General features: G+C 44.8%; 1 protein-coding gene across 1 annotated transcript; it reads left to right on the forward strand.

Annotated features, from left to right (window-relative positions):
* The first annotated feature begins 37,281 nt into the window (after positions 1-37,281).
* Positions 37,282-107,607, forward strand: LOC146805528 (lysozyme g-like). Its single transcript, XM_085622790.1, has 6 exons — positions 37,282-37,389; positions 42,736-42,809; positions 52,914-53,012; positions 74,530-74,726; positions 80,437-80,575; positions 106,668-107,607. Exons 2-6 carry the CDS (start codon positions 42,767-42,769, stop codon positions 106,805-106,807), a joined length of 618 nt encoding a protein of 205 aa, XP_085478916.1. The 5' UTR covers positions 37,282-37,389; positions 42,736-42,766; the 3' UTR covers positions 106,808-107,607.
* The last annotated feature ends 36,572 nt before the right edge of the window (positions 107,608-144,179 follow it).

A 144,179-nucleotide genomic window follows, 5' to 3' on the forward strand; every position in this document is an offset into this window, starting at 1 on the left:
TGTCGATTCTGGGTGCCCTAGATGATGTATTACATTCCCTTCCCCCTGCGTGTCATAAACTAATAGGTGCGGATTTTAACTGTCACTTTGAACCCCTCCTTGGGATCCCCTCTCCTACTTGTGATGAGGACGAAAACTATAAAATTCCAGATCCCACTATCTATCCTGCCAAACGTCTTATCCCACTAGCCCTTGAGATCAACAAGCTTGCCATTGCGCATTCCTTGAGGGCATGCAATGGTAGACTCTGTCCTGATGTACCGGGTTCCTTCACCTTTAATAGACCTGGGAGTTGTTCGACTATCGACTACATTCTGGTGAACGTGGAATTTTGGGGCTATTTAGCAGCCTTTTTTGTTACTCCGCGGGTCGATAGTGATCATAACCTATTGTCATTGGAACTGGTAAATAATATTGGTGGCAGTGGATTCCCACGGGACCTAACACCATCAAATAGTGAGAACTTGGTGCTAGTTGCAGGAGGTAGACGGATTAGGTGGGCAAGGGTTGCGACTGACGAGTTAAAGCTTGCAGCATTATATAGTAGTGTCACTCGTTCCCTGGAGGCGGTTTCCCACCTTTTGAGCCCCAATGGGGATATTCGGCAGAACCATTTCCCAGATTTTCAGAACATTCACAAGGAACTCCTCGGCGGCCTGGTTGGCTTTTTTTACAGCTCTACTGTCCCAAGGCCAAGGGCTTTAAGGCCTGAGCATTGGTTTAATGGTGCTTGTAGGCTGGCCAAGGCTGCCCTGATTAAAGAGGTAAAAATGGGCACACAGTCTAGTATCCAGGCTGCGAGGGCCTCCTACAAAAATCTGATTAAGGAGGCAAAATCTGAGTGGGAGGACCTAAGGTGGCAAAATATGAAGCAAGCATTAGCAGATCGTGATTCGAGGGCTTTTTGGAACCTCGTTCGAACTGGTACGGCAGCATGCAGCCCCGCTATTATCCCCAATCTCAGCGAGGAGGTTTGGCTTGCCCATTTGAAACCCCTTTACTCCTCTAGTAATCCCAGGGGAGGTGTTGACCTGGTAACCCCGCCTAATGATACTGTAATGAATCAAATGTACCAGGAAGATTCAGTGAGTCGATCCTTCTCCCTTCCAGAAATAGAGTTGGCCCTTAGTACCCTATCAGTAGGGAAAGCTCCGGGGCTCGATAGGATCCCTGGTGACCTCTATAGAAGTGAATTAAAAATCTGGGCCCCTTACATTCGGGTATACTTTAATGCCATTCTGCAGGGCCTTGAGATCCCGGTTACCTGGTTGGGAGCAGAAATTATACCCATTCATAAAAAATCTTCCCCTTTGGATCCAGCCAACTATCGCCCTATAAGTTTGATTGATGTCTTACAGAAGCTGTTTGCCCGAGTCCTTCTAACAAGACTGCAGACCTGGATGGAGGACCATCAAATTCTAACCTCCCTCCAGGCGGGGTTTCGTGCAAAGGTCTCTACTATTGACCAATTGTTTAGGCTACAGTTGATTTATTGGAAGACAGTCAGTATGGGTGCTGGCAATCTTTATTTGATTTTTGTGGACCTTCGGTCCGCATTTGATATGGTCCAAAGGGAAAAACTATGGGTCTTATTACTAGAGATGGGCGCTCCCCCTACCTTTGTCATTTATTCAAACGTCTGCACGAAGGCACATATGCAAGGGTGAGATTCGGGAGATGCGGGGAAATTTCAGGGCCATTTCCGGTTGAAAAGGGTGTGAGGCAGGGCTGTGTTCGGGCCCCCACTCTCTTCTCCCTCTTTATTAATGGGTTGATTGAGCATCTCTTGTGCGCCGCCAATCTGGATTCCCCTATCCTAGCGGATACCGGCCCTAATGTTCGCGGATGACACGCTCCTGTTGTCTAAATCTTACATGGGCATCCAGCGCACATTAGAGGCCTTTTGCTCTTTCTGTAAAATAAGGGATCTGGAACTGAACCTATCTAAAACAAAATTCATGGTTTTCAGTTCTAATTCAACCAACTGTCCCCACCCTAAGATGGGAGATGTTGTGCTGGATAGGGTCTCTACTTTCGATTATTTGGGGGTGACCCTCAATGACAAAATGAAATGGGGGTCTCACTTGGCGAAGGCAAATTTGAAGCTAGCACAATTAGCGGGGGGTATCCTGAAGGTTTTTAATAACACCTCTTCTAAACCTCTGGGCCCCCCTATGGAAATTTACAAATCTCAAGCAAGAGGGGGTGCGCTATACGGCGCTGAACTCTGGGGACATTGTACCTGTGCTACCTTATCGTCAATTGAGAATTCCTTTATTAGGCGATTGCTAAAACTACCTGCAAGTACCCCTTTAATTCCCTTGAGATGGGATCTAGGTCTAGTTCCTATAGAAGAGATCATCCTGAATCGCCCTCTCATGTTCTGGAGACATCTCTGGTCAACACCCGAGCTTGCAAGCTATAGGGTTGATCTTGGTGATTTACTGTCAAGGGGAAAACTGGAAAAAATCCCTTGGTTAACATATGTAAAGAACCTCTGCTACTCCATAGGGATGGGGGACCTATGGTCCGCACCGGAAGCGACTAGTCGCTCACTATCTAAGAAATCACTGCGGGAGGCTTTACAATTGTATCGGAGGGAAATTTTACTGCATTCCTCTCTGGGTAGGCTTACCGACACCTTTCTGGACATTAAGATTAGTCCCCAGTTTGAAGTCTTCTTGGATGTCATCCAACCCCCTTTGGCAAAGAAACTTTACATTCAGTTTAGACACGGTTCGTTACCATTGAGGGCTTTTACCCACAGATGGTCTAATGCATCTGATCCCTTAAACACGTGTCCTGTATGCATTGATACTTGTGAAACAGAGCTCCATGCTGTTCTTTTCTGCCCCCTATATAACAAGGCAAGGAAGAAGTGGATTATCCAGCTCTGCAAGTCTAAGGGTCTTAGGGACTATCAGGAGGTGTTTAGAATTCTGAAGTATGACACTACCCCATTGATAGTGTTTGCGATGGCCAAATATCTTCTTTCTATGTGGTTCACCCGGTCCAAAAAACTGCAATCTGCCACATAACCCTCACGATCCTAGTATTGCTACTACCTTAGAAGCTGTGGTGTAGCGAGAACACCTTGGCCCTTGGATTTAGTTTTAACAATTTGTTTTTATGTTGAAAAACTTTCTTCTCATTTGTCCGTGTAATCTTTTTTATTACAATTTTTTTTTAAATGTTTTGAAGGATTATACTCTATGCAATGTCTATTTAATCATGTTTTATTGTATATAACTATTTATGTCTTTTTATGGTATTTTACCGAAATAAAAGCTTGACTGACTGACTGACAAAAGTGGGTGATGTGTGTCTAGAATGGTCAACAAATATAATTTACCATGCGCCATCTATTTATGTACACACACACATGCACGGACGCACGCACACACATACACATATATGTATGCATAGTTTCTTTTGTGCCTACCGGTTTCCTTTAAATCTTTGCATCTTCATTTTGATGAAACCCCGTTTGTTAAAACACGTTCACATGAAAAAAAATCCATGGCATGAATCATATATGCAAATGCAGCAGAGACATCAGGATTCACTTGAGGTTTTCCTTCTCGTAAATCATGCATGGCCTCTCCCCAATCTCAACAATGGTAATTAATAGCAGGTTATGCTCTCCACATAAATTATATGCTCATATTCCTGTTCCTTCTTATTCTTCCCCTCCCTGCCTTTATGTGTCTCGTAAGACCAAACAAAGGGGTTGGGCTCATTAGAGTCAGTTAGGCTGAGCCACCAGAAAAGTAACCAACACCAACAATGCCAAAACGGACTACTCCTTTAAAGTTAGCGTCATTCATGACCTCTTTAACCAAAACAGCCGGTCACCATTTATTTTCAAGTTTTTGGTATCAAACAGTCATCATTCAAAATGCTATTCTTGAATGTTGAACACAGAGAAACAAATACAAAATTGAAAAACACACCAACGAAACAATCACAGCACAACAGTGGACACAGAAAGAAATTCACAACCGAAGTTAAACAATCATACAAAACAGAAATAGTAATACAAAAAATACAAGGAAAAATTGCCACTTCTTTTTTTTCAGAAGTCCGGACCAGGAGCATGGAATGATTGACAAATAACATCATAAACACAAAACTTTAAATGAATACTTGTTGCTCCATTATCAATGGGCAATGCACCTCTAGAAAAACGTAACTACTGAAACCAGGTTACAGAATTTATATAAAAGTCAATAACTCTCGATAGTTTCCCTGGTAGACAGTGCTACTCCTTTATGTGTCTCGTAGGCAGCTTCGTAGTATGTGCTGTACAGAATGTTGGTGCTAGGGACTAGAATATGGCAGGCATTACAAATGTTCTCATACTGGTTCTCATGAGGAAGGAGCAAATGTTTCACTGCTGTATTCTTGCCCGACTCCAGTACTTGAGAAATATCCGCTTCATGATTAGGGAACGTGCTAGGAATATTGAAAAAAATCTGGGAAATTGGCAGATGCTAAACAGAGTGCTAATGCGAATACACAAACTATCCATAGGTGAATCATCATGCAAAAATGTGGACAAGGTATGGCTGCAGGCCTGCAGTAGAGGATGTTTTGGAGTAAGTTCTTACTAACCTATGCTGCTTGTTGAGATCTATGGGGCATATTTATAAGGGCTTTAACCCCTGCACTTTTGGCTTACAAAGCCAAAAAAGCGGAGATAAAATCAGCGCCCTATTTACAAGAGGGTGCTAACATGCATAATTCCCAACGCCTCCCTTCTCCAATGAGATGCAAAGTGGGTTGTACCCCGGATGGACTACCTCGCTGATGTTTACATTGCGATATTTACAAGGCAGCTCACATGATTTTAGCAGACGTTAGATTTTGGCGAAAATGTAAGTTTTCGCCAAAATCTAACATATGCTAAAATCCTGATTTAGCCATCCGTAACATAGGGGGTGGATTATGCTTATACGACCCTGCCGGTCGTATCAGCAAGGTTATCGCCGTTTTGCAGGGAACATTGCTGGAAAACCAGCGATGTTCCCTGCAAAAGGGGGATAACCTCGCTATCTCTGGAATTTTTATCGCCCTGGAGAAACGCATTGCTAATAACGCGCTACCAGGGCGATAAATGCCAGAGATAGCCTGCGATAATATTATTATCGCTAAGCACGGCCAGTGAAAATTATCGCTGGCCGTTGATAATATGCCCCTAAGTATTTTCAGATGCACCGAACTCATGACTGAAATCACAAGGGCATCTTCTTAAAATATCCAACCAAAACCCTCTTTCCTGAAACTAAAAAATTCTGTTGAACTATTGCTTATGACGTCTTGGATCAAAGTTTTCCCGTGAATCCCAGGATGCTTTTTAGAATCACCAGAGTTTAATCCAGAAGGTTTCTTGTGGGAAATTTTTATCTTAAATAGTTGAACGAGAGACAAGTATTATACATGTCCTGAGGAAGGTGGTACTTCAATAATCTTTTACCACAGAAACGCGGCGACGCCTGTACTTTTGCATTGGGTTATATCCAGGAACAGCCTCACGTCTAATATAACCAATGAGTGAATAGACTGATGGTATTCATACACTCGATTCCTGTTGGGAGTAACTTTTGTTTGATGAATTTAAACATTTCACATATTTTTCTTTGTCTCTCATGATGTTTTTAATGCGTTTTAATGTGTAAACTTATGCAAAGATTTAATTTGTTATTATCTTAAATTGTTTTTAATAAACGCTTACTGTATTATATTTTTGAGCTCTCTATCTTTGTGTAATATATAGTTGCTTTTCGGGTCCAGAGGTGTGGCTCTATTTATTCAGATGCACCTATATGTGTGAGATAATAGTGTATATTGGGTGATGAGTGTGGTTGATATACTTGGTTATACGTTCTTTCTGGTGTACATCCAAGAGAACCCTTTCTTTATACTTACTAGTGGTACCCTGTCTCTTGGCCAGTGGGGTCGCTTCCTGTTTTTTGCTCACATTCTTGTGGGATAGTACAGAATATAGAACAGGGCATCTAAATTGTCTCACCCCATGGAAATAGCTGCATAGATTGTCGTGGAGGGAGTAGAGTGTCATAGAGTGGAAAGGTGTAGAGTGGAGTAGAATTTCGTAGAGTTGAGTGACATGAAGTGGAATGGAGTGTCAGAGTGGAGCAAAGTGTCTTAGAGTGGAGTGGCATACAGTGCCGTGGAGTGGAGAACAGCAGAGTGGAGCGGCATGGTGTGGAGGGTGTTGAGTAGAGTGTTGTAGAGAAGAATGGTGTAGAGTGGAGTAGGTGGTCGGAGAGTGGAGTAGTGTAGTAGAGAGGAATGGCATTGATTTGAGTGGAGTGTTGTAGATTGTAGAGGTGTTGAGAGGTTTAGAGTGCCATAGAGTGGATAGGCATAGAGTGTCAGAGTGCAGTTGTATAGAGTAGTATGGAGTGGCGTAGAGTGGAGTAGTGGAGTAATGGGAACGAGTATCTCAAAGAATAGAGTTGAGTAAAGTGGCATGGAGTGGCATAGAGGGAGTTGCTTAGACTTTTGTAGAGCAGGGTAGTGTCATAGAGTTTCATAGGGGCTGATTCACAGAACTAACTTAAGACAAAATCCTAAACTTACTACTTTTGGTATTTACAGAATGCACTTCCTACTATTGGTATTCACAGAATGGATTTACGACTACTAACTCTATGTCCGCACTCGGGCCGGAGATTCCGGCCCGGAGGTGGAGATTCCGGCCCGGAGGTGGGACTTCCGGCCCAGAGGTGGGGATTCTGGATCAGAGGTGGAGATTTCGGCCATGGCTAAATCTCCGCCAACGGCCGGAATCCCCACTTCCGGGCCGGAATCCCCACCTACAGGCCGAAATACCTACCTCCGGGCCGGAATACCCACCTCCAGGCCAGAAGTCTCACCTCTGGGACGGAATCTCCGACTTCGGGCCGGCCTCTCCGTCCCAAGTGCGGACATAAAGTTAGTAGTCGTAAATCCATTCTGTGAATACCAAAAGTAGTAAGTGCATTCTGTGAATACTAAAAGTAGTAAGTTTAGGATTTTGTCTTAAGTTAATTCTGTGCATTGGGCCCATAGAGTGGAGTAGAGTGTCACAGAGTGGAGTAGAGTTTAATGAAGTAGAGTGTCATAAAGTGGTGTATCTTAGAGTGTAGTGTTGTGGAGTGGAGTACAGTGGCATAGAGTGCAGTGGCATAGAGTAGATTGTTTCGGAGTAGAATGAATTGGCGCAAGGTGGATTGGTATAGCATAGAGAGCAAAAGTCAGGAGTAGAGTGGCCTAGAGTAAAGTGGCATAAAGTATAGTAGTACAGAGTCGATTGGTGTAGAGTGCAGCAGCATAGAGAGCATTGTTTTTAGTGAAATGGTGTAGAGTCCTTGGTGTGCAGTGCAGTGATTTAGAGTGGCATAGAGTGCGGCTGTGTAGAGTGGAGTGGTGCAAAGTAAAGTGGAGTGATGCAGTGTAGGTTGCAGTGGTGTACAGAGTGGTGTGGTACTAGGTGGATTGATGCAGAGGGAAGCAGAGTGGGGTAAAATGCAGTAGTGTAGAGTAGATTACATCAGAGTAGAGCGAAATGGCAGAGAGTGGTGTGGTGCAGTGTAGAGTGCAGTGGTGCAGCATAGAGGGCAGAGGTATAGAGTAGAGTAGCAAAGAGTGCAGTGGTGTAGATTAGTGCATCATAGATTGCAGTGATGTAGGGTGCGGGGCAGAGTAGATTAGAGTGGTGTAAAGTGCAGTGATTTCGAGGGAAGTAATTCAGAGTAGAGTGACGAAGAGTTTAGTGACATTGAGTGCACTGCCGTAGGGTGCAGTAGAGTGGCGTATAGTTGAGTAGTGCAGAGTAGAGTGCAGTGGTATAGAATGCAGTGGCATAGAGTGCAGTCTTGCAGGGTAGAGTGGCGTATAGAGTACAGTGGTGTATCATGCATTGGTGTAGAGCGCATTGACATAAAGTGCAGTGGTGTTGAGTAGGGTGGTGCAGAGTAGAATAGAGTGGCAAAGAGTGCGGTAATGTAGATTGCAATGGGGAAGAGTGGCTTAAATGCAGTAGCTTGAGTGCAGTGGCTTGAGTGCAGTGGCATAAAGTAGAGCATACAGATTATAGTGGCATAGAGCACATTGGTGCGGAGTAGTTGGCATAGAGTTCAGAGGCATCAATTGGATTGGGTTTGAGTAAAGTGGTGTAGACTGCATTTGCGTAGAGTGTAGCGGTTTAGAGTAGGGTGACTTAGAGTGCAGTGACATAGAGTAGAGTGGTGTAGAGTAGAGTAAAGTGGTGTAGAAAGACGCAGCATAGATTGACGTGGCATAGAGTGCAGTAGTACAGAGTGAAGTGGTGCGGAGTCGAGTAGTGTAGAGTGCAGTGGCATAGAGTGAAGTGGCATAGAGTGCAGTGACGTAGAGTATATTGTTTCAGAGTAGAGTAAAGTGGGGTAGAGTGGAGTGGTGCAGGGTGGAGTCGAGTGAGATATGGTAGAAGATTGCACTGGCATAGACTGGAGTAGAGTGGCATAGAGTGCAGTGGCACAGAGTGCAGTAGTGTAGAGTAGAGTGAAGTGGCGTGGAGTGGTGCAGGGTGGAGTGCATTGGCATAGAGTGGAGGGGTAAAAGTAGAGTGCATTGGCCTATAGTGCAGTGGCATAGCGTGGAGTTTTGCAGAGTAGACTTGAGTGGCCTAGGTGGCAGTGGTATATATTTCTGTGGTGAAGAGTGCAGTAGTGCATAGCAGAGTAAAGTAGAAGGCATTGCATACAGTAGAGCAGTGCAGAATACAGTAATGATGCATAGAGTGATTTGGCGTAGAGTACAGTATCATAGAGTGAAGTGACCTGAGTATATTTTAATGGTGAAGAGTTGATTGGTGTAGAATGCAGTGGCATAGAGTGCAGTGGCATAGAATGTAGTGGCACAGAATGTAGTGGGGTAGTGTGATGGCATAGAGTGCATTGGCATGGAGTGCATTAGAGTGGTGCAGAGTAGAGTGCAATGGCGTAGAGTGGAGTGGTGCAGAGTGGAGTAGAATGGTTTAGAAAAATGGTGTGGAGTAGATTGTTTCAGAGTAGAGTGAAGTGGTGCAGAGTGGAGTGGTGGAGAGTACAGTAGAGTTGTATAGAGTAGTGGTGCAGAGTGCACTGGCATAGAGTGGAGTAGAGTTGTGTAATCTGCAGTGGAATACATTTCTGTGTTACAGAGGAGATTGTTTCAGAGTTGAGTGAAGTGGTGTGGAGTGTTGCAGACTGGAGTGAAGTGGTGTAGAGTGGAGTGATGCAGAGTAGACTGGTGCAGAGTGGAGTAGAGCAGAGTAGAGTGGCACAGAGTGTAGTGGTGTAGAGTGCATTGACATAGAGTGACATATAGTAGATTGGTGGAGAATAGAGTATGTACCATAGAGTAGAGTGGCATGGAGTTCACTGGCAGAGAGTGCAGTGCTGCAGAATAGACCGTTGTAGAGTGCAGTGGTGCAGAGTGCTTTGGCATAGAGTCAAGTGACGTAGAATACAGTGGTAAAGAACAGTGGCATAGAGTACAGTGGTGTAGAGTAGAGTGCAGTGACCTAGAGGGCAGTGGCATGGAGTATTGCAGAGTATAGTGGTGTAGAGTGCAGTGGAGCAGAGTAGGTTGGCGTTGAGTGCAGTGGCATAGAGTGCAGTGGTTCGAATAGTGTGCAGTGGCATTGAGTAGAGTGATGCAGAGTAGAGTAGAGTAGTGCTGAGTGGAGTGGTGTAGCATAGATTGCAGTGGCATAGAATGGAGTGACATAGAGTATAGTGGAGTGGTCAGATTGCAGTGGCTTAGAGTAGAGTGCAGTGGTGCTGAGTGGAGTGGTGCACGGTAGAGTGGAGTCGTGCAGGGTAGAGTGAAGAAGTGTGGAGTGCGGTCGTGTAGAATGTAGTTGTGTAGAGTACAGTGGTGTACAGTGCACTGGTGTGGAGGGCAGTGGTGCAAAATAGATTAGAGTGGCGTGGAGTGATGCAGAGGGTAGTTGCGTAGAGTGTATTGGCGTAGAGTGCAGTAAAGTGGCTTAGAGTTGAGTGGTGCAGAGAGAAGTACAGTGGCAGAGAGTGCATTGGTATAGAGTAGAATGGTGCAAAGTAAAGTGTTGTAGAGAGCAATGGCATAGAGCACAGTAGTGCAGAGTAGGTTAGAGTGGCTTAGTGGATTGCCATAGAGTGCACTGGCGTAGAGTGAAGTGGTACAGAGTAGAGTATATTACCGTAGAGTGCAGTGTTGCAGCATAGAGTGGCATAGAGTGCAGTGGCATAGAGTGGAGTGGTGCAGAGTAGAGTGGAGTGGGGTAGAGTGCATTGGCATAGAGTAGAGTGGTGCATAGTGGAGTAGAGAGGCAACGAGTGAAGTGGTGTAGAGTGGAGTGGTGCAAAATAGAGTTCAGTGACGCAGTGTGGAGCGGCATAGAGTGGAGTGATGTAATGTGAAGTGGTACAGAGTTCAGTGCAGTGGAGTGATGTAAGTAGAGTGTAGTGTGGTAAAGTGGAGTGTGCAAAATTGTGGTAGCGAATTTCCTCTACAGAGAACACATTTCCAGTTGAAATGACCATTACATTTGCACAGACATACAGTTATACTGATAAACTTTACAGCGCACAAACGATAATGTGTTGAAATGGCATCACCTAGTATATCGCTTTGTTTTTATCATATTAAAATATTTGCTTCCACCACGCATCATAAATGCCAAAAAATGTGCTTCATTTGTGCTAATTCTGAATATCTGCACAATTAATTTACATACATTTTTTGTGTGCTAGAAAGAAAATACATTGTACAGCCTTATGCAGCACACCCCCAGTAGCCAACATGATTGTCACATAAATTCTCTGACTTTTTGAAGTCAGATAATTAAAAGTAAACTCCAAGCTGCCTCTGAAGTCAGAGCCTGACATTTGTCCTATGTATTTGAATGCACAGCAAATATGACAAGAACAAGATTTAAACGCCTGTTTACGTAAACAAGTACTCAGAAGACACACTAAATAAGGTATGGGCCACAGAAGGGACAAACTCAAACTGAATAACCTAACACAAATAAAGCCAGCAAATAGAAATCATCAAATGGGAGTTACAAACCACACAGCCAATGGTCAGCAATGGGGAGAATGGATTCCTAGGGAAGCTTTCTGATTGTCCCTAAGACGTCATTAGCAAACCAGACAGCCCTGTTGTCTGGTAGGCTTCAACATAATGATAACGTATTAATCCTACCCCTCTTAGATTACAATACCACATCATATATTTAGGAGAAATAAACAATGAACTTCAGAAACTCTAGAAGATCCAGAACCAAGCAGCGCCATTGTTCTTGAACCTAAAAGCAGATGGCTGCTGCATTAAGAAAAGTATTCTGGCTGCCTGTACAACAAAGAATCAACGCCACACTGCGTTGTACTATATGAAAACTTATTTAGCAGAGCCAGGCAAATCTGCCTTCAGAAATAAACCCAAAGCTTTGTTCCTGGCCACCTGCTGAGATGAAACAAAACTAATTGGATTGTCACAATGAACTTCAAAAACAAGACATATGAAATACAAGCTGTAAAAGGCCAGGATATCTCTCTTTGGAACGCCCTTGCATTCAAACTCTGCCATAGCTTCCAGACTTCAAAGGAGTGCTGATATAAAAAATCTTCAAGGAGCTCTTTGACCCTTAAAATCATGCCCAGAGAATCCCTGAAAAAATAAACTCTTCAATGAAGAATTGGACCCCTTTGCACCTCCCCTGGGCTCCCTCATACTTTGGGAATGGGCCTTTTCCTCCCCACTACTCACAAAGGCATATCCCGTCTTACAAATCCCTTTTTGATGTGCTGTGAAGTGGTGACATGTTGATACATTATAAATTATACAAATAATTACATTAAAGTGTTTTGGGACATATCAATGACATTATTCGCTTGGCTCGCCCACAAATAAAGACAGTATATGTGTTGAGTGGAAAGGTGCATGGGGCACGGTGTAGGAAGCTGGCTCTCTACATAGTAAACTGTGTAGCCAGTCCAGGAAGTCCCCAATTGGTTTACAAGGAAAAAAGTTGATAATACTAATGCTCTTTATGTGGGAGCGTGGGCGAGCAATTAGGCTTATCAGAAGGTAGTGCTAAGTATTTGTTGTACTCAATAAATCTTGTAGGCAATAAATGAGACAGGCTCAAAAAATAAATCAAGACCAATTTGCAAAAATAGCATGTATTTTTACATATATTTTCAGAGAAAGAGCTTTATTCAAAGATAAGTACTTAATTTCTTATAAACTATTCAAGTTCAGAAAATAGTTCACAGTTATGCGCAAATACACACAGTGGATTCCTATGGAAGGACAAAGCAGAAATGCCTAGAAAATAGCGCAGGCGGTTCTTGATGTTCACTTTCTGGATAAGGAGTGGTAACCCACCAAAGTTCAAGAGACCACCAGCAGTTCATAATGAGAGTCCTGGCTTCAACCCGCAGCAGTGTGCTACAGGGATTGGTAGCTGGTTTGCTACGAAGAAGGGGGGACACGTAGAAACAGGCTGCAAAGAGAGGCTTGTAGGCAAGTCTGAGGGCTCCCAAACGGGGCCCTAGTCACAAGGGGGAAACATCATTACAAACGCAGTTATTACAATGACCTACCTTTACAACGCAACTGTTACAATGCAACTGCCTTTACATTGCATGCTATTACAATGCATACCATTACAATGCATGTCACTACAAAGCATGCCATTGCAACGCATACCATTACAACGCATGCCATTACAACGCATTATAAGGTAAGTAATGGAGATTTATTTTGTATTAGGGTGGGTCTGGGTTTTGGGATACATGGGAATAATAATTTTTACCCCTACACTAACCAACACTTTCCCTACTATTGCAGTTAATGGCGTAGGAATAATACTTTTTTACCTCTACACTATCCAACAGTTAGTAATTGTTATCCCTCCACTATCCAACACTTACACTACTGTTGCACACACTGAAGTGAGAATAGTAATTGGTACCCCTACACTATCCAACACTTACCCTACTATTTGCGCTAAAAGTATTATGCGTTGTGATGGTATGCGTTGTAATGGTATGTGTTGTAATGTTAGTTTTAAAAAATGCGTTTCAATGGCATGCGTTGTAAAATCATGCAATGTAATGGTTGTTGTGATGTAAAGACTGCGTTGTAATTGCATGTGTTGTAACGTCATATATTCATCACAAGGACCTCTGGAGCATGGGAGCACACCCAGTTCGTCGGTACCCAAGCTAGGCGGGCTGAGTGGAGAGCAGGTTCGTCAGCCGGACTCTGTGCGCAAAGGTGGTCTTCGTGGTCAGGGAAAAGCTGTTTGCAGGGATGATTTCAGGGCTGCTAGGCCACTCACAGAATAGGCCTCAGGGGTCTTGACATCCCTCGATGGGTGATTGCTTCCTGGGCAGTAGGAGTCAGGATTGGACTCTGTCAGTCGGTGTTGGTTGCAGGGTGTCTGGTACCCCGGGTATTTGTATGTCACAGCTCCAGTCGGTCCTGGTGTATTCACACTCAGTGGACAGAGAGAGTACCCTTCCAGAGAACATGTACCTCTTCCTGGGTGGTTGCGGCATTGGTCCGGCAAGGGAGCTGCAAGTTGGTAAACTGGACTCAGCACTTTTGGTGCCTGCAGTCTACAAAGGAGTAGCTCCTCTCCTCCAAGGGAGTCCTTGGGTGATTAGAGATGGTCTGGAGGTCCTCTGGGGTTTTTAGAGGGCTCAAAGTGGCAGGACAAGACAGTTCACTACAATAGTTGTATTAGAGCGGCAGGCAGGGTTTGTGCCACAAATCCACAGCAGGCATTTTGTTCTCGGGTTCAGCAGCTTTTCTTTGACAGTTTTTTCTTTCGGTCTGTTCAATCTGAAGTTCAGGGTTAAGGACTGCCACTTAAATGCTCAATTTAGGGGCATTAAGGGGAGTACCAGATAGTAGCCAAAGAGCTATTTTCCTTGGCGTCACTACACCCTCTATATGACCATTTTCTGTAGGAAGTGGGCATAACTCTGACCCTAATAGGCGAAGTCTCTCTTACACAAGATGGAGGATTTGGAAAAGTGGGGTCCACATCAACCGCCCCACCTTAAGGGTTGTGCTGGCTGGGTGTGGTATCACCTCCTAATCTAACTAAGTTTTCCAGCTGTCCTCCCTGCGAAAAATTGGGTCAGGACAGGAGAATGGCATCTTCCACTATCTGAGAGGCCTGGGTCGCATTTCAAAGGCAGCATGGCCTTTGAACATTCCCACCAGGGAAGGCAGTTACTGCTTGGATGCCGGGCAGCGGAGGACCTAGGAGTAGTGACCTTCGGGTTCGGGGTGCACCAAGAATCCATGCACCACATCCTGGAAGAGTTTGAAGAGGTGTTCCAAGGGATAGGCAAGTTTTGCTGAAAGGAGATCCACCTCCACATAGACCCCCACGGTCCAGCCGGTAGCCTTCCGACACCGGCGGATAGCGTTCCACCTCAGGCCGGTGGTCGAGGAAGAGCTGAAGAAGCTTGAAGCGGCCGGAATAATCAAGAAAGTGTCAGGACCCACCCCGTGGGTGTCTCCCATAGTGGTGGCGAGAAAGCCTAAACAACCAGGCGCCGTCAGGATATGTGTTGATATGCGACTCCCCAACGTCGCAATTAAGAGGGAGCGCCACATCACTCCCACCATCGACGATCTCATTGGGGAGATGGCGGGCGCCAGATGGTTCTCTAAACTGGATCTTCGATCGGGGTACCACCAGCTGGTACTAGACGAAGCCTCCCGAAATATTACAACCTTTTCGACACATGTAGGACTCTGGCAATACACACGATTAGCTTCGGAGTGTCGAGTGCCGCCGAGGTATTTCAAAACGTAATACAGGAACTCATCGCTGGAATCCCGGGGGCAATCAATGTCAGTGATGACATTATGGTCCATGCAAAGACAGTCCAAGAACACAATGAGCGGCTACTTCAAGTACTGCGACGGGTTCGAGAGGCCGGCCTCACGTTGCATCGAGAAAAATGTGAGTTCCTGTGTAACAAGCTACAATTCTTTGAGTACACTTTCTCTGCGGAGGGAGCAAACCCCGATCCCGAGAAAGTGAAGGACATCAAAGAAGCGACCGATCCCATGAACATTACCGAGGTTCGAAGCTTCCTAGGAATGGTCAATTACTGTGGAAGATTCATCCAGGACTTGGCCAATCTGACAGCCCCCCTGAGAGAACTGACAAGCCCGGGCCTTCGAAAAGATCAAGGAAGCGCTCACAGAAGCGACGACACTCGCGTTCTGTGACCCTGCCAAGCTCGCCTTGATCGCTGTGGATGCTGGTCCGGTAGGACGAGGTGCTGTTCTCCTACAACGGAAGATGCCTCAAGATGAATGGGCTCCGGTGGCATTCGCAAGCCGGTCGCTCACAGAGACGGAGCAAAGGTACTCCCAGATAGAGAAAGAGGCCATTGCAATTCACTGGGGCTGTCACCATTTTCATCTATACATATATGGAAAACCGTTCGTGGTAGCAACCGACCACAAGCCCTTGGTCTCACTGTTCTCGGGTACCTCTACAAAACCACCACCAAGAATTGAGAAGTGGATGCTTCAATTACAAAACTACAATTGCAAGATTGAATACCAACCTGGGGCACGGAACCCGGCGGATTACCTCTCCCGCCATCCTCGGAAGGCCACTCCCCAAGAGATGGAAGAAGCCGCTGACACCGAGGAGTACGTGAGATGCGTCACTACTCGGTCTTGTCCCATACCTGTTTCCATGGCCAGCCTCCAACAAGCCACCAGCCTGGACGAGTGTCTGCAGAGGGCCAAGCAAGCCGTCCAGAACAACAACTGGAACCGAGCAAAGGAAGAGTGGAGAAGCCTGACACCCCTGGCGCAACGGATAATGGACAGCTTATACCATGTAAGGGACGAGCTGACGGAGGATAACACTGGGTGCCTGCTGAGGGGGCCTAGGCATGTAATTCCGACATCGCTGACTCAGAGGCATGGTAAAGATCAAGTCGAGACTGCGCACTAAAGTCTGGTTCCCACTTATGGATGACCTTGTAGAAGCTACTGTTCGTGCCTGCCACCCATGTCAAGTTACTGGGGATGCACCCAGGCCAGCTCCCATCATCATGGAGACTCGGCCGCGAAGTCCGTGGTCCCAAATAAGTATTGATTTTGGCAGCCTGCCGGATGGGCGCCACACCCTAGTGGCAATTGACGATCACTCGAAATATCCGGAGGTGGAGATACTGTCGGCACTCAGCGCCAGTGAAGTGATTCCCAAGCTAGAAAAAATCATGGCCACCCATGGACTAGTGCGGGAGGTCAGGACGGACAATGGGTCCCCTTTCCAAAGCCAGGAGTTCGCCACGTACCTGTAAACTTTGGGCATCCGTCATCGGCGAATCACGCCCCGCTGGCCTCAAGCGAACGGGGAAGTGGAACGGTTCATGAGGACCCTCAATAAGGTAATCCGCATAGCTCACGACAAGAGTCAGTCAGTGGAGCTGGCCATCTTCACCTTCCTTCGAAGCTATTGCCAGACGCCTCACTCCACCACGGGAGCTGCTCCGGCACACCTGCTAATGGGAAGAGTGGTCATGGACACAATTCTGCACCACCCGGAGTGGTGACCTGAAGCCCCGGATGACAGTGCCATTGATACCCGACGCCGGAGAGCACATGCCCATGCCGATGCCCGACAGAGAGCGGCAGTACCAGACATTGTCACTGGTGACGTTGTGCTCATCAAGAGCAGAACGCTCGGAAGCAAGTTCCGATTACGGTTTGAAAAAGAACCCTGGACAGTGGAAGCCGTCAAAGGTACCTGCATCACTGCCACTCGGAGGGGGGAGAGAATCACCCAGAACGTGTCATATTTCAAAAAGATCAAGCCGTTCTACGGAACTGGGAGCACGAGTCAGGGGGCTCCCTGCGACAGCCCCGGGGATGCGGAGAACTCACTGGAGCCTGATGGGGCCAATGACAATGCGATGGGTTGGGCCACCCCACGGTCCAGTGAGACGGATGTTCCGAGGTCAATCCCACTACCAGAGGCGCCAATGCCGGGCGGAAGCAATGACTCCCCGGATCGTGAAAGCAGTGCTACCAGCGAACGAGTGGGTGGCAGCCCAGGTGACTCACCGACCCGGGGAGTGTCAAGGTACAACCTCCAGAGTAATCCAGAGCCCTCCTGTCGCCTTAAGGACTACCTCACGTAAGACTGTTTTGATTTAATTGCACCACAATTATGTGAGCACAAAAAAGAGTAGTCATAGTTGTGAGGACCACCTCTAGACCAGGAATGTGTTGGAAAGTTTTGTTTTGCTTTTGTGTGTTGGGGAGGAATGTGATGTCGGGACACTGACGCGATACGCTGGGGCGTACGCGTCAGGTCACGTGTGCATGTACAATAAAAGTCAGGCACGCACGCACGTGCGCCAGAGCGGCTGCGGCGGCGGACCAAGAAACACACACCATTGTCCCCGTATCTCATTGTCAGGGGAGGCCTTGAGCCCGAGTTGCATAGCGCCCAGCGCTCACGGTCTGATACACCCCCAACGACACAACAGATGCCTGGCAGGTTACTCACTGTGTCCTAACTCTGCCGTACTTCCACCGGTGGCACAGACTGTCTCCAATATCTCACCATTTCCCAAAAGGCCAGCCCACCCCTGCTTTGTTTTTTCATCTTCGTTCATCCAGAAACATCCACGGGAAAACAAAAGTGGGTGATGTGTGTCTAGAATGGTCAACAAATATAATTTACCATGCGCCATCTATTTATGTACACACACACATGCACGGACGCACGCACACACATACACATATATGTATGCATAGTTTCTTTTGTGCCTACCGGTTTCCTTTAAATCTTTGCATCTTCGTTTTGATGAAACCCCGTTTGTTAAAACACGTTCACATGAAAAAAAATCCATGGCATGAATCATATATGCAAATGCAGCAGAGACATCGGGATTCACTTGAGGTTTTCCTTCTCGTAAATCATGCATGGCCTCTCCCCAATCTCAACAATGGTAATTAATAGCAGGTTATGCTCTCCACATAAATTATATGCTCATATTCCTGTTCCTTCTTATTCTTCCCCTCCCTGCCTTTATGTGTCTCGTAAGACCAAACAAAGGGGTTGGGCTCATTAGAGTCAGTTAGGCTGAGCCACCAGAAAAGTAACCAACAATGCCAAAACGGACTACTCCTTTAAAGTTAGCGTCATTCATGACCTCTTTAACCAAAACAGACGGTCACCATTTATTTTCAAGTTTTTGGTATAAAACAGTCATCATTCAAAATGCTATTCTCGAATGTTGAACACAGAGAAACAAATACAAAATTGAAAAACACACCAACGAAACAATCACAGCACAACAGTGGACACAGAAAGAAATTCACAACCGAAGTTAAACAATCATACAAAACAGAAATAGTAATACAAAAAATACAAGGAAAAATTGCCACTTCTTATTTTTCAGAAGTCCGGACCAGGAGCATGGAATGATTGACAAATAACATCATAAACACAAAAGTTTAAATGAATACTTGTTGCTCCATTATCAATGGGCAATGCACTGCTAGAAAAACGTAACTACTGAAACCAGGTTACAGAATTTATATAAAAGTCAATAACTCTTGATAGTTTCCCTGGTACACAGTGCTACTCCTTTATGTGTCTCGTAGGCAGCTTCGTAGTATGTGCTGTACAGAATGTTGGTGCTAGGGACTAGAATATGGCAGGCATTACAGATGTTCTCATACTGGTTCTCATGAGGAAGGAGCAAATGTTTCACTGCTGTATTCTTGCCCGACTCCAGTACTTGAGAAATATCCGCTTCATGATTAGGGATCGTGCTAGGAATATTGAAAAAAATCTGGAAAATTGGCAGATGCTAAACAGAGTGCTAATGCGAATACACAAACTATCCATAGGTGAATCATCATGCCAAAATGTGGGCATGGTATGGCTGCAGGCCTGCAGTAGAGGATGTTTTGGAGTAAGTATTCACTAACCTATACTGCTTGTTGAGATCTATGGGGCATATTTATAAGGGCTTTATTCCCGCATTTTTGGCTTACAAAGCCAAAAAAGCGGAGATAAAATCAGCGCCCTATTTACAAGAGGGTGCTAACATGCATAATTCCCAACGCCTCCCTTATCCAATGAGATGCAAAGTGGGCGTTACTGGGCATACCCCGGATGGACTACCTTGCAAATATCACTGATGTTTACATTGCGATATTTACAAGGCAGCTCACATGATTTTAGCAGACGTTAGATTTTGGCGAAAACGTCAGTTTTCGCCAAAATCTAACATCTGCTAAAATCCTGATTTAGCCATCCCTAACATAGGGGGTGGATTATGCTGATACGACCCTGCCGGTCGTATCAGCAAGGTTATCGCCGTTTTGCAGGGAACATTGCTGGAAAACCAGCGATGTTCCCTGCAAAAGGGCGATAACCTCGCTATCTCTGGAATTGTTATCGCCCTGGAGAAACGCGTTGCTAATAACGCACTACCAGGGCGATAAATGCCAGAGATAGCCTGCGATAATATTATTAGGCACGGCCAGCGATAATTATCGCTGGCCGTTGATAATAAGCCCCTAAGTATTTTCAGATGCACCGAACTCACAAGGGCATCTTCTTAAAATATCCAACCAAAACCCTCTTTCCTGAAACTAAAATATTCTGTTGAACTATTGATTATGACGTCTTGGATCAAACTTTTCCCGTGAATCACAGGATGCTTTTTAGAATCACCAGAGTTTAATCCAGAAGGGTTCTTGTGGGATATTTTTATCTTAAATAGTTGAACGAGAGACAAGTATTATACATGTCCTGAGGAAGGTGGTTTTTCAATAATCCTTCATCACCGAAACGCGGCGACACCTGTACTTTTGCATTGGGTTATATCCAGGAACAGCCTCACGTCTAATATAACCAATGAGTGAATAGACTGATGGTATTCATACACTCGATTCCTGTTGGGAGTAACGTTTGTTTGATGAATTTAAACATTTCACATATTTTTCTTTGTCTCTCATGATGTTTTTAATGCTTTTTAATGTGTAAACGTATGCAAAGAATTACTTTGTTATTATCTTAAATTGTTTTTAATAAAAGCTTACTGTATTATATTTTTGAGCTCTCTATCTTTGTGTAATATATAGTTGCTTTTTGGGTCCAGAGCTGTGGCTCTATTTATTCAGATGCACCTATATGTGTGAGACAATAGTGTATATTGGGTGACGAGTGTGGTTGATTATATACTTGGTTATACGTTCTTTCTGGTGTACGTCCAAGAGAACCCTTTCTTTATACTTACCAGTGGTACCCTGTCTCTTGGCCAGTGGGGTCGCTTCCTGTTTTTTGCTCACATTCTTGTGGGATAGTACAGAACACAGAACAGGGCATCTAAATTGTCTCACCCCATGGAAATAGCTGCATAGATTGTCGTGGAGGGAGTAGAGTGTCATAGAGTGGAAAGGCGTAGAGTGGAGTAAAATTGAAGTGGAATAGAGTGTCAGAGTGGAGCAAAGTGTCTTAGAGTGGAGTGGCATACAGTGCCATGGAGTGGAGAACAGCCGAGTGGAGCGGCATGGTGTAGAGGGTGTTGAGTAGAGTGTTGTAGAGTAGAATGGTGTAGAGTGGAGTAGGTGGTCGGAGAGTGGAGTAGTGTAGTAGAGAGGAATGGCATTGATTTGAGTGGAGTGTTGTAGATTGTAGAGGTGTTGAGAGGTTTAGAGTGCCATAGAGTGGAAATGCATAGAGTGTCAGAGTGGAGTTGTATAGAGTAATATGGAGTGGCTTAGAGTGGAGTAGTGGAGTAATGGGAAAGAGTATCTCAAAGAATAGAGTTGAGTAAAGTGGCATGGAGTGGCATAGAGGGAGTTGCTTAGACTGTTGTAGAGCAGGGTAGTGTCATAGAGTTTCATAGGGCCCGATTCACAGAACTAACTTAAGACAAAATCCTAAACTTACTACTTTTGGTATTCACAGAATGCACTTACTACTTTTGGTATTCACTGAATGGATTTACGACTACTAACTTTACATCCGCACTCGGGCCGGAGATTCCGGCCCGGAGGCGGAGATTCCGGCCTGGAGGTGGGACTTCCGTCCCGGAGGTGGGGATTCTGGACCAGAGGTGGAGATTTCGGCCATGGCTAAATCTCCGCCACCGGCCGGAATCCCCACTTCCGGGCCGGAATCCCCACCTCCAGGCCAGAATCCCTACCTCCGGGCCGGAATCCCCACCTCCGGGTCGGAAGTCCCACCTCTGGGACGGAATCTCCGACTCCGGGCCGGCATATCCGGCCCAAGTGCCGACATAAAGTTAGTAGTCGTAAATCCATTCTGTGAATACCAAAAGTAGTAAGTGCATTCTGTGAATACTAAAAGTAGTAAGTTTAGGATTTTGTCTTAAGTTAATTCTGTGAATTGGGCCCAGAGAATGGAGTAGAGTGTCACAGAGTGGAGTAGAGTTTAATGAAGTAGACTGTCATAAAGTGGTGTATCTTGGAGTGTAGTGTTGTGGAGTGGAGTACAGTGGCATAGAGTGCAGTGGCATAGAGTAGATTGTTTCGGAGTAGAGTGAAGTGGCGCAAGGTGGATTGGTATAGCATAGAGTGCAAAAGTCAGGAGTAGAGTGGCCTAGAGTAAAGCGGCATAAAGTACAGTGGTACAGAGTCGATTGGTGTAGAGTGCAGCAGCATAGAGAGCATTGTTTTTAGTGAAATGGTGCAGAGTCTTTGGTGTGGAGTGCAGTGATTTAGAGTGGCATAGAGTGCGGCTGTGTAGAGTGGAGTGGTGCAAAGTAAAGTGGAGTGATGCAGTGTAGGTTGCAGTGGTGTACAGAGTGGTGTGATACTAGGTGGATTGATGCAGAGGTAAGCAGAGTGGGGTAAAATGCAGTAGTGTAGAGTAGATTACATCAGAGTAGAGCGAAATGGCATAGAGTGGTGTGGTGCAGCGTAGAGTGCAGTGGTGCAGCATAGAGGGCAGAGGTATAGAGTAGAGTAGCAAAGAGTGCAGTGGTGTAGATTAGGGCATCATAGATTGCAGTGATGTAGGGTGCGGGGCAGAGTAGATTAGAGTGGTGTATAGTGCAGTGACTTAGAGGGAAGTAATTCAGAGTAGAGTGACAAAGAGTTTAGTCACATTGAGTGCACTGGCGTAGGGTGCAGTAGAGTGGCGTATAGTTGAGTAGTGCAGAGTAGAGTGCAGTGGTATAGAATGCAGTGGCATAGAGTGCAGTCTTGCAGGGTAGAGTGACGTATAGAGTACAGTGGTGTATCATGCATTGGTGTAGAGCGCATTGACATAAAGTGCAGTGGTGTTGAGTAGGGTGGTGCAGAGTAGAATAGAGTGGCAAAGAGTGCAGTAATGTAGATTGCAATGGGGAAGAGTGGCTTGAATGCAGTAGCTTGAGTGCAGTGGCTTGAGTGCAGTGGCATAAAGTAGAGCATACAGATTATAGTGGCATAGAGCACATTGGTGCGGAGTAGTTGGCATAGAGTTCAGAGGCATGAATTGGATTGTGTTTGAGTTAAGTGGTGTAGACGCATTTGCGTAGACTGTAGCGGTTTAGAGTAGAGTGACTTAGAGTGCAGTGACATAGAGTAGAGTGGTGTAGAGTAGAGTAGAGTGGTGTAGAATGACGCAGCATAGATTGACGTGGCATAGAGTGCAGTAGTACAGAGTGAAGTGGCGCGGAGTCGAGTAGTGTAGAGTGCAGTGGCATAGAGTGAAGTGGCATAGAGTGCAGTGACGTAGAGTATATTGTTTCAGAGTAGAGTAAAGTGGGGTAGAGTGGAGTGGTGCAGGGTGGAGTCGAGTGAGATATAGTAGTGTCGAAGACTGCAGTGGCATAGACTGGAGTAGAATGGCATAGAGTGCAGTGGCACAGAGTGCAATAGTGTAGAGTAGAGTGAAGTGGCGTGGAGTGGTGCATGGTGGAGTGCATTGGTATAGGGTGGAGTGCATTGGCATAGAGTGGAGGGGTAAAAGTAGAGTGTATTGGCCTATAGTGCAGTGGCATAGCGTGGAGTTTTGCAGAGTAGACTTGAGTGGCCTAGGCGGCAGTGGTATATATTTCTGTGGTGAAGAGTGCAGTAGTGCATAGCAGAGTAAAGTAGAAGGCATTGCATACAGTAGAGCAGTGCAGAATACAGTAATGATGCATAGAGTGATTTGGCGTAGAGTACAGTATCATAGAGTGAAGTGACCTGAGTATATTTTAGTGGTGAAGAGTTGATTGGTGTAGAATGCAGTGGCATAGAGTGCAGTGGCATAGAATGTAGTGGCACAGAATGTAGTGGGGTAGTGTGATGGCATAGAGTGCATTGGCATGGAGTGCATTAAAGTGGTGCAGAGTAGAGTGCAATGGCGTAGAGTGGAGTGGTGCAGAGTGGAGTAGAATGGTTTAGAAAAATGGTGTGGAGTAGATTGTTTCAGAGTAGAGTGAAGTGGTGCAGAGTGGAGTGGTGGAGAGTACAGTAGAGTTGTATAGAGTAGTGGTGCAGAGTGCACTGGCATAGAGTGGAGTAGAGTTGTGTAATCTGCAGTGGAATACATTTCTGTGTTATAGAGGAGATTGTTTCAGAGTTTAGTGAAGTGGTGTGGAGTGTTGCAGACTGGAGTGAAGTGGTGTAGAGTGGAGTGATGCAGAGTAGACTGGCGCAGAGTGGAGTAGAGCAGAGTAGAGTGGCACAGAGTGTAGTGGTGTAGAGTGCATTGACATAGAGTGACATACAGTAGATTGGTGGAGAATAGAGTATGTACCATAGAGTAGAGTGGCATGGAGTTCACTGGCAGAGAGTGCAGTGCTGCAGAATAGACCGTTGTAGAGTGCAGTGGTGCAGAGTGCTTTGGCATAGAGTCAAGTGATGTAAAATACAGTGGTAAAGAACAGTGGCATAGAGTACAGTGGTGTAGAGTAGAGTGCAGTGATCTAGAGGGCAGTGGCATGGAGTATTGAAGAGTATAGTGGTGTAGAGCGCAGTGGAGCAGAGTAGGTTGGCATTGAGTGCAGTGGCATAGAGTGCAGTGGTTCGAATAGAGTGCAGTGGCATTGAGTAGAGTGGTGCAGAGTAGAGTAGAGTGGTGCTGAGTGGAGTGGTGCAGCATAGATTGCAGTGGCATAGAATGGAGTGGCATAGAGTATAGTGGAGTGGTCAGATTGCAGTGGCTTAGAGTAGAGTGCAGTGGTGTTGAGTGGAGTGGTGCATGGTAGAGTGGAGTCGTGCAGGGTAGAGTGAAGAAGTGTGGAGTGCGGTCGAATAGAATGCAGTTGTGTAGAGTACAGTGGTGTACAGTGCACTGGTGTGGAGGGCAGTGGTGCACAATAGATTAGAGTGGCGTGGAGTGCTGCAGAGGGTAGTTGCGTAGAGTGTATTGGCGTAGAGTGCAGTAAAGTGGCTTAGAGTTGAGTGGTGCAGAGAGAAGTACAGTGGCAGAGAGTGCATTGGCATAGAGTAGAATGGTGCAAAGTAGAGTGTTGTAGAGAGCAACGGCATAGAGTACAGTAGTGCAGAGTAGGTTAGGGTGGCTTAGTGGATTGCCATAGAGTGCACTGACGTAGAGTGAAGTGGTACGGAGTAGAGTATATTACCGTAGAGTGCAGTGTTGCAGCATAGAGTGGCATAGAGTGCAGTGGCATAGAGTGGAGTGGTGCAGAGTAGAGTGGAGTGGGGTAGAGTGCATTGGCATAGAGAAGAGTGGTGCATAGTGGAGTAGAGAGGCAAAGAGTGAAGTGGTGTAGAGTGGAGTGGTGCAAAATAGAGTTAAGTGACGCAGTGTGGAGCGGCATAGAGTGGAGTGATGTAATGTGAAGTTGTACAGAGTTCAGTGCAGTGGAGTGATGGAAGTATAGTGTAGTGTGGTAAAGTGGAGTGTGCAAAATTGTGGTAGCGAATTTCCTCTACAGAGAACGCATTTCCAGTTGAAATGACCATTACATTTGCACAGACATACAGTTATACTGATAAACTTTACAGCGCACAAACGATAATGTGTTGAAATGGCATCACCTAGTATATTGCTTTGTTTTTATCATATTAAAATATTTGCTTCCACCACGCATCATAAATGCCAAAAAATGTGCTTCATTTGTGCTAATTCTGAATATCTGCACAATTAATTTACAGACATTTTTTGTGTGCTAGAAAGAAAATACATTGTACAGCCTTATGCAGCACACCCCCAGTAGCCAACATGATTGTCACATAAATTCTCTGACTTTTTGAAGTCAGATAATTAAAAGTAAACTCCAAGCTCCCTCTGAAGTCAGAGCCTGACATTTGTCCTATGTATTTGAATGCACAGCAAATATGACAAGAACAAGATTTAAACGCCTGTTTACGTAAACAAGTACTCAGAAGACACACTAAATAAGGTATGGGCCACAGAGGGAACAAACTCAAACTGAATAACATAACACAAATAAAGCCAGCAAATAGAAATCATCAAATGGGAGTTACAAACCACACAGCCAATGGTCAGCAATGGGGAGAATGGATTCCTAGGGAAGCTTTCTGATTGTCCCTAAGACGTCATTAGCAAACCAGACAGCCCTGTTGTCTGGTAGGCTTCAACATAATGATAACGTATTAATCCTACCCCTCTTAGATTACAATACCACATCATATATTTAGGAGAAATAAACAATGAACTTCAGAAACTCTAGAAGATCCAGAACCAAGCAGCGCAATTGTTCTTGAACCTAAAAGCAGATGGCTGCTGCATTAAGAAAAGTATTCTGGCTGCCTGTACAACAAAGAATCAACGCCACACTGCGTTGTACTATATGAAAACTTATTTAGCAGAGCCAGGCAAATCTTCCTTCGGAAATAAACCCAAAGCTTTGTTCCTGGCCACCTGCTGAGATGAAACAAAACTAATTGGATTGTCACAATGAACTTCAAAAACAAGACATATGAAATACAAGCTGTAAAAGGCCAGGAAATCTCTCTTTGAAACGCCCTTGCATTCAAACTCTGCCATAGCTTCCAGACTTCAAAGGAGTGCTGATATAAAAAATCTTCAAGGAGCTCTTTGACCCTTAAAATCATGCCCGGAGATTCCCTGAAAAAATAAACTCTTCAATGAAGAATTGGACCCCTTTGCACTTTCCCTGGGCTCCCTCATACTTTGGGAATGGGCCTTTTCCTCCCCACTACTCACAAAGGCATATCCCGTCTTACAAATCCCTTTTTGATGTGCTGTGAAGTGGTGACATGTTGATACATTATAAATTATACAAATAATTACATTAAAGTGTTTTGGGACATATCAATGATATTATTCGCTTGGCTCGCCCACAAATAAAGACAGTATGTGTGTTGAGTGGAAAGGTGCATGGGTCACGGTGTAGGAAGCTGGCTCTCTACATAGTAAACTGTGTAGCCAGTCCAGGAAGTCCCCAATTGGTTTACAAGGACAAAAGTTGATAATACTAATGCTCTTTATGTGGTAGCGTGGGCGAGCAATTAGGCTTATCAGAAGGTAGTGCTAAGTATTTGTTGTACTCAATAAATCTTGTAGGCAATAAATGAGACAGGCTCAAAAAATAAATCAAGACCAATTTGCAAAAATAGCATGTATTTTTACATATATTTTCAGACAAAGAGCTTTATTCAAAGATAAGTACTTAATTTCTTATAAACTATTCAAGTTCGGAAAATAGTTTGCAGTTATGCGCAAATACACACAGTGGATTCCTATGGAAGGACAAAGCAGAAATGCATAGAAAATAGCGCAGGCGGTTCTAGATGTTCACCTTCTGGATAAGGAGTGGTAACCCACCAAAGTTCAAGAGACCACCAGCAGTTCATAATGAGAGTCCTGGATTCAACCCGTAGCAGTGTGCTACAGGGATTGGTAGCTGGTTTGCTACGAAGAAGGGGGGACACTTAGAAACAGGCTGCAAAGAGAGGCTTGTAGGCAAGTCTGAGGGATCCCAAACGGGGCTCTAGTCACAAGGGGGAAACATCATTACAAACGCAGTCATTACAACGACCTACCTTTACAACGCAACTGTTACAATGCAACTGCCTTTACATTGCATGCTATTACAATGCATACCATTACTACGCATGTCACTACAAAGCATGCCATTGCAATGCATACCATTACAACACATGCCATTACAACGCATTATAAGGTAAGTAATGGAGATTTATTTTGTATTAGGGTGGGTCTGGGTTTTGGGATACATGGGAATAATAATTTTTACCCCTACACTAACCAACACTTTCCCTACTATTGCAGTTAATGGCGTAGGAATAATACTTTTTTACCTCTACACTATCCAACAGTTAGTAATTTTTATCCCTCCACTATCCAACACTTACACTACTGTTGCACACACTGAAGTGAGAATAGTAATTGGTACCCCTACACTATCCAACACTTACCCTACTATTTGCGCTAAAAGTATTATGCGTTGTGATGGTATGGGTTGTAATGGTATGTGTTGTAATGTTAGTTTTAAAAAATGCGTTTCAATGGCATGCGTTGTAAAATCATGCAATGTAATGGTTGTTGTGATGTAAATTCTGCATTGTAATTGCATGTGTTGTAATGTCATATATTCATCACAAGGACCTCTGGAGCATAGGAGCACACCCAATTCGTCTGTACCCAAGCTAGGCGGGCTGACTGGAGAGCAGGTTCGTCAGCCGGACTCTGTGCGCAAAGGTGGTCTTTGTGGTCAGGGAAAAGCTGTTTGCATGGATGATTTCAGGGCTGCTAGGCCACTCACAGAATAGGTCTCAGGGGTCTTGACATCCCTCGATGGGTGATTGCTTCCTGGGCAGTGGGAGTCAGTATTGGACTCTGTCAGTCGGTGTTGGTTGCAGGGTGTCTGGTACCCCGGGTACTTGTATGCCACAGCTCCAGTCGGTCCTGGTGTATTCACACTCAGTGGACAGAGAGAGTACCCTTCCAGAGAACATGTACCTCTTCCTGGGTGGTTGCGGCATTGGTCCGGCAAGGGAGCTGCAAGTTGGTAAACTGGACTCAGCACTTTTGGTGCCTGCAGTCTACAAAGGAGTAGCTCCTCTCCTCCAAGGGAGTCCTTGGGTGATTAGAGATGGTCTGGAGGTCCTCTGGGGTTTTTAGAGGGCTCAAAGTGGCAGGACAAGACAGTTCACTACAATAGTTGTATTAGAGCGGCAGGCAGGGTTTTGTGCCACAAGTCCACAGCAGGCATTTTGTTCTTGGGTTCAGCAGCTTTTCTTTGACAGTTTTTTCTTTAGGTCTGTTCAATCTGAAGTTCAGGATTAAGGACTGCCACTTAAATGCTCAATTTAGGGGCATTAAGGGGAGTACCAGATAGTAGCCAAAGAGCTATTTTCCTTGGCGTCACTACACCTTCTATATGACCATTTCCTGTAGGAAGTGGGCATAACCCTGACCCTAATAGGCTAGGTCTCTCTTACACAAGATGGAGGATTTGTAAAAGTGGGGTCCACATCAACTGCCCCACCTTAGGGGTAGTGCTGGCTAGGTGTGGTATCACCTCCTAATCTAACTAAGTTTTCCAGCTGTCCTCCCGGCGAAAAATTGGGTCAGGACAGGAGAATGGCATCTTCCACTATCTGAGAGGCCTGGGTCGCATTTCAAAGGCAGCATGGCCTTTGAACATTCCCACCAGGGAAGGCAGTTACTGCTTGGATGAGGTGTGAACACCTCTGCCCGGAGCAGGCTTTGCTTCCAACTTCTGAGAGCAAGGGCTCTCACCCCAGGAAGCCAGAAACATATCTAGTGATTGCAGGATGGCCGAGACTAGTCTGCAACCACACTAGTAGTTGGTCGGTTTTCAGGAGGCGCCTCTAGGGTGCCCTCTGTGTGCATTCATTAATAAATCAGACACTGGCAACAGTGCAGGCTTATTAAGATAAGATGTTTGATGCTAAGCATCTTGGGGTACAGTAAAGCCATAATGGAGTTGGGGACTTCGTAATGATGAGTGTCCTGCCCATGTATTCAGGTGGGCTTCCCTATTAACATACAATGTTTAAGAATAGACTTCGGCATTGCAGGGGCATATCTGCTCAGGCAGATGGGTCCACATATGGAATTTAGAGCACTCTGCCTTCAGGCTGTAAGGCCTGATATAGGGGTGGCTTACCTATATCTCATGCAGTGTCTAGAAGCCGAGTGGGACGGGTATGCCCAGACGTGGGTCCCGTGCTCTCCATGTCACTGGAATCAAGCCATCCTGGCTGAAGAGGGGTGAAACCCCGAAACCGGTCCTAGGATGCTTGTTTCCAGTCCCGGGAGGACTTCGCTTGGCAGTTCAGGCTGGACTATTCCCATGAGGCACAGGGTCAAGACTGATTTGCATATGGCTGGGTTCAACTGGAATGGCATGGTGAGCAAAAAAACGATGGATTTAGGTACAGATCTCAGTACTGGGGTGAATGTATGACATTGTTCTGCATTCTCTCCATCAACTGTTGTTTTTGCATGTGTCTATAAGCATGGCACACAGAGCTGTGTGCTATGTTGACTCTTCGGTTTTGTCTTCACCAAGACAGGCTTCCTGTAATGGCAGTTTGAATGATCTTGGTAAGGGGTCCCTAGGGTGGAACAATTTGTGCTGCTGCTGTAGTGGACCCTCTTCAGTCCCAATGCCCTAGGTACTAGGTTTACCATTTACGAGGGACTTACAAGGGGGCTGAAGACACGTCAATTGTGGAACAATGAGACCGTTTTGGGAAATAGTTCTGGCACTGGGGCCCGGGTTAGTAGGGATCCAGTGCATTTTTAATCAAAATCACACCAGGTATCAGGCACAAAGTGAGGGTGACCATGTCAAAAAGGGGCACTTTCTTACACAGGGTTATGGCCCCCAGAGCTGTTGCTTCATATCCATGTATTGACGTTCTGCCAGCAGTATCACATTTCCTGGTCTTTGGTCAGTAACTTCGCAAGGATGTCATGTGCCCTGGTGCAATCAAAGAAAATGCCCCCTTTGGCTGTTGTTGGGGTAGTAAAAATACAGAGCTTGTCAGGGTTCACTGAGACCCCCATGGCTCTGGACCACAATGCTAAAGCAGCTGATGCACCAGTGGAGCTACGCCCCTGGCTTTGATGTCAGCAGACCACTCAGCACACTGATGGGACAAAAATATGAAAAGGTTTTCTGCTGTCTGCCCCCCAGCAGATCTGTATTGCCAGGAACCCCTAGATCTAGCACACAGGGATTCCATGATATTACCCATGGCAGATCATGCTGCAGAGGTAGAAGGGAGGTGTTGCATGTCATGTCCTCTGCACCTGAGAATTTAAGAAGGCCTCGCATGACCCTTACTATAACAAGGAATACATCACCTTACTAATAGCCCAGGTACTACACCAGTCTCGTATTGACAGAGTAACCAGGACTTCCAGGATTCAGAAACCCATGTAAGAGTGAGAGAGGCGGTGCCTTGATGCCCTTGTGGGTGACAAGTAGTGCTCTACAAATCCACTGATTGATTAATTAAGTGATAGAGTGGCAACTGTTTGTGTAGGGATGCTCACTTTACCGACCACAGACGAAAACAAAACCAGGCTTATGTACATCTTACATTGGTCATTTTAGGGCCATCAAAATTCTCACAGTGACATCCCACCCTCCCAACATTGCAGTTAACAATTCTACATCTGAGGTCTGACTCTGGCAGGCATAATTAAATTAAAGGGGAAAACAAAAATATACTAGATGCTCCCCACACTTCCCTAAACCAACCAGTAATTATCTAGCTCCAGGTATCCAATGTGTTTTGCCCTGCATTACCATGAAATTGTTTGTGGCCCCAATTTGCAGCCATATTCCAGGACTATTGCATTCTGGTTAGCAGTACATTATACAGGTACCGCTACATACATAGATACAGGGCGACATGCTGGATGTTCATCTTTCGTGTTTGGAGCAGAACAATGGGTCACATGCGCGTAGACTTCCATTTGCGATTTCCTAATAGCAAAGTTTTGTGATTCGCTATTAGAAAATCGCAAACAGCTATGTACAACAGTGTGTTTTACACTGTTAGCAATTTCCAGTGGGTCGCAAATGACCTACCTCATTGATATTCATAAGTTAGATTGCAATTTGTGACCCATTGGGATTTGCTAAAAACACAGGGATGCTGGCCTGCTTGGGACAGCTGACCACCATGTCGGTGTTTGCTTTTAGATGAAGCAAAAAATGCAGCCTGTTTTCCTTAAAAGAATATGGGATGAGTTTCAAAATCAAAAATGAAAAGTTCTCATTCAAATTTTTAAGAGTAGGCAGTGGTCCTTGGGACCACTGCCTGCTCTCAGAAAACGTTTTTGCATACATTCACAAAGGGGAAGGGGTCCCTTGGGGACTCCTTCCTGTTTGTGATTGGGTTGCCACCAAATTGAATCTGGTAGTAAAAAGCAAATGTTTTGAGACTGCATTTGGGTTTCAAAACATTCATACATACCACTGTGAGTCCGGTCCAGGCAGCACTCTCCCCGGCAGCACCGCCAGTTGTTGCATGCCCGCAGTCCCTCCGAAGCAGAGTTTGAGCCTTGCACCCGCCTCTGCTCAGGTTTATTTGTGATTTTGGTTGTGTTTTTTTTGCATGTGTTAAGCGCTCTTAGCGCTTCTGTCTGGTAATTCTTTTTCCCGCCGCCGCTCCTGGTCAGTTACCGCCCGCCCCACTCCAGCCTCCACCTCTACTCCCGGCCCCTCCCCTACATAATGGCGACCGCTACGGGGAGCGCGTGTACAGCCTTGACCTCCGGTCCAGGCAGCACTCTCCCCGGCAGCTCCGCCGGTTGTTGCACGCCAGCAGTCCCTCCCCAGCAGAGTTCGGGCCTCATGCCTGCCTCTGCTCAGGTTTATTTGTGATTTTGGTTGTGTTTATTTTTGCATTACTGTTGTCAGCGCTCCTAGCACTTCTGACATTGTGAGTCTTAAACTGTGTTTTAGTGCATTACTGTGTTAAGCGCTCTCAGCGCTTCTGCCTGGTAATTCTTTTTCCCGCCGCCACTCCTGGTTAGTTACCGCCCCGCCCCCTGACCCAGCCCCACTCCCGCCTCCACCTCTACTCCCTCCCCTGCATAATGGTGACCACTGTGAGGTCGCGCCGTATGCGCAAGGCAAGCCCGTCTGTGCCCATCCACGACCCGACCGCGACCAGCGCCAGGAACCCATGTTCTCCTGGTCCCCACTGCTACGACTCAGTCACCCTCCACGCACACAACCCCGGGGGCCATGCTGACTGCGTAAGAGCCTCGCCCAACACGACCCATGAGCAGTTCTCGTGCGGACACTGCGGAAGATCTTTCAGCATCAACGAGATGCCCACTACCGCCAGAGGGCCGCCGACTGAACAACCCACTGAAACCCTGACTTGCATCCTTCTCAACGTGCACTCCCTCCACCGACATGCCATAGAGATCTGGGACCTATTCGACACCCTCTCGCCCGATGTCCCATTCTTCACGGAAACCTGGACCAATGCCACCACCGCCCCTGACATCGCCACAGCAATCCCCGACGGCTACAAGATCCAGAGAAAGGACAGCCCACATCGCCTGGGAGAAGGACTCGCCATCGCACCCAAGACCCCCCTCCGGCTCTCCACATTCAGCACAAGCGACCCCCACTCCAACACGGAACACCTCCACTTCCAGATCCAGACCAACCCCAGGACCACACTACGTGGCACCCTCATCTACAGATCACCTGGTCCCCGTGCCCAGCCCGCAACTACCATCGCCGAGCTTGCCGCACCACACGCCATCACCTCCACGAACTACATCCTGCTCGGGGACCTGAACTTCCACCTTGAAAACAGCCAGGACCCTGACTCCACCACACTCCTCAAGAACCTCGCCATCCTATGACTGAAACAGCTCGTCAGTACCCCCACCCACAGAGCGGGCCACACCCTTGACTCCATCTTTGCAGGAGGAACTAACAACCGCTTCAGCCACATCACCCAGCCCCTCTGGATGTACCACCACTGCGTCCATTTCACATTCAACACCACCACTGCACCCAAGACCGCCCCACTCCCGCTGCGACGGAACTGAAGAGCACCTGAACTCCGCCCTCCTCCAAGACCCCCCCAAGGCCACGACCGTCACCAACTCCACAGCCAGGGAATTCCACCGCTGGGACTCCTGCTGCGCCGACAAGCTGGCACCTCTCTGCCGCACCGCCAATCAATGCCTGCTGAGGGCCGCCTGGTTCACCACCGAACTCCAAGAAGCCAGACGCTCCTGCAGATGCTTGGAGAAAACCTGGAGGAACCAGAAGACCACGGAAGCATGGAACAACCACAAGAGTGCCTTCAAGGACTACCACCAGCGTATAAGGGACACCAAAAGTACCTTCATCAAGTCAAGACCAACGAATCCAACAACAAGGAACTGTTCAACGTCATTCAGCAGTTCGCAAAACCCACCTGCGAATCCTCTGACATCACACCCTCCCAGTAACTCTGTGACAAACTCAGCTCCTACTTCCACCTGAAGATCAAGGCCCTCTATGACAACTTCAGCGAGCCAGCAGAAAACAGCACCACGACACCTCCCACCATCGAGAAGCCGGCCATCACCTCCTGGGCCCCCACATCCTTCGAGCTCATCTCTGCAACCATGAAGAAGACGCACTCAGGAGCCCCAACGGACCCCTGCCCCCCTCACATCTTCCACAGGGCCGCCGCTTTCATCGCACCCGAACAATCAACTTCTCCCTCATATGCAGCATCTGCCCAGAAGACTGGAAGCGTGCAGAGGTGAAACCCCTCCTCAAGAAACCAATGGCTGACCCAACTGACCTGAAGAACTACTGGCCCATCTCTCTCCTCCCCTTTGCAGTCAAAGTCACCGATAGACTCGTGAACGCCCAGCTGACCGCCTTCATCGAAGAAAACTGCATCCTAGATGCTTCCCAGTCTGGCTTCCGCAGCAACCACAGCACCGAGACCGCCCTCCTCGCAGCCACCAACGACATCCGCATGCTGCTAGACCAGGGACACACTGCGCCCCTCATCCTCCTAGACCTCTCTGCAGCCTTCGACACCATCTCACATCGCACACTAGCCACCAGACTCCACAACGCAGGAATACAGGGATCCACCCTCAACTGGATCCAATCCTTCCTCTCCAGCAGAACCCAGAGGATCAGACCCCCCCCTTCATCTCCGACCCCACTGACATCATCTGTGGAATACCCCAAGGATCGTCACTAAGCCCGATGCTCTTCAACATCTGCATGGCCCCCACCATCGCCAGACAGCACGGGCTTAACATCGTATCTTATGCCGATGACACCCAACTCATCCTCTCCCTCACCAAGAACCCAGAAATCAGCAGACTCAGCTTCCAGGAAGGAATGAGAAACGTAGCAACCTGGATAAAGGACACCTGCCTAAAGCTCAACTCCGAGAAGACCGAGGTCCTCATCCTTGGGCCCTGCACCTCTGCCTGGGACAACACCTGGTGGCCCTCCACTCTACGGAGCCCACCCACCGACTGACCACGCTCGGAAACTTGGCAAAATCCTCGACTCCTCCCTCTCCATAAACTGCCAGATCAACGCCGTTGCCTCCATCAGTTTCAACTGCCTCCACATCCTCCGTAAGACCTTCAAAATGATCCCCCCCCGACTGCAGAAAAACCATCACCCACGCACTCATTACCAGCAGACTAGACTACGGCAACACCCTCTACGCCGGAATCAACAAAACTCTTCTACGCAAGCTCAAAACCATCCAGAACGCCGCAGCCAGGCTTGTCCTTGGGACACCGCACCACGAACATTTGACCCAACACCTACAAAGCCTCCACTGGCTCCCCGTCGAGAAGAGGGTCACCTTCAAACTCCTCATCCACGCCTACAAATCCCTCAACAACATCGGACCCAAATACCTCAACGACCGAGTATGTTTCCACGTACCCAAGAGACACCTCCACTCCGCCGACCTCACACTGGCAGAGGTCCCCCGCATCTGCAGAAGCAGAGCCGGTGGGAGAGCTTTCTCCTACATCGCAGCCAAAACCTGGAACGAGCTCCCGGTCAACATCAGACGCTCCCCAACCCTCCACACGTTCAGGAAGGACCTCAAGACCTGGCTCTTCGACTGACCCAGAGCTATTCCCTCCCCCCCCCAGCTCCTTGAGACCCTCATGGGTGAGTAGCTCGCTGTATAAACCATTGATTGATTGTTATTAGGAAGGGACACCCTAAACACATAATTTCCTAATTCTGAATCACTAAGCCATTACCGAATAACATGGTACATGTAAAACGTTTTTTTTCTGGTGTCAAACGAATCAGGCTGTTTGCGGCCTGAAAAAAGCTTCATACATGTGGCCCAATGTACCTTTCCTGATGTTATGTGGAAATGATAGAGAACCGAGAAAGCATTAAATGTATGGGGGACACTTTTATATTTGTATTATTTATTCATGGTCCTCTTTAGTGCAAACTTCATCCAGACGGTTTTCAGGGAGATATACAGGGTATGTGAGTAAAACTAGGCTTAAAAGTTGACTTCACCTTAACCTTCATTACCACCATGTCTGTGATTGCTTTTTCAATAAAGCATTTTTTTAATGCAGCCCATTTTTCTTAAAAAAAAATGGGCTGCATTTTTTTTTAATGACATTTTTCTGTTTCATTTTTTAAGAGTAGGCAGTGGTCCATTGGACCACTGCCTGCTCCTAAACATATTTTTACTGCCAGTCACAAAGGGGAAGGGCCCTGGTGACCCCTTCCTGTTTGCGAGTGGCTGACCACCTACTTGAAGTAGATGGTAAACTGTGAGTGTTTTACATAGAAGTGTGACTCGCTATTAGGAAGGGACACCCATGGCATGCCCCTTCCTAATAGCGAGTTGCAAACCCTATTTTGAGAGTCGGTAATAGGTTACCGACTAGCAAAATAGGGTTTGCACATTGCATATCTAGCGGTCGCAAATGGGCTGATTTTCCGTTTGCACCTGCTAAAAAAGGTCGTACATCTGGCCCGTCCCTTCCTAACACCAAATTGCTGAGCCATTTTCCGATATGGTAGTTGGTAACCAAATCACAAAATAGGGTTTGGTACATGAAAAATGTTTTTTTTTCCAGTCGCAAATAAATCAGACCGTTTGCGACCTAAAAAAAGCTTTGTACATGTGGCCCAATGTGTCTTCTCTTATGTAATGTGTCAATTGGTATGCATCAAATGGTATGGGGGGGACACTGTCATATTTTAATTATTTATTTATGGTCCTCTTTGGTGCAAACTTTACCTAGCCGGATTTCAGGGAGATGTACAGAGTATGTGAGTAAAACTAGACTTAATGGTTGACTTTGCCTTGACCTTCATTCGATAATAGACAGATTTTAAGACAGTACCGAACTGGTGTAATTGGTTGCCATATTTTCAGAGGTAGGTAAAATTGCGGCACACAGAATACAAACAGAATCTGAGAGGTGTGATCATCACAGGACACAAAAAATCAACATGTTTCAATATAGCTCATGTAGTCAGAGGATATAGGATGTGCAAAAATGGCGCTGTGAGGGAAGTTATGATGGGAGGCTAATACAATTAGTTTGGGGAACGCTAATACAGAAAACAATTCTAGTCATGAGGAAAGGAAGCACAAAGGGTTTCAGGTGTGTTGAATCAAGACTGCAGGAGACTGGAACACAGACCAGCATGACAAGAGAAAGACAACAGGAAAATATAACAGGTACAGACAGGCGTTGAAAGAAGCTATACATACACATACATTTCGCAACAAAGCAGGATGTTTGGGCAAAGATATAAGAAAAAGAGAAAACATATGAGGAAATAAATGTCATCAACGGAAGGTGTAAGACAACACTGATGATAAAATCAACACCCTAGCAAATGGTCCTATTCCAAGGCCGTCATATGACACTGTCCATTCCAAAGGGCGAGTTGAGCAGCTTTGCCTCTTCCCGGCATCACCTTGCCATACTATGAGTTATTTTGGGAATTCCAGTGTTCTCACCATGTGCATTGTACACGCATCAGTCATCATAAATTGCTGTGTTTGCCTGCCAGGAGTGATTTCCAGTAAATTGATTAATGTAATCAGTTCATTAGCGGAAGGCTATATTTTGCATCATCTGGCTGGGTTACTCCATCAGTTTACCTTACCTAATTGAGGTTTAGATTCAGGAAGCCACAGGCACAGAGGCCTTTCATAACATCCGTTTGGGAGGTTCCACATTTGATGGGTTTACGCCCCTGTTGCTCAATAGGTACTTGCAAAATTAAGTCTCTTGATAAACAAGGGTGAGTGGTGGCCGTCAGCAGACTTTATAAAGCTCTCCTTTCAAGCAGCCAAGCCAGGGTGAAGGAAAGAGCCCAAAGAATACAATCCTACATACAGGTAAGCAGGTACCGGTAGACTGAGTGGGTAACTGATATAGGAAAAATCAGATTTTGCTGAACATGGGGAGCGAAGGTTAACAACTGTATAGAAATGATCAATTAGTCATTGGGGTGGCAGGTGCTTTAATCAATTCTGTGAGGCATACTTATTGTTTTATCCACTCCTACTCGGGCCCGTAGATAGGATTATTTGTTTGGGGGTAGTATTGCCCGAGCAATGACAGCAACATAGGAGTGGTTTGGTGGATGGGAAAATAAGCTCTCTTGTTGAATTGTTAAAAAAGTGTTTACATTTTGTTAAGATTATAAATACTGCTGGAAGCAGGACATGCAGTGACAGTAGGTATATACATTTTTTGATAGTGTTGGAAGGGCTCACAGAAGGTTCTTGGTTTGGTTAGTGAACATAAGGACCTTATCTTTGTTAACCATCACAGAAACAAAAATAACACAACAGGTTTAGAAATGAATATCGAATCAAAATTTGGAAGGGGCGGGTACAGCATCCTTATTAAATTGCATTTCAAAATACTATGTAACAATTGTTCGCAATTTGGCTCGCAAACAATTCTTAGGTTACCAACTCCTCAAAAGTGGTTGTAACCCTTTCACAAAAGCGAAGTAGTAATTTTAAGACATTTTCCCTGTTGTGAATGTAAAACAAAAGTTTGTAGTGTGAAGTGGACCAGTGGAACCTTAAAAAACAAAATGTTAAATGCAGCTCTGTTTCTTTCAAGACAAAAAGGCTGCATTTAAAATAAAAATATTGAAAATGAGATCACAAAATGGTTATTTGCTGACAGCAGGTCACCATTCCTCTAATGGCCATCCGTTGGAGTAAGTCACAATTTGCTACCTAATTTATGAAGAGTAATGGGGCAGGTTGGATTGCGCCTCACTCCAAATCCGTATTGTGTGAACCGACCTATTAATACATAGGTCGGTTCACCAAATACTTTAGCTACCACAAAAATATATTTTGTAAATTATGTACATCTGGCCCTCAGATTCTGTTATGAATTAATAATAATAATTGCAGAGTAATTTCCTTTGCAGAGGGTTATACACATAACAGATTTCTATTATATCACTCTTCTTTTTGTAATTGGTTCACAGAGATAGGGAAACTGTTCCTTCTCCCCTTACATCTAAACGCAACATAAGAAAAAATAAGGACAGTGTATTCTACATTTCTCATTGTTGCTCCTTGAGGGTCTGTCTCCTTTCATATTTCCAGTAGCAGAAAACAAAAAGGCCTGATGCAATGGCCTAATGTCTGCAGCTCAGTGAGGAGGTGGTCAGGACTGCCAACTGGCCCCAAAATGCAGGGCTGACTTCATTCAGCTGTGTCTTTTTTGCCAACACCTTTTTGGTATTCTAGCATTTGCAGACTCACTTTTCCAAACAACGTAGGAGTTGCATATTGTAAAGTGTTGTTAGTTATAAGGAGGTCTGGCAGAAGATGTCAACAGTGACAGTTGACAGGTATTTGTGAGTAAGTGTGAAAAAGATAGGCTATCTTATTCCAATTAGACAACTTCTATCCATGTGATGAACTAATCTCATAGAGGCCTCAGGTTTTACTTTTGACTTGTCCACTCTTGGTGTTATGTGTGAGTGGTCTTAGGTATACCACCTATGTACAAGAAAGAAAAAAATGTAAAGGCATCCATTTGTTATGATTGTGCATCCACAGTACTTTAAGTTCAAAATGTTTCATCTTCTGCTTTGTGTTGTTTTTCCTCCTATGTGGGCTATATGCATACCCTGCAGCCCCGTGCCTCCTCTCAGCCTTAAGTTGAATGCCTCCACCTCAAGGGCTGGTCTCTTAATGTCTCTATTGACCTGCAGGTGCAGCAGTAGAGCCTACCGCATACCAGCCCCTCCTTCTGTCTTATGGTAAATGTTGCTCAGCTCACTTAGTTTATCTCTCCTATCAACATGTCCCTCTCAGGCTCTTCTGATTCTCCCTGGTCCTTCGTGACAGACTTCACATAATACGTTGAAAGGTCCAATCCCTGTATAAAGGCCCATGCCTTAATTCTTTATAACCATTGAGTTGGAATGCATTTAGTCATCTAGAATAAAGAAACAACATAGCTGCTCAACCATAATAAGTTAATTCAGTTGAATTTAGACATCAGAATTCCTGCTGCCAGCAGCCAGTGTGAAAGGCAGTTAAACCAGTGAAAATGGGATCTGGCTATTCCTTTTGATGTATTTTTTTTAAAAAGAAAAGGTGAACATCAATGAAGAGATATTCATGCCATGGTGTTTATTTTTTTCCGCACTGTAGGTCATTGCAAGGAAGTTAGAGTGTCCACGAGTTTCCACACAATCTGATCCACTGCCTTTTTACCCTGACTTGCATAGAAACGATTCAATTATATTTTTTTATAAATAGTATGCGCATTTGACGTGCTTCATTTCGCACTACAGATTCTGCTTTTATACTTCTTATCTGCAATTAACATGAAAGAGCAAGACACCAAAGCCAAGATGCAAGTGTTTTTAAAATGTACTTTCGAGCGCAAAACTTGAGTTACCTCAAGGAAACGCAAAGAAGCCCTTAGCTTTGCATTACTCTGCAAAGGGGGGTGTTGCATGGGTTGCAGGCGTTAAAAAGGAGAAATACTTTTATTTCTCCTAACCGTTCCCACTTCTAATGTGTGCTGCACTGTAAAGGGTGCATTGCATGGGTTGAATATGTGAATTCTCATGCAACCACCCATTTTTTTTAATGTAAAACCCCATCTACTAACAATAGTAGGCTGGGTTTTGTGCCAAGAAATAATGCCACTGTGAAAAAGCGTTAAAACGGAGAAATTATTTTGTTTCTACTAACGTTTCCCACTTTGATTGAGTGCTACACTGTACAGCATACATCCAAAGTGGGAACGTTTTAAAGTTAGACTAAGCATAGTATCTTGTACCAGAAATGTGCCCTTCCAGTACAAAACAAATGCAAGACTCATCCAGACACCCTTGCACAGTGGTGCACATATGTGTGCATGGCACTCAGCAGCCTGATTGTGCGTTGGTGCTAGGGAGAGGGGAAGAGAGTCCCATATCACTGTAGATATGGCTCTTTTCTCCTTTCTCCTTGTCACGCAATACAGCTTAGCAACTTTGGTTGCTGTGCTCCATTGTGTAAAAGTTTTGATTATCTGGGCCCCTGGGTTTAAGATGTTTGCAGGAAAGGGGATGTTATGCCTGTCCTTTGGCTTTGCTCCTCTATGTGGACTCCTTGGTGACTTGCAATATCCTTATAATGTATGGCAGGGGAAACTTTCTCCCATTTATAATACTACTTGGTGATTTAAAAATGCCTCCAAAATACGCATTGTAAAGAATAAACAGCGATTAAATCCACCCCGTGAGCTCCTATTCCTTTGGAAAGAAAAAGGAGTAGGAGCATTGATGGTGGGTGTACTCCTGCGACGTTAACACCCGCTCGAGAGTGCGCAGTAAAAGGCGGCAAGGAGTGGGAAAAAGGGGGGTAATACTTTTTTTGTATGTTAATTTCCATAGGAAACTATTGACGCAGCTAGAGCCTGAACTGCAGTGCGGAATTACACCAAGTTTGGCAGCAAAGTAGGTCTTGGTCCAGAGTACACTCCTTTTGTTAAATAGTGTCAATATGTTTAGTAGTTCCTCAGAAATGTAAAGATTTCTCACATAGACAACTGTGGCCATGGAGGATCCGCAAATCCTCCCGATCTCGAGCCTGCAACCTGATTGGCTGCCAACGCTTCAAACCGGGAAGTGTTGGCAGCTTGTGACTCAGCTGAACGGAGTCACAAGCAAAAGGTCAAAAAGCATTTAAAGATCAAGAAAAGGGGTCAGGGTAGAATCACACTGACCCCCTACGCCTGCTAGGGTCCCTAGGGCCCCCAGGACCCAAAAACATTATTTTAAAACAATTTTGTTGCGATTCACGCTGCACCGGCGGATCCATCTGAAAATTTAAAAAACACAAAGCTTAGGGTCCTGCGCTTCATTTTCTTTAAGCACCCGGGTGGGCCAGGTCCCGAGGGGAAGCAAAAATAAGGATGTGGGGTCTCTGCAGCCCTGGGGACCTCCACATCCCCGGGGCTTATACATCCAATGCAGGGGGGAGCATTTGAAAAAATGCATGGGGGTGGCTCCTGCTCCCCATGCAGCCCGGGGGACCACCACCTCCCAGGGGCTATGTATTTGTAATGCGGGGGCTACAAGACACCCTCGCAGCCTAGGGGACTGGCACCTCCCCGAGGCTTTGTATGTGTAATGTGAGGGGCCACATGCCCCCCCACAGCCTGGGGGACCGACACCTCCCCTATGTAGATTGTAAAGTATGGGGGCTACTGCCCCCATGCATCCCTGAGGACCACTGATTCCCCGTAGTTATGCTAAAAAGTAAAGTATGGGGGCTCTAGTTCCCCCCACACAGCCCTGGGGACCACCATCTCCCTGGGTCCATGTTCAAGAGAGGTGGGCGGCATTGAGGCCTCCCTCCTGGAGCCATAAATGGCCAAGAATCCCTCCTGCTACCTCCTGTATGTCCTACGAAGCAGAATTCATAAGAGCTGGTCAGAGGCTTACCCCCCTTTCTCCACCACTCCAGATACGAGACTTTTAGTTAAAAAACCTTAGAAATTCACACACAAAAACAAAGGTTACAGGGACGTTATAGTTAGCAAATCAACTTTAAAATACCTTAGAAATTCGCTAAAAAAACAAAGGTTACAAGGACATTATAGATATGAAATGGAATTTAAAAAACTTTAGAAATTGATAGAAAAAAAAGGTTACAGGGACGTTATAGTTACGAATTAGCATTTACAAAACCTTTAAAATTCACAGGAAAAAAACAAAGGTTACAGGGACATTATAGTTAGGCTAACATTTCACTCATACCAAACCAGAGAAATTCAACCGTTATAGTCAGCTGAGCTAACTATAACTCGTGCCCACGCAAAGCACTGCGTATGACCTCACATACTACATCACTCATGCTAACTATATAAACTTTCTGTAACCTTTGTTTCATTTCTGTGAAAATATATATATATATATATATACACAATTACATTATAAAATTGGGATTACGATTACCAGAAAGAACAGAAAAATCTTGGACAAGACGAGCTTCCATTTCAACGACTGAGGAAACTTAAGAGCTCACAAATGGGTCTTGCTGCCATCATGCCATCACATCAAACACATTTGTATGTGCACATGTATGCTGGTACATTTTTTAATTTTTTGTGTTATTTATGTCATGTCATGACGGTGTGCATTGTCAGTTAACTCTCTTGTACCATCCATGATATTCATTATTGTTGTGTTGTCTTTGCTTCAGGTTTTTAGGTGGCTAAAAAACAACTGGAACAATGTTGGTTGTATTCATGTGCCTCTGCTTAGCTGGCTCCATAGGTAAGTGCTACTTTCGAGGAAACTTATGGGATTCACTTTTTTATTCGGGGTGATAATGCACTGTATACTCCATTTATTTTGAGATTCTAGCAAAAGTATCGACCCAGAAAAAAAGTTTGAAAAAATACTCACTATCTCTGAATTGTTCAAAATGGTACATAAAAGAGAAAATAATATTGTATAGGCCTTTAATGAGCACTTTCCTATCTCGTAAAAGTTCACGGCAATTTATGGATTTTCAAGTAATTAGCTACTCAGTATGTGCCATTTATAAAGAGTTTTAAAGTGTTCATGAGGTGATGACTTCCATGAACACTTAATTACACTGGTGTACAGAATTGCAGAACGCTGGCATTTTGAGAACTTCATTGAAGACAATGAAGTAGCTCCGGGCTTATAATGGCTGGTATAAGCCTTCTGCTCCAACAATCTAATGTTTGTCTTTCCCTTTTTAATTCAGTACTTTGCACCCTTAGGGCCCGATTATGAATTTTGGTGGTAGGGGGGCAGGTGGCCCACCACTGCTGTGCCCCCGCACCGCCAATAGTCGCTGCCTCCTGCCAGATTATAAGTATTTTGTAGTCTAGTGGTCGGGCGGTGTGGTGATTCCTTCTGCGGTGCCTCTTTCAAATGCACTATAATGGGACTGCCTCACAAGGTTCCTGCATGGCATAGACTGTAACATCCATGCTGTGCAGGAAATGGTGTGCCTACACATGGGAGGTACATGTTGTGCCCTTCTGTGTGCACACACAGGGTGCAGAGGCACAAAAGAGCTCCGAAGGGTGCCCTTTGTTTCCTCTCTGCCAGGGTTTTCATGGCAGTAGAACCGGCATGAAAACCCTGGCAGAGAGGAAACTTTTAATATGCTTGGTGGGACCACGGCAGTCCTGCCAAGCATATTGCGGACTCCGACTGCTGTGCCACTGCCAACGAACGTCAATTTTCTGGCAGCGGCGGTCCCAGTGTGGTCGGACTGCCTAGTCGTAATAGGGCAGTTGGACCGCTAGTGTAGAGGTGGCTCGTCCCCCACCACTGCGCCACAATGAGTCTGGCGGCCCTTGGACCACCAGATTCGTAACAAGGCCCTTGTGGGTAAAATGTTCGAATACCCTTATGGCCCTTCTGCTTCAGGCTATACCGGTTGTTAAAAGCCTTCTTCCTTGTTTTAGGCTCTCCCCTGTGACTCAGACATATAACTCCGATTCGAGTCCTTAACAACTGGAATAGCCCTTGGCAGTGGGCTATGTGGCTATAGCATATTTGGCTAGTGATACTATCACCCAGTGAATAGCTAGACACATTATCTGCTCCATCTGGCCCAGGAGGCAAATAGTTGTTTTATTAATAAAGTTTGAACCCAGATAAACAGACATTAAAACAAAACATATCAACTGTAAGCAATCCCGTGGCCCCCCTCATATTTTCGTATTTAAACAAAGTATCTTACTTGAACTCTCTCTCTCCCTCTCTCTAGCGCTCTCAGAAAATGTACAATACAGGTACAAATGCAAAAGGCTTAGCACTGCTTATCCCTCTTAGATGGAGGCCCTCACCCCTCTTACTTCTCGTCACATAGGTATATACAAGGCCACAGGAATAATGCCGCAGGAGAGGGCAAAATTATGCATCAAGAAAAGTCAAATAATGCTGCATTATGTGGCACATTTTGAGGTAGTGTTACTTAATCATTTTGTCATTTTTAAACGTGTTAAGACTGCCTAGGCATTAGTTGAAACTCATTAGTATCAGTTTAACACCCAAACACAGCACAAGGTATGGAAAATGCCCAGACAACCTTTGCAAAGGGCCATCCACTGCGTCACAACACGTGCTGCTGCATTTTAGTAACTTTTGACCGCTTGACCTAGAAACATATTTTTTTTGTTAAAATCTGCAGATTATGCAGCAGACGATGGATTATGTGGCAAATGCAGCAAATGTATTACTATGCTAAAATAGCTGCGGTCGCAAAATCACATAATTCCAGCAGCCCTGGTTATATGCAGTTAGTTAGCTATCATCCATCAGACTGATCTTCTTGAAAGTAGAGAATGCTGAAAAAAATGGCCAACAGCAGTACTCTGCTAGGTTAAATTAAAAGAAATACATTTAAAAGAAAATGTGGGAATTTCGGAAATGTGAATGTGCTTCCCGAAACACGTGTTGAGAGAGCCGGAGCTATGTGACAACACTTGATAGATTGGACCTCAACCATAAGAGATTTTTCTTTAATGTGCGAAGTTCACAATTGCCTTCTGGCAAGAATAACTGCTAAATCTGTAAACCTATCCGTCACTTTTTGGGCCGCACTTTGATTATGGAGGCCCAACAAGCACAACTGTGGGGAGCAGTCAAAGTGTCTGTCACTTACAACACCGCAGCCCAGTAGGGAACCAACACTGGGCAGGTTCATACCATATGATAGAACCCCAAGTCTTCCGTGTGGCGTTGGGGGTATACCAACAAAGCTCTAGAGAACATGGCCTTCACATGCCGAGGAGTGAGGTACACATGGTACAAAAATTAAACTGGATGAGTTTAAATCCTGCACTTTGGGGCTGAGTGCCAGAGCGTCCTCCAGGCTGAGTCATCGAAACTGTGTCCCAATTTCACTTCCCAATGTTGATGCAGCTGAGACCGATCCACCTGCATCACCTTTAACAGACCCCTATAAAGAATTGAGACCGCCTTCATTTTCCCATTATAAGAAATTGATAGTGAAGACATTCATGTTCGGGAGGATCTATGGAACCTAGTCCCCAAAGTCCAGAGCAGGCATTCCCCCTTGTCCATTGGCAATCAAAGTTTCCTCAGGGCCACCCTGCATCTCGAGGACACCCACATAATGTAAGAAAGATGCTATCTAATTTTTGATAGGGCGTTTTAGGGAGTTCCACCGGCAGGGCTGCAAACAAATAAAGTAGCCGCAGTAGAAGTACCATCTTAGAGATGGCTATCCAACCACCGACCGAGATAGGTAAGGTACTCCAAAAAGCCACTGACCGTCACAAGGCAGACATAGGCCGGGTAAAGTTACCCTCAAAGAGCAGCTCTGCAGATCTATAGACAGCCATCCCCAAGTAATGGATGGTAACATGTTCCCAATGCAGCACAGGCATGGCAGTGTGCCACTGAACCTCCTCCAAACCAGGTCGCAGAGGCTAGGTGCCGCGCTTTTTTTGTCATTTAAGTCAGGACAGCCTTCTGAACACAGACAGAGCTGCCACTGCCACTTCCAGGTGCGAAGATTTGCCACGCATATACAGCAGCATCTCATCTGCTAGAAAAGAAATGTATAAACAATACCCCCTTAATTGCAGGCCCCAATAGTGCCCACTCTGGCATACAGTCAGCCCATACAGTCAGCGCCATTGACTCGGAAGCTAGAGCAAATAACAGAGGGTACGAGGGACCGCTCCACCACACACATATCCGATATTACTGACAAAGTCCTATTTCTTGCTACTGGTTGGGTACACAACAATTTGGCCCATTTTACGAAAGCTAGCCCAAACCCTATCCCGAGTAAAGTACCATACAAGAACTTCCACCAAAGAGAATCAAATGCTCTCTGATTGTGAACAGATAACGCTAACTAAGCTGTCGAGGGGCTCTCCAGCATGTTTAGAATATGAATCAGTTGGCGGATATTAGACAAGGTGATACAGGAGTTATAAATCATGTCTGGTCAGGGTGAACTAAATTACCCACATGAATGCAAATTCCTGTTCACCAGAATCCTACTCAGGATTTTGTAATCTGCATTAAGCGTTAAGTATAGAGGAGGGCGGTAGGAATCGACTAACACCAGGTCTTTGTCCTGCTTGGGGAGAGACACAATCGAGACCTCACAGCAGAGGGCGGAAGTAGTCCCCACTGCTGTGCTCCATTAAGAAATGTCACTTAGAGGAAAGGGCAGCAGATTAAGCAGAGTGAAATTCTATTAGCAACCTGCCTGACCTGGGGACCTTGCCCTGAGCCATCTCCTCAATTGCAGCCCGCAACTCCTGCACAGTAATATCAGCATCAAGTCGCTCTGCCACAGTGAGATCTAAGACTGACAGGAAGGAATTCACAGTGTAACACAGAACACCCGACTCCTTAACCTCTGTGCCCACAGAGTATAGCTTGCAGTAGTAGTGCATGAACACAGTGTTAACTTCTTCCTGTGTGAACACATCATGGCCCCCTGAAACTTGAAGGGTTCCCCCTGGTTTCCTCCTTGAGGAGCCAGGCTGGTATGCCCCCTGATTTATTCCTCTCTGCATGGGCTCGGTTCCTTCAATGTAAGCCCTGTAGTCATATCGCCAGTTTCTCCTACTCAGCTAGCATCCACTCCCTGCCCTCTAATGCCTCCCCCAGCTCTGCAGGCAGCACATAAAGGACTATCTCTTGATGCCTAGTATCCGCGTGCGAGAGATGAACCATAATATGGCTGTCTTATTGTGCTTTCTATTTGCAGACCGCAATGGCCTGATACTGGGATGGCTGCCCTGGAGTCTTGAGAGATCAACAATAAGAACTATGCAAGAAAATAGCTGTGCATTTTACAAAGAAAATTGATTTAATTTACGACCATATTACCCGAGATCGAAGGTGCCAATTTGACTTATCTGCCCATCTCTCACCCACTCGAGTTATTGAGTAGAAGTTGGAATACTTCCCCTTGATCACACCTAATGGAGTAAGAGTCCTCACTCGCTACTGTTAAATTGGGCTCACCCCTTGATATGATACCGGCAAGGATCACCTCACTACTGTCCAAAGAGCTTCCTACCCCTATCTGTTCCATTCTTAACCTCTCACTAAACAAAGGTCTACTGAGTTAAAGGCAGCACAAATAATACCTATACATAAGAACCTTCAGGCCCTCCTGAGCAAGATGTTTGAAAAACATATTAATAAACATCTTTCGGACTTTGTTGAGGCATCCGGCTGTCTTGATTCATCTCAGTCTGGTTTTAGACCCAGGCATAGTACAGAGTCAGCCCAGATTGCTGTCACGGATAACATCAGACAGTCTTTGGACAACTGACTAGCAATTTTTTTTTATGCTGCTTGACCTGTCGGCAGTTTTCGACACTGTCTCACACCAAATCCTGCTCAGGAGACTCAGTGAAATTGGGATTCAAGGAGCAGCTTTAATATGGATGCTGAGTTCCTCCAGCATAGAACTCAGACCATCAATCTAGGCGCCTTCTGCTCTGAGACCGCAGAACAGACTAAAGGAGTACCCCAGAGATCCTGTCTCAGTCCCACTTTATATAACATCTATGTTGCTCCTTTGGCCGGTTTACTTATGAAGTTAGGTTTTATACCTATCTCCTATGCTGACGATACCCCTGTTATCCTTTGATAAACACAACCCCTATGCTCAGTCCATCTTCTCAGAAGGTATGAAAGCCACTGCCAGCTGGATGAGGCAACATTTTCTGCGGGAAGAACGGAAATTATGCTGTTCGGTGATGCCCCTTTGAGATGGTCTCCGAGCTGGTGGCCAACAGAATTGGGATCCGCACCGGAGCCCAAGATCGTAGTCAAAAATCTAGGTGTCTGCCTGGACCAAAAATGAATTAGGAAGGAACAGGCTTCTTCCACCGTTGGCGCCTGCTTCCATGCTCTAGGCCTTCAGCAAAGAGTATTTCCCTTTTTCCCTTGTCCACGCGGAAAACCCTTATCCAGAAACTAGTACTAAGTCGCCTAGACTACTGCAATGCTCTGCTGATCTCAGCCAGTGAAGCATCGTTGAACACATTTCAAGTGGTCCAAAACACCGCTGCCCAACTGGTCTCCAACACTCCCTCTCTTACTCCCTCCCTTTCCCTTTTGCAGAGATTGCATTGGCTGCTAGTGCAGAAGCAAATTCCTTTCAAGATCTGCTGCATTGTGCACAAATTTCTAAAAGGTAAAGGCCCCAGATATCTGGCAGAGAAATTCAAGAAATACCAGCCTCCCAGGGCACTACGCTTGGGACCAAATCTCTACTTGTGGTCCCATGCTGCAAAAAATCTCAGCTAGGTGGGAAAGATTTCTTTCACTTAGCCCCTACCTTCTGGAACCAATTACCAATCCATTTGCGGGAATGCTCTGATCACCTGCAGTTTCGTAGGCTTCTGAAGACTGCATTGTTTTAATCTGTTCTTCTTTCTCTGACCGACTAAAGCAGTTCGCTAGCACGGAGATACCCCTTGAGGGGGGATTCAGGCGCTTTATAGATCCTAAATCAAATCAAATCAAATCAAACTATGATATTGCATGACTTCCGCGGTTAGCTTTGGGTCATGCCTTATCAATCAATCAGCTTACCAGGGCTTCAAACTACAGCAGTTTCTTTCTGTCAGTTGTCTCTCTAGACATGCTTACTTCTATTAGGATAGGAAAAACCTTAACATTACAGTATACATTCTGCCAACAACCGTCCCAAATTTAAACTTTTGTATAAACTGATACAAATGCAAGATGTCTGACGTTGGGTGTTGAGGCTGTATTATATGTCAACTACCCCTGGGGAAGAGATCACCATTCACTTGAGAATATGCTGGGAAGCTGATACAGGGGAACAAACTCATTGAAGATAAATGGCTATTCTGAACCACCCAAAGTCCCTCCATTTCTCTAAATTGCAAATATAAATTAAACAACTCCTTGTTTATAGCTGCCTGATGAAAATTGGTAGACTGGTTAATGTGTGCATTGCAATATAATATAATTAAGAGCTCACTTTGTAATGCTGTTGGGTTTGTTATCACTTGGGCATGGGTTCAACATGTGGACATAATTATGTATGCATATAAATGGTGTTTGTATAGAGCAAGCTTAGCCAAAAAGGCAGTGGAGAGTTATACAGTTCTAAAGGCAAAGATACAGTCAATTCGAGGTGTAGCTCGGTGGATGTGGTCTTATTTCTTATAACCCTTGTTCATGCATCCTGTGGTGTTTATGATTCCCTTAAGAGGGGCCAATGTTGAATGTGGGAGACTATGGAGTACAGCAGACCATGAAATAGGGCATTGTCACCATTCAGATGCAAGCCTAAGAGTGCTTGAATGGCAGTTCTGAAGTTGCTTTCTGGTGGGAATAGGTTTACTTTCCTTTAATAGAGAGATCTGGTAACAGGCCACCTTGATTTTATTGGTGATTGTTTCCTTGAAGTGGAAGTCAGTGCCCAGAGTGAATGTGAGTGACTTAAAATTGGGTGTCACTGAGTTAGGTTTCGACTAGTTCTTGCTGTTGTTCTAGGCGAATAGCAGCAATTCTGTTTTATTGTAGTTAAGCTTCAGATATGTGCTATACATCAAAGCATTAAGGAGTTGTAAGCAGCATTTGTGTCACTGGATATCTGGCGGAGAGGAGGCTTTAAAATATAGTTGTGTGTTATTGGTCTACTGGTGAATTTTGATGCTGTTATCAGTGAGTAGAGTTCCAAGGGGCTCCAAGCAGTGGTTTAAAGTGATGGGGGACAAGATGGAACCTAGGGGGACTCTGTGGGTCATAGGGATTTTCAGGAAACTGGAGGTGCCCATCTGAATGATTGATTAATCTCAAGTTATTGAGTCACCAGTAAAATTGATTAGAGGAACTTATGCGACCAGGTCCAGCCTTGACCACTGTGGGTAGTAGTCATTTTCAATTGTGTGGTTTTTTAAAAATAAAGTAGCAATTTATTATACGGAGAGTATGTTGGAGGTCAGCCCTCCCACCTGCAAAAAATGTCTTTGGTGATAATAGCCAGGTAGGAATTTCCTACTGTTATGTTTGTCAATGTGTCCTAGGTCCCAAGGGTTACAGGGAAAAAGGTGTCATGCACTGTAGAAAGCAGAAAAGGTGGTGACTGATGCTGGACCTAACCAGAATAAGAGTAGTGCTTATTTTTTAAAATAATAAGTGCTAGGGCCCTTGTCAGGAGGCCACTGCAGCTTGCACCACCCATTGCCCTCGGCAGGGCAGCCAGTACCAGTAACAACACAAGTATTAACAATCACACTCCAACAGGAGTGACTTTCCCAGGCCCCCAAAGCTATAAGATTGGCTTGGGAGACATGTATTAGTCTCTCTTAATTTATATTGTAATACTAAATACCCATTGTTGTACTCATCTCCAAATTACACAAACAGCGCCACCATGTGGCAAGCTGATATAAGTGCCAGTGCTGACAATTAAGTGCTGGTGATGAGCACTGGAACCCACAGGCTCAAATTAAGCACTGAATGAGAGTAAACAACACTTGAAGACTCGTGGAAATGGAGAGGATTTTCTAGTTGCTATTAGCAGCATGGGATCTGATTAGATACACAACCTCTACTCTTAGCTATCAGATATGCATTTAAAACCATTTTCTATTGCATGGATTCAAATTGCAGACTCATTAGAGTGCTACAAAATATAAATATTAGGACCCGCTGGATTCAACAGAGTAGGATCTTTAAGGCCAGAAGAGCATCTAAATCAGGATATTTGTGAACATTTTTAGAGAGTACTTCAGATCCGTACTCATATTGGCATGAGTATATAAGACACAGAAATATTTGTAATATTCAAATTTGATATGTTTCAGTGTATACCTCAACAAAGGAATGTGTAGCTAGGCCACCAAATATGTTTAACAATTCATTAGCTGATCCTTTCACAGCTATCTATCTAGTGATGGTTGGTATCCATGGTGCACAAATAGAATAAAAATTAAACACTTACCAAACTTAACAGGACCTCCTTGCTCTTAGGTGTCCTCATTGCGACTGCAGCCCTGCCACAAGGAATCTTCCTTTGACCAATCCTGGCACTGTTTACCAGCATGACACTTATGGGTAATAGTGCACATATAGTTGACTCCCGTAGAGGCTAAACAGGTCAGCTAGAGAGACCGGTTTTCCGCGGCATGTGTACTGAGAGGATTTGAAGGTATAACCTCTTCCATGCATCTGCTGGCCTGAACCTGTGAGCCGCCAGGGTTAACATACGGAGTAGGAGAACTAGTGTTCCGAATGTCTTTGGAGCCTCCTGCGGGAGCCCGAGAGCAGCGCTCCGTTTTTGATGGTCCCCTGTGGCATTCATTCCACTGGTACCCAGGTAGGATTTTAGGATTTATTCAGCACCTTTTGAGGTTATTTATTCCCCTTTTGGTTGGCCTGATTTTGGTCTGAGACACATTCTGTGCTCCGTCTTTCATTTTGTCCTGAAGAGGCCTATAACCCAAAGGCTGAAACAAGTCGACACCTCTTTTCTAAAGTCGCTGGAAGGCTTGGATTATATATTTACTGTATGTTGCCTGAATGTCAACGATTCTCACTCCGTGTGTACATACAGACCCCAGAGAGTATCAGTTAGAGCGATTGTGTAGGAATTTTATGCACAGCCCCCAACAAGTATATGTGTGGGAGATTGGAGTGTTTTTATAGGGATATAATTTGGTTTTGTATGTTCTATTTGTAATGTTCTGCAACTTTTTTGTAAAGTTTCTGTACATAGGAGGATTTGAATGTTTTATGTATCACACCTTATAGTAGCTCGCTTTCGATATGAATAAAATGTGAATACTTGGATGGATTCCATAGTGGCCTCACTCTGCACTCCACTGTGCTCTGGAGGCCTGGGCTTCCTCTAACTCAGCTTTTACAAGTTACAGATTAGCGTTAGAGATGTTTAAAGGTTGCATGTGAGGCTGGCCATCGCAAGACAGCCAGCCAAAGAGACATGCACACTTTAAACAGAGATTAGACAGCCCACCCTCCTCCCTGCTGCTGTCACTCAGTAGGCCCGCCCCATCCTGATGCTCTGTGCGGGACGGGCGGATAAAAAATAAAATGGTAATGAATTACCATTTTAGGTTTCATCTTGGGGGCATTTGAGTGGGGCGACGCTCCTCCGCTCCAACTGAGGAGCCGCCTCTCTATTTACCTTTTACATGGACTGTGTCAAATGCTATCCTCTTGTGTCAAACTTGTCCATTGGCTGTATTATTAAGTTTATCATTTTACATGAAAGTTCAAGAGTGCTATCTATGTGATTCAGACCATGAGATTGAACAATCCAGGTTCCTTTCAGTGAAATATTAACCTTTCAGTTTGTCCAGTACTTAACGAATCCCGATTTGTAATTTCCAGGTCTGTCAAGTGCCTGTGGATGCTATGGAAACATTGGAGCAATTGACACCACTGGTGCTTCCTGTAAAACTGCTTCTGGTGATAAGTTAGGCCATTGCGGTAAGCATACCTTCTGAAATTCTTTTTGCTTAATATTTATGTGATGCCCTGATTCAGTGATATATTATATTTATATGATACATGATTCACAGACCTACCTAATGAAGATATCAATACTGTGCGTCTATGTGAAAAGATAGTGGTTAGCACAGGATTCACAAATACTGGCCCCATCAGAAATCATGCTACCAAGGCATGTTTTCCTGGTAGGACGAGGATCCTACGTTATGGCCTGACTGCTAGGAGTGTTTGCCACTAGGTGAGGCACAAACATCATCTTGGCCTTCAGTAGATATAATACTGTCATGATTTCTTCCTTTTACACAACACAGCAACTTTGGTTGCTGTACAGCTTTGTGTGACTTTTAAATAAATTTACCCCATAGTGTTTCAGGATGATTTAGGCATGTCAGTGAATCATTTTGTGCATTCTGAAAGAGTATCGTTCGTTCAGAGTGCGCATTAGAGGGCATATTTTCTAGAAATGGCCTGGCGCTGCAAGCTATCTTAGTGCACCGAGATGTGTCATCAGGAAAGTGCAGAGATGCATTGTATTCACAGAAATATTACACATCCCTGTTTTTTCCTCTGCTCTGGAGCACAATTGGCTGCCTAGCGCCAATGCAGGCACCCTTGCACTATGGTGCAAATGGTGCCTGCATTGCAGAACAGATTGTTTTTGTGCAGGAAGCGACACCTTCCTGCACAAAAAAATAATTAATGGCATTTTCCTCCCTATGTGTGCTGCAGTTGCAACACACATAGAAAGAGCAAAAGAAAAGGAGAAATAAAGGTATTTCTCCTTGTTGCGCCACTTCAATGCCTCCACTTGAGAGGCGTAAGAATCTGATCTGTGACTGGGGGTGAGTGTCTGAAAAGCTTCAGGGCCCCACTCATCATCTCCTTGTGTCCACTGTAAAAATTGACAGTCAAAGCGTTAAACACATTAACAGATGTGAAGCCCAGAAACTCCCTTCCGTGCACCCTGCAACACACAATATTGCACACAGATAGTTCCATCAGCAAAGAACACACAATAGGCGTAAAAGCGGGTAGTAGCATGGGCTTGCCCAATCTACAAGTCCGCTGCAGGTTCGCGTCGCCATGAGAAAGATAAAGCGGCCAGGAGGGGAACTGGGCGGCTAACCTATCCAAAATGGCATCAGGTTAGAGCCCCAAAGGGGCGAAGAAAAAATGGTGCTCCTTTCTGTAGCTACCACATGAAAGAAGCCCCGAGATTGGGTCTTCCTCTCGAAGGTATGTGCAGTTAAAAATTAAAAAGTGTATGTGCTGTTAAAATGCAAAGTAAAAATGGACAGTCAAAGAGTTAAAAACGTTAACGGATGTGAAGCCCAAAAAAGCACTTGCCGTGCAAACTACAACATGCAGTAGTCCAAACAGCAATTTCACTCAGCCAAGAAAAAGAACACACAATAAGTAGAAAAGCGGGTAGCAGCACGGGCTTGCTCAATCTACAAGTCTGCTGCGGGTAGTCGTTGCTGTGAGCAAGATATGGTGGCTGGGAGGGGAACTGGACTGCTAGCCCAACCAAAATGGCATAAAGTTAGAGCCCCAATAGAGCAAAGGAAAAATGGTGCTCCTTTCCGAAGCCAGCAAGTGGAAGTAGCCCCGTGGTAGGGTCTTCCTCCTCACAGAGGTATATGCAGTTAAAATTCACAGTAAAAATTGAAAGTCAAAGCATTAAAAATATTAACAGATGCTCAGCTCAGAACCCCTTTACTGTGCACCCTGCAAAATGCAAATGTGCACACAGATAGATCAATCAAGAAATAATAAGCAGAAAAGCGGGTAGCAGCACAGGCTTGGTCAATCTACAAGTCTTCTGTGGGTCCATGTAGCCGTGAGCAAGATATAGTGGTTGGGAGGGGAACTAGACTGCTTACCCACCCAAAATGGCATCAGGTTAGAGCCCCAAAGGTGCGAAAGAAAAATGGTGCTCATTTCGGAAGCTACCATGCGAAAGAAGCCCAGAAGTCAGGTCTTCCTCACAGAGGTATGTGCATTTAGAAATTACAATAAGCATGTGCAGTTAAAATTCACAGTACAAATTGGCAGTCAAATCGTTAAACATTTTTACAGATTCGATGCCAAGAAACCGCTTAGCACCAACCTGCAACATGCAGTAGTGCACACAGATAGTTCACTCAGCAAAGAACACACAATAGGCAGAAAAGCGGGTAGCAGTACGGGTTTGCTCAATCTACAACTCTGCTGTGGGTCCGCATCCCCCCCCCCAAAAAAAAGGTTCGCGCAAGAACCACACTCCACGCTGTTACTTGAAGCGTAAAAGGCCATTTTATTAGGACATGGTTGCAATCATTTAGACTTTATTCAACAGTACATAACTGCAATAAATATACTTTCCCCATCCCATACCGACTCATTCTCCTTTCATCCATTCTCAAAACCATCTCACCTGTTAGACTCTTCCCCCATTCACTCGGTGACCTCCTTCCTCTCCCCATTCTCACCTTCACTTGCCCTCCAAGCATCCTCTGTGTAATTTCCTTCATTGGTCATTGCTTCCCGTGCCCGCTATCAGTCACCTGTGTACCGTTCTCCCCCCCCCCCGAGGGGTGGATCCGCCCGTATGTGACTACCCACCCCTCCAAAGTACCGCCAACCAGGGAAACCCCCGGAGGGCGGTTTCCTGCCCCACCCCCAGTGCTAGTGCACCTTGCGCCTCCATCCAGTCTACCTTGCGGCCCCTGTGGACGACCCTCCATCCCCTAAACCTGCGTCCCCTATAAAGTTCACTATTGCCAGGACACCCCAGACTGCGAAAGGTGCACCTATTCGAAATAGGACTACCTGTCCCCCCAGGTTGCGTTCCTAATGCCTCCCCCACCCCTCAAGGCACCAGGTGGATGACCATCCACCCTTGAAAACTGTGGCCTGTGTAACTACGCAGCAGTTACCAAACAAACCCCGTCCATGACAAAATTGTACCAGTGCCCACACCATAGCATGGGTGTAGGACCCTGAAACGAAACTGTTTTCACTGTCTTCCTCCCTCCGTCTCCTCAACCGCGGACCGTCCCCCTGTAATCCTGGTCCATCGCCCCCAAACTCCCTTCTTCGGCAAGGCCCCCCCCCCGGTGGATGACCATCCACCCGTACAGCCAGTATCCGTCGCAATCCAGTACCTTCCAGGCCAATCCCCAATCCCTGAAGAGCGTCCCAGCCCCAGAGAAGACCACCTGTGCCTCCTCCAATAGCCCATTAACTGCGGGCCATTCCCCTGTAAGCATGTTCGACAGCCCTCAAAGTCCATTTTCTGCAAGGCACCATCGGTGGACGACCATCCACCCATAAAGCCATTGTCCCTTTCAACCAAGCTACAGTTCCAGGGCAATCCCCATCCATGAAAAGTGTTCCATCCCCCAAACCAAGACCAAAATCGCCACGTGTCCCTTCAAACAGTCCCCAGTACCTGAGAGCTATTAGCTGTGAAGCGCGCTCAACATCCCCCAAAAATCCCTCCTCTGCAAGGCACCATCGGTGGATGACCATCCACCCCTACTCCATTCTCTGCAAGGCACCAACGGTGGACGACCATCCACCCATAAAGCCATTGTCCCTTTCAACCAAGCTACATTTCCAGGGCAATCCCCATCCATGAAAAGTGTTCCATCCCCCAAACCAAGACCAAAATCGCCACGTGTCCCTTCAAACAGTCCCCAGTACCTGAGAGCTATTAGCTGTGAAGCGCGCTCAACATCCCCCAAAAAATCCCTCCTCTGCAAGGCACCATCGGTGGATGACCATCCACCCCTACTCCATTCTCTGCAAGGCACCAACGGTGGACGACCATCCACCCATAAAGCCAGGGCCCCTTTCAAACAAGCTACATTTCCAGGGCAATCCCCATCCATGAAAAGCGTTCCATCCCCAAACCAAAACCAAAATCGCCCCGTGTCCCCTCAAACAGTCCCCATTACCTGAGAGCTATTAGCCGGTAAGCATGTTCAACAGCCCCCAAAAATTCCCTCCTTTGCAAGGCAACATTGGTGGATGACCATCCACTCTTACTCCATTCTCTGTAAGGCACCATCGGTGGACGACCATCCACCCATAAAGCCAGTGTCCCCTTCAAACAAGAAACGTGTCCAGGACCCTCCCTCAGCCCTGAAAGTGCCCCATCCCCAACCAGGCCACCAGTTTCCCCTCAAACCGTCCCCCTCGCTGCAGACCATTTCCTTGTAAGCATGCTAGACGTCCCCAGAGACCATTCATTGCAAGGCGCAGTGCCTCCCCATAACCCACTTCTTAATTTCCGAGTCATTGAAACATCTCCCTTGCCAAGCCTATCGGATAAAAACCAGACCTGCCATTTTCCTGAGTACCGCCTCTCCAGCGCCTTTGCTGGTCTTGGAGCCATTTCCCATATCGTATGACACAGTCACTCTCACTGGCCACAACGCTCACCCTGAGTCAATGCAACTGTTCCCCCCCCATCATCAAACATCCCAAATGACTGCGTTCCCTGCCTGAGGACATCCGTACACCCGCCATGTCGCCTCTGTGGCTGCCCAACGTTCGGGAGAATGTCCGCCTGTCCATGCGACCACACTGGATCCCAGGCCACTCCCCTTACCTGTAGTAGAAAAAGAAAGATTAGTCCCGTTTGGATTATGTCTCTCTCCCGTCCATCCCCAGTCTCTCCAAAAAACACCCCCCAACCCCTACTTTGCCCTATAACGGCACCACACACCCTACTATACTGCCAGCTCCCCACTCACCGACTTCCCCCCCACCCCCGCACAGCCCTCCTGATGACACCTATGTGCCAGCCCTCAGGCGGAAGAATCGTGCCTCTCTTTTAAGGGTGGGCGTAGTTCGCGAAGTAGTACTTCGCGAAGCTACGCAAAGTGAAGTTCGCACTACGCGAGCTACGCGTAGCACTCCTTGAGCTGCGTAGTAACATGTTCGCACTGTGCAAGATGTTGTTTTCAATGATTGCACAGTGCGGACAAGCAACCGGCACTGTGCAATCATTGAAAATGGCATCTTGCACAGTGCGACCCGTAGTTTTCTGCTGCTCGAGTAGATTTTTACTCGAGCGGCAGCTTTCTCAACGCGAACTGGTAGTTTCTCATCGCGAGCGGTCGCGAGCATACGTGACCCCTCGCAATGAGAAACCTGACCTCCTCGCGTTGGGAATCTCGCCGGGAGGTTTATTTTCCATGCTCGCGATCGCCAACTTGATGTTGCTGATCGCGAACAAGGAAAAAGTCTCGCCGGGATGTCATTTTGCTTGCTCGCGGTCGCCAACTTGACGTTGAGGACCGCGAGCAAGCAAAAAATGACCGCAGCACTACGCAACACTACGCTACGCGTGTTCGCACTGTGCTACGTGCAGTTCGCGTAGTGCGAAGTAGCGCGAACTTCGCAAACTACGCGAGCGTAGCGTAGTGCTTCGCCCAGGCTTACTCTCTTTAAGGGAGCCACTTCCCGTCGGCCCAGCCCTCGAACGAAACCTGAATAGCCTGTAGCACACTTCCTTCTCCACTACGCCGCAAGCCCCACGCTGCCCTATTTCAAAAACGTCGTGTCCCTGTTACACCCAGAGAAGCCATGCACAAACGCCCGTCACCCCAGTCCCCGCACCCGTGTCTGCCGCCCCACCGGTACCATATCAGTGCGGCACCTGTGTCCTACGGGGAATGCGGTGGAACCTAGGCGGGGGATTGAAGGCCATAAATTTGGTCTTCGTAGTATTAATCTCCAGTCCGTGCTCTCTACAGAAGTCCACAAAGCCATCCAGAACACGCTGGATTCCCATCGGCGACTTAGAGAGGAGGAGGGTATCATCCGCAAACATAATTGCCGGAACCCTCCTTCCTGCCAGCTTTGGGACATCAGAATTAGGGACCCCGTTGAGGTGGTCGATGACCCCATTGACAAAGAGGCAGAACAGGGTCGGTGCAAGTACGCACCCCTGCCTTACCCCTCTGCCAACGGGAAACTTGTTGGATAGGGTGCCCTGCTTACCACACCTCACTTGAGCATAGGTGTTGGTGTGAAGTCGAATAATCATCGACAATAGATCACTTGGTACCCCCACTCTAGCCAGCACTTCCCACAGCTTACCACGTGGAACCAGGTCAAAGGCCGCCCTCAGGTCCACAAATACAGTATAGAGGCTGCCACCCTCCAATTGTATTGTTTTCCAATATATGAGGGACAGCCTGAAGACCTGGTCTATGGTAGAGACCTCTAGGGTCCTATTCCTAAATACAGGGCCCTGTGGGGGTTGGGTGGAGGGGACAAGGAGGGGGCTTTGGGAATCACCTTGTGTGTCAGGGATAACAATGTTAGTTGAGGGTTGAACATCACCAACTATCCCCAATAATGGGGGTGTTAAACTCAAATCCCTGGCATTCACCGGAAGGCCCTGCTGAATAGGCGATAGAGCCCTGGCAATAGCCCCCAGAGAGGAGCGTTTCGATGCAGCTAAGCCCTGTGAAAGTCTCCTCTCTAGCGTGGTGATTTCTTTGTCCAGTACAGAGTTGGCCCTTATGATGAAGTTATCCATAGTCCCCAAAGTAGAAAGTGTTTGGGCTCCAGACCTTGCAGCAGTGCTCCTAGTTTCCCTTGCAGCCATGGCCACCTATTCGTGTCAGAGATGATGTGCACAACTCAGACCTATCCCCTGGCAATTCCTTTACCTGGTGTGTGTTCAAAAAGGGGGTGGCCCAGCCCGGCCTCCTCTGGCCCCTGACGGCCACAGACGGCCCGCCCTTTGCCCAAGCTTAGCCCGGCGCCCGCCCGCGCGCGTCCCGCGACGCGGAGGGGGCAGCGTTCTTTTGAGCGCCTCCGGGCGCTTGGATGACGTCGCGGTGCGCTAGGGCACCTGGGAGCTGTAGTCTCCCTGCGCCAGCGCCGCGATGTAATGGGGCGGCAGCAGCATGGGTACATGCAGCAGAACAGCAGCGGGGCTCACGGCCAGCAGGGCAGGACACCAGCAACTTCCCTTCCCCTTCCGAGCAGGTACGTAATCAGGGCTGCGAGTTTGGACTTCCCCCCAAGCATCCAAGGGCCCTCCGCCGGGTACTCCCTCACTCCCAAGACCACTCTGCGACTCTTTCTCTGCAGGTGCGCAGTCGCCGCAGGCTCCTGAGCAATGCGTATCCGCTTGCTATGAGCCCCTCCCGGACAATGTAGCGCCTCAGGTAGAGGCCGGGTCCCCCAGAGGGCGCCGACGGCTCACTCGACCGTGTCCCTCCAGTAGACCCGGGGGGACGCAGGGGGGGGGAATGCACCTCCACTCCCAGCCCGATCCGATCTCGTTTGGTCCCCCAGCCGCTCATCAGAGGAAGGAGCCCACGTGCAGATGTTCATACACTCCCAGGCCTGGACGAACACAGATCAAACTGAGGGGGCCTCCACGATGCAATGTTGCATGCTGCTGCTCCTACCACGTCCGAGTTCTCAGCCGTTCCCGCAGCGGGTACCTCTCCACCCTTCCAGTCCCGCTCAGTGGTGTCGACAACGTGTCCTCAGTCACCAATGCAGACTCTCACTCGCTAACGTACGTCCGCTCCAAGCTCCAGGTGCCCTCCCAGCTAGCAGCCTCGCACCCCCGATCTCACTCACTTTCTGCCGGGGCGTGCCTCCGGCCCGCCGGGTCTCGCCGAGTTGCCGCTGGTTCTCCGGCAGCCAAACAATCCCGGAGTTTGTTCCGCTTCTATCTCGCCCGGGGATTTTCGTAGCCCAGGCTGCAGGAAAGCAATCCCTGCACCGGGGGCTCCAACGCGCCGCTCGCACAGGATCCCAGGGTGTAGCATGGCGGGTCCTGGTGATCACTCGCCCCACTTGGCGCTCACGAGACTGTGGAAGCAGAAAAGCGAGTAGCCTCATGGGCTTGCTCAATCAAAGTCGGCTGTGGGTCTGCGTCGCTATGAGCAAGATATAGATGTCAGGAGGGGAACTGGACTGCTAATCCCCCCAAAATGGCATCAGATAACAGCCGCAATGGAGTGATGAAAAAATGGCGCTCCTTCCTATAGCTACCACGTGGAAGAAGCCCCGAGGTCGGGGTTTTCCTCTCAGAGGTATGTGCAGTTAGAAATTATGAGTATGTGCAGTTAAAATTACCAGTAAAAATTGAAAGTCAAAGTGTTGAAAACTTTAACAGATGCGAAGCCCATGAACCCCTTACCATGCACACTACAACATGCAGTAATGCAATCAGCTATTTGCCTCAGCAAAAAACACACAATACGTAGAAAAGCCGGTAGCAGCAGAGGCTTGCTCAATCTACAAGTCCACTGCGCGTCTGTGTCGCACCGAGCAAGCAACAGTGGCTGGGAGGGAACTGGATTGCTAAACAACCCAAAATTGCGCCAGGTTCGAGCTCCAACAGAGCGAAGGAAAAATGGTACTCTTTTTCGAAGCAACCACGTGGAAGACACCCTGAGGTTGGGTCTACATCACAGAGGTATGTGCAGTTAGAAATTCCGAGAATGTGCAGTTAAAATTTACTGTAACAATTGACAGTCAAAGCTTTAAAAACATTAACAGATGCGAATCCCAGAAACCCCTTACCGCGCACCCTGCAACATGCAGTAGTGCACACAGACAGTTTCCTCAGCAAATCACACACAGTAAGCAGGAAAGCGAGTAGCCTCATGGGCTTGCTCAATCTACAAGTCGGCTGTGGGTCTGCATCGCTATGAGAAAGATATAGCTGTCGGGAGGGGAACTGGACTGCTTATCCCCCCAAAATGGCATCAGATTACAGCCGCAACGGAGTGATGGAAAAATGGTGCTCCTTTCTATAGCTACCATGTGGAAGAAGCCCTGAGGTCGGGGTTTTCCTCACAGAGGTATGTGCAGTTAGAATTTATGAGTATGTGCAGTTAGATATTATGAGTATGTGCAGTTCAAATTACCAGTAAAAATTGAGAGTCAAAGCTTTGAAAACGTCAACAGATGCGAAGCCCAGAAACCACTTACCGTGCACACTACAACATGCAGTAGTGCAATCAGCTATTTGCCTCAGCAAAAAACACACAATAAGTAGAAAAGCGGGTAGCAGCAGAGGCTTGCTCTATCTACAAGTCCACTGCGCGTCTGTGTCGCCCTGAGCAAGATACAGCGACTGGGAGGGGAACTGGATTGCAAACTAACCCAAAATGGCGTCAGGTTCGAGCTCAAATGGAGCGAAGAAAAAATGGCACTCTTTTTTTAAGCTACCATGCAGAAGACACCCTGAGTTCGGGTCTACCTCACAGAGGTATGTGCAGTTAGAAATTCTGAGTATGTGCAGTTAAAATTCACAGAAAAAAAATTGACAGTCAAATTGTTAAAAACATTAACAGATGCAGATCACAGGAACCCCTCACTGCATAATTTGCAACAAGAAGTATTGCACACAGATAGTTTCCTCAGCAAAGAATACACAGTAGCGGGTAGCCTCACAAACTTGCTCAATCTACAAGTCTGCTAAGCGTCCGCGTTGCCCTGAGCAAGCTATTGTGGATGTCAACTGGACTGCTTTCCCACCCAAAATGGTGTCAGGTTAGAGCCCCAACTGAGCGAAGGAAAAATGCCACTCCTTTCCAAATCTACCATGCAGAAGCCCTGAGGTCTGGTCTTCGTCAAAGAGGTAGGTGCAGTTAGAAATTACGAGTATGTGCAGTTAAAATTCAGAAAGTAAAAATTGGCAGAGTAAGCCTTAAAAACGTTAACAGATGCGAAGCCCAGAAACCTGTTACCGCACATCCTGCAACATGCAGTAGTGCACACATATAGTTCCCTTGGCAAAAAACACACATTAGCAGAAAAGTGGGTAGCAGAACTGGCTTGCTCAATCTACAATCCGCTGCGGGTCCGCATCACCGTGAGGAAGATATAGCGGCCGGTAGGATAACTGGAATGCTAAACCACCCAAAATGGCTTCAGGTGAGAGCCCTAATGGAGCAAAGGAAAAATGGCGCTTCTTTCTGGAGATACCAAGTGGAAGAAGCCTTGAGTTTCTGGTCTTCCAGACAGAGGTATGTGCAGGTAGAAATTACAATGAAAATTCACAATAAAAATTGACAGTCAAAGCATTAAAAACATTAACAGATGCAAAGCCCAGAAACCCCTTACAGCGTACCCTGCAACACGTAGTAGTGCAAAAAGATAGTTCCCTCAGCGAATAACACACAATAAGCAGAAAAGCGGGTAGCTCAATGTACAAGTCACCTGCGCATCCACGTCGCCGTGAGCAAGATAAAGCGTCTTGCAGGTTAGAGCCACAACAGAGTGAAGAAAAAATATCACTTCTTTCCCTAGCTACCACGCGGAAGAAGACCCAAGGTTGAGTCTTCCTCACAGAGGTATGTGCAGTTAGAAATTACAACGAGTATGTGCAGTTAAAATTCACTGTAAAAATTGACAGTCAAAGCGTTAAAAACTTTAACAGATGTGAAGACCAAAAACCCCACTACCGCGCACCCTGCAACACGCGGTAGTGCACACAGATAGTTTCCTCAGCAAAGAACACACCATAAGCAGAAAAGCAGGTAGCACCACGGGCTTGCCTAATCTACAAGTCGGCTGTGGGTCTGCTTCTCCATGAGCAAGATATAGCAGTCGGGAGGGGAACTGGACTGCTAATCCCTCCAAAATGGCAACAGATTACAGCCGCAATGGAGTGAAGGAAAAATGGTGCTCCTTTCCATAGCTACCATGTGGAAGAAGCCCCTAGGACGAGGTTTTCCTCACAGAGGTTTGTGCAGTTAGAAATTACGAGTAGGTGCAGTTAAAATTCCCTGTAAAAATTGACAGTCAAAGTGTTGAAAACGTTAACAGGTGCAAAGTCCAGAAACCACTTACCGCGCACCCTGCAACATGCAGTAGTGCACACAGATAGTTCCCGCAGCGAAAAACACACAATAAGCAGAAAAGCAGGTAGCAACACAGGCTTGCTCAATGTACAGGTCTGCTACACATCTGCGTCGCGGTGAGCAAGCTATAGCGGCCGGGAGGGGAACTGGACTGCTAACCCATCACAAATGGCATCAGGTTAGAGCCCCAACAGAGTGAAGGAATAACACGCAGTAGTGCAATCACCTATTTCCTCAGCAAAGAACATACAATAAGTAGAAAAGCGGGTAGCAGCATAGGCTTGCTCAATCTTCAAGTCCACTGCACGTCCGTGTCGCATTGAGCAAGACACAGCGACGGGGAGTGGAACTGGACTGCTAACCTACTCAAAATGGCATCAGGTTAGAGCCTCAACAGATTGAAGGAAAAATGTCACTTCATTCCAAAGCTACCACGCAGAAGAAGACCCAAGGTCGGGTCTTCCTCACAGAGGTATGTGCAGTTAGAAATTACAACGAGTATATGCAGTTAAAATTCACTGTAAAAATTGACAGTCATAGCGTTAATAAGGTTGATAGATGTGAAGCCAAGAAACCCCTTACCGTGCACCCTGCAACACGCAGTAGTGCACACGTAAAGTTTCCTCAGCAAAGAACACACAAGAAGCAGAAAAGAGGATAGCAACATGGGCTTGCTCAATCTACAAGTCGGCTGTGCATCCGGGTTGCCGTGAGCAAGATATAGCAGCTGGGATGTGAGCTGGACTGCTAACCCACCCAAAATGGTGTCAGGTTAGAGACCTATCTGAGCGAAGAGAAAATGGTGCTCCTTTCCAATCCTATCACACAGAAGAAGCCCCGAGGTCGGGTCTTCATCATAGAGATATGTGCAGTTAGAAAATATGAGTAGGTGCAGTTAAAATTGAGAAGGTTAAATTGGCAGTCTAAGTGTTAAGAATTTTAACAGATGCGAAGCCCAAAAACCCCTTACCGTGCACCCTGCAAAACGCAGTAGTGCACACCGATAGTTCCCACAGCGAAGAACACACAATAAGCAGAAAAGCGGGTAGCAACACAGGCTTGTTCAATGTACAAGTCCGCTACGCGTCCGCGTCGCCGTGAGCAAGGTAGAGGTGCCGGGAGGGGAACTGGACTGCTAACCCATCACAAATGGCATCAGGTTAGAGCCCCAACAGAGTGAAGGAATAATGTCACTTGGTTCCAAAGCTACCACGGGGAAGAAGACCCGAGGTCGGGTCTTCCTCACAGAGGTATGTGCAGTTAGAAATTACAACAAGAATGTACAGTTAAAATTCACAGTAAAAATTGACAGTCAAAGCGTTAAAAACTTTAACAGATGTGAAGCCCAGAAAGCCCTCACCACGCACCCTGCAACATGCAGTAGTGCACACAGATAGTTTCCTCAGCAAAGAACGCACAAGAAGCAGAAAAGAGGATAGCAGCACAGGCTTGCTCAATGAATAAGTCTGCTGCACATCCGCATCGCCGTGAGCAAGATATAGCAGCCGTGAGGGTAACTGGACTGCTAACCCATCCAAAATGGCATCAGGTTAGAGCCCCAACAGAGTGAAGGAATAATGTCACTTGGTTCCAAAGCTACCACGGGGAAGAAGACCCGAGGCCGGGTCTTCCTCACCGAGATATATGCAGTTAGAAATGACAGCGAGAATGTGCAGTTAGAATTCACTAAAAATTGACAGTTTAAGCGTTAAAAATGTTAACAAATGTGACGTCCAGAATCCCCGTCCTGTGCAACACGCAGTAGTGCACACAGATAGTTCCCTCAACAAAGAACACACAATAAGCAGAAAAGCGGGTATCAGCAAGGGCTTGCTCAATCAACAAGTCCGCTGACGGTCAGAGTCGCCGTGAGCATGATATAGCGGCCGAGAGGGGAACTAGACTGATAACACACCCAAGATGGCATCAGGTTAGGGACCCAACAGAGCAAAGGAAAATGGCACTCTTTTCCGAAGCTACCACACGAAAGAAGCCATGAGTTTGGGTCTTCCTCACAGAGGTATGTGTAGTTAAAAATTACAAAGAGTATGTTCAGTTAAAATTTATGTTGTACTTACACTTCCTGCTGCTCAGCCAGTATGCATGAGTATGTGTGTATGGAATGTTGGAATGCGTGATGACTGTGTAGAATGTTGGTGTGCCTGGGGGACTGGAGGAATGACAGTTGGAGGAGTAGGCTGAGCAGCAAAGATGCAGCTCTTGGTGGGATCTTGAATTAGCCTGCTTAACATATTTACTTGGGATCTTGAGATCCTGAACTTGTAACTACCATCTTGAACTAACTTGTAACTTACCAATAAACTTCTACTTGAACTTACCTCGTGACTACAATCCATCTTTTCTACATTGGCGACGATCTGGAAGAAACCCTGCGTGACAAGACTACTGAAGGTTAAGATACTGATATTTTTATCGAACTGTATGGATTGAAGAAACTACTCGACGAAAAGAAACTTAAAAATCAAGGAAAAGAACGCCCTCGTAAATCCCACCAGTGTCCTTCACCATCTGGACAGCCTACCCAGGGCGCTTCACATTCCTTATGGCTTTATACTTCAAAAGAAACGGATACATCGCTGATCAGTAGACATCAAGGTCTGGCATATTTTTTATGTTGGCTACATTATTGGACTTTCAGAATTATTCGGAGACAGTGGTTAAGAGCACAAAATGTATGGCAATGTTTTGATCAACTGTTATCAACAGAAGACACGGTTGTGAGGAGTGTTTAAAGTGACGCTTTGGTGAGGCGAGATCTGCACAGCGAGCACTTTATTTAAGGCGTGATTAACACAACGCTTTGGATGAGGCGAGATCCACACTGCGAGCACTTTGTGTAAGGAGTCCTTGGTGCGGTGCTTTGGGTGAGGCGACAACTGCACTGTACGGTATTATTTTGTTTTTATCTTTGCTTCCTGTACCGAAGGCATGAGGTTATGGACAGATGGAGGTAAGCCCAATTTTTGAATTTCATTGTGGGCCCCAGCCGTTTTCCCCTACATGTGACAGTTCATCGACCAATTTAAATCACTACATCGCGCGCTCGCCTTGTGTGTGGACATTGCGCGTGCAGCCTTACCGCGTTCCTGTGTCCAGCGAAGCTGCTGTGCTTCCTCTGTGACGTTTGCTGGTCTCCGAGGTTCTAATGCATTACGCTTTGCAGCACGGTGGTGCCGGGAGCCATCCTGCACGGCGTCACCGGTGCGTGCCTCCATTTTCTGTTTGGCGCTCTCCTTCGTGCCCAGCAATTTCACGCACAATGTGATGTCTGCCAACCACGTTTCTTTTGCGTGTCAATAAAGTTATTTTGACCGTTGACTCCATGCAACACCGAGGAATTGGATTGCTGTCAGCTTCATTATCTTGCTCCGTAGCTCTTCGCATTCTTTCAAAGTTAGCACTCTTGCGCTGTGCTCTCGTTGTGATGTCCACGTTCTTTACAGCATATTGACAGTTTTTGTGAACACTGATGTTTTGAAGTCAAGCCACGCTACTCACCGGAAATGTCTAGATGAGGCGAATTGGACTTAAATCGGCGTGGGACAGTTCGTGCCTTTTCGGGTGAGAGAGTTCGCTCACCGGCGTTTGTTCTTCCTTTCTTATAGATAGTCATCTGCCATGAGTTTTGAACTACGATTTAATTTGCTTGTAATGGCTTATGTTTTGTTTTAATGACATTCTAAGGTGTTTGACAAGTGTGTGTAAGGGGAGGTGTACTTCAGTTTCATCTTATTTAGTACACCAGGTAATCTGTTATTTACACTGTGTTTTGTTCTATCTTTACTCATATTTTAATTGAGTTGTTGCATATGTGGTATGCATTTAGTGTGAGCTTTATTTGCTAATGTTATGGCCGATCTAGTTATCTTCAGGGCACTATGCTTAGATGTTTCCTTTAGGGTAGCTGTGTATTAGAGCTGGTCTCTATATACTTGTTTTTATCTTTCGGTGTGGGTGGTGCGCACACCCTTTACACTGATTTCACCTTTTACAGCATGTGTGCCTAATTTTTGTGAAGATTGTTTGCCTAGTAGTGTGGGTCGTTTACCCATTTTACACTTGCATTACCCGTATAATTTCTAGCGGTGTGGGTTACTTTTCCTTTACACCTATATTTTTGTTTTGTTTTCCCTGCATACTTGTGCAGTTGGTGGTTTAGCCAAGTATTGTAACATGTAGTGCGCAATGGGCAGTGTACCCTTTTCTTAAATTTTTAGTGCGCATTGGGCTGTGTTTCCCATACATTATATATTTTGGAGCGCAATGGGCAGTGTATCCTTTTCTAAAATTTATGGTGCGCAATGGGCCGTGTTCCCTATATATTATATATATTTTGTCTGTTTTTTTGGTGCGCAATGGGCAGTGTACCCTATAATTGTTTATTTTGTATGCATTTAAGTAAATGCATTGAGTTTTCCATAGTGTTCCTTATATGGTTGTGGCGTGTAGAACAGTGTGATTGGTTTGGAATTTACACTCCGCGGGTGTCCTCCATTCTCCAAGTCCTACACTTTGTCCTCTTTAGTGCGTGGTGTGTTGAAGTGGGTGACTAGTTGGGTTATATTCTTTATTGGTATCAACTCTTCTCCCAACCTTGCACAGTATTTCCATGCTAAAATTGAATTTAATATAGTGGTTTAGAGGATAGCCTTCTTCCTATTCTCGTTTTCCATCTGAAAATCTTATTTCCATGTGAATTGCTAATATGTTTCCCTCTTTATCTCATATTTGCAGTTTCTCATTTATTCCAATTTCTGGATTCTTCTTCTTTATGTTTCCAAGGGAAGGGGATGTGCTATGTTATGTTCGTATTTTCTCATTTGCACTCTTTTCCTTGCTGTATACTTTCGCTCACTTTTCCATTCTCTGTTCTTTTGCAATACGTACCTATTTTCTTGCAGCTTCAATGTTCTTCCTCATCTTGCATCCTTTCTTCACCTAAAATATTCTTTTGGTTGCAATGTTTCAACAAGCCCTCTGCATATGGGTGCTACCCTCTTAAAAGCTTGTTCTGTTTTTTAGTTCGTTGATTTCTCAAGGGAAGAGGATATGTTGTACTTACACTTCCTGCTGCTCAGCCAGTATGCATGAGTATGTGTGTATGGAATGTTGGAATGCGTGATGACTGTGTAGAATGTTGGTGTGCCTGGGGGACTGGAGGAATGACAGTTGGAGGAGTAGGCTGAGCAGCAAAGATGCAGCTCCTGGTGGGATCTTGAATTAGCCTGCTTAACATATTTACTTGGGATCTTGAGATCCTGAACTTGTAACTACCATCTTGAACTAACTTGTAACTTACCAATAAACTTCTACTTGAACTTACCTCGTGACTACAATCCATCTTTTCTACAATTTACTGTCAAAATTGGCACTCTAAGCGTTAAAAACATTAACAAATGCAAAGCCCAAAGACCCCTTATTGCTCACCCTACAGCATGCCAAAGTGCACACAGATAGTTCTCTCAGCAAAGAACACACAATAAGTAGAAAAGCAGCTAGCAGCATGGGCTTGCTCAATCTACAAGTCCACTGCTCGTCTGTGTCGCCATGAGCAACATATAGCGGCAGGAGGGGAACTGGACTGCTAAGTGCTAACCAGCCCAAAATGGAATCAGGTTAGAGCCCACTGGACCGAAGGAAAAATGGCGCTCCTTTCTGAAGCGACCACGTGGAAAAAGCCCAGGGGTCAGGTTTTCCAAACAGAGGTATGTGCAGTTAGAAATTACGAGTATGTGCAGTTAGAATTCTCAGTAAAAATTGATAGTCAAAGCTTTAAACACGTTAACAGATGTGAAGCACAGAAACCCCTTACCGCGCACCCTGCAACATGCAGTAGTGCACACAGTTAGTTCCCTCGGCAAAGAACACACAGTAAGCAGAAAAGCTGGTAGCAGCACAGGCTTGCTCAATCTTCAAGTCTGCTGTGCATCCGTATCACCGTGAGCAAGATATAGCACCCAGGAGAGGAACTGGACTGCTACCCACCCAAAATGGCATCAGGTTAGAGCCCCAACGAAGCGAAGGAAAAATGGCGCTCTTTTTCCAAGCTGCTACGTGGAAGGAGCCCCTAGGTCAGGTCTTCCTTGTAGAGGCATGTGTCGTTAGAAACTACAATGCATATGTGCAGTTAAAATTCACAGTGAAAATGTAGATTTTTCTAGTAATTATGACGCAAAGTCTTAATTTTATTAAAGAAACGGAGGTGAGTATTATGCTTTCTTATCTTGCTTTTATTTAATAGCAGCCAAGATAAGTAACCAGAAACTGCAGTTCCCAGGGGCTCAGGAACCAAACTGGCCAATGGGGACGTAGAAAACAGAAAACCTAAAGACCAATCATAGTATCCCTAACAATAAACGTCACAACTGACTGCGCAGCTTCCTCTTTTAGCTGACGAGCAGGTCAGATAAAGTCAGAAAATAGTGGAACAATTGCCAACACTAAGGAAAATGCCAAGGTCCATGAACAAGCCTCTTGAACCAAAGTTGACCAGGACTGGAGAGTCGCAGACGTCGGCGACGGTGACTCCGGAGTGGAAGAAGAGAAGCTCTGTGACGAAGAAGACCACTGTCGATGCTTGACTGGACGATCACGATGATGCAGGGGGCAAAGCCGGATTCGCTGAAGGGAGGGAGAACACATGTTAGTAGTGTAGTGGTGGGATAATACTCGCCTCCGTGTCTTTAATAAAATTAAGACTTTCCGTCATAATTACTAGGAAAATCTACATTTTATGGCAAGACCGGAGGCTCCTATTATGCTTGTTCAAAGCATATTAACCACCAAAGAAGCCACAGAGTCAATAGGTTTACAATAAAACATTCGAAAAACATTATCATTAGACCAGTCAGCTGATCTCAGAATGTCCTCGAGGCGGGAGCCTGCCCAAAAGGCCTTAGAGGCCATGGCTCCCCTGGTGGAATGAGCTCCGAAAACGGAGACGTCAATGCCTGCAAGGGACATGACCCAGCGAACCCAACGGGCAAGGGTAGCCGAGGAAACAGGGAGATGAGGTTTGCGGAAGGAAATGAGAAGTTGGGAATGGGAGGGCGTTCTGAGATTAGCAGTTCTTTGTTCATAGATCTTTAAACATTGACCAACACAAAGTTTGGGATGAGAGAGAAAATAGGGGTAAAACACAGAATTCAGATTGGTTTTGGTTCGTCTGTGAATCTGGAACACAACACCTGTAGGAGAGAATTGACGGCCTGAAATGTCCAAGGCCGTAACATCAGAAACATTTGATGGAAACAAGGCATAACAGCATAGTAAGTTTGGCAGAGAAAATTTTTAGGGAAAGGGAAGCATTATCTGGCCAATCAGAAAATAACTTAAGGACTACTGAAACATCCCATAAACTGAAATACTTAGCCAACGGAGGTTTGGAACAGCGAACTCCTTTCAACAGGCGGCAAATAAGGGGGTGTGAGCCTATTAGTTTGCCATCGAGAGGGGAATGATTGAGGGAAATAGCTGACCTATACAGGTTAACGGTCCTATAGGACTTATCCGCACTGGCTTCAGAGGCCAGAAAATTAACTACAAAGTTCAAAGGGGCTGAAAGGGGATCGATATGCCTTTCCAGACACCAGCTTACCCAAAGAGACCAAGCGGATTTGTACGCTCTTGAGGTTCCAGGGGCCCAGGCTTTGCTGATAAAGAGAGAAGATTCCTGCGAAATGAGGATGTCAACAGGGGAAGACCGGACACCTTCCAGGCAGATAGGACCAGAGAGTTGTTCAGGATAAGGCTGTGGGGGCAGCCGAGGGGATTGAGGAGAAGGTCTTCTCGTTCCGGGAGAAGAACTGGAAAATCCACTGCCATTTCCAGCAGAGACGGGAACCAAATCTGAGATTGCCAGAATGGGACTACCAGGACTATGGACGTCGACTGCCGGCGTACCTGAGAAAGAACACGATTGATCATAGGAAAGGGAGGAAAGGCATAATTGAGATGAAGGTGCAAAATCGGCTCTGTAACAATATCGGCCGAAAACCGGCTCTGACAAAGAGCTCGGCGGCACCCCCAAGCCCCGGGGGGCAGCGGGGGCCAGCCGAGCACTTTGCCAGGGCCGGTTTTGGTTCCCAGTCCGCCCCTGCATACCACAGCCTTACCGACTTATTGCTGAATGGGAGAGGCTGATTTGCTACACTTTTCACAGTCCCTTTGTGTTAAGTGATGTAATATTCATGGCAACACCCCCACTCTAACGATTTTGTTCCGGCACCATTTCCTCATTGGAGCTCAGACATCTAAATTATTAGTTTGGCTCTCATTACAAGTGGCCTCTTAATTCAGATTTTGCGCACAACAGCAGTTACAGGCTCCATCAGAATTATGAGATCTATTGTTTTTCACAGAGTTTTCAGCTGTTAGAGCTAACCAACATTTCTGTGTGCAAATCAAGAGGAACACAGGGAATTGCTATGGCAATCTGAGCTAGAATTACAGATCCCCCCAGTAATTCCTAAGTGAACCCTAAGGGTCCCACTTGCAATGCCCTGGATGTTCACCACCCTCAGAGATACCAGTATCCCCGTAATTGGTAGCTCAGAAGGTGGGGAAAATCCAAGTCATTTTATGAGCCACTTGTTATGAGGGCCTAAGAGCCAGATGTAAAAAAAATGTTTTTGGATTCCCTAATTGCAAATCTTTGTGATTCCCAATGAGGGAATCACAAAAAGGCATGCATGAAAGGGTGTAGTACACTTTCTGTGATTCCTACGGGGTCGTAAATTACCTACCTTATGAATAATAATGAGGTAGGTCGCAGACTTTACCTGTGATCGTGGGCCTTGGAGTCCAAGCGGCTCTCAGCGATGGTGTGTGCGTGTGCTTCGTGCAGCCTGAGCCCCTCGTGAGGATTGTCCTGTTATCGAGCACCTGGAGTCCAAGCGAGTCTCAGTGACGCTGTGTGCTTCGTACAGCCTGAGCCCTTCGTGAGGATAGTCCTGTTATCGTGCACCTGGAGTCCAAGTCAGTCTCAGAGACGCTGTGTGCGTGTGCTTTGTGCAGCTTGAGACCTTCGTGAGGATTGCCCTGTTATCCTGCACACCCGGAGTCCAAGTGAGTCTCAGCGACGCTGTGTACATGTGCTTCTTGCAGCCTGAGACCTTCTTAAGGATTGCCCTGTGATCGTGCACACCCGAAGCTCAAGGGAGTCTCAGCGACGCTAAGTGTGTGTGCCCTGTTGCAGCCTGAGATCTTCGTTATCATCACTGCCTGGAATCCACAAAGTCGCATCGGAGGCCCAAGTCGCGACAACAGGAGAAAAGAGCGAGGTCGCACCGCCCAGGTAACGTGTCACCGCCTGGGGCAGGTTGCAGGCTCGGAGAAAGATGCTCTCGGCCTCTCTCATTCTTGCAGCGCGAGCCTCGGCTTCAGGTCATATCGCGGCCTGTTCTTGCTGAGGAGTGGCAGTACCGGGGCCGAAGTGCGGAGCTGCACTTTGGTTTACACCATACCCGGGTTGGGGGCATATGTTGGCGGAAGCTGACCGCGAGTCAGTACGAGTGGTGGAGAGACCATCTAAATCACCGTGATTGGTGCTGGAGTGTATTACGCATTGCATTATTTCTGCATTACGAACTACCTGATTGTTGTATTACGCATTGCATTATTTCTGCATTACGAACTGCCTGATTTTTGCATTACATATTGCATTATTTCTGCATTATGAACTACCTAATTGTTGTGTTACGCATTGCATTATTTTGGCATTACGAACTGCTTGATTGTTGCAAAATGAACTGCATTATTTTTACATTGCGAAGTGCCTGATTCATACATTATGAACTGCACAGCATTGCATTAGGACTGCATTGGATCATCTAGAATTGCTTATTAGTATCGCCAGAACCTACAAGTGCTGGCTGGCCTAATAACAGGCCAGGAGGAATATTACAAATACGCATATGTTGGATTTATATTGTGTGGTCTCATCGTATATCTTTTTATATAAATATATACTTGTTTTTATGAAACTTGTGTGGAGTCCATTTGTGGTGTCATCATTGGGTTACTGAGAGCGTGGTTGCAAATACTTTACACACTTGCCTTGAAGATAAGCCTGGTTGCTCGTGCCAAGCTACCGAGGGGGTGAGCAGGGGCTATCTGAAAAGGTGTCCTTCCTTTCCCTGACGTGGAAGCAAGGGTCCCAACTTGGCCTAAGGTACCTACCTCAGCCAACTAGAGACCCCCAGTTCTAACAGGTGTGCTTAGACATTTTAATCTAAGGTGGTCTGCCCCTGCCTCCGAATTTAAACTATGGCAATTTAGGCATCTCTATTGATCAATTTTTACTGCTCCAAGATTCCAGGACAAGATCTACTAAATAATAATGCAATTCACTGAATTGCTAGGTTATTCAATAGCCTCATGAATGAGGAAAAGTCTTGCATTTTGTCTGGAAGAGTGGTATTTACTATTCACTAATTGCCTAAAGCCTTGTGCTTCCAACTTCTCTCATAGGTCAGTTGATCATCTGTCCTTGAAGTGGTGAGTTGGGAAATTGTAACCTCTTGCAAGAAATGCAAGATCAGTTTTTACTGTCAGTGAATGGAGTTAAACATGTGATATAAAATGTACACAAATGTATTCAAGTTGACTTATAAAGTTTGCCTTTCCTTATTCTGCAGGAGTTCAGGCTTCACAAACAATGGCGAACAGTGACTTGGTGCACATGGAAAAATATAAAACCAAAATCCTCAATGTTGGCCGAAAGCTATGTGTGGATCCAGCCTTGATTGCTGGCATCATTTCTCGTGAGACTCGTGCAGGGACTGGGCTCGTCAATGGATGGGGTGACAATGGAAATGCCTGGGGCTTAATGCAGGTACTGCTGTGATCACTCTCAAATGGTATCTCTTCAGGGCTGCCATGTTTTCAGAGTGGAATTGTCTGAGCAAGAGCTTTTAATGTGAAGTAAACAAAAGAATGCTGAAGGTAACAGACTCTCAAATAGAGCATCTAAAATGATGATACCTTGTTTTATACATATGAGTGAATTGCGTTTGCAAAACAAACGAAATCAAACCAAACCATGATGTGTTTTATATTTAAAGGAAGATGTGTATTAAAACTGTATTCTGCAAAATAAGAAGTTCAACATTAGAACAGTCATAAATTGAACATGATATATCATATGGACCACATATAAAAGATTTGTAGAATCTCTCTTCAAAGCATTTTCGCACAAAAAGAGAAACTCCCTTCCAATTCACTATCAAAGCAGGATACATTATGAAGAAAAGATTGCCCTCACCTTAATAGTAACTATCTTTGATTGCATAATGAAAAATTCCTCAAGTCTAGTGCTGGAATAGCTGGAATAGAGTGGGTCCCAGATGGATTCTGGTTCTGATAGCTGTTCTTGAGCCAGGAATCGGGTTGCAAGCCGCCCCTAGGAATTATCCTGCCTGTGTTCCAGTTAGCTTGCCGACATTAGGACATGCAGCAGTGCCCGCACATATAAAGTGTTTTGATGCAAGGAGCAGTGGCGGGTTCTACTCCACCTCGATATGCTGCATATGCTTCACTTCACAGACAATCTAATTTCTTTGGTCCATGTCTTGTCCTGGCTGGGTACAGTTTGTAGTCAAATCGGGAGCAGGCCCAACATTAAATGTGGTTGCCACACCCAACAGCCACCGAGAGAAACAGAGTACCCTACTGCTCTGTAACCTCACAGCTTGGTAGCAAGTAAATAGACTTTTTATTGTGTTTTTGCCTTTATCAGACTCTGGATCTATGCATGATCTATAGACGCAAGTATGCTCTGTAGAAATACATGGTATGTGTACAATCTAATAACCATTCTATAGAGACCACATAAATATTAAGGCCTGCAAAAGTGCATAACTTAATTACCATGGTGTAATTTACAGTCTATTATTATACTTCGCCCACAACTATCCAAAATGGTATGATAAACCTTGATCTCTTGGCCGAATGCCAGACCTGAAACTCTGTTATTTTGAGAATTCTAAGTTGTTATTGAGAACCAGTGCTGGGATGGGAATGTCTAGTGAATGCGATACAGTTGTGTCCGCTGCCGTGAGTACCCAGCTGCAAGTCTATGGTATCCTGTGTGTTGGGTTTTTTGACCCCCACCTCACACTAATCTAGTGTCTGAGTGAAGGCCTAGGCCTGTCCCTTGATGTGAGTCTGATCCTGGACCTGCAGCAGCGCACCAAGCATTTTCTGCATAGTGACAGATAACTATTGTCCCTGTAATGATTTCAAGCATGGGGCATGGTGGTGGCATTATCCTAGTGTGACCAGGCCTTTTTATCTGGGTCACAGGAGGGGTGGCATACTGGCCCACCTGTGTAAAGTTCCGCAACTACAGGTGTACCAGATCCCTGCGCTGATATGCAGAGCGCCTGTGTCTGCTGAAGAGGTGGCAAGGACACCACTGACAATCCTGTTTAATTGTGTTGTGGAACTATACAGTCATGCTGCTAAGCGGTCTCCTGCTCTTTAGGACTAGATAAAAAATACAAATGCCAAAAATGTTAACCGTAATGTGGATAATTATCTCTATGTATTTATCTATATGGTATATCTTTAGCTCAAACCTAGCCAAAAGGCAGTGGAGCTGTACATGGCCAAAGACAAGCATAAATTTAACGAGTAATAGAAGAAGAGACTGGTTTGTGGATGGTTAATTAATTGCGGTGTAGTGTTCGATAAAGAGGTGGGACAACAACTCTTTCTCTGTGATTTACACAATTCACACTAGTTAGAGAAACATTTTTTGTTTGAGAGGCTATCCAGCCAAGTGTATATAAGTCGGTTTGGCTTTACCTTGTTTATATGAATGTTGGCTTCACTACTCTGTCTATGGATATGGGACAACTGATTGTTAAAGGCAGGGCTCTCAAATTATTTTACATCAAAACATATTGGGGCTCTGACTCCTAAGTCACCGTTAAATAACTAGCAAATGGGTAGTGCTTAGAGTCTAAATGTAATTCTAGCTCTGATAAATCTGCATACCCTGTTTATATGCATTGAAAGATGCAGACTTAGTGATTACATCATAGATGTATCAACCTATTTTTAATTGATGCTTGCACTCTATTAATAAACATTAGCTGTGCTAGGCGGGAGATCATATATAATAATCGTTTACGACCTAGCTTTGTGTTTTTCTTTGACAATGCAGAGGGGCTCCCTTTGACAGTATTACATCTCTCCTACAATGAAATATGTTAGTGTTGAGCCAGCGCATCACCATTTGTACACACTAGAGACAGTTCTTAGATTATAGTGATCGGAAATATTTCCCCTTAAGGTACCGGGTCCATGTAGGGCACAGTTATGATGAGTAGCCCTGGATGCATGGTGATGAGCTCCTAGACCTCTGGTTCAGTGTTCCATCCAGGAGTCTCTTTTTACTTTGATTTTGAGTGTCTAACAGGCCTTCAATGTCTTATGAACTTATATCTTTTCACAATATACTCACAGTATAGTTAGCTAGCCAGCATTGTAGTTTTTTCAAAATGCCTTTCTTATAAGTGTAGGGATTTGGCTGGCATTATTGTGATTTTTCTTGTGTGCTGTTAAGGATTTTTCTTTTGTTCTGGAGGCAAACCTAGATTGTCCATTTTCTCTTTTATATTTGAGGTGGCCATGCAGTACTACTGCACTTTGAAAAACTCTTCAGGCAGTTGCTTCTTACTCTAGAGGGGCATCTAGCAAGGACTTGAAGTACTGTGGCTCTGTGACAGACTTTTCAAGCCATTGCATATGACTTTAGAGGGACTTCTAGTAAAACTCTAGTACTGCAGCTTAGAGAAAGATATGTCAAACAGTTGTATTTGACTGATAATTAACCTTGAGGTAGTTGCATCAGACTTGAGGGGCATCTACTTTCGCCTTCCAGAACTGAAGCCTCATGAAAGACCTTTCAAGTAGTTGAACAAGAGGGCTATCTAGCAACAGCTTGAGGCAGTGTAGCTCAGAGAAGACATCTTCAAGCAGTTGTATCTGAGTCAAGCGTGACATCAAGTAACATCTTTTGGTTCTGCAGTCTTGAGACTTTACGAGCAGTTGCATCTGACTCAACAGGGACAACTAGTAACAACCTGTAGTACAACAGATTTGTAAAATAATTTTCTGTTGCATCTAAGACAAAGGGGCATCTATTTGACCTTTGCGATACTTCATCTTGGAGAAAGGCCAAACCTATTGGCTTTGCCATTGCTTGTTTTATTTTAATTTGCTGCAGTCCATCCAGGTGCATATTTGTCTGTGATTGATTTGTCCGTGATTGCTCTCTCTGTTTTCCTGTCTCTCATCTGTGCTCTTTTCACTCTGCCCTTCCCTTCTCTCCAGTGCTCTCTCTCTCATTCCCCAGATAATTCAGAACTCAGCAGCAAGACTTCTACTAACTTTAAAGATAGGAGCTTACAGATCTCCTGTTCTGAGGGATCTTCACTGATTACTGGTCGCAAGAAGATCCTCATTAAAGCTATTGTGCATCACTCAAGCTATTGTACATGGTGATAAAGGGTAAAGGTCCTGAATTCCTTCAGAAAAAAAACCAATATTTCCAACCCCGGAACATATATTCAAGGCTAACTTAGTTCCAGCATACAAGAGAAAAAATGTCAGTGACACTACTTTCTCCCTACAGGCTACCAAATTATGAAATTCAATCCCGGCAAAGCTAAGAGCCACAGAGAAACACCTGAAATTCAGAAAGCTTGTCAAGAGCTATATTTTCACTATATTATTATCAGAGAACATTTGTATGATTTATCTGCGAAAACGCAAAATAACAGAAATACCAGCAATTCGGTTTACCACCACATCACCTGTACAATTTCCTACATTCCCAAGAACAGCACATCATTTCTTGCCCTACATTCAACCAGGAACTCACGTTCCAGGTTAACTCAGCATCTACATATTCCAGCATTCTAAAACCTTTGATGGCTCTACTCACTCATTACTCTCTGTCAAAATTATGGAATTACATCCTAGCAAAAACAATAGCCATTGAAAATCACCTGGAACTCACAACATAGACTAGACCATGCCGTTCCCAACATGTCTACCAGAGAACGTAAGTAAGACTTATCACACAGAGAACCTAATCAAATAACTCCAGCTCTGTTGACCTACAGTGCCCCTACACTACTTTTACAGTCCTAACTCTATAACAGCACGAACGCCTTACCCATACAGTGCTCTCTGTAAGATTCTTTTAAATTTGGAGAACATTGAAGAACTCATTTGGAGAACATAACAGGTTTAACTATACAAGGAAAAATGGTCGATCCCTGCATTACACTGATATTTATATCTCTCTCTAAAATTACCCTTCCTCCTTTGACTTCTCTCAACACATCTTCTGCCATTTTGGCTTGATCTACATTTATCGCTTGCTCTTATCTTATTAATTATCATTTCCAAAATACCATGTCTTTTACCATTGTGGCCTTTCCTGCACTAAACATAGCAATCATAATTCCCTTCAAATACACCTTCACATTTCTCAACTCAAGGGCACTAAAGCACACATTTTTCTACTAGCAATGTCTGTTAACTCCCTAATGCAATAAACCCATTCACATGAAATCTTAAATTCCTGTCTTCCTAAAAATGTTTAATTGTACATTTAGCCAATCCTAACCTTGCCCAATCCAAATTCAACTAATCTAAATTACTGAATACTGTAGCTTTAATGCATGAAAGAACATATGTGGAAAATATAAGACTACAACCTATTAACTCCAACCACACAAATCATAGGCTATTTCATGAGATGATTTCATCTGAAGAGCACAACTTGAAAACGGAGTTCACAAACTTTGTATTAACCACTAACCCTGTGTTCCTGGAACAGCATGTTACACACTGAAAACTGCACCAATGCCTTTTCAGGAGTAGTAATTACTATATAAATGCAAATACAGTACAATGCAATATGACTATTTTTCATTTCAGTAAGTCAAATAATGCTTTTTGCTCTCATACTTGTACAATGTCCCTTCTGAGTTATGTAGACAATGTCAATAAAATATTGTGGCAAAAAGCAAATGTTTATCATATGCATTCCCAAGTTTTCACCCTTTCTAATTTAGTACAAAAAATCCTAACATGTAGTGGCTGTTTTAGCTTTTTCCCATATTCCTTTTTTACACAGCACTGAATAAAGCTTGTGTTTAAGCATTGCAGTTCTTAAGTCCCACACCTATGGCAATCTACCCACATGTATCCTTAAAACGTGATTCTAATCACAACATTTGAATTGATATGAATACAGAGAAGGAATGAACATGTGTTATATATAGCAGACTTCAGTTTTTGATTCTGCCTCTTATTCAACTGAGCACATTCCTAATGTTGAGCCAAACTTTGAATTTCACAGAGTATTGAGATACAAAGCAGTGGACCAGACAGTATGTAGTACACCCAGAGCTGGCAGAGATTGATAGGGAAGATCTTTGTACATAAACAGCATGCTTAATATTTTCTGCTGCATACTTTCTATTCTTGTTCAGAAGCATTCATGTTTCTGTCTGATATCCTAGGTTGATAAGAGATGGCACAAAGTTGTTGGAGCCTGGGACAGTGAGGAACATCTTAAGCAAGGGACTGATATTCTAATTTATATGATCGGTGAACTCAAGAAGAAGTTCCCAGGTTGGACCGCAGAGCAACAACTCAAAGGTATGCATAATGTTGAAACCGCTAGTGGACATTTCATTGCATGTGGGCATTTTACAGCTCTCTTACATAGTACAGGGTGGGAGGCACCTTTTGAATGTAATGCTGCACCTGTACTGCTGCTCTTAAAATTTGCTTTAAAATGTGTCAATGAGCTAACGCTACTAGTGACATCTACTACGATTTACAAATCACATACTCTTATCCGGTCAAGGCCAACTCAGCCAGGGCCGGACTGGAAACCCAAAGCAGCCCTGGCAATTTTGAAGGACCGCACCTTGGAGGAGGGAGGGTGTGGGTGACTGGGGAGATGCAAGTGTGAAGCACTGTTGCTTTAGTTACCGGGGGCCAATATTGCAGCAGCAGTGCCAAACGTGCCCTCAGTAACAAACAGCTGCCCCCACTGTTGCAAACAGGCCCACACCCTTCCTGCCTCCCGTGAAAACACCCTATGCCCACTACAGCCAGTCCCGCTCTGAACTCAGCCTTCCATTCTTTTGAGGTTGGTAAATTGATTATCAGTGAATTTGGTAGTGTTAATGCTATTTGATGCACTTGGAAACAGCAGAAGTGGACAATAGAACACTGTATGGAAAAACATTATACTTAGGTTAGGGCCCATAGGTGCTTGATGAGAAGCCACAGCCTCCAAATTACTTACCATCCCATAAGCAATGAGGGTGAATACTAACAGCAGACTGTGATGGTAATGACAGCGGACCCTTCCAAGCATAGCATGTTAAGGAGAGTGATTAGGTATAACAGAGCCCTTGAAATACCTAAGAACATGTATTTGGGGTTCTTGAAGTCATAAGGAACATATCATGGTGTGAGCTCTGGGTTCCCAGCACTTACAAGTCAGTGGCACCCTACCAATGTCATCATCATACCTGGTGTAACATGATATTTGTGTGACTATTTGTTCCCTAGATCAAATGATAAATTGAACCTCGGTAATTAAACCACTTGACTAAAATCCAGTGTATATGTGGATTTTGTTAAATCAAACCAGATGGAAGTTACTAGCAATTTTACAAACCTAAATACTTTGTGTCAGGTGAATTGCTCTATGCATGGTCTTCTTTACTAACCATGATACCCAAGCAGGATTCTGCTGCTGAATATCAAGGCTATGTATATCGTGGTACAAGAATATTGTGGACAAAGAATTGATCATTAGTGTATAAAGAGGAAATATAGATTTGTTATTCCTAACTGCACCTCTACGTATCTTGAAGATATATATATTTCAGCAAGGTACATATATATATGGAGTTAGGTATAGAAAATCTATAATTACTCAGATTTAAATTTTTTTGATTCAATATTTTGGCCTCAATATTTGTATACCTCAATGTTCTGGCTTTAATATTCAAGGGCAATACCTCCAAACAGAGGTATGTATTCTTTCATGTACTCTGTAATTCCTAGTCACAATTGGACCCAGTCTTTTACCCACTTTGTCAGTTTCACACTAGCTCCAGACAAAGTTAACCCCAATGGCTTTCGTTCACAGCCAATAGCTAGTAATAGGTGTGTGGAGAGTGTGTGAGTACGTAAGGGTAAAACTTACTCATCAAAGAGCAGCTTGTGGAATCCACATGTACTGTTGAGAGACCATTCCTGCTCACTGTCACATAAAGCTGCTGGTTGGGTGATAGACACACAATCATTAAGTTGACTAGCCACTGCACTTAGGACTTCACTTCAAGCTAGATATTCCTAACAGAGAACTATTCTGAGCACCTTACAGGCCTGTGGGTTTGCAAAACCTTGCAATAGAATATATGGTGCCCACTTATGACCTCATTCCAAGTGCTCTGCAATCCTAGGTTATAATTGCGCACACAATAAATACCGATAACTCCGACCACATTATAGTCTGGGTATGCATGTACCACACCATTCAGAGTTTACCTGTTCCTAATGAGACATAGCATATGTTAATGGAGTTTGCGCACATAGGGCCTGATTAACAAAGGTAAACATACACTTTTGTGTATGTTTACTATTTTTGTTTGCTCTTCACAAACTATGAGTTTGCAATTTGGTGTGCAAAACCTTCAGATATGTAGTAGTTACTGAAAAAATCGAAATACTTATTTAGGCACAAACGGGGGTTGTACCTGAATTTATGGGCACATGCATCAAAGCAAACACCGGTTGCAAACGGGCAGATTCTCTTGCGACCGGTATTTTTGCATTTGGGATGCATCATCCCAAATGTAAAAATCGAAATTTAAGGAATCCCTAAATTGCGATTCCTTAAATTGCGATTGCATTTAAGGAATCTCAAATTGAGATTCCTTAAATGCAATGCATTAAGGAAAAAAATTTAGCGATTTCGCTAATAGCGGGAGCAAATTACCATGAAGTTGAACTTCATGGTAATTTGCGGAAACTTTGAAAAATGCACTTTTGTGCATTTTTCAAAGATTCATGTTGCGCACACACATGCCCTTAGAGCATGTGTGTGTGCAACATATGTGCACTGATCAATTTCAGGGGTGCAATAGGGTGTCATTTTGACACCCTTGCAACCTTGAAATTGCATGAGCAATTTGCGAGTACCTACTGGTACTCGCAAATTGCTCATCCAATCTCCAATTCATTCCTATGGGCCTGGAGGCCCATAGGAATGAATGGGACGGCATTCCTTAATTGCGACTCGCAATTTGCGAGTCGCAATTAAGGAATTTGTAGGAATCGCTATTTTTATAGCGATTCCTACATGCATTGGCTTTTGCAATTCCTTAATTACGATTCCTTAAAAATCGCAATTAAGGAATCGCAAAAGTCTGGGATGATGCATGTGCCAGTTATATCTGCAGGGCAATTGTAATGAGGCTGTTAATACTTACTTGCGATCCACAGTTCTTATGTGCGGACATTTTCATATCGTATCTGTATACCTCTGCTCGTTGAGATGGGTCAAGGAAGCAAAGCCAAGGGTTCCCGTCTGTCCCTTGAGCCCCTCCTGGGTAGCCTACCCCAGGCCTTCAAACAAGGAGTGAGTGCAAGGGGAGCCTCGGCTTCCCCAAAGTCATACAAACACACTTTCTCTCTCTCTCTCTCTCTCTTTCTCTCTCTCCGTCTCTACATCCTGCTAATCTAACACCCAGCCCAGTGGCGTAGCAAAAACTGTATAAGTTTTGGGGACGGCGGGGGCCACCCTGCTCTTACATGCGTTTGCTGCGGGGGCGGCAAGTGCAGAATTTATCACCAGCACCCCCCACTCTTCAGCGTGGCGGCAGGTGGCAAAGGCAGGGAACGCCACTGACCCAGCCCACAATACCTTCCCTTTATTAGGTTGCACCTGCGTTGTCAAAGAAATGTTACATACTGTAACAATACTTACCTGGCCTCTGGGTTAGTCCAGTGCTTACCATTGGATGGCTTTCTTGTCAATCTCATTTGCTTGCTTCTTATTCAAGAGGTTTCCCTCTTGTTCTTGTATTTGTCCTGCCCCTGGGTAATAACTTGTTTACCATCCTTTTGATTGAGTGAACTTATATCCTTCCACTTCTTACATTGAGGGAAGTGCATTTTTCGTTTTATCTTAGGATTCGATGGGATTGCATGTGTTTTCTTGATCTCTCCCGAGGTTTACTGCTTACTCCAATCCCTGCCCCCCTCACTCTGAGCTGTTACCCCAGTTTATCTGTTTCTCTGTTGTGTAGCCTGGACTTCCCCCTTCAGGCATTTGTGTTTTTAAATTTACTATTCGATCCTCCCTGACATCTCCATTGCTCCTCTGCACATCTCAGTCACATTTTTTTTTGTAACAAGGAAAGGGTTATTTGTGCAAGAGCAGCAGCTACAATTTACTACTAGGCCTATCCTTTTTCTTAAATTCCCTTAATGCTGCTCCAAGCTTGGCGTCCTCCATTTAAAAAAAGTATAATAAAACAAAAAAAAATAACCACTGCTTCATGACTGATAAATGTGCATGAGTCCTGATGTATGAGTGTATATACATCATCACGCTGAAGTTTTTTTTGTTTTGCTAATTATGTTGCGCATTAGTAAAAAACATTTTTTCAATTTGACCAAACAGCACAGTGTAGGTGAAAGGCTTTGCCAAAGCCAAAAGAGGCGGTAACGCTTTGAAATTCAAGACCTATTAGTTTTGCTAGTCCTTGTCCCAACCTTGCTGAGAAAGAAAATTAGGCTGAAAGGTCCAGGCAGTCACTCTTAGTGTTCCCATTCACTCCCCATGCTAACCTACAGCAGGGTATATTACTCAAAGTATGTTCAAACAAACATTCTCCGACTCCTTCTTTATCCAGCGATATCTCTCAGAAATACTCACCTAATTAATCCCCCTACTTTCAACCACTTTGTAAATAGAATCCATACCTGAGTTCTTCTGCTTCCAAAGAAGTAGAAGGCCTCAGGTAGTGTTGCTCTGTTACTTGCATACAGTTGACCCATGGAATCTATATTAACCAAGTCTCTCTTGATAGACCTAAATTGACACACCTGAGGTTTAAAGAACGGGTTGAAAAGAAGCTATGGTATAATGTGGGATGAGATTTATACAAAAGTAATTTCCACCGTCAGCACTTAAATTAATCACCAGTGTTTTTGTACAATTTCATAAACCATGATTTATTTTGCTGATTGGATAGCATAATAGGTAACAGGTGCCCCCTGAGCCGCCAACTTTCCCTGACTTGATCGGCCCCCGGCACACGGAGAACTCACAGAGCCACACAATCCTCTAACAGTGATACCACTATGCCATATTCATGACTGCCTGCCACAACCTCATCTTGGCAGCAAACTGTGATTGAGTCCCTTCTTTTAAAATCAGAGGCTCTCAGAACAACTTGCAGCAATGCACCTTGCACCCCCTGCTGCTGTAATTTCCAGCAACTGACCACAGCAGATGAGGCTCATCAGGGCTTTAAGTGGGATAAAAAAAACTAGGGGGACTCTCAAAGGGGCGTGGCCAAAGTAATTATGGGCGTGGCTTAAACACACCAGCTAAAAATCTGTGCTTAGCATAGTGTGCCACCAATTTGTATTTTGCTATTTATGTCATTGAATCCAGATATATGATACAACATCATACCTACAACAAGTTAGGACTATTGGCTTTGTCAGTGGTTGTTAGTTGATTAAGATAAATGAGCAGCAAGTATGGCTTGTATAGAATATTGAAAAAGCTTCCACTTAAAGCCCTGGTGACATCACAACAATGTTGCTGCACCAGAGTTTCAAAAAGAGAGGGGAAATCCGGAGAGAAAATGTCTTTCTTTAAAGGATTTCCCTTCCTCTACAACGCTCACCTGGTATGCAGTCATGCCGTAACTTCTCCACTAGTGAGAGAAGTAAGCAGTGTGAACTCACGCACATGATGTGCCTGCTGTCACTGCAGTCTGAAAAAAAACGGACTGTCTGTGCCAGGGCACAAAACAGAGCCCGATAGAGACCCGTTTCGAGGCCTCCTTAAAAAAACTGCCGGTGCTCAGACCCGGTGAGACCCGGCCCACTTAAAGCCCTTAGGCTCATGCTGCTTATTTCCAAGACGGCGTCAAGAGCCCTGTAGGCAATACTCTCGCCCCCCAAGCGGACGAAGGATTTGCCACGACCTGAGCATGACCGTCTCTCCCTAACTTGGGCACTTTGTAGTTTCTCTTGCCCTGGAACACTCCAAGGCACACTCTAGTGAATTACAGTGTTTGCCACTTTACATTATTCCCTGTTGCCCAAACAGTACTTCTGTTCCTCCATTGTCCGGAAGTGGCCACAAAAATCAAGGCTGAAATGCATCAACACTATCCTTTGGGGGAGTCATTCAATCTTAAACCCATTAAGCAATGCTTTAGACACACATTTAAAAACAACAGAGGATATGGTTGTCCTCCATGTGCAATCATCTTAAGGACTACCCCCATGTGGACTGTGCAATAAATAAAGTGTACAGCCTCACTACTTGAACCAACAGGAAGACTGAAGTAAGATTCTAATTGTCACATTTATTTTTGTCTTATATGTATTTTTTATATGCATAAGTTATGTGTTTTGCTTTGTTATTTATGTGTATTGCTACGTTTAATGTTAACCTTAATGCACACTCCAGGTACCAGTACCAAGAGTGAGGATTATTACGCTGCCCAATGAGCAAAAAAAATCTTGGTTTGTGAAACTGTACCAAAACTCCAGTGATTAATTTAAGTATTTACAGTGGAAATTACATATGTAAAATCTGTTACCACATTATTCCATAGCTTCTGTTTAACCTGTTTTCATTGCCAGGTCTTGCGGGTTGAAAAATGAAGGTCTTGCGGGGGCACTGGGCAAATCCATATATATTTTGATACATGAGGTTTTAAGAACATCATAGATTTCATGTTCCCATTAAACAATTTTCAAAGTCCCCAAATCCATGACCAGAACCCGATGTAAATGTTCCAAATGCATTCATTTTAATTAACCTTTTCCTTAAATGTCCACGTAAAGATCCTGTTCATTGACTTATTTTACTATTCCCTCGCTAAAACGTAGCAAATGATGAAGAAACATCACAAGCTTATTAAATGATCAGAACGTGTGTGTGTAATTCCCCCATAGTCTTATAATCAATCAAGGGAGAGAGAAGCTAAGATCCATTTGGCTTGAAATCAATAAGCAAGTAATCAATCGAGGATGGATCACTTGTCCTGTTTATTACCAGGGCCTTGGGTTCTAACCGTCTAAAAAACCCTCATTCACGTGAAAGACGTAGGAGCGGTATATCTTGGACCATCATTCACTTTTAGTTCACCTTACACTTTTGCTTATGGTTTGAGAGAAGATGGGAAAATACTAATCCCTCCCCTTATTTAGTCTGAAGGAGAGTCTCCAGACCTTATTACTTTTAACTTACCCCATGGACCCCTAATTAAACTCTTTTGGGTACCTAGAGGTAATTTTAACCTCACTTTCACTCACTTTCTTTACCCACACACCCACATGCACAAGTACGGCATCTACTGAAAAGATCTCCAACAATTAGCTCTCTTTGAGAGCCCGTGAGGGACTGCAGCGCCACCCCCACGAGGAGCAACGTCCGATGATGATGCTTTACACTTGCAAGAGTGTGTGAGGGCAAAAAAGATAGTAGGAGTTCTCACACCCACGAGCACACTCAACCATCCTTTGGAGACATTCACACCTTACTCCTAACAATACTAGGGTCATGGAGTTTCTTCCATTTTTCTGTTAGGAACTGTACCATTCTGCTATATACATATTGTCTTAGGAGCACAGGTACAGGACCTCTTATTTTCTAAACTTAGCTCCTAGTCCCCCCCTTCTTGTGATATAGTTTAAAATTACCACCATCTCTCAAGCTTGATTTTATTGTGTTGGGGATGGGGTAAAGCTAAAAAAGAAGGTGGTGCGTGAATAGAAGGGCTACTGTTCTATAGCACCTACTTTAAAAACCTGAGTGCTCGATATGATTCAGCCCCTTCGGTACCCAGTCGGGTTGGAGGGCTTTCTTTAGGACCAATAGGAGGCACGTAACTGTTCCGTGATGTGCGTAGGTAAGTAGTGCACTTACCCTTCTTCTCAGTGAGCCTTTTAGAGCACATGATGGTTATGGGTCAAAGTACCTATCACTTGTTTATGAGGCCCCGGGGCACGGCAAACGGAGCAAGCAGATGGCAGTCGGAATGAAGCAGGTGGGCAAACGGCAGTCGGAAAGAAGACTCCCTGAGCTTGAGTGAGTCTACTCCACTCGTCCCCGAGGAAGCCGAATAGGCCACATAAACAAGTTATAGGTACTTTGACCCATAACCATCATGTGCTCTAAAAGACTCAGTGAGAAGAAGGGTAAATGCATGTAACGGAACAGTTATGTGCCTCCTATTGGTTCTGAAGAAAGCCCTCCGGCACGACTGGACACCAAAGGAGCTAAGACATGTCGAGCACTCACGTATTTTAAGTAGGTACTATAGAACAGTAGCCCTTCTAGTCACGCACTACCTTCTTTTTTAGCTTTACCCCATCCCCAATAGAATAAAATCAAGCTTGAGAGATGGAGCGAATTTTAAACTCACTTCACTTTCACCCTCACCATCTCTGTTCACTACTGTAAATACCATTTGGGCCCCCTCCAGGTGGAGGAAAGAATAACTAAGGCTCTATGATGATGCTTTTCATGTAGTTATTGAAGCAGAAAACCAAGATATACCGCTCCTATGTCTTTTACGTGAATGGGTTGTTTTTTAGACGGTTAGAACCCTAATTCCCACATAGGTCACACTTCATAAATCCTGTTCACCATCATGCAACAATTATTTCTATAATACTTGCTAATCATTTAGGACAACATTACAAAAGCAATTACACCTTCTGAGTTCCTCTTATCGTGCGCTCTAGGCATATAGCTACTGCCTTTACGCTTGTGGCTGCTGACAGTTTCGGCTTTGCTTCCATCTCAGGGTAGAACCACAGGAAACTCAATAGATGTCTTCCGCTATTAAATAGGTGCCATCCTGGTTCCTATAATTCTAGATATCCAGCTCTGAGGGTGGTACCTTCGGTTCTGTCACTGACCTATAGAGGATTGGCATACATCCTCATATGTAGAGTAGTAGACACGTGGACACAGCCACCCCCCTCATTTACTTATTCCTCTACATGGTTATCATGATCCTGTATCCCAACTTATGTACACTACTTATTCATTTATCTATTTATTTACAGTTTCATATAGCTCGTACTAGATCCATGGATGTCAGAGTTCGTTACAATAATATTAGTAACATTAAAATAGCAAGAGTTCAAAACAAGCATTATAGCTAGTATGCAAAACGTTTACAAGAGATGGGCGGGAGGCAAAATTGTGGGAGGGTTATGTCGGTACATATTTCCGAGTAAATAGCAGCATTAAGTGGTTCTTGAAAGCCTCGAGTGGGGGTATGTGTATATCTTTGGAGGCATCGAGTTCCGTATTCTGGGTGTACCGTCGTTGGCCCTAAGCCTTGGAAATGCAAGTAGCTAATAACATATATTTCTGGATGAGAAGCCGTTTTACGTTCTTCTCGAAGGCAGTGAAAGAGGGGCTTGTGGGTAAGTCTGGAGGGAACGAGCTTCATATTCTGGGAGCACTACCCGAGAAGGTTTGGATTCCTTGCTTTTGAACGTGCAATCTTTCGTGTCCCGTGCCCAGGAAAGACACAGACACGGGCGGATTGGGAGGACACGTCTTTACTCTTTCAAATGCAAACCCCAAACTCCCACTTCCATCCGCGGCTCTTCCCCTTCCTCCCACAACCCGGCCTGACCTTGGGGCGAAGCCTCGCCAGGCATGACGACACGACATCTCCCCCTTTTGTATTTTAGATGTTCAGCGTCTCTCTCATAGTTCTTCAATGAGTCGGATGGGTTTCCAAATGTCCCGTCGTGGTCGGCTGGGTCGTGATTGACTGTGAGGATGTTCACTTCTCTGAACATGTGTCTCCGAGGTGCGTATGGGTTCTTCATGGCTGCTTTCTTCTTGACTTGACACGTCCGTGTCCCAGTCAGTTCTCCGATCCCAGGTGTCGGCTGTTGGGTTGCATCTTTTGAATGTGACACGTTTCTGGTCATTCTCTTGTTTCCTGACTCAGCTGTGATCATAGTCCCTTTCCTTCTTGTTACTTGTAGTGGGTGATTGTGGTAACGGCTGTCTGCTTGGATTTCCTTTCTTGTCTCACTAGCACCCAGTCTCCTTCTTGGATGTCGGATGTCTTGGCGTGTCTGCGATGATCAGTGTATTCCTTCATTTTCACCTTTTTGTTTTGATCCAATTCGACCAGGGTTTCATGGTCTGTAGTCATGATTCTGGACTGTGTAATTGCGTCTGTGGTTGGTATCCGGGTGCGAGGGGACCGCCCGAGCATCAGGGTGGCCGGGCATTGGTTTGTGGTACTGTGAGGAGTGGTCCTGTATGCTCGGAGTACTTCGTTTAGCGCTGGCTGAATATCAAGGTGGGTTAGCTCAGCCTGTTGCATCGTCTTTTTAATAGTGGCCATGAATCGCTCCACCATTCCGTTGGCTTGGGGCCATAGGGGAGTGATTTTCTGATGTTTGAAGTTTAGTGTCTCGAATAATCTGCGAATTCTTGTCCATTGAATGGTGGACCGTTGTCAGTCTTCACCACCGTGGGGATGCCCCATGCGGCAAAAGCTTCATCAATTGCAGGTATGACGGTGGTCGCTTTGGTAGAAGAAATCTGGTGAGCATTGGGGAAGCGGGAATATTCGTCCATGATAACGATGATGTATTTTCGCGACTTCAGTGGGCCAAAGAAATTGATGGCTACGTGTTGCCAGACATTATCTGGGAGGTCCGACATCTGCAGGGGGGCGTGTAGTTTTTCGCGCCCTACTAGTTGACAGTGTGGGCAGTCTCGAAGTATGGACTCTGGTCTGGGGAGGGGAACCAGACACACTCTCGCAGCGCTTTCTTCATGGCTACTACCCCTCGATGTCCTTCGCGTGCCAGATTTACAGTTCCCTGTCGCAGCTGGGTAGGGATAACAATTCTCTGACCTCTTAATAGTAGGCCCTTGTCACTGATGGAAAGTTCATCTTTGACGTTCTTGAATGCCGCAAGTTCCTGCATGTTGATAATGGCACTCATTTTCAGGTCTTCTAGATGTCGCCATGAGTCAGTGCAAACACGATGTATGAAATTTTGTATTGTGACATCATTTACCGATGCCTCGATGATGGCTTCAAGTGGAACAGCCCGTGGGCAGGCTCGGTCAATGATGAAGTGAAGATATTCTTCAGCCACAGAGTGGCGCGCCCGCGTCAGAGACTGGGGGTGCCGTGAGATGTAGTCTGCCGGATTCTCCTCCTTCCCTCGTTTGTGAATGATGGTGTATGTATAGTCTTGCAGGCGGAAACCCCACCGTTCGATTCACGGAGGCATTTTAGCCTTGGGGTTCCCAAAGATGGTGATCAGCGCTTGGTGGTCGGTGATGAGTGTGAAGTGTTTGCCATACACAAAGAGGTGGAAATGCTCACACGCCCACACGACTGCCAGACTTTCTTTTTCCGGTTGGGAATAGGCTTTTTCGGTGCCAGTGAGGCTGAGGCTGGCATACGCGATGATGTGACGTTGGTCTGCTTCATCATCATATTGCGCTAGAATCGCCCCAAGCCCTACGGGGCTGGCATCTACTGTGATTTCAGTCTTTCGTTTGGGGTTGAAGTAGGCAAGGTTGATGGCTGAACTCACTGCTGCCTTGATTTTGTGTAAAGCTCGGTCACACGCAGCTGACCACTGAGAGCTTTGTCCTTGTCGAGTGAGTTCTCTGAGGGTGTAACTGAGTGTGGCATAGTCCTTGATGTACCGGGCGCAGTAGCTGGCCATCCCCAGGAACAAGCGAACATCACTGAAATCATGAGGTTGTGGAGTGTCCGAGAGCTGTGACAACTTGTCAGAGTCTGGTCTCATGCCCTCCTTTGAGAAAATGTGTCCGTAAAACTTGAGGGATGACTTGTGGAATTCACATTTTTCCTGATTGAGTGCGAGGTTGGTGGTGAGTAGGGTATGACAAACCCAGTCCAGTGCTTTGTCGTGGTCTTTCTGGGTCTCACTGAACACTAGGATGTCATCGCTGTAGTTAAAGGCATTTGGAATGTCTTGTATCACTCGTCTGCCAGCCTCCTGGAAGATCTACGCAGCAGAGGAGATTCCAAAATTGAGACGTTTATACCGGAAGAGTCCTTGGTATGTGGTGAATGTCGTGATGTAACGTGATCGTTCATGTGATTCAAGTTGATGGTACCCCTTGTTGAGGTCTAGTTTTGAAAGAACGGTCGCTCCGTTCAAGTGTGTGATCATGTAACTGATGTGGGGTCCTGGGTGTCGCTCCCGTTCGATGGCTGTATTTGAAGCTCGCATGTCAACGCACAGGCGTACTTTTTTGTCCTGGCCCCTCTTGGGTACGACCACTACCGGGGACACCCACGGAGTGGGTCCAGTTGATCTCTCAATGATATCTGCTTTTAGTAGATCTTGGAGTTCATCCTCTACCACTTGTTGTAAGTGAAAGGGCACTTTCCGGTGATGCTGTGCCACTGGTGTCACTTGCTCATTGATGTGTAGCTTGACTTTGAAATGGGCGAGCTTCCCTAGACCGTTGAACAGTTTCGGGAACTTGTTGACAATGTCTGGGGAATCGTCTACTTTGTATAGGATCTCGACGAGCTGCAGGCGTTCCGCCGTTGGTAAACTGAGGAGGCAGTCTGCTGCTTCAGGGCCTTGGATCACGTGAATGTACACTTGGATTTTCCTGTCCTTGTAGGTCAGCGTGGTAGGAAATTGCGCTAGACACGGCAATGGTTCTGTGGACATCCACGTGTAGACCCGTACTGTGGCTGGCTCTAGTTTCGTCTTGGGATTCATGCTCTGGTATTCGGTGGCGCAGATGTAGTTGTGCGATGCACCTGTGTTTAAAACGAACTTGGCCGAGTAACTTCCTATTCGGATGTGGAGTCGCGGGTACTTCTTCAGCCTATCTGGGTCTGCCACCATAGATACATATTTGTCGCTGTCTTGTGATATGGGAGTAAGGGAGGACGACTCTCTGGATGTTGAGCGCTGAGATCGGTAGGAGCTGTGTGACTGGTTACTAGATGTGGACGAGCTCGTTGAGTGGTCTCTCAGGCCTTGTACAGCCCTTGCATGGTGACATGATCCTGTGGTCTGTCTCGGTTCCGCGCGACGAGCTTGACAGGCGGCTTCGAAGTGGTTGTCTTTCCCACATCGATGGCATTGCTGCCCAATGGCTGGACATTGACCCGTATGAGGGTAGTCTTGTCCACACCGGTAGCACTGTGGGGGTTGTCTATGGGAGTGACTGTTCTGTGTCGCCCGGTGGGGCGACTTCATACGAGGCTGTCTTGCGAATCTCCCTGATGACTGTCGGTCTGGGCGACGCCTTGGTTCTGCGTGAGAGTGCACGCGGAGGGCTTGTTCTTTTTTTAGATTTACTGGCCTCCATTTTCTTTGCGTGCTCTTCGGCTTGATCATTTATGCGGGTGAGTTCTTCTATTTCATCTAGAGTGTAGTGTTTCTTCAGAAGTCGGTGGCGTAGTGAGTCAGATTGACATCCGTCAATGATGCGTAGACGTAGCGCGCCATCCGTGTTGAAGTTGTCAAACTCACAGTAGCGGGCTAGATGCTTGAGGTGGGAAATGAAGTCGCCCATGGGTCGTCTCGCTCCTGAGACACGAGGTTGAAGGGGTAGCGCTCATAATCTAGATTCCGTTTGGGAAGGAACTTCTTATTCAACACGTCTCTCACATTCTCAGATGACGCAGCGCTGGTCGGTGGCAGGTCTTTAATGATTTGTCCAATGTCTTTACCTACGAGATTGGGTAGGGCTATGAGCTGTTGGTCGGATTCACGGACTTGTGACCCCTTCATGAAATCCTCAAAGTCCTCGAGCCAGCTCTTCCACGCAGGCCTCATGCTGCTACCAGACATCAATGGTAGTGGCTCAGGGGGGCGCAGGTATGATACTCCCATGGGCATCAGTCCAGGCGACGGGGCATTGTGTGCCGGGCCAGGCACCGCTCGCTGCGAAGATTCAGGGTCCGACATGGTGGGCACAAGTGCAGTTCCAAATCAGCTTCAGTGGCGTCCGCAGCCACTTAATGTCACTTTTGCAGGCCTCAGGGGTCTTTTTAGTGTGTTGCCTGACTTCAAAATGGCCGCCACATCAGGACTAAGCTTGGCCAATGGAACGTGCCTGACTTCAAAATGGCCGCCGAAAGGGGACTCATGCAGGCATGCTTCACTTCTCTCAGAGGCATTGTAACAGAGCTTTCCCCTGTTTGTGTGTCGTCTCTCCGTTGGGCCGTGGTTCTGCCTTATGTGTTAGGCCCTCAGGTACTTCTCTTGAAGTTCGGGCTGCATACACGCGCTAACCTTTATTTTGCGCTCTTTCATGTGTTCAGCGCTCCGCTCGTGGTTGCGGCAGCGCGCGCTTCCTCTTGATGTGCAGAACTATAGAGGGGGTGACTCCGCATCCCACCCTCGTTCGCCAGTTATGTGTCCCGCGCCCAGGAAAGACACAGACACGGGCGGATCTGGAGGACACGTCTTTACTCTTTCATTTGCAATCCCCAAACTCCCGCTTCCACCCACGGCTCCTCCCCTTCCTCCCACAACCCAGCCTGACCTTGGGGCGAAGCCACACCAGGCATGACGACACGACACAATCTTCTAGAAGTGAGAATTAGGCAATGCAAAGAGAATCACCAGCAAAGACTCCCTCACACAGCTGACTGGGCACCAGGAAAAAGGAATTCAAAAGTCAAGTCTCTAATCGCAGATCCTCAGATGGGTTTCACGTTGGCATTCCCCTCCTGCTTGCATGCTTTCTTTTAATATTCTCAACATTTTATTTCCTGGGAAGAGGCATTTTTATTACACATACTATGCAGTCAGGCATTTTTTATGCAGCCAAGACCTTATGACATGCACAGACAGTGTGCTTCCGATACTCACCTTCGGACATTTTCTTGTATGGGTCAGCAACCTTCAGCCCCTGCTTATTTTAAATGTCAATTATATTTGGATGAGCCAACGGATTTTCCAGTTTAGCATTTTTCATTCACTGATGCTTGCCACAGCGAAGTCATCTGTCTTGGATTTGCTTTACTTATCTGTTTCTTCCATGAAATCTTTCAGTCGCCTCCAACTGCTGCCAGCCTTTTGCTATTCAGAGGACGTGGCGACTTCTTTGTATCTGGCTGCTCACATAACTGCCTGTTGGAACATGCAGTCCATATTTTCTTTTATTAACAGTCACTCGCAGAACAAGTGTGCCCCATACAAAACCAAGGCATTCATTTGATGCCCTTTAGAAGGAGCAGATCAGAACTACCTGTTTCCTCTCTTAGCCTGAGGAAACAGATGGGCAGGTACAAAGTCACTTTTAGGGCCATAACAAGCAACAGCAGAGCCAATATGTGTGGTATTATGCAAACAACATTTGTGCATGATGGTGTGTGCAAGAATTAGCAAATGAAAGAAAAGTGTTTGTTTCATGTATTAAGGTGCAGTCCTCAAATAGTCAATCTGTAACTCAGCTCTAGCTCTCTTCTTTTCCAAGTGATCACCTAGTGACATCCTTTTCCGCAGGAAATGCTTCTTGGTAGGTCTATCATATTAATATTAAAATTAGTAACCCCTTTAGCCATGACAAATTCCACATATTTCAGTAGGCCTCGAGTGGTCTGGAGAAAGCTGTGGTAATGGTGCGGGGTGAAGATCCTCAGAAGTTGACCCTTTGGACGATGTTTCTCTGCACTCTATCCCTGCCACAGATGAAGTCAGAAATTTTAATTCTGTGCTTTTAGTGAGTAATTAGAAATATTTAGCAATGTTTATCTTGCCAAATGTCTTCAATATTGTGGATTGTGACGGTCATCTAGATCGGTTGTTTCTAGGAGGGGAGGTTTCAGACCGACCATGAAGTTGAGTGATTATTGGTCCCCTATGACTGTTTCTACCATGAAATCTTTCGACCGTCTCTCAGTGGCACTTGCTGTTCGGGCACGGCTGCCAGCAGCATTTTTCCTATTCACAGGACGCTGCGACTTCTTTGTCGCTTGGCTACTCATGTAACTGCCGGCTGGAACAAGTTGTTCTTTTCTCTGAAACAGCTACTCACAGATCAAGTGTGCCCCTTTACGAACACAGACATTCTTTTGATTCTGTTTACAGTGAGCATAACAACTCAATTTCCCTATTTTAGTCCTCTGGTAGCTTCACACTAAGTACATAGCTATCATCTCGAACATGATACAGTATTTGCCTAACATATGCAATTTGTGCTTAATGCCCAGATCACTTAAAGAATATGTATGTGCTGGTGCAGCCAGCTTGGAGCACTTATAATCTCATTCACATGTCTGCTTTTCCAATTATTTCAATGTAGAATTGTTAAAGTTCTACCTCGGAATTAAAGTTTTACTATCTTAGACTTTTTTTCTTCCTTATTCGATTTCAATTAGATATTTCTGCATTCTCGAGTTACACTTAGGACACATATTTACTAATAGGAAATTTTGCTCGCATTTGTGCTAAGGACCATATCAGAAAGGCCCAGTACTTACTGCAGGATCGTGGACCCTTCAGATATGTCTGAATATGTAAGCATCATGAGCGTCTATGTAGTTTTAGATATCTACTGTACAATCATTCAACAACTACAGTGGCCTAGACCTTAGCCCAAACAGCCCTAAATAAGCATTGCTGCACCTCTAAGTATTACAGTGCTGTGTCATGTTAAAGAAATCATTAATTCATTCAAACAAATAGAAAAACTCATCAATAAATACATCCATCAGCTTGGGCAAGCAGTTTATTTTTTTGGGATGATGTTCTAATTTGCATCTTCTTGTTTAAATTTACTGTGAAGGGGATCATACTTGTAGGGTTATCAGATCTGCTTTATAAAAGAACATGCCCACAACTGAGAAAACTTCCATCTGCAATTAAAAACACTTATTCTTTTAGTTTACCTATTCTAGTCTGGTACCTGCAATAACGATTATGTTTTAATGTATCCATCAAATCAATGTAAGAATTCGGGTTACTGATTGAAGGGGGTGGAAGCTCCACTAAGACAACATCCACAATCCTTGTTAGGCTCAACCACAAAAGTCACTAAATTAACCTGTACCTAACCCTCGGGTAACTTGGCACAAAGCAATCAGGCTTAAAACTTAGAGGCAAAGTGTATCAATGCAGCACACAGTAATAAAGTAAAAACACAACACAAGTAATCTTTTGAATAACACAGTAAATCCCAATAAACAAAATGAGATGAATGCAACACGAATACAATCAATAGAAACAGAGATATTAAGTTTCAAAGTTGTAGGTAAGTATAGCTCCTAAAAGTACAAAGTGCCACTCGCAGTCACCTAGTCATGGTAGTCTGGGGGAAAGTCAAAAGTTAAGGTCAACTACGATGGCGCATGGGCCGGATCACAGGACCAGGTTAATCCCACTGAAAAAGTTACCTTCTCAAAGTTCATCACGAAAAGTCCACTTCGTGGTGGAGGAGGCTGCGAGGAGCAGGGAGAACATCATGGATAGTCATTGATGTTGTGCGCAGAGCAGGCCTGGCATCGTGGATAGTCTCCACTGCCATGCGAGCATCCGGTAGGGGATCATGGACGGTCGTTACTGTAGCTTTGCGTTAGCGGTTACCATAGGCTGTTGTTGCTGTAGCATGAAGTGTAGAACTTGTGTTGCTGATTGCCACTGTAGCATGAAAAGTTAGTTCACCGGAGCTTTGCATTGGCGGTTGTCATGGGTGGCAGTATCTTACAGTGAATTGCACCTTTTGGAGATCCGTAACTAACTCCAGCAGAGGCCATGAGGTCTAGTTGCAGCAGGTCAGCTGGGCAGTGGTAGGGAGGCCTCTGGAGCTTGTTATGTCCCTGTGGCACAAAACAGGAGGTCAGTCATCTGACACTTGGACTCACTCAGGTATCCTAGGATGAAGCGACCAGGTTCTGCCTGCTTTCTCACAGAGCAGAGCAGGCCTCAAGCAGCAGGTCAGTCCTCTGGGGAACAAGGCAAGCCTCAAGCCAGAGACTTGTTAAGGCATAGGAAAAGTAGGCTCTGGGCCAGGGCCCCAGTCTTTCTGGAGGTCCACTACCAGAGTAATCTAAACTTTTTGCCTGAACTATCTGTCTTAGTCCAACAGTCCTGCCCTGATAATATGAACCGCTGCTTAAACGTAAATGTTAATTTATTTTAATGTATGTTTTAGCAAGGAGAGACCAGGTGATGTGGGAGTTCATCATATATATTTTGCAGAGAAAGGTTTTTAGCCCCATGTGACATCTGTAGTAAGCTTTATTTAGACCTGAACAATGTTTCATTCAGGAGTAATGAAGGAGAACCACAGAGACTATTTATAATAACACTACTAAGCTGCAGTTGTACCACAATATTGAAAACTCAAATGGTACTTTTTTGTCCGCCGGTAAATGTATTCAGGGCCCGGATTACTAACACTTTGCTCTGGGGTTGCTTTACGTTTGTAATCCAAACCCAGCACAAAGCATTGCTGTGAATCTATTTTCAATTCAAATCAGGATTTGCAATGGAAAGATGGGTAACTCAAAGTACTTTGTGTCAAGGCGACGTGCCATAGGTGGTACGTGGGCGTTCCCATGCAGCTACTCATGGCTTTTTATGCAAATCTTTATCTACTAACAATGTTACACAGTGATTTCTTCCAGAACCTTACACCTCCTCAAGGCTGGAATAACAGAGGAGAAATGTTTTAATTTCTCCATGCTTTTCAAACCTATCATGTATACTGTGTTGTACAGCATGTATACAAAGCAGCATAAGTATGAAAGCACAGTATTTGTACTGTGAAGGTTACCTTCCAGTCCAAAATCTATGCTTGACAGAATCCACACATCCTTGCTCCATGCTGCCGGGGCACCTCCTTGCTCTATAGTGCAAGGGTGTGTGTGTTGGCACACAGCAGTGGGGGAGAGAAAAATGCATTATATCTTATTGGATATGGTGCTGTTTTCACTATCTCTTTGACAAAATTCAGCGCGGCAAATTTGGTTGCTGTTCTGTGCTATCACACTTTAGTAAATTTCCCATAGAATTAAACACATTAGAAACATGGAGCAGTGTTTGGCCCATATTTACATCTTCTTTGTATACTATTCCTCACACATGTATGTCTTATTCAAGCACATTTATAAAATGGCATATGCAGCCCTCCATCTCAAGGACGTCTTGAGCAAAGCTGCTGTTAAAGGGCTGAGTGTGTAAGATCTGTGTAATTTGGGAAAGCTGATGCTGTCATATATCTAACTTGAAGATATATGTAGCTTTATGAGATAGAATTAATGCCGGAGCTCAACTCTGGAAGATCTTTTTACCATGTGCAATAGGTTTGATCTTTGGAGTATATTTTTGTAAAATTGTAACCAGAGGGATTGATTAGAGGCTTGAGTTTAGAAGATCTTTACAACCTGATGGGTTGCTTTCAAGGCTTAAAAAGCATATGCAAACTTCCGGAACACATTCTTGTCTGACACCTGTGTCTATACTAATATCTGTGTACCTGGAGAATCGTTTTTCTGATGAAAGCTAGAATGTGTATCATCTGTGTTATATATGCAAAGCTCAGTTTCCTAAATTTGGAATATGTGACATCTGTGCCGTCCCCAACTAGCAATGTCTCAAAAAATTTGTAGAATATTTGGAAGTTTAAGAAACATGGACAAATAGAGTAAAATCTTCCTGAAATTATTGCAATACACCCCACATTTATCTTAAATAAATGACATTTTAAAAAAAATCCTTAACGTCTTTCTTGGTTTTAAGTTCACTAAGTCTCTCTCCTATATTTGATGAACTATAATTGCACTATTGCAATGACTTTTGCAAGTTGCGGTCCTTCTTGCTTAATGTTAATAAAGTACACTGTTCCCCTAGGGGTCCTAGATAGTATATTAGGTATCTAGATCCAAGTAGTTCATTGGAAGTGTTAGCTATGTGGAGCACAAGCCCTCATTCACCCAAAGGTGGCATGCTTCATTATCGGGGTATACTTCTTGTTGGGTTGACACTGCAGTGCCCAACTGGCCCTTCTGGAGGGCTCTTTGCAGGACATCTTTTTGTTGCCTTTCGGGTTGTGAGTATGCAAATCGAATGCCTTCAATGTGAAATGGACACCAAAGACTATCTAAGGAGATTGGTGAGGAGTAGTAAAATTTAAAATTAACTGTATTTTGACTTAGCTGTATTGCGTTTCGGTGTGGTTTCAACTCTTTTGTGTTGCTGTTCTTGGCTCATTCTTGGGGTCTTCTAGAAGATGGCCACCCACTTAAGTAGCACTTTAAACATGTCACAGGCCTGCCATTGCAGCCTGTGTATGTTCAGTGTAAACTGGCATTTCAATCTGGTAAAATAAACCTTTTGCCAGGCCCAAACCTTCCTTTATAATATATGTAAGCCACCCCTAGGTTAGGCCCTGGACATCTCAGAGGGCAGGTGCAATGTAATTCAAAGGTTGAACATGTACTGTTAAGTTTTACATGTCCTGTTAGTAAAAAACCCATACTTGTTTTTTACTGCTGTAATGCCTACCTCTCCGTAAGATAGCATTTGAGTTACCATATTATCTTTAAAACACTGTAATTTCCAAATAGGAGCAGGTGATAAGTTAAAGTTTGGTGTCTTTGGAATTGTAACGAACAATTCTAACTTATGGTGAAGTCAGATTTTAGCTTACGATTTTGAAAATGCCTATTTGACAAAGTTGTCATTTTCCTTCCTTAGTCATTTGGGTCACATAACTGGGTGTAGTCGACAGTTGGGATCTGTGTATTCCTCCCAAACAGCTGCATACAATAGGGAGCTTAGGTGTGGCTAGATGGGCCATCACAAGTGGATGGGAGGAAGGATGTGTGCCCAGCCAGACTCCCAGTTGAATAGGCTGAGCCTTTTCTCCACACAAAAGTCTGTATACCCCCTGTAGTTATTCTGAAGCCAGGGCCAGGAAGGCAGGGCAAATCTGTTCACCTCAAAGGCTGGTCTCTAGAAACTTTTGCCCACTTTTTAAGACACAACTGGGTATAAATTCTGGACATCCAACACCAACTCTTCAGTACACTTCTGGACCGGTGGATACTCTGCAGAAAGAAGGACTTCTGTGCTGCTCAAGGAACTGCCACTCTCCTTGACTGCTGCCCTGAAGGAACTGCTGCCCAGCTGTAATGATCTGCTGCCTTTTTGCCTGTGTGAGAAGGACTGGTCCTCTATCTCTTAAAAACCAAACCCAGAGTGGCTCCAAGGGCTAGTTGGCTGATTCCTGATCTGAAGCCTGAGGGGCACAACAGGCTTTCGACAACCCTGCCTGTGCACCTGGACTCTGCCATCTGTGGGTCTACCCTGCCAAGCGGTGCCAGCCGAGTCCTAGACCCTTTGAAGTCGGCCTAAGGTGCTTGTCAGCCTCTGTGTATCCAGCAAAATCGAAGTATCTCCTCTGCTGTATGGCACAATCCCAAGCAGAACCTATGCATCGCTGCTGCTGCGTCGATTGTACCTGTAGCAAAAACCTGCATCCCTGCCGCAGCACGCAACCTCTTTCATAACCACAGCTGCATGGCGCATCCTCGTCTTCACATTACTCATTGATGGCAGCCGCCACGACAATGACGCACTCCACATCATTGCTTCACAGCTCCTCATAACTGATGCATCGCCCTGACTTTGCGACCCATCCTAAGACATCGGACTTCAGATCACAAGCCCTCATTGATGGGATCTTTGCCAATAGCGCAGGACCTCGCACCGTAACCTCGCTGCATCTCAGAATGACTGCATAGCTTCAGCTGCGTGATGCATCTTTGACGCACATACTCGCAATGCTCAGCGTATGAGGATTTAAAGTATAGTGATCAGCGGGTCTAACTGGGTTCCTCTAGCCGACTCACGATCCATTGTGGTCTGCCTGAACTTGTGAGTTTATCCCAGTCCAGCGTGACCAGATATTCACAGTTGGGGCTTTGTGCTTTTTGCCACTATTTTAAGTGAAATCTTTAAAATTGCATACCTCGGGTTCTAAAAGATGGGATTTTTTGTTGTTTTGTTCTTGTTTTATCCATGAAAAGTTACTCTTTTTTTTCTAACTTGGCGTGGGATTCTATTTGTGTTGTATTTTTAATTAATTACTGTTTGAAGTGTTGCACAACTACTTTACACATTGCCTTTAAGTTAAGCCTGACTGCTCTGTGCTGCCCTACCAGAGGGCTGAGCACAGATTAATTTAGGGGTTCATTTAGGGTTGGCTTCTTGTGCTTCGCCATGACAGTGATTGTGGTTGCTGCCTGACAGGGCTCACAACCCAGTCAACCAACAACCCAATTTCTTACAGTAAAGTTCTGCCTGGTACTCTAAAACTGGCCAAATGGCAAGTTCTTCCTGAGTGATCACAGGTTTACACTGTCAAAGATGTAATACATTGTTTGTATCAGTCAGTTTGTTATACAGTTTTGTGTGTTAAATACCTTCCTTAGCCCATATTAGTAGATCTAGAAATTATATTTCAAGGTAGGAGGTTGAGATGGTCACAGGCTAACAAGGAAGTCTTTTATAGAGCACTATTGACGGTGAACAAGCCATTTCGAGTTGCTTAGACCCGGATGTGGAGTGGGCTGAACTAGTCAGGGCCTTTGACGGTGTCGCCCAATTAATTGACGGTCTGCTCAGATCTACATCACACAGAGCTTGATCGCAAGAACCAAGGTGGTTTGATCAACAATGCTCCCGCGCCTCAAGAGAGCTGAAAGTTGCTCTTAAATCTTCCCCAAGAGACAAGGGTAGGGTGACCCATTGTAGGGCAAACTAAAAGTTGGCCGTTAAAGGCCGTAAAATAAAATTACAATACATAGCCTGGGAGGATCTGAGGGAGGCGATGGAGTTAAAAGATTCAGCTGCCATTTGGAAAGTCATAAACAATCCCTGTTTCCAAGAGGCAAATAAACCTAGGATAGCTAACAACATTCTGCCAGGGTAATGGCGAGAGCACTTTTTTGGGCTTTACAATCACTACATAGATAAGACTCAGGCGGAGGGTAACGGGGGGGAACGGAATATCACCGAGATAAGATTTTCCTTGGGTGAGATCAAGGCAGGGATTGAAGGTCTGACCTGAAATAAGGCCCCGGGTCCCGATGGGATTCCACCTGATCTCTTTCTGAGCAAGGTAGATTTATGGGCTCCCATCCTGACAAGAGTCAATAATTCAGCAGTTGATACTGTAATGCCACCATCTTGGTCCACAGCGACAATAGTCCCCATTTTCAAAAAAGGAAATAAAGACAGCCCACTCTGTTACAGACCAATCTCCCTAATAGATGTATCAGCAAGGGTTTTAGGGAGGGCTATCGTCAGCCGATTAATGGATTGGGCTGAGGATCAGCAGATTATAACTGACACCCAATATGGTTTTAGGCCTGGGAAGTCAACAACTGATCAATGTCTTAATTTATATCTGCTCTCAGCCAAGTACACCATCCCCAGTAAAGGTACGGTGTACCTGGATTTTATGGACTTGACGGCAGCCTTTGACCATGTCAACTGAGGGAAATTATGGGCAATCATGGGTGACCTTGGTGTGGATCCGGGACTTATTAATATTTTAAAATTCTTGCATTGGAACACCACCGCCACGGTCAGATATAACCAGGAGGGAAACACCACAGAACCCTTTGCATGTTCTAGTGGGGTCAGACAAGGCTGCATTCTGGCCCCTTTTTTGTTTACACTGTATATAAACAGACTTGATCAGGCACTTAGCACTTTAAAGGTTGATACACCCAGGATTGGCGCTAGAGGGATCCCCGTCCTGCTTTACGCGGACAATGCGGTCCTCTTGGCCCGCACATCTAAAGGGCTACAGATTCTGATAGAAGGCTTTGTTCTTTTTATGGAGAATTTAGATTTGTCTCCCAACCTGCCAAAATCTTATGTTATGGAAGTGGGCAAAAAACCAAGTAAAACGTACAATTATACCATTGATGAACATCGACTGGGCAAAGTAAATTTTTTCTCATATCTGGGGATTTTATGTGATGGCCATTTAAATTTTAAATATTTATTAGAGGAGAAATGTCGTATTTTAACTTGCTGCTCTGGGTCAACATGAATTTTGCACAAAGGTTAGGTCGTTGGTCACCTGATCAAATTTTGAGATTATATACCTCAATGTGCTGCGTAAAAGTCTTGTATGGAAGTGAGGTATGGGTTTTTTTTTCGATGTGAAGCAACTTCAAATAGAGGAAAAAAATTATTTTACCTGTTTGCTCAAAGTGCCACAGAGCACGCCATCCTATATCGCCCATGAAGAACTTGGTGCTCATTATATTAGGGACAGGCTGGGAGTTAAACCCCTAATCTGCTGGGTCAAAATTTGGGAAAATACAGAGGCATCATCAGTAGGCAGGTCATAGCAGACTGCCTGGCTCGTGATCAGAGGCTATATATCCCATGGTTAAAGTACGTTAAGGACTCCCTTGAAGGAATAGGATGTGCAGACCTTTTTACCAAAACATCCATGGGCATTGAATCTTATCTGTCTTACTTTCATAATGCCCATGATAGATTCTTAATGACAGGGTTCAGGTTAAATCTTTAGCACCACGTACTAGCTGACACGGCAGGATATACACCGTCCACAGAGATGAAGGGACCTTGTGGCTGCGACCAAAGGTCTCCACAGGATACCCTTCACTTTGTGTTACTATGTCCTTTTTATGCAAAGCCAAGGAGCCTTTTCTTAAAGAGAATTTTAAAGAAAGCCAGATTTAAACATGCAAGAGTGGCCTTGTTATTTTTTAAATTGTCCTCAGCGTCTTTGACTCTGTTTTGTACTGTAAATTTTTTAAGGGTAGTGGTTAGGCTTAGAGCAACAAGGCGAAATTAGGAGAATATAGACTGACTGGGAAGTCACCTAGTGTTCACGGACCTACAAAGGAATTAGCTGAAGGGAGGGGCACGATGTATCGAATGTGTATTATGGAGAATTTTAGACAGTTAAACTGGTTTTCTAATTCTAATGTATTTTATCTGTACTTTTATGGTATTTTTTTATACCGAATAAAGTTATGTGATTGATGATTGATTGATATTTCTGAGTTTGTCACACCCCAGTCAACCAGAAACCCAATTTCTTACAGTACAGTTGTGCCTGGTACTCAAAAACTGGCCGAATGGCAAATTCTCCCTGTGTGATCACAGGTGTACACTGTCAAAGATTAATAAATTGTTTCTATCAGTCAGTTTGTTATACAGTTTTGTGCGTTAAATACCTTCCTTAGCCCATGTTAGTAGATCTAGAAATTATGTTTCTGAGTTCGTCATGACACAGGTAAAAGTGAGATAAGGGTTCTGTCAGTTCAACCAGTTCACAAACTCCATTGCCTGGGCTTTATAGCTTGCCAAATTACAAACTTGTCATTGACATAGCGACACCCAAGTAATAGTTGTTCATGATATGGGTTGTTAACCCAGATTGTCTCAATTTAAAGCCATATGTCTGGTAAGCTATCAAGTCATCACGTTAAAAAAAAAGTATAAGAAGTACAGAGAGAAGGAGTGGGCTTTGTATAGACTCCCTGCAGCTATTTGCTGTCATGTGTCTTTCATGTTTTGCCATTGCTTGGATGTGTTGCCCATCTCCATCAAGATCATGGCATCTCATGTCTGGGTACATTGGCCCATTAGCGCTTCTAATAGATTTTGGTGATGGAGCATTAAGTAGTCCTTATATTAGACTGCACATGCAGCAAGACATGAGCCATTGTGTTATTTGATGTATTTCCTTTTCTGATAAACAAACATTTTAATAGCTTATACGTGTGTATTTTTGCTTAGGAAACATGTGCTCCTTCGATTCCTTAGCCTGCCATAAAGAAGCAATGTTGTTTAATAGCAGCCCTTGCACATTCATTTGATTCACTTTGCTGTCATGATTACATGTTAGATGTACAGCTTTTGTTTGCAAAGTAAGGACAATAAAAGTACTGGCCGGTTGTAAACAAAAAACAAAAAAACACCAACTGTACAATTGTTCGCTGTGTATGCATTTTAGATTCACCTCTTACAATGCAAACTTCATTTTCTGACTCTTTTTCATAACAGTTTTCATTGAGTGTGCAGCTTAACTCTGCAAACATTCACAAAGGTACCTAACTATTACAAAACAACTGCGCTCACAAAAAGAAAGGCCTATTGGATCTGCCAATGCTTGTTTCTAATTTTGTATTTATTTCCAGCATCGTCAAGAATCTTCCTGCATCTTGGTTTTATAGAAAAACGCTGCATTGGTGCTCAAAATATTGGTCTGTATAAGGCCATCAGATGATACTTATTGCACAAAATGATTAGCTCGTGACAACACTAGAGTATTTCGCTTTCACATTATTAGAATTTTTAACTCCTAACCTTGTATGTGCGATGAGCGAAAGTACCCAATGAAGCTCGCAGTAGTTCAGTTTACTTTTACTGCTAACTCTGTCCTTGTTTCATCTTCCTTCAGGTGGGATTGCTGCCTACAATGCTGGACCTGGAAGTGTTACAAGTTACCCCAATGTCGATAGTGGTACATTCAGCCAAGACTACTCCAATGACGTTGTCGCTCGAGCTGTCTTCTATAGAAACAAAGGATATAAGTGTTAATGATAACCATTCTCATGCGCTGTGGATCTGGGTTCTTTTAAAGCAATGTATAAACTTATTTGTCTAAGACCTGATTTAAAGTTCCACAGTACCTGAAAATCATTTAAGGTTTCTAGAGGAAAGTCTAAATATGGAGTAAAATCCAGCACCCGATTGTTCGTCACTATTCGCCCCCCTTGTTGAAGGAAATTCAGCCGATGGATTCTACTTCGTATTTAGAATTTCCTTCAGAAATTTTGGGGTATTTTCATTTACCACTGAAATCTGAATTAGGCCCTTAATAATCTTAACTTGTGGGAATTCTTTCACTGATTATAAAAACTCCTACACAGCCTAAAAATTAAGTTAAGAGGAAGTGGTCAGTGAGATAACTGACGTCACCAAACACTGTTCAGAGTTAAATTACTCAATTGTATCAGATGAGAAATAAACTTTAGGTAACACTCTAGATTAAATCTGTTTATATGTAATGAATACCAAAGTGTCAACCAATCGGTGAACTTTAAGTCAGAAAGAAAAGTACATAAACTAAAAGACTTTTGGCATGACCATTCAGGAGTGGCCCACTCCCATCCTCAAGTTCTGCAACCGCATAATCGCATCTTTTCACGGAAGATAGATTTACATACATGAATATTAATGGAAAGTTGAAAGTAAAATGTATCTGTGCTTTAGAAACGCCATGTAATCTTCTCGATATTGAAGAGAAACACTTGCAAATATCTGTAAACAACATGGACAAAGTGGCAATATTCTAAAAAAAAAAAAAAGTAAATAAAGTACCCTACAATCAAACTAAAGTAATTGATATAGATCCATAGTGCTGCTTTCCCATTGTTGGTGAAATGTGTACTTTTTATAGGAATACTTTTAGGAAAACTTCGTTTAATTTTGAAAATATTTGTAGTATTGCGTTGGTCTGACTCAGTGAAGTCTTGGGGGCTTCTTTACAAGAAACTGACGTATCTGTATGGATGCGTCAGTATCCCTGCGCCTGCTTACGAAACCCTTGCACCACCATGGATGCGCTGTATTTACAGTACGGCGCACCATGGTGCAAGAATTGACAGATGCATCAGAAATTCTGACGGATCTGTCGGCGCAGAAGTCACGCATTGCTGGAGGGTGTCGCAAGCACCACGCAACTCCAGCAATGCATGGGGAGGCTTATTCCTAATACACTGTGTCACTCCTTACGCCTTCTCTAAGCAGGCGTAGGGTTTTGACGCAGTGGCTTCCTAGAAGATTTCACTGCGTCACTTCTATGAGGCTTTCCCATGGGGAATGCCCACCTTGCATATATTATACCTGACGCAGGTATAATGTGATGCAGGGCTTTACAAGGTGATGCATCTCCCTAGATTCGTCATGATGTGAATGGGCTGCAATGTGGCGCATTGTTTACCCTGCTGCTGCATGACAAAAAGTGATTCAACGGCAGCGCAAAAGTGTCGCAAGGGGCTTGTAAATCTGCCCTTTGGTTTTTAAATTTCTCTCTCGGTTTTAAAGAAGCCCTGCAAAGACAATCATTTTTGCAACTACTGGCTATCACTAGCACTTTATTCCTCCACAGAGGCAACCTCACTCTACAACTGATCATGTTCTGTGTTCACATGTGAGTAACATACATGCAGCTGTTTGTTTTGCAACTGATCATTGTGCTTGAGATGCTAATCTGCTGCTATGCTCTACCAATGTTTTCTGTTAGTGAAATTTGGTGAGCACATTTTCACTAAGCAAATACAAAAACCATCGCAATATCAAGGGGTGAGTAGAGGGTATGAAGGGACTGAGGGGTTTTGAGGTATTAAAGAGAGTGCCATGTGCCAGGAGGGCACAATACAAAACAAAAGCGGTCCCCATGAAGGTGGGAACCTGGGCAAGTATCATATATAAAGAACAGTGGTTCACCTGGAACTCATTCAGCTACATTATTCTTTTTAGCAGAGGAAAGCAACTCAATGCACACACTTCGCTCAAAGAATGTGATTACAGTCTAGCCTCTTAAGTGATTTTAGTCTGCACCGGCAATGAAAAAAAAGGCTAAAAATTATCATTCAAAAGCACCTACATTGTATACAGTTTTAAGTGGACAGACGCCAGTGCATTGTGACCCAGTGAAAAAAACGTAGAAGTGAAACAATAATGATGATGTACATAGACAAAAACCTTTAAACATACTTCTTTTAATACAAAACTCTTGTCCTTTATAATGGCAATTTACTTAACTCAAATGAGTTTATGTCTAAATGAAGTTGACAGTGTTTGAAACTCATTTGTAGTATTTATTTCTGATTAGGACAGTGGTTGGCAAGGACACCTGGCTGGACTGAGGCTACACATTTGGGTCTGTGGGCGAGTTACTACCTGAAACAAGTGAATGAGGTATGTGGTGCCTAATGCGATAAGGAATGGCCCAATGAGTAAGGCCACATGTCACTAACCCCGCAAAGGGGCACTACATTGTGTGCTGTATGGTTAGTGATTGAATTACTGCAGGCTCTCAAGGCAGTATTATCTCACCTGTAACTGTTAATATTTAGACTTGCAAATGAAAGAAGTCCAAGTCGGTCAAACCATACCTGTGGAAGAATAATATCTCACAAGAGGGTGCTGACTCGATAATAACCAGGTGTACCTGCCAGCCATTGTCCTGAAGGGAGCTCTATACATCAAGTGAGTGAAAAATGCCGTCAACCTCATTTAACAAAAGAACAAAACGAAAAGCCAATGCTGCACACGACTCTCCTACAATTTAAAGGGTGAACTGAATGAAACAGTAACACTAGCAACCACTTTTTCGGTTGGATTTAATCCATGAAGTATTTTACATTTTTATGTTAGCTGCATTTTCAGTTGATAAAACGTGTTCATTACAAAGACAGACAAATTAGCCATCATTACCACAACAATATCAACAATTTGGCTTAGTTTTATACAATTTGACACCAATACAAAAAAACTGCAATCAAACATATAAACATCTCAGTCATAGAAATCATCCATCCTCACTAGACAATATACACATTAGAATAATTATAGACAAATAATGTACAAAAAGGCCATCAAAGAGAAAGAATTTAGCATAGTTGTGAAACACTACACTGTGTTATTTTAGCAAAGATTGGCCGAAAGCGAAAAAGAGGTCTACGCGTTTCGAATCCCTTAATGTGCGGGGATTCTCATCAGGACCAACATATAGCTTATACTAAAGCAAGCCAAACTTTTCAATGTTGTCACTACTTCAATCCGTGACTTGTGAAGCTGTGGTATGCAATGGAGCTTGTCCCGACAGAGTATTCATACAGCGACGAGTGCTTGGTAAGTCACCGGTATTGTGTTCATTGGAAGCAAATCTCGGCTTGTGCGTATTCTTGACACGTGTGGACATGAAGAGTCAAATGGCATCTTTTCCTCGCTAATTTGAACAGAGCGACGAGTGCTCAGAAGAGGCAACCAGATTGGACTGAAGTTATCGTGGAGAATCAATCTCCACGATAACCATGCCAAATTCTTTCTATCTGATGGCCTTTTTGTACATTATTTGTCTATAATTATTCTAATGTGTATATTGTCTAGTGAGGATGGATGATTTGTATGACTGAGATGTTTATATGTTTGATTGCAGTTTTTTTGTATTGGTGTCAAATTGTATAAAACTAAGCCAAATTGTTGATATTGTTGTGGTAATGATGGCTAATTTGTCTGTCTTTGTAATGAACACGTTTTATCAACTGAAAATGCAGCTAACATAAAAATGTAAAATACTTCATGGATTAAATCCAACGGAAAAAGTGGTTGCTAGTGTTACTGTTTCATTCAGTTCACCCTTTAAAGTGTAGGAGAGTCGTGTGCAGCATTGGCTTTTCGTTTTGTTCTTTTGTTGATATTTGGTTTGGCCTTACTGCCAATCGAGCCAGAACCCTTCTTGGTTTTTGAGGTCAACCTCATTTAGGCACAAAATGAGACTAGCTTGAGTGAATTGCCATTACCTATTGAAGAGGAATATCTCACAGGCAGGAGCCGGCTGGTTAATCCTGCTCCCGCCCGATTATCCTGCTGGCTTCTGCCTGTAAGATATTGGTTTTCCATGGGTATGGTTTGAGTGAGTTGGAATTGATTGCCAAAAGCATGCCCAAGTATCAACAGGTGCCAGCGAGACTGCTCCGTGAGCCTGCGGCAATCCAATAACTAATCATACAGTGCGCAATGCGGTTCCCCTTGAAAGTTTATTTACACCTGGCTTTATGCCTTGGGTTGTTTGGACTCTGCAAGTAAGCATCCATTTATTCCGTATCCCATTAGGTGTCATGTGCCTCAATCACTTGTTTGAGGTAGGAACTGGACCACAGACCCAACTTGGTGGCCTCAATCCATCCAAATGTCCCTACCAACCAAAGTCAATACTACAAATGCGTTTGAAACGTTGTCAGCCTTATTTACCCACATACTTGTTTGTCTTAGGTAAACTGCCCTAATAAGGAACCAGAGTTGTGTGTTAAAAAAACACATGTTGAAATGTCCATCTATCTATGCACAGCACATTTATTTTCTCAATTCTGTGATTTTTTCACTAGGACACATTGCACTGATGTCTATCTGTTAGCCATTTTAGAACAGCATATAATGTATGTCCTAATTGAATGGCCGTTTTTAACCTTTTTTCATTGTCTGTGCAGATGAAAATCACTTTAGAGGCTAGACTGTAATCATGTTGTTTACATTAAGGGTGTGCTTTGAACCATGTGCCATGAGGGAGCAGCGATGTTGGGGGATTCCAGCCTCCTTTGCACACACAGAATTGCAAATCTATCCATCTCTACTTATACTTACCTTCACCTTGTGAGACACTCGATCTTGTGCATACACTATTTGTGCAAGTTGATATTTCGTCTGTGATATTGTGACATACAGTCATGCGTAGAAACCCTTGAATATTCTTTGTGATTGTAACGTCAAGTGGGATCAAGGTAAGTAAAAATACAGGCAAGGACACATTTATTATTTTTAACTTCATATCAGTGGCAGCTCATTAATATAGGCTTTGAGGCTCTGCCCCCATGGTTTCCTGTCTCCTACATTTTTCAATTTCATCCACACACTGTACTATAATTACCATCACTCTGCGCAAAGGTCAGGTAGTCATGGCACTTCTGACAGGCACATGCCCTATTGTGCATGTTGTAAATTTTCGAGGGCCTACGTGCTTCACACTTTCCTATGACACAAAGTGCCTTCATTATTTGAACGCAGCCTGGGCGCTCTAAGCTTCATCCCTGTGCTGCTTGCGGCTGACGTCAATCAGTGAGGATGGTCCTTTCCCAAACCATAACAGGGTATGGTTGGATCAGCAAGAATCTCTGATCACACCTCATCCTTTGATGAGCAGAGAAAGGGGTGAGGCTCGCACACAAACTGTGCGGGTTCTTGGACTGACTGCTCTCCTGTCTCTTGTAACACTACAACCGTAGGTTTGTATCTATCAGAGGCGCAGCAGCACCAGGGCTTGGGAGGAGAGGCAGCCTGCCCTGCCCCAGCCGTAGATATTATACAAGCAACCTGCTCCTATATTTCTTTTAGAGAGCGAGTGCCTGGAGCCTGCCTGACTTTGAGTTTCCAATTTACTTTTTTATGGAAGTCGAAAGGCAGACCCTGGGCAGGCAGCAGAGGAGCAGAGGGATGGGCAACCTTGAGTGGTTGCAAACAAAGTGTGATCTTGCATACATACTGTCCTTCTATGCCTCTACTGCCCGGGTGTTAAAACTCTTTGCTTCCAGGTCCCTTGTGACAGACACATGAGCCAGATGCTGTGTGAAAATCGAGGACGACTGGAAGGCTATGGACCACGCCCAGAGCCTAGTGCTGCCTTAATGTAGCTTGGTAGGTTGAACACCTGCCTCAGAGATATGCTTGAAAATGCAAGTCAGAGTGGAATTGTGACCCCGTTGGCTCATTCTTTCATCCTTCTATGTCGATAGCATGTACACCACTCTATTGAATAACCAGAGAAGTGGTTTTGTTCAGAATCCAAAATAGAATAATCTGGAGTTGCAAGCATTAACTTGAAAAATAGGATTTTGATAAAAATTCCTTGTGGGGTATCTGTCAGCCCAGATGAGTCAGCACAATTACTCTTGTGCAGGACCGCAGATGGCCAAATGTTGAATTACCACTTTTCCAACCAGAGCGATGAACATCAGGCCTTAATTTCAACCCCTACCAGTTTCAGAATTGCCTGTGCACCCACTCCTTTTGTAAAAAAAATGCCTTTACATTGCCTGACTGCTACATGCAAGCATTATCATTATGAGTGTGCATCATATAATTTATGTTTTCAAGGTGACAGTGAACGATAAACATGTCAAAATGTATGTGAGCACCCACTACACCCTGAAATACACGGTGCAAAGCAAGCGTTCTGTTAAGGATAATGCACAAAGAAATGTCATTTTGTTTTCTTCTATCTTGTGAAATAGAACTCAGGAGTGCCGCACACCTGTATTGAGGAATAAGAAGATCCCTCTCGCTCAGGAAAGATGAGGTGCCTTGAGGCATTCCGTTAGCATAAGCTTGCTTTCTCATCTGATGCTCTGGTGTTACTTTCCACAACTCACCCCGAAATAAAAAAATATCAGAAACTCACCAGCCTTTAGAGAGACACACCTTTGGGGATGAGGTTCTCTCCTCATCCTGCACCTGCAGTTTCCCTTAACAGGAAAATCACGAGAGGGAGCCCCTTCCTTCTTAGACTGGTTCTCATTGTCTGTTAACAGCAGTTCCTCCTTATTCGCTATTGGGATCTGTCCATCTGAAGATGTGTAGCGGTGTGCTGCTCGCTCCATAAAGCAGTCACTCTCTCTGTCAAAGTGACACCTCTCCACCCGCACCCGTTGTCTACCTCCACCCCGCTCTTTCCCAATGTTTTGTTTTCTTTCCTACTCCCAAGTTCTCACTCTTCCGGCATTGATCATGTTTATGTAATTATTGAATCCACCGCTTACTCTCTTTTTGCTTCTCTCTTCCTCCTGGTGCCTTCTCTGCCTCCCTTACTCACACACTCTTGTCCTCGATGTCTCATCTCTACTCTTTACAGCTCCCCAGAACCTAAGGCTGAGATTTTCTAACGCTCTGCGCTGGGTTTGAGTAACTTTGATAATGCAAACCCAACGCAGAGCGTTAGTGTGTGATTTACTATCCAAGACAAACCAGGATTTGTGTTGGAAAGCATCACAAAGTAACTCAAAGTTGTGCTATGTGTGTAGGATGCTGGCTAAGTATATGGTGCACACTTATTCAAGTGGTGCACCTTGCACTAATCCAGACAGCACTTACGGTGATGTTAGTGGTCTTTGATAACCATAGAAAGCTCTCTAAGTGGTAGCTTGTGAAGAGCAGTCTTCAGGCTTATCTTGAAGGAGTGTTAAGCTGCTTGTTTTAGCAGTTTATTCTTTAGTGTAAGTTAGATGAAAAGAAACCACACAGTGTTTACCATAAATCAGTCTATTTATTACACCACATCACTAATCCCATTGGTCTATCTTCTACCTAGAGATATCATCACAATACATAAGAATACTTCAAAAGCAGTCAGGTAAGTAGCACACAATACAGTGGTCTCCAGGGGGAGACCAAACCATATATTAAGAAAGTGGAATGCAAACAGCTAAAGGAATTTGGATTTCGACCAGAAGGCTCAGAGTGACAAAAGGAATCACCCAAGGTAAGTACCCAGGAACCCTACGGAGGCTGTGTGTAGAGTGGAAACACAGCTATGTGCCTAATAGAAGTAAATGGGAGAGTCACAGTTACACTTTGGAAGAAAATGGACCCTTCCTGGAGGAGCCCAAAGAAACCCTTTGGAAGACAGAAGGTTAGAGACACACCCTACCTGTGGATGCCCCAAGAACCAGGTTACCTAAACCATGGAAGCCGGGTGCATAGGAGTGAAGAAAGTTGGAATCTGACATAGACAACAATGAATGACTTCGAAGAAGATGCCTCTAGAGAAGACTGTGCAGGGGTCGGGTGGAATCCAAGAGTTTTTTCTGGGAGTGAAGAACCTGCAAGCAGAGGGAAGAGAGTCTATGCCACTCAAAGGTGACCAGGAGGCACAGAGACACAATGCCCACCGATGTCAGGAGTTTCTGAAGAGGTGATGGTGACATTGTCAATGCAGCTGTGGGGGCCAGGCGATGCTGAGGAAGACCAAGAGCTGTGCATAAGCTGTCCTCATCAGATGTCGGTGAATAGGTGGTCTGTGTCTGACGGGAGCACTAACAAGCCATGGTAGGAGCAACTGGTGTGAAAGACAAAAAAGGAGCAAAGTTGGGACCAGCAAGATCTAAGGGACTCACCAGGAGCCGTAGAGTCAGAGGAGGGTCCGAGCAAGTAGGGGAGCCCACTGAAGCAAGAAAAGAAGCTCAGGAGGACCCACAGGCCGAAGGCACAGGAGTCGCAAGAGTACCTCAGGCAGCCCACCAAAGATGCATGCCATGATGCAAGGACTGCAGGGAGAACACTAATCTTCAGCAAGTGGGGTGCTGGAGGCTAAAGCTTCTTGTAGCCCGAAGATCTCTGGAGTGCAGGGCCAACAAGACTTGGCAACAGTAAGTCAACGCGGTACACAGGGGTTTTGTCCGAGCAGTTTTTTGACTAGTGATACTGACCTCAAAATTGCAGGTCAGGCCTCGAGGGAGTTGCAGAACAACCACCTGTGTTGCTGGACCTTGGGAAGATCGTAGGACATCAGGAGCAGCAGACTAGTTAGCTTTGTTGCGGTGCCTGCAGATCCAGGGAAATGACTCCTCCACTCCAAGGGAGTTTTCTTCGGGTGTCCTTGATGCCCACAGGTCGGTTGAAGAACTTCAATGAAGCACAAACATAGACAGTGAAGAGGACTTGAAGAACAGAGAGACAAGGAGCAGCAGGAGTCTTCCTGGTTGCAGTCTCAGTTCCAGTCAAAGACCAACGAAGTCCAAGTGTCCTGGCGATCAAAGAGCGGCATAGTTTAAGGTTTGAGTTTGTCCCACGATGAATCTGAGGACCCACGGACAGGTAATCCCTTAAAAACCCCAAGGAAAGGGTTGGAACGACTCAGGGGTCCCTACCAGAGAAGGGCAGAGGGGAGGATAATCCAATGTCTTTGGTCCAGTTTTGTGCCAGAGCGGGGACCAAGGGTATCAGGACTGGCTAAAACCAGAGGATGTATAGAGGGCACCATCTGTGCCCTTCAAAGCTGTCTGGTGGTACTGGCAAGCACTTCCACCCCAGCACAATACACTAAGTCCCATCTGGGTAGGGTGACCAGATTCTCAAAACAAAAAACGGGGACAGGTCATAGACATAGAAGTAGGACTAAGGTTTGCAGTAACCATCGACATAAAAGTAGGACTATTTGACAGCTGTGATAAACATAGAAAAAGGACTACGACAGCTCCCTCCAAGACCGAGATGAAGCATTACAGATGAAAAATCAGAGATCTTTTATCGGCAGTAACCATTAATTCCATTTAAACAGACTTTGCCTCAACATTTGCTTTAGTCCAAGTTTGTTTTCTTATTAGATAAGTATATATATTGGGATTGTTAACAGAACAATAAAGAAAATTGCACAATCGAAGAGGAGTTTGTGCTCTTGTTTTTGCCACGAGGAAGTGAACGAGTGCATCGCTAGCGAGTTTGATAGATATATATATATATATACACACATATACACACACACACATTCTGTCATCGTCAAAATCAGATACTGCTGTTTGTAGAATACTCCTTCCCATAAAGCACTCCCCCTACGTTCAGCGCAGTTATGCAGTGTATCCGAATCAGAAATGCAACGTTTAAAACGATATTGTCAATGGGGCTCGCGTTTACGTGGAAACATTTACGCACATTAGCATAGTAAATAAGTAAATCGTTTAGAACATATAAGACAGGGCTGGCTTTAGTGCTGGTGGCGCCCTGTGCGACAATGTTTGTTGGCGCCCCCCCCAATGACCACCTCCACCACGGATTCTCTCACTAGCACCCTTTAACAGTGACCAAGTCACCATAACCACACTCTATCAGATGCATTGAATTAGTTATATAGCGCCACTCATACCAGTGTAGGGTGTCCAAGCACTTTGCATCACACACACATTACACAGAGACAATCAATCATACGTGTGTAAATTAGTGTATAGGAAATGTTACATAAGCCAAAGGACTGAAAGTGTAGGAGTCACATGTCATCCATACTGGTAGGCAGTATAGTTTAAGAGTGCTTGGTGTGGAGAAGCACAAACGCAGAGTCGAAAAAGAAACAGCATAGTTGGGAGTTTTCTTTAATATTAAGAATCGATTTCTAGCCAGATTAACCCTTTTTGAAACATTAATCAATGTTCGAATAATGTATACTTTGCAGTGTGTATGCAGTTCTAGGATGAAAGTTAATAGCTCACTATTCTATATTAGGACTTTAAGTTATAATTTGCAAGTAGCAAAAAAATCTCTCTTTTGAAAGCAGTAACCCTGCTGATCTGTTTACATCATACGTACTCTGTAATCTACTTGGTACACGTTCTTTGCAGCAGGCATATTAACCCTCTGCACTAACTTCAGCCAAGTCAAAACCTCAACTATACAAAATGCTGATCTCTCTCCAGGAAGATAATTAATCACACTCTTGACATTTATGTGAGGCCTGGTAATTGCTGGGGGAAAGAAACGCTGCAGCAGGTGCTTCAAAAGCTTAATAAACTTTCAAACACGGCGCCCCCAGGAAGCCAACACTGGTGCGGTGGCACCGGTCGCACTGCCCTAAAGCCGGCCCTGATATAAGATATAAAACTCTCAGGGTTAAAATACTTACGTTGCGGGCTTGTAGGCTGGGAGGGCAAGGATTCCTGGATGATGCAGCTCTGATGCAAGGCAGTGTCCCGACGGTGCTGGTAGGGCTGGGGAGGCGTCACGAAGGCGTCACGAAGCTGCTGCTGGATTCTGCTGTCGTTTGAGACTGTCCGACCCTCGCTCGCTCGCTTTAAGGCAGAGCAGGGTCACGGTGGATTGCTGCAGGCTGTAAAATCAGGGTCATGCCGGTCACAGGTGGTTCTAACCAGCTGCATGATGACGTAGGTGGCGCTGTGCAGACAAAGAGAAGGGAAATCCCGAGAGAACATGTCTCTCTTCAAAGGATTTCCCTTCCTGCTACAGCGCTCACCTCAGTGACGTCACCAAGCTGTGCAAACAGAGCATGCGCGCAACCGGAACAGTGAAAACCCGGGACATTTCTTTGTTCAACCCGGACACTGTTCTAAAACGGGGACATTTGACTCCATTGGAGTACAGTGTCGGGACACGGGGACATTTCACAAAAAACGGGGACCGTCCGGGCAAAACCGGGACGTCTGGTCACCCTACATCTGGGAGATGGTCACACATCCCTGTGACAGGAAACCTATTGTTCTACCTTCCTCTGCTCAAGCTTGGCTCAGCAGCAGGAGGGCAGAATCTTGTCTGTGGTCAGCAGCAGCACTAGCTTGATAGCAGACCCTAAAAGGCTGTTATCAGGAGCACAGGCGGGTACCCTTGTGAGCCCCCCAGAACATGGGATAATACTTCCAACACTGGAATCAGTAACAGGGTATGTTTCCAACATGTTTGATACCAAGCATGACCTGGTTTGGTGCAGCCATTATATAGTTAGACATCTTGCAATGACTGATGTCCACTATATGTCGTAAAATTGCTGACCACACTTACAAAGCCTGGAGAATCAGCTCTGGGGTTTGTAGGGGTGTCCTGCTCATGCAGGGGCACCCTCACACTTATAACTGAGCACCCTGCCCTTAGGACTGAAGAGCCCGCCATAGCAGTGACTCATAGGTGTTCAGTGCAGTGACATCAGATATAAGGACACGTATATCTGTTGTGAGAGGTGCAAAGACCAACTCATGCAGGCTGCAATAGCAGGCCTGTTGTCACAGTTTAAGTGGACTCCCATAAGTGGCACAATATACTCTGCAGCCCATGGGACACCCCTGGTGTGCCTATTTCCTCAGTACCTTAGTACCATATACTAGGGACTTATAAGGGTATACCAGTAGCCAATGGTGGAGGTACCAGAGTACTTACCATGTCAATTTAGGGGAGAAAACACAACTGCTGGGGTCCTGATTAGCAGGATCCCAGCAGACTAAGTGAAAAACATACTGACATCAGGCAAAAAGTGGGGGTAACCATGCCAGAAAGACCCTACCTTCCTACAATGTGCTACTCTACTCTAAGAGGGTGTTCCATGTGTAGGAAGATAGCTCTTTATATAGTCAACCAAAAAGATGTACACTGTGTAAAGAGTCCAGTCAAATCCCAAAGGAATTACAGACGCACAAATTACACCCAAAATGCTCCTTCTGTGGTGGTGTGGGGGAGCAGTTATGCATAGAAGAGGGTAGTGCTAAGCATTTATTGCACACACAAAGTCAGTAAATGTGACACACTCTCAATAAAGAAATACAACACTAATTTTTTTTAAAAACACGTACTTTATATAAATTTAGATGCCAAGATCATCGGAATCAGGTAAGTACTTTTTAGTTATGAATTTTTAGAGTTTTCAAAAGTAGACAAGCAATTTTTGGGAGGGGTAATGTTATCATATGAGGCAAAAACATGTACTGCATTTGGACACTTAACAGGACTTAAGATCAGCATTGTGCAAGGTCCAAGGTCACACCAACAGGTCACCTCAAGAGGCTCTGGGGCATCTGGGTGCAGAGGTATGTCACGGTTTCAGGTGTCCCATTTACTGCATTGGAGATTGGTCTGGTCAGAAATAGGCTGTAAGCTGGGATGGGGGCTTGATCCTTGAGATCCTCACTGATGTGGAGACACTGTTAGTCAACTTCTCGGACTGTAGAGCTTGGGTGCAGTGGTGTCTTTTGGCATTGGGTTTCTGTGCTGAAGTCACTTGTGGTTGGAAGGGGAGTGTTGCCAAATGCCAAAATGAAAGGGCAGGAATGCACCGTAATTATGCAATACGGTGCATTCATGTCCTTTCTTCATGCGCTGGTGCTGTTTCGAGTGCTTAGCGCCAACATAGGCACCCTTGCACCATGGTGCAAAGGTGCCTGTGTTGTCGGCAGGATTGTTTTTGTGCATGACGGGGCACCTCCCAGCACAGAAGCAATCCTAAGAGGTGTATTCCTCTTTCTATGTTAGCTGCAGAATGCACCACACATAGAAAAAGTAAATAACCAGGAAAAATGAAGACATTTCTCCTTTTTATGCCTCACCTCGGGAAGCGTAAGCATTTGGCGCTTCCCAGGATACATGATTGTGTAAGTCTGTGGCAGCATCAAAATCCATGGGTGTTGCGAGTGATAACCAACCGCAATGCCAATGGAATGCCTCCAGTGCACAGAGTTAGGCAACGCAGTGCTTTGTGCTGCCTTGCCCTAATTCATATTTATGAGGCCTTTCAAAGCCATGCATAGTGGTTTTACATGGCTTCATAGATATGAATTTGTAATCTACGCCACCGGAGCATCAGAAAAAGTGAGCTCTGACGGCGCTGGGGTTCGTAAATAAGCATTTTGCAGCACACATAGAAAGATGAAAACACATCTCTAGATTGTTTTTGTACAAGAAGGTGTACTTTCCAGTACAATACCAATCCTGCCTGCAATGGAGGCACCCTTGCACCATGGTGCAAGGGTGCCCATGTTGGCCCTAGCAGCAAATTGTGTGCCTGTGCAGGGAGAAAGGACCAACATGCACCATATTTCATAAATACAGTGCACTCCTGTCCTTTCACAATGGTGTAGGGCAGTGCAGCAGAAGACTTGCGGCGCTGCCCTATGTCAATTCCTCACAAATGAGGCCCTAAGGATCCATTTAAAAAAAAAAAGCAATAGCTGCACTTCCCCTTCACTTCGCAGATAAGAGTTTGCATCCTGCACTCATGCTTAAGTTGCCCCTTGTGAAGTATGTGTAGCTCATCCTGCCATGATGTTTTGGCATTTTGAGACTCACTGTTTTATACCTAAGATAATCAACACCACAAGAACTATATTACTAGAATGCAAAGAAGAAACAAACTTGAAGAAAATATACTTGCCTTGGTTATAGGTTATGGTCTATAGACAGAGAATGCAGAATCTTGGCAGAGTTGTTACAACTCAAACGTTTTCTGTCTCATAATTGCGAGACCATAAAGGATTATTCCATTAACAATTGGTGCAGAGCGTCCTCTGGGGTTGTGGAAAGGGAAGTGACACAGGCACTCAGGAGGGGTGCATGCATTGGTGATGAACATTTCTGCTGACTTTTCCTGGAGAGCGAGATTCCACATGAAACAGAACTAAAAGTGGAGTTGGTTAAATAAAAACGTGTACAGGTTGAGCCCTATGCCTCAATAGACAGACTGTATACATTCTTTAGATGGGTGTTGCACAGAGAATGAGAAAGGGCCAGAAGCATATTGTTAACAAGGCTGCTGTTTTAAGGATAGCTGACCAAGAAGGGGACGTATAAAGGTCACAATGGGCCATTAACCCTGTTTTAAGGTTTATCTGCAATCCCTAACCCAGGTGAACATATCATTGCTGACCCTTGTCAATATTTCAAGCAGTGAACATGGAGGAAGAAATGTGTGCGATTAGGTTTGACAGAGAAACAGAGACAATCATGTTGGCGAGAATGGCCGACAATTTTGGAGGATCCTTGCTTGGTGGTTGAAGCACACACAACAGGACTGCAAAAACATTCACTTCTGAGGTGAGGACCAGCAGAGGCAGTAGAGCATGCGCATTTCCTACAGGTTTCCATAAATGGAGCCAGCACTAGCTAGCAGTGTTGGATTTGCCTATTGGGCAGCAGTGCTTGGCATTGTCACATTTGGAGCAGGTTTCCTGCTCTCATTTGCTTTGTCACTGCTTTACGTCCTTCACTTTTGTTATTTGGGTTTACTTCCTCAGTTTGTGTTTCCTTCTGCTTCCCCTTCTGCATAGTTTTCAGAGACTTTGTATTTGTTACCTTGACTCTAAGATTACTACTTCAGGACCGCATGCTGTGATCTAAAGGGCCTCTGCACTGCTGGATCCTTTAGGGTCCTAGGCGTATAATGTAGCACTAACTAAAACTGATGATGGAGTAACAGGAGGCTTTGGACATGAGAATACTAAAGTATCCAAAAGATCATCACCAGAATCACTATCAGTACCAGATTTGTCTGCAGTATCGACATTTTCATTTGCCTGTTTCCAATTATTTTTAGGCTTTTCTGTCACCAATGCTGGGTACATTGTAGCTCCTCAGCTACACATTTCCTCCATCTATTTTGTTATTCATCCCATTTAGCATCAACATAATTACGCACTGCTCTCAGCTCTATTCTGAAATGTTTCTTCTCTGTTGCATGTGATGCACCCTCCCCAACATTTAATACTTCATATTGTGAAGATCTAGGAGGCGGTTTCATGTCATAAAATATTCCCTTCAAATTCTCAATGACCTTCAGATCAAATGTGCCATTTTGTGGAAATCTTAATGCTCTCTCCTTTTCAGTGATTGTGTGCCATTGACAAAACCACAAACATGTATGAGGCCGTAGGCTTATTGCCTTCTAATGACCTAGCCTACCTTCTTGCCCTCATAGACAGGGACCCCCACATCTCCTCTCATCAAAGCACTAAGGGCTCATGATTAAAGCAGTTCAACAACTGAAATGAGCAGTTTCAATTCAAAATCATTACAATGTTTTGTTCAAATCACAATTCTATATGAATCGATATTCGCACCAAGTCTCAGTACAGTACTTTTTTTCGTAGAGGAGGCAGCACCTGATGACTCACCAACAAATCCTAGCGCAATGCTTCACACCCATTAAGCTATCTCAGTCCGGTATTCTCTGACACAACTCTCACTCCTCACAGCAGTTCACACACATTTACAATTTTCTTGTACAAAAAGGTTTCCAACTTTTAGCAAGCACAATATATAAATAAACCCAATCTACTCCACTAAGCAGTTCAAAGTAATCAATCACACAAGAATGTGCTCTTTTTAACCTTCACACACACACACACACACACAAACACAAAGAGATGAAATCTCAACCAGCGGAAATCACCCTGACTGAGATAGCTTCTCCTTTGCACAATAGGATCTACTAGCATCAGTCACTACTAGTACAGTCACAGCAACCTGTTATGCTCCCTATCTCAATTGCATGGTCGATGGCACCTCATGAGCCGATAAATACAAAAAGAACAATTGATGGACAGAATGCATTTTTGCTCACCATGCCATTCCAGTTTGGACCCAGCCATATGCAAATCAGTCTGGACCCTGTGCCCTATGGGAACAGTCCAGCTTGAACTGCCAGGCCAGGTCCTCCCTGGACTGGACACCAGGATCCTAGGACCGGTATCGGGGTTCTACCCCATATCAGCCAGGATAGCTTTACTCCAGTGGCATGGAGTGCATGGGATCAATGTCTGGGCATACCCGTGTCACTCGAGGTGACAAATGAAAAAAGTACAATTTATGGAAAGAATGAAGAACAATGTCATACATTCACCCCAGTACAGAGATCTGGGCCTAAATCCATCGTTTTTTTTTGCTCCCCATACATTTCCAGTTTGGACCAAGCCATACGCAAATCAGTCTTGACCCTGTGCCCTTTGGGAACAGTCCAGCCCAAACTGCCAGGCCAGGTCCTCCCTGGACTGGAAACAAGCATCCTAGGACCGGTTTCGGGGTTTCACCCCTCTTCAGCCTGGATAGCTATATTCCAGTGGCATGGAGAGCACGGGACTTACGTCTGAGCATACCAGTCTTGATGGACAGAATATAGAACAATGTCATACATTCACCCCAGTACAGAGATCTGGGCCTAAATCCATTGTTTTTTTGCTCACCATGCCATTCCAGTTTGGACCCAGCCATATGCAAATCAGTCTTGACCCTGTGCCATATGGGAACAGTCCAGCCTGAACTGCCAGGCCAGGGCCTTCCTGGACTAGAAACCAGCATCCTAGGACAGGTTTCGGGGTTTCACCAAGAGGGGCTTATGGTCTGTCTGAACAAGGAAGTGAGTGCCAAACAAGTATGGCCTCAACTTCTTTAGAGCCAAACCACAGCAAAGGCCTCCCTCTCAATGGCTGACCAACGTTTCTCTCTAGGGGTCAGTCTTCTGCTTATGAAAGCTACTGGCTGATCCTGACCTTCTTCATTCAATTGCGACAGTACAGCCCCAACCCCCAATTCAGATACATCAGTTTGATCAATGAACTTTTTGGAATAGTCAGGACTCTGCAGAATGGGAGCAGTACACACGGCCTGCTTCAGGTCATCAAATGCCTTTTGACAGCTAGCTGTCCACTGAAACTTTTTGGGCATTTTCTTGGAAGTTAAGTCATTCAAGGGTGTCACTATTTATCCATACCCTTAGACAAATCTCCTATAGTACCTAGTCAGGCATAAGAAGGCTCTCACCTGAGTCTGGGTAGTTGGAGAAGTCCATTCCATTATGGTCTGGATCTTGCTCTACAATGGTTGAACCTGGCCTCCACCTACAAGGTGGCCCAGGTACACAACTTGACTCTGCCCTATCTGGCACTTAGTAGCCTTGATAGATTGGCCTGCTTTTTGCAGGGCCTTCAAAACATTTCTTATGTGGACCAGGTGATCCTACCAGGTGGAGCTAAAGACAGCAATATCATCTAGATATGCTGCACTAAAGGCTTCCAGGCCTGTGAGAATTGTGTTCACCAACCTTTGGAAAGTGGCAGGTGCGTTCTTCAAACCAAAGGGCATTACCACAAATTGATAGTGCCCACTAGGGGTAGAAAATGCTGTCTTTGGCTTTGCATCATCAGCTAGTCTGATCTGCCAGTAGCCAGCTGTCAAGTCAAATGTGCTAAGGTACTTGGCTGAGGCCAAAGTATCTATAAGGTCATCTGCCCTTGGTATTGGATGGGCATCAGTCCTAGTGACTGCATTGAGACCCCTGTAGTACACACAAAACCTCATCTCTATTTTTCCACCACTGGTGTGAGGTTTTGGCACAAGGACCACTGGACTAGCCCAATGGCTATCTGAGGGTTCAATCACACCCAAATCCAACATTTTCTGGACTTCTGTCCTGATACAGTCTCTGACATGGTCAGGTTGCCTATAAATCTTATTTTTAATAGGCAGACTGTCCCCAGTGTCCACTCCATGAGTGCACCAGGTAGTCTGACTTGGAGTCAGTGAAAACATGTGTCTGAACTGATTGAGAACCTGTCTGCAATCAGTTTGCTGCTGGACAGTGAGGCTGCCTGCCAAGGCTACACCATCAACTGACCCATCATCGGGGTTTTGTGATAGGAGGTCAGGGAGTGGGTCACTCTCTTCCTCCTGTCCCTCATCAGTTGCCATGAGCAAGCCCATGTCAGCCCTGTCCACATATGGCTTTAGCCTGTTGACATCGAGAACCCCATGGGGACTCCTAGGGGTTCCAAGGTCTACCAAGTAGGTAACCTCCCCTTTCTGTTCAACAATAGTGTGGGATCCACTCCACTTGTCCTGGAGAGCTGCTGGGGCCACAGGCTCCCACACCCACACTTTCTGTCCTGACTGATAAACAGTTAGTACAGCCTTTTGGTCATACCAGGCTTTTTGCAGTTCCTGGCTAGCCTCAAGGTTTTTGTTTGCCTTTTTCATGTATTCAGCCATCCAGGAGTGGAGACCAAGTACATAGTCCACTATGTCTTGCTTTGGGGGCTTGAGAGGTAACTCCCATCCTTCCTTCACCAAACACAATGGACCCCTGACAGGGTGACCAAACAGAATTTCAAATGGGCTGTAGCCAACCCCCTTCTGAGGCACCTCCCTGTATGCAAATAAAAGGCAGGGCAAAAGCAGGTCCCATTTTCGCCTAAGCTTCTCTGGGAGTCCTTTGATCATGCCCTTTAAGTTTTTTTTAATCTCTCAACTAAACCATTGCATTGTGGGTGATAGGGTGTGGTGAATTTGTAATTCACTCCGACCTCCTTCCACATAGCAGTTAAGTAACTTGACATAAAGTTTGTACCTCTGTCAGATACTACCTCCTTTGGAAAACCTACTCTTGAGAACACACTCAAGAGAGCTCTTGCCACTATAGGTGCTGTAGCGGTCCTTAGGGGAATAGCTTCTGGATACCTGGTGGCATGATCCACTATCACCAGTATGAATCTGTGCCCAGATGATGTTTGAGGATCCATGGGACAAACAATGTCAATCCCAACCCTCTCAAAGGGAACCCCCACCACAGGTAGTGGTATCAGGGGGACTTTGTAGTGCCACCTGCTTTGCTACTAGCTTGGCAGGTTACACAGGAGCGAGAAAACTCCTTTGTGTGTTCAGACATGTGTGGCCAGTGAAAGTGAGGAACAATTCTGTCCCAAGTCTTGTTCTGGGCTATGTGTCCTGCTAGGGGAATATCATGGGCTACTGTCAATAGGAAACCCCTAAACTTCAGAGGTATAACCAACCTCCTGGATGCACCAGGCTTGGGGTCTCTACTCTCTGAGTAAAGGAATCCATCCTCCCAATAAACTTTATGGGTGCCACTAGCATTCCCAGCAGCCTCATCAGCAGCTTGCTGTCTGAGGGGTTCAAGAGAGGGGCAGGTTTTCTGCTCCTGGCTCAGATCAGACATGGAAGGGCCCCCTGTCCCCAAGAACTCAACCTGGTCAGGTTCAAGCTCCTCTGGGACAGTTCCTTCTGCAGGCTCAAGATCATCTCCCTGAGGAGACTGATCAGTTTCCTGAGACAGGTGGGAAGGCTTTGCTTTAACACTACTGCTCCTTCTCTTGTGAGGCACCTGGTCCATTATTCCAGAATCCAGGGCCTGTCCAGCTTTTGACAGTTGTGCCTGTGACCTAGTCACAGCAAAGACATGTGCAGGGATCCCTAATATTTCTGCATGTGTCCTGAGCTCCACTTCAGCCCAAGCTGAAGTTTCCAGATCATTGCCAAGCAAGCACTGTACTGGTAGGTCCCCACTTACCACAACCTTCTTAAGGCCAGTTACCCCTCCCCAGGAGAAGTTAACAACTGCCAGAGAATGGTCTGTTCTGGCATTGCTAGCATTGGTCACTTGGTACATTTCACCAAGTATAATCTGCCCAGGATCCAGAAGATCTTTTCTCACCATTGTGACACTTGCTCCGGTGTCCCCGAATGCCCAAACTTCTACTCCATTAATTAAAGGCTGCTGTCTGTATTTGCCCAGGTTACTGGGGCTCACAAAGGGGGACATATCCATGGCACCATTACTGATAAGCACAGCCTGAGTTGGTACTCTGAATAGGCCAGAGTCCATCTCAGAACCCAGGGTCAACCCTACTACACCCTTATTCTGTGTATTCCCACCACCAATTGTAACTGTACTAGGGGGAACAGGTGCCTTAGGGGCATTGGTGGTGGTTGGAGCATTTTCTTAAGACTTGGAGCAGTCACTAGTCCAGTGAGTTTTCTGCTTACAGATTTTGCACCAGGGCTTCTTTTGGCCTTTCCCTTTGTTAGCCTGTGAATCCCCCCTGAAGAAGATTTTTGGAGCCCTTGTGAAGACTTCTGGTCTTTACCCTTGTCCCCACCCTTATCAGAGTTTTTAGAATCTTGCTTTCTAGGGTCACCACCTTGGTTCTGTACGTTCTGCCTCACCCTGGTTCTGACCCATTTGTCTGCCTTCTTTCCCAATTCTTGGGGAGAGGTTAGATCCGAGTCTACCAGGTACTGGTGCAACAGCTGATTTTGACAGTTATTAAGAATCTGCTTCCTCATTATCAGATTGTACAATCCTATGAAGTCACACACTTTACTGCCCAATAACAAACCCTCCAGAGCCTTAGCAGCCCAGTCAACAAAGTCAACCCAGTCCTGATTTTTTGCGTTTTGGGTATCTCTGAACTTTAACCTGTATTGTTCAGTGGTTAGGCCAAACCCATCTATCAGAGCGCTTTCCAAGACTTTGTAGTCATTAGTATCCTCTTCTCTTACAGTGAGGAGCTTGTCTCTACCTTTGTCTGCAAAGGAGAGCCATAAGATTGCTGCCCACTGACCTTGAGGGACCTTCTGTACTTTACAGGCCCTCTCCAAGGCAGTTATCCATTTGTAGATGTCATCCCCACTCTGGTAGGGAGGGACAATCTTACTTAGGTTTCTATGGTCATAAGACCTCTCCCTATCTCTAGGGAAATTGCTGCCACCAAGGGACTCTAGTTCCTCCTTTTTACTAGCTCTGTAGAGCTCCAGGGTTTCCCTATCTAAGGCCATCTGCTGCTTTCTGAAGTTGAACTTGTCTTGCTCATACTTCAGCAGTCTCTCTCTCCTCTCCTGGGAGGCTTCCCTCTCTCTGTGAGAAGAAACAGAGGTTCCAATAGAGGAGTTAGACTGAATAGATCCCCTTGACAGAGATATATCCCTTCTAGCCCTGTGTTCAGGCCTACCAGGAGGAATAAAGGAAGTGGCATTATTGTCTTCATCCTCATCCTCATCCTGATGGTCTGCATTCACCAGAGTCTGGTCATTGTCACCAGTCTGCTCAGCATTAGAGTTAGGGTCAGGGGAGTTTCCACCCCTGGACCCACCCTCAGGTGCTGCCCCACCCACACTGTCTCCATCTACAGGCCCACTAGGACTTGTGATATCATCCAGTTTCAGTATCTTTATTAGATGCTGGGTGGATGGACTTTTGCCTGTCTTCAGCTTCCTAATGGTACAGGAGAGATCCTCATATTTATAGGGAAGGAGCTCACTGGTTCCAGGTAGGGACTCTGTGGTTCCTGGCTGGTTAGACATTACTAATGTGGGGTGGTGTATTGCACTACCTACACTAGTGTGGCCTACTAAACTCTCTTGAGTTGTAGAAAGGGTGTGCTATCCTTAAACAAACAACTCTAAGTTCAGTAGAACTTACTGTAGCTAAACTTGATATTATATGTACCTCAGGTACCTTTCAGTTGATCAATTCAATTGAGATTATCTAGTAAAACAATAGCAAGCTGGATTCCCACACGCTGCACACCATTGTGAGAAGGTGGCCTGATATATGCTGTCCACTAGTTCTAGTGGGCACCTTGTATCAGTCCAAACAACCCCTTATGATGAATGGTTAAAGACAACATTATGTGAAAACTATCCTAGTGGTAGCTATGGAGAGCAGCCTTCAGGTTAAGTCTTGAAGGAATGTAAAGCAGCTTGTTTTACCAGTCTATAATCTCTTGAATGATCAAATGAAAAGACAACCACACCAGGTATATATTTAGAATATATGTATTTAGGTTAACACAAACCCCTCAAGTCTCTGGAGTTTGAAGTACTAAAGTTACAAGTGATCAAGCATCAGTAAAAGCACAAATACACGTTTGGGCCCTAGGGGCGTACCAAACCATATACCAAAAAAGTGGTTTAAGAACCATGACTGGAATAGTCACTAGGCCTATTGCCTCTAGAATCACTGGGACACCAAGGAACCACCTAAGGTAGTGACACAGGGGACCCACGGGAGCTGTATGCAGTGTGGAAACACAACCGCGGGTTCCTATTATCTTCTATGGGCAATGTCGCGGTTGGAATTTTAAAGATTAGGGACACTTCTAATTGAGTCTGGACCAAACCCTTTTGGACTTAAGAAGTTCTAGGGCAGCACCCACGAGAGCACCGGAGTACTCCAGTTACCTCACCAAGGGAAGCCAGGTGCATAGGTGTTTTTTGGTGTCGGGTCGCGTCGTCGATTTCAATGGAAGCCTGCAAAGAACTGCTGCTGCCGTGAAAAGGAGAAGTGTCCGGAGAGATCCAAGCCTGGATCTGGGATGTAAGGAACCTGAAAGCAGAGGGGACAGAGTCTGGGTCACTTGCCAGTGACCTAGGTCAGGATGGACCAATGCCCACAGATGTCGGGTGCTTCAGGTGAGTTGATGGGTGTCTTCAGCCATGAGGTCTAGGAGGTGTCAACTAAGTCCACGAGCCGTATTCAAGCTGTCCCACTAAGTCTGTTGAGTGCTGCGGTGTCAGCGACCAGAATGGACCCAACAAGCCTTGGCAACGGCAAGTCACAGGAATGCAGAGAAAGGACTGCGGTGCAGACCAGTAAGGTCTGAGGGACTCACCCAGCGAGGGTAAGTCAGGGCACGTCTGGAGCAACCAGAAACGCCCAATCAGAAAAGGAGTTGCCTTCATGGGGACCTGCTAGCCAACGGGCTAGTGATCGCGAAGGAGCCTCGAGCGGTCGCACTTGGAGCTGGCCCACGGGTCACTCGTGGAGTGGAGGCCAACAATCTTTGGTGCAGGAGTTGCTCAAGGTTGGGGTTACTCGGAGCCCAAAGCACAACTTCGAGGATGACCAGGAAGATAGTGTTGCTGCAAAAGTTCACGGTGTCCAGGGGTCACGGTTCCACGTCCCCCACGATAGCCACGGGCCTCAGCTTTGCTGTGGACTCAGGGTAACCTCAGGGAAGTCTGGAAATCCAAATTCACCTCTGGGGATGCAGAGACTTCAGCGTCCGGCGGGAGCTTCAGAATTGCAGACCGGTCAGTTGCTTCTTTGGTGCCTGCCAAGCAGGGGAGTCACTCCTTGACCCAAAGGGAGATTTCTTTCATCTTGTAGTCGTGATAGAAAGTCAAAGGTCCAGGATATATGTTGCAGAGGTTCGTCCAGGGTAATCTAAAGTCCTAGGGACTGGATTCCTATACTTATACTAAGGTTAGGGGATGGACTAACTCTAAGGCCCCACCTATGGGTGGACCTCGGGTGGGGGTGGTTACACCCCTTCCCCTCTGTCCAGTTTCGCGCCAGAGCAGGGGCTGAGTGGCCCTGCAACCGGTTTGAACTGGGCTATGCACAGGGACACCTTGTGTGCCCCAGGCAGTGTCTCAAAAGCATTCTCTGAATGCACCCACCATGCCCCAATACACATCTGGCTGTCTGGGGAGGTGGTTACACCTCCCTGTGACAAGAAACCTATTGTCCAGGCCTCCCCTGCTGGAGTTTCCCTCAGCAGCAGGAGGCCAGACCCTTGTCTGTGGCAGTGGCATCCATTTTGGGATGCCAGGGCTTTGGAAAGTTTTAACCGGGTTTAGCCAGTGTAAACATGTCTCTCCCTCTAGAAGGGTGGAATGCTACCCCCACCGCCAGGACAGGCGAGGGGGGGGGGGCAGTGTTCCAAAGCGTTTGACACCAAACACGACATGTTTTGATGCAGCCATTCCAAAGTCAGCATTTACTGCGAGGTTATAATGCACTTAAGAGTATATGGTATGGCTGTATCACAGAACAGCCATAAGGAAGTATTTCCGAATGCTGCAGAGGGACTCAGCTCATACTTGGGCACCTTCTCACATAAAACCAAGCACTCTGCCTTCAGGATTGTACAGGGCCTGCCATAGGAGTGGCTTATAGGTTTATATGTGTCTGTATAAGGTAGTGATATAGGTAGCCTATACCACAGTAAGGGGTGCAAGCACACCCTTACCCAGGCTGCAGTAGTAGACCCTTGGTGTCATTTTGGAGTGCTTCCCAGGGGTGGCATAATACAAGCTGCAGCCCCTGGTAGGCCTCTGAGGTGCCTATGCCCTAGGTACATAGTATACCATATACTAGGGGCTTATAAGGCACTCCAGAATCCAATTAGATATGTACCTAATGTACATGGAAACCATTTTATAGAAGAAACAGCTAGGCTGTGGTCCTGATTAGCAGGGCCACAGCCAGACTAAGGCAGAAAAACAGTGAAACACCAGCAAAAAGTGGGGGTACCCATGTGAAGCAGATCCTACTCTCTGACAATAACCTCCACGAGATAGAGCTCACACAGCAAGCGTTAGATTGAGGTACCCTTCATACTCTATTGTTGCCCAAGGGACTGGTCCTGCCTATGGCTCCCACACTATCGAAGGTACCCCTTACCTATTGGAGACAAGCATTGCACTACACTAATCAGCAACTCCCTTATGCCCCCAAAGTTCGGCTGGTAGGAATTCCCACACCCACAGGGGTAATCACCACCTGAAGCATCTCCAAATGGGCACAGGAAGGTGTGAACACCGTGGGAATACTATTTGTAGAGAGTATGCTACTAGACCTCAAGAACCTTGCCAGGGAACAGGATGTGCTACGATCCCTTTATATTTTGCATGCAAACATCACTAAATACATCAAACAGTATTGGGCACCAGAAAATAAAGAGCCCCCCATGTACGAGCTGGTACATACACTACACCTCATGGGTAACAGGCGTCGTTTGACTCAGTGGCTGTATAGGGGTATTCGCTCCCATGCAGCAGCTCCGCTGGCGGCAATTAGATCATAGTGGAGTGCTGACATTGGGTGGGATTTATCAAACAAAGAATGGGATTTCCTTCTAGAGTATCTCAAAAGGGTGTGCTGAAATGCTAAATTTAAATTCATCCAGTACGTGGTGTTACATAGGGCCTATCTCACATCACACCGATTAAACAGAATATACCGGGGAGCGAAAGACCATTGCCCACGATATCTTGCACATGATACCAACCTCATTAACATTCTATGGGCCTGCCCATGACTGTCTGCCTTCTGGGCCACCATCATAAGGGTCCTAGGGACTTTAACAGAAATTGCTGGTGGGGATACGGCGGCATACTGTATATTTGGTCTGTGGACCAGTCACAAGAAGCGGAAAGTAAAAGCCTGATTTGCTAACCTGGCCTTCCTCATAGCAAAACAATCAATTACCATGAGGTTGAAGTCCGCTCTGCCCCCTGCGGTGCTTAGTTGGCATTGGGAGGCAGTCAGATGGGGGAGGGAGGAGAGTGCTGCGATAAGGCACAGAGAAAAAAGCGGCTTACGGAAAAAAACAATCTCATTCGACTGGGATACAATGATAGAGTTATTCATAGCCTTGTAACCCCCACCAACATGATACGCTGCAGGACATAGCAACATGTGCCATACTAACCGTAGGTGCCATGCCAGAGCTCCCAGGATACACCACTGAATGAGCATATGCACCTGCATGCTGTACAGCTAGAAATGCACATACAAATATACTAGAACTGTGCGCCACATTGCACATGAGTGTACAGGATTGAGTCAGGTGGGGAGGGATGGAGGGGTTAGGGTGAAGGGAATGGGGGGATGTTTAGGGAATGTTGCCTTGATATTCAGATTGTTACCATGAACCACGCTGTAAGCATTATTGTTGCAATATTTTGACATTTAACCACGGACTTTACTGCTGTTATACTTTCCGTTGAATATGTAGGACGTTGTGGTTGGTTTATTTCCCTTGAGACTAATGGTATGTACCTAACAACAGCATAATTGTGTAATGCCAGGATGTTATTAACGAAAATCAATAAAGTATGTTTAAAATTATTTTAAAAACAATCATAATATCTTTAATGTATCCCAGGACCTTGGATAGAGATAAGCCCAATAACAACTTTAACTGCTCAGCATCAAATGTGAATATGCATTTACACAAGTAAACCATAAACATTACTAGAACGCAATACATACAAATTCAACACAATACCACAAACTCAACATAGACAACTGCTACGCACAACCCTATTAATACTCTAACCTCCCCTGCTACAAAATCCTTCGGAAATGCCAAACTCCTTCAGTCTTCAAGGTTGGGCCATGGACTGTAGGGACATGGGCAATGCTAAATTAGGACAATTGAAATTGTCGAAAACATTCCAGCTCCTCTTCTCCCGTGAGATTAACCGTCACATTTCTACCACTTGATGCCGCAGGGACTTCGATAACTCAAATGTCAGGTGCAATCATCAAATAACCTAAACCACTGATTGGTCGTATGGATTTTTGTTTGTCGACAAAGAGAGGGAATAAGGAGCTATCGTTACATCAGTTGTCATGAACAGTAAAGTCCAATTGGGGCTTTACAGAAATCAACAAAGAGATTTTGAGTGAGTTTAAGAGCATTCATTAAGAAAATTAATTCATATCAAATCATTAATCTTGTAAATATTACAATTTTAGTCACCATTGCTACATATTCAAATAATCCAAAAGTTGAGATTTCCAAAAAATATAAAATAGCACATCAGTAAGAATTACTAAGAAAATGCAAAATACCCAGCAAGTGTGTTCCATAAAGGAAAATCTCTAATCGAAATTAATCAAGGTTGGGCATAAATTGTATTTATTTTAAGCAAGCAAGATAAGGTATCAGTTTCAGAAACCCAAATGAAAGGTTCTGATGACAGAATAGGAATGCACAGGCATGAAGCCTTACCACACAAGTTGTGGAGATTAGCAATGTCTGTAAGGAGCTCAAAGTAAGATCTGCCTTCTAAGTTCTGCAGCAAAGTCTTCGCCCTGGTCTTAGGAACACATGGTATTATAGTTCAACAAAATATTTTTTGCAAGATTCCATCCATTACTCACTCCTGCAAACCAATCAGTCATCAGCAAATATTGGGAGCAGGCAAAATCTCCAGTTTCTCACAATGGGTGCTACACAACCAGGTCCTTGGTTTGTTACTTTGACTAGATCTTGTGGTTCAGACATTTCTTCCAAGAAGTCATAGTTCCTACCATCTCCTCTCACCATCAGTTGTCTGATACATACCAAATGTCTATTCACTAGCCAATAGAAGGCTTCCGGAAAATTACATCCTCTGCAGTGGGAAGAAGGAAAAAAAGTATGATGCAACACAATAGTTTAAATGCAAAAACAGGCCTCTTAGCCCTAACTTATAAAGTTGACATTTAAAATGGCATCACCAGTTAAACTAACTTAATTCCTTACAAAAGATTCATTCAAGTGTTTGCTTATATTTATTATATGTGCTTACCTACTACAAAAGTTACTTAAATGTGTGTATGTGATTTAGACATTGAAGTTAGCGATTTACAGTTAAATTCATTTAATTTGCAAAATGAGGAATTTTGCTCTATCCCTCACCAGCCAGGGTTTATCACCTACTGCACCCTGTACCACATGGCTCACATAAGGTATTCCCTCGATATGATCAGAGATTATGCAATGGCCTCCCTGGGTATTAGGAAAGCCTTGAAAGGTTTCATTTTGCCATCTGCGTCCTGGGATGGATCAATCTTCTCTCTGCAAGACCTCTGACCCATGTTCGAACTGAAGGAAAAATCTTGAAAGAGTGGTATTTACTAGAGCTCCCCTCAGTTAATACTGTTATTTGCTGTGGTGATGGAGCCTCTTGACAAATTGTTGAGACAATTTGTGGAGGAATTGGGGATAAAGGCTGATGCAGAGTTCCACACAATGTCTTTGAATGCAAATGTTTCTTTGGCATACAAAAAGGAGCCTGCTCTCCCTATAACCAATTTCTTAGATTCAGTGGGTGGGTACGTAGATCTTCCAGGGTTCCGGGTAGAGTAGTCTAAAACCTGGATATTTCCTCTTCGGGATGGGGCCTCTCTCCCAGATTACATTTAACAATGGTAAATCAGTGATATGAAATACACACTTGAGTGTCATAATGGTGCATGATTGAGATGGGTACATTCAATTGATCATAGGGTGAGTACCTGATCACAAATGTAAAACATTGGTTTTCTGTACAAAGTTACACCTTTACTTAATCTGTATTTTTATTCTTCTATTTCTTTTTGCTACACAGCAATGGGAAACAGCCATCACATTGCATATGTTACAAAGCATACAATTACAACTCGGTCGTTACAACAACCGCGTTGTTACATCGCAGTACCATTACAACGCAAGTCTTTACAATGACTTGCTCTAGGGGGCGCTCTAAACTAAGGAATAGTATAATTTACTATTCCAACACCTTCCCTACTGTTAGACACACTGGTGTAGGAATAGTAAATTATACTATTTCTGAGTCCAGCGCGCCCCCTAGAGCAAGACGTTGTAACGACTTGCGTTGTAATGATACTGCGATGTAACCACGTGGTCGTTGTAACAGCCGTGTTGTAATCGAATGCGTTGTAAACGCATGCAATGTAAAAGGCTATATTAAACAGCAATAATTGTTTAAAAAATAATTAGCACACTGAATGCAATAAAATCTGTACTCCTGCTTCCTTGCATACCGCTAAATATAATTACACACAAGATACGACCCAACCTTCTTAAAGCAAGTTTTACATTCCTGAGGTAAAATCCTCTATATTTTCCACAGGAAAAAAAGTTGTTAGTCACAATTAAGATAGCATAATAAAAGCATGGTCACTCAACACATGGGTAATTCTCAATACAATCATGCTATACCTGTAGGTATAAATGTTACTGTTTTAAAAAATATATATATATATTTAATGATTCTACTGCCTCCTAATTTGTAGTTGGTGTTTGTGGTGCTTTTTGATTAAGTCATTCATGTTGTTAGCCACAAGTTGTTGAAGTGTTTGAAAAGTGTCTGCAAATCAACATTTTCTTTATTTGGGTTTTCACTCCTTCGGTTTATGAAATCAGATTTTGTGATTGTTGTTCCGAACTATCCCATCTCCAGTAAAAAGTAGCAAAGGATGTCCCAAAGTCCTTCATATCCTGATTTTGTCTCATGCATGCATGCACACAGGGTATGCTCCAATGTACAACTGTCCTTCAGTGCTCTGGTAACTCCTGCTCAACAGTACCCAGAATGCACTGTCCTTTGAATGTCAGGGGCATTAACGGCTCCCTTTTGAGGCCTGAATAGACAGGTAAGAAGTCCTTGAAGGGCAAGTGCTACTCCCATGCAGACTGGTAGGAGTTCACTTTTTGACCATGAAAAGTCTAAAATAAAGCTCAATGTTTTGCAGACCTTGGATCTGGCATGTCTGAAAGAAATTGGTGGCATAGACAGACATCAGCCAGGATGTCCATTGGGATAGCACTTTACGTCGCTAAAAGGACATGATACCCACCACCACACAGGAAGTCATCCATAATGTCAGCGAGGATGACAGATGAGATGCCAACCAGGATGCAAGAGACAGAGGGGCTTATATACAAGTGGGTGTTGCTGTAGGTGTTCCCACACAACATCCATGGAACTTGACCCCTTCTCAGATGTACAACATTTTGTAAACCTGGGAATGCGTCAGGATCCTACACCTCCCCAGGGGAGGTGTAAGGAAGTGCAACGAGGAGAAATACTTTTACTTATTTCAACGAGGAGAAATACTTTTCTTTCTCCTAGTTTTTACCTCTTTCTATGTTTGCTGCATTCTGTAGCACGCAAAAACAGTCATCCCCTCAGGGCAGGCGCCCTTGCAATATGATGCAAGGGTGTCTGCGCTGGCGCATGGCTGCTGTTTGTGCACTGGTGCACGGGAGAAGGACAGGAATCTTGTAGATACAGCTAGTTCCTACCCTTTTATATTGATGCACAGCAGCGTAGAAGGAAGGTTTGATGCGCAGCAGTATGCCAATAAATTGAAAATGAGGTCCAGCCAGTAAGGATATTACAAAAAAGGACATAATAACAAATGCCATACAGCAGATGCCAAACAGGATGCTCAACACTAAGCAGGCCAGTCAGTCTGTTGTAAAGGATGTCATATTAAATGCTATAGAGTGTATGCCAACCAGGATGCTGAACACCATGCCAATCAGGATGTTAATAAGTATGGCACACCGAGTGCTATACAGCGGATGCCTATGTGTAAACAAGCATTTGGCCTTGTAAAATGGATGGAGCAGGAAATAACCTTAAGCTCAGTAAGTGTCTTTCACGTCCATTAAATTGGCCTATAGTGCTTTTGATATGTTGGACATCTTTGTTTTATTGATGCTCTTTCATGTAAGAGGCTCCATAATACATGAGAGAAAGAAGATGGAAGGCAGTGGTGGTGCAGATCCGAGCTTCCGAATCCCATCTACTTCCACGGACGGAATGATTTCACAGTCACACACGCATACACGCATCATACGCTAGTGGGGCCCATTACACCAACATTCACTACAAATCACACTATCTGTGCCCTGTAAAGGAGAAAAACAGCTTTCACATATGCTCTATCTGATCTGCCTATACTTTGGGGTCAATGCGACCAGCTAGTTGCTGAAGATCTAGAGGAATACATTTCAAAGAATACACAATAAATCAAATAAACATGACCAGAAATAATCACCCGAGACAGGAATTCAAACAGATTGTTCATTTATCTAATATTTCAAGAAAAGCCAATTAAATGCAATTTCATTTCTCTTATATTTACCTATTCTGTCTAAAAGTCAGATCCTAAGTCAGAACCGGTCCTCTGTAGAAGAATTAAAGTTTTCTGCCGTCATGTAGAGTCATCGTCCTCTCCGTCAGCATAGAGACCTCGCATCATCAGCTCGGGAAGAAGTGGCGCTAGACCTCTCTAGTCTATTTACTTTTATACTGAAATTTACATTCTAAAAAGTAACATTTCTTTATTCAGTACGGATGAATGGCGGAAATAATGTCGTCTTGCAACATGAGCAAAAGTTCTCAGATATTGTCTGTCTTAGACGATAAATAGAAAATATAATGTCCATAATTTATTCGATACTTTTACGGATGTTTTCCCAGATTAAATGTATCCCAGTTGTGGGATTGACAGTTCAAGAGTTCAATATTCTTTTCTTTGAAACACTTTCTCAATCAGGCGCTTTTCTGGCAGTCCTCCCAGATTTGTCGTCATGGTCATGGCTTTTCAGTTCATCAGAGGTGCAAGGTCACAGGCAGAGCGAAGCCTTTTTGTAAATTTCCAGCAACTCCAATGCAGGCTGCGGGTGGCGGTCATATTGTGGCAGGCCACAATGGACAACTTAAGAACAAAGAAACACAAACATAATTACTGCATAGAAATGACTAAACAGTGTTATTTCCCAGCTAATACCCTTATGTGTGTGTATTTATCTAGCCATTTGCGACATCAGAAGCCATTAATGCATATTAATTATAAGCGCAAAACACCATAACATTACATAAGCAACATCGTTTTCTGTCAGTTTGCTCACCAACTTAGTTCACTTGTTATTTAGCCATGCAATAGCATTCCCACGTGTAATTCTCTGGTTAATAAGATTGATTAGTCAACATTCGACAAACTTTTAATCATTAATAATTATTCAGTAGTACTTTTAATTATAACATGCGAAAATGAAACAGGTATTCAATTTTGGAGTAAAAACCCTGCTCCATCAATCCCCCCTTTGGTGATATATAATCACCACAAAAATCAAAACCACAAAAATCAATTTAGTTTCCCCTTTTAGAAGAGTTTGAAATGTCTTCTTGTTCTTGCTTTAAACCCTAGTTTCCATCTCATCTTCCTTTTTAGTTTCTATATACATGGTTTCTCTTAGCTCTTCTAATTCTATTTCTTGTGGATCTCTTTCTGATTTCTTTTGTCTCTTTTTAACATTTTCTTTTATGATTTTCTTTTTATTTCTTCTATATCTACAACACATACATCCTAATCTAAGGATCAATAATGCAACTATTACACAAGTTAATGGAAATAGTATCTTACCAAATATGGTACTACCTATTTTAGCTACAAAGTTCTTAATAGCAATCATTTTATTAGCCATTTTAGTCCAGATACTTTCAGCTTCCAGTGGTACTAATTCTTCATGCAAATCAGTAATATTTTTGATGTAAACTTTTAGATCTTTACTTTCGTCAGGAATGTAAGTGCAACAATGTTGAACTTTCAGCATTCCACAGACTCCACCCTCTTTTGCCAAAAGAATGTCAAGGGCAAGTTCATTTTGCATCGCCATAGCGCGCAAAGCAACCATTTCTGTATTTACCAAAAGAAAGCCTCCAGCGGTGCTTGTTGACAAGCGATCTACCACTGTTGACAGCTTCCGAATGCCATAGGCATTTAAAGAAATTCCCACTGCTGGAATTAAAGCTCCAAAAATATCTCCTACAATTTCTGTCCATGTTTCTCTTTTATAGCGTGTTAATGTGTTAGAATGTTCAGCATCATCTACTCTATCCATGTGAATAATCTTTGGAAAGACCAGGCCAACATAACAAGTACCAAACCAATGGTCAGGCAAACGGTAATAAGCCTTGTTCCCACAAATATAATACACTCCCGGAAAAACTGGATCTTCTCCTCCTCTAAATCCCCATCCGGTTGCAATAAAGTATGTATCATGGCACTCGCTAGTCTCTATGAAATAATAATCATATTGGGATCTCTTCCTGGTAATGCACAGTTTCCCTTTCTGTGGGGCATCTATAGCCATGGTTGGACTGGCTCAATTTTTCAACTCCTTTTCTTTCTCAATATCCCACATTGTGTCACTTATTTTATGCCCTTCTGCTTTCTTGTGCATGTTCAACCTTCTCCTCTCAACCATGTCTAGGAAATTCTTCTCTTCTCCTTTCAATTTGCAAGTTAAATTGTTTCTAAAAACATAGTCTAAGGTTAATTCTTTGGTTTCTAGAAAAATCTCACCTAAAGTGTTAGCATCCTTTGCAGGATTCAATTCTTTATTCATAGGCAACTGCCCAAGTATCTACATTAGACATATTGTAATCTAATTTCCCTAATTGATAAAAAATACTAATCAACACACTACAGGAAATTCCATACGTAGCCGGAAGATGATGGTAAGTCACTCCTTCCGAAACAGAGGCAGGTAATTGCATGCAAACGTAGCAATCCCTTACTTCCATTGTCTTTACGTACTCATACAACAATTTAGAAAAAACATTGCTAGAAAAATCATTAATTGACCTATCTTTATGTATATGCACATTACTAGTTCTAGTTGGAACTACCTTTAATGGACTCTTCCCTATATTAGTCTTGTTCTCAGTATGACCTTCTAAAGTGTCTATAGTGACTCTAAATGAAATCAGTAGAGCAAGCACGCTCCAAAGCAGCATTAATAAACCTGTACAGCAGCAGCACATTTTGCACCATCTTTTCAGAAAGGTACATCTACTTTTATTCTCAGTGTTAGCCATTTTGTAAATTGGACCGTGTCTTTTGACTTAGCCTCTTCTACTCCTCTACTGAACTTTTAAGGGCAACAAGTACCCACCAGATTATTAAACTCTACTGTTTTAGTACTACTTTTTCTTCTCTTCACCAAGTGATTTTCTTGGATTCACTCAATTTGGATTTTCATCACTTTTCACTTTCTCTTCATCATCATCAAACTGTATCAGGTCCTGAACATCCGTCTCTTCTCCAATGTCGGACAAGATAACTCTCAGGATTCCTACAGCTTCTTCTTCAGCAACCTCCTTCAGTAAAGCCTCCTCTGGACTTCCTTGGCTGTCCGCCTCTTCTCCTTCTTCAGGCAGTGCCACATACGTCCATTCAGGTGACTTGTACCTCTGGTTAGGTTTTCTTATTCTTTTTTCTCTTTCAGGTATCTTTTTTTCTTCTTCTTTGGTTGGGTTTTGACTCGACACTTCGTTCACCTGCTCAGCTCTTGAAGAGTTAACTCGTGTCAGTCTGTACCTCAGTCTCTTTATCTTATTTGGCCAAAGATCTCCTTTAGCATTTCTCTTTTGCTTTCCTTCTTTATTGTTTCTTTCCCCAAGCCAAGTTCTCTTTCTCAGAACTCGTCCTCCATGTATCTCATTGTCACTTTCATCAGACTCTGTTTCAGTGGCTACTGGTTCATTAACAGCTTTCTTTTCTTTAACAACTTCCTTTTCTCCAACAGTCTCTTTTTCCCCCACTTGAGATTTCCCTACTTCTGTCCCTCCTCGGGTCTCCGACATGCCATCTTCTTGCTGTTTGCTTGTCCCTTCACCTAGCTTGTTGTTGACGTTCCCTACACCTCCTCGGGGTTTTTCCGCAATCTGTCCCTCTCTGTCTTTGTCTGTCCCTTTTTCTTCAATATTTATCTCAGGTGGAACTTGTCCTTCATGTGACTCAGATGTCTCTTCTACTGGAATGTTCTTTTCTTTTCTTTCTTTCTTTTTGTGTTGGTCACTGTCAATTGGAACCTCAGGCACTTCTTCTGAGTCTGAGCTTGCTTCTGCAGTTTGTACTGTTCTCTTCAGAACCTCTTCTGGTGGGATGAAAGCTTCTCTTGACTACTTTCCCCACTTTCAGGATTCTTTTTCCTTCTTACTGCCTCACTGTCTGCATCATCACTGGAGTCTGATTCTTCAAAGTATTCTTTTCCAGTACCATCTCTTGGATTTGGAACTCTCAGTGTGTGGCTTGCATGTATCCAATTCTTCACACCAGCGCACTTCACAGCAGTCGTTGTGGTCAAGATGACTTGTCTTGGCCTTCCCCACCTTGGAACCAGGCAATTCCTTCTTCTCTGGACTTTTATCCTTACCCAGTCCCCTGGGCTCATATCATGATCTGGTTTCTTTTCAAGCGTGGTGGCGTCTTCTCCAACCTGATGAAACACAGAAGGAACTGCGTCAGCCAGGCCTTTGCAGTAATCCAAAATCATGTCATCAGTTATAGTCATCAGCTTGTTCACTGGTACATATGCATGCCTCATAGCATGTCCCATGATAATTTCATGTGGACTCAAACCTGTTGTTCTGTCTGGAGTAGACCTAATGGTCATCAGGACTAGAGGCAAGACATCGGGCCATTTCATTCCTGTGGCTAGGCACATCTTACCAATTCTGTTTTTGATTGTGCCATTCATCTGCTCAACAATCCCAGAAGCCTCTGGTCTGTAAGCACAATGCAACTTCTGTTGTACACTCAATGCTTCACAAATTAGACTCATGATTTCATTATAAAAAATGTTCTCCCCTGTCTGATTCAATGGTTACTGGGAACCCGTACCTTGGGATGAACTCTCTTAACAGTAATTTGGCCACTGTTATCCCATCATTTCTTCTTGTTGGGTACGCCTCCACCCACCTTGAGAACAAACAGACCACCACCAGGACATACCTCAACCTGTTGACTGGGGGCATTTCAATGAAATCTATCTGCATTCTTGTGAAGGGTCCTCCCTCTCTGCCTATTGTTCCTAGGCTCACCACTGTTTTCTTTCCAGGATTGAATTGCTGACATATCAGACATCTCTGACAGAGACTTTCTGCTATCAGTCTGAACTTTGGACTGTACCAGGTTTGCTTAAAGGCTCTTATCATAGCATCCCTCCCAAGTGTTCTTGGCCATGATACATCCTTGCCATTGTTGACAGCATGCTGTTTGGCATGACTGGTCTTCCATCCCTGTAGACCCACACATGATCCTTTTCTCTGGGTGCACAACCTGCCTTTACCCAATCCCACATTTCATCATCTTCTGCCTCATCCTGCAGCTGTTTTACTTCCTCCCATGTCCCCACTTCATTAGTAAACATTAATGAACAAGAAGACATTTCCCGTTCCTTACTCCTGTTAATTGAGGGATTGTTCCTTGCACAATATTGTGCTATGTCATTGGCAAACTTATTACCAACTGTTACAAAATCGTCACCCTGACCATGAGCAGCACATTTTACAACTGCTAGTTCTTTAGGCAGCTGTATCGCCTCTAGCAGTTTTCCAACCACTTCAGCATTCTTTATGGGAGTTCCACTTGAGGTCAGGAAACCTCTTTGTAGCCATAGTTGGCCAAAATCATGGACAACTCCGAAGCCATACTGGCTGTCAGTCATCACAGTCACTCTCACACTCCTCCCAATCTTGCATGCCTTTGTCAGTGCCACCAGTTCTGCCACCTGAGCGGATTTAACTCCTTTCAGGGGTGATGCTTCCACAACTTCTGAGACTTTGCACACAGCATATGCAGCACTCAACACTCCTTCATCTGTTCTCAGACAAGACTCATTCACAAACAACACATGATCACTTTCAGGTAGTGGCAGATCTCTTATGTCTGGCCTTGGTTTTGTGCAGTAATCAAGTACATCCAGGCAATCATGATCAACATCGTTTCTCACTCCCACACATTCAGCATCAGGTAACAGTGTCGCTGGATTCACATTCACACATCTCTCCAGACTTACATTGGTTGCACCAAGAATGACTTTCTCATATTTAGTCAGCCGACTATGAGACATGAACTGTGTCCGGCTCCTTGTTAAAAGGATTGCCACATCATGAGGTACAAATACCCGTACAGGGTATCCCATTATGATTCCTTCACTTTGTTCCAAACTTTTGCAGGTAGCAGCTACTGCTTTCAGGCAACCTGGCAAACCCACAGCTACTGGGTCAAGAGTTGCTGAAAAATAGGCAATTGGCCTTCTCAGACGTCCATGTTTCTGGATTAACACTGAAAGTGCACATCCATTTCTCTCACTACAGTACAATTCAAATTCCTTTTCATAATCCAGCATCCCTAAGGCGGGAGCTTCACAAAGTCTGTCTTTCAGCTCTCTGAATGCAGCCATTTCTTCTGGGTTTAGTTCTAATGGGTCTTTCACCTCACTTTTGGTCAATTTAATCAATGGTTTGGCAATCAGGGAAAAATTACTTATCCACTGAC

This window comes from Triturus cristatus, chromosome 8, assembly GCF_964204655.1.
Source record: "Triturus cristatus chromosome 8, aTriCri1.1, whole genome shotgun sequence".
In the NCBI taxonomy this organism is placed as follows: domain Eukaryota; kingdom Metazoa; phylum Chordata; class Amphibia; order Caudata; family Salamandridae; genus Triturus; species Triturus cristatus.

Coding starts and splice junctions, on each gene's coding strand:
- LOC146805528 (XM_085622790.1), top strand. CDS start 42,767: ATGTTGGTTGTATTCATGTGCCTCTGCTTAGCTGGCTCCATAG. Junction 42,810..52,913: donor CTGCTTAGCTGGCTCCATAG/GTAAGTGCTACT, acceptor TGTAATTTCCAG/GTCTGTCAAGTGCCTGTGGA. Junction 80,576..106,667: donor CGCAGAGCAACAACTCAAAG/GTATGCATAATG, acceptor ATCTTCCTTCAG/GTGGGATTGCTGCCTACAAT.